Raw genomic sequence first — 144,179 nt, forward strand, 5'->3', positions numbered from 1 at the left:
ATTTTGATATTTCTAAGTTTTTCGACCACTGTGATAACAGATGTGTATTTTTTGAAATTCCTTTATTTTTAATGGGGCGTTAAAATTTTACCTTTTATACACGGTATATTTTTTTCTCATATTTTTAAAAACATTTTTTACCCTTTATCCTGTATTTCTTAGTCCCCATAGGGAACTTGAAGCTGCGATTGTGTGATCGCTTGTTCTATACACAGCAGGGAATCAGCACTGTAATGTATAGAGAAAATCACCATCTCATATGAACCCCAGACACAGGCTGGCTTTTCGTAATAACACGGACAGGGGTCTTTAGCAGACCCCCAGCTATAGTGGCAAACCATTGGCACCCCGTGATCAAGTCACAGCCATGCCAGTGAGCGCATAGAATGATTTGCCCCCTTGCCAGCGCGAATTAAATGCCACCATCAGAGGTCAACAGCGGCAGTTACAAGGATCACAGCTGCAGGCTGAGCTCCGCTCCATCCATGAATGAATGAAAAACAGGGACCCGACATATAACGTAATTGTACATCATATGTCAGGAAGAGTCTAAAGGGTTCCTCCCATCTTCATGGATGGATATTGTCGGATAGTGTATGTAATAACGAGCACTTTTGTAATTTACTGCTTATTAAAATTTGCAGCTGTTCTTGAGATATTAACACTTTTCTATTGTTTACTAATCGTTGCCTAGGAGACCGACCACCGCTGCTGTCTAGCTTGTAAATGCTGTGCTGAAGTTGGCGGAGACTGGGAGGTAACAGCGCTCTCCTGCAATCCTGGCCAGCTTCAGCACAGTGCTTACAAGATCAATAGAAAGTAGCTTGTAAGCACAGAGCATGTTCTGCTGTCTGGCAATGGTGGTCGGTCTCCTAGGCAATGCACTGTAAACAAAGCATAAGTAATAGTATCCCAAGAACGGCTGAAAATTTTAATAAGTAGTAAATTACAAAATTGCTCGTATTTACAAGCTCTATCTGATAATACACATTGATGAAGATAACGGAATAACCCTTTAAGTCATAAATGGTACTGGTATTGTGTTCCTGCTCACCTCCAGGAACCCCACATCCCAAGATCTGACGATGGCCATGTTTATATGTCTCAACCGCCCATGTAACCAGGTCATAGTGACCCCGGGGTCTTATCTGTCTTCTGATGAATCTGGAGCCATCGCTGGGAAGAGTGGGAATGTGCAAAACCAGAAAAAAATGTGTCTGTAAAGCGCTGTACACACCACTGGGGTATGCAGAGGGCCGAGGTGAGATGTGAGGGCCCTGTCCGTACCCCGTATACGCCTGTGCATGTACTCCTAGATCTGGGTGCAGCCAGACCTCTATCTGCATGTTAATACTTTGCAGCTCCCCTCCCAAAGGCTGGAAACCTCCTTTTTTTCTCTGCAGAAAAACACTGCGCTTTTCACTAGTTTGCCAGACGTGAGCAGAATTGTACAGAATTGGAGTGATTCAGGTTCTCAGACACAGGCGGGATAGAGTGAGGGAATACTGCCCCCTGCTGGAGATCAGCATTGGTTACTCATGACTCAATCTGGACTGAGGCCTTATGGACTGATTTCTATCCCACATCTATAAGGCTCTAGTTTCGCCAAATTAGCAAAAATGTAGTCCTTTTCACATTGATAATCAAGATCTCCAGGGTTTAATATGCTTTTTATGCCCTCACACACACTATGATATCCTCACAATGCCCCAGCACACCTTATGATGACCTCATATACAGTTTGATATCCCACAGTACCTCCACTATGTTGCCCCCACAGTGCTCACCTCACATATTGTAAAGCTCCACAGTCTATCCTGCACATGATGCCCCCTGTTTGATGTCTATAGTGTGTCTCCATGACTTATCATATACGGTACATATCATGGTGCCCCCATACATATTTAACTGCCCCTCACTGCCTCCTACACAGTCTGATGCCCCACATCCCTCTGCACACTGTAAGATGCCCCCCCACAGTCCTTCATAATAATAATAATCTTTATTTTTATATAGCGCTAACATATTCCACAGCGCTTTACACACATTATCATTGCTGTCCCCATTGGGGCTCACAATCTAAATTCCCTGTCAGTATGTCTTTGGAATGTGGGAGGAAACCCACGCAAACACGGAGAGAACATACAAACTCTTTGCAAATGTTGTCCTTAGTGGGGGCTTGAACCCAGGACTCCAGCGCTGCAAGGCTGCTGTGCTAACCACTGCGCCACCGTGATGCTCCACAACCCCCCACCCAGTATAATCCTCCACAGTTCGCCACACAAAGTATAATGCAGCCCAATCCCCTCAGACAGTATAATGCCACCACGGTCCTCATTCACAGTATAATGCCACCACAGTCCCCACACGCAGTATAATGCCACTACAGTCCCCGTACACAGTATAATGTCCCTACAGTGCCATCACACTGTATAATGCCACCACAGTCCCCATCCAGTATAATGCCCCCACACACACACACACAGTATAATGCCACCACAGTCCCCATCCACTATAATGCCCCCAGTCTCCACACACACATACACATGGTATAATGCCACCACAGTCCCCACATGCAGTATAATGTCCCTACAGTCCCCACACGCAGTATAATGTCCCTACAGTGCCCTCACACAGTATAATGTGTAAGGCACTGACTTGTGTCAAAGGTAGAGGTCGCTGTGTGTTCTCCCCAGGTTGTGCATGGAGACGGATGAAGTCCATAGGTGTGCATGGCAGTCACAGATATCTGGTCCAGGTTTTCCATGTGGCTGAAAGCCACAGGTTTGTTTTTTAAAAACCCTGCAGTAAGGGGTATGGGTGTGTCAGGTGCAACGTCAGTGTCAGTCTGGTGTGTGCTGATGTGCAGAGCAGAGGCCTGCAGAGTGCTGGCTGTGCGAGTGAAGCATCACAGGCCAGCGGAGCCAGCAGCAATGGCAGCCGAATAGCCTGGCACCCGCAGCGTATACAGCGATGCAAGTCGTCCATGGTAACTGGTCTCGGATGTGGACAGTCCTGTGCCCGGAAGTGAACCGGAGGTGGATGCCCTGTGCCTGAAAGAGTCGGATGTGGACAGTCCTGTGCCCAGAGGTGTACTGGAGGTGAATGTCCTGTGCCTGAAAGAGGATTGGCATGTGTAACGATTGAAAACAGGTGGATATGGTGCCCGACTGCTATCCGGAGGATATCCTGGGCTGTGTACGGCTGTGTGAGTAAGGAGTCTGTTATACAGCGATGCAGGACACCCACGGGAACTAGTCAGAGGAGGACTGGCGTGTGTAGTGTCTGCAACATGTGAAGCTGTGTTTGGAGACTGTAATATGGCGGGCGGTCGCCCCACGGATACTGGACAAGGAGAGGTCCGATGTGTTTAGGGATTGAAATCTAAAAGCCATATGATGTGTAGTGCTATGAATTGGGCACTGAGACGAGATGCAACTATGTGTATTGAACTTTGATGACGTGTACTATAAAATGCTATGCACCTGAGTGTGAAGTAACACATTAAAGAGACTTCTGTGTTTGAACTTTGTGGGTCACTGCCTCTTCACTGCGTATGGGTGCTACCGCAGCATTACATATGCTAACACAGTTCCCACACAGTATAATGACCCCACAGTTCCCACATATAGTATGATGCTACCACTATCCTCATACACAGTATAATGTCCTTACAGTGCCCTCACACAATATAATGCCACCACAGTGCTATCACGCAGTATAATGCCACCACAGTCCCCATCCAGTATAATGCCCCCACAGTCTCCACACACAATATAATGCCACCACAGTCCCCATACACAGTATAATGTCCTTACAGTGCCCTCACACAATATAATGCCACCACAGTGCTATCACACAGTATAATGCCACCACAGTTCCCATCCAGTATAATGCCCTCACAGTCTCCACACACAATATAACGCCACCACAGTCCCCACACGCAGTATAATGCCACTACAGTCCCCATACACAATATGATGCCCCCACAAACAGTATAATCGCCCCACAGTGCCCATAACCCAGTACGATGCCCTCACAGGGCCACCCTCACTGTACTATACCTCCAAAGTGCCCTCACACAGTATAATGCCCCCACAATGCCCTCACACAATATAATGCCTACAGAGTGCCCCATACACAGTATGATAAAAATACACACAGTATAATCCCCCCACAGTGCTGCGAAACCAAGTATGATGCCCTCACAGTGCCACCTACACAGTATAATGCCCCTACAGTACCCTCACACAGTATAATGCCTCCAGAATGCACCACAAACAATATGACACTCCCACAGCCCCCCTACAAAGTATAATCCCCACAGTGCCCCAACCAAGTATGATACCCTCACAGTGCCACCCACACTGTATGATGTCTCCATAGTTCCCTCACACACTATAATGCCCTCACACAGTATAATGCCTCCAGAGTGCCCCACACACAGCATGATGCCCCCACACACAGTATAATCCCCCAACAGTGCCCCCACCCATTATGATGCCCTCACAGTGCCACCCACACTGTATGATGCCTCCACAGTGCCCTCCCACACAATTATGTACAACACAGTATGATGCCCACACATGATTTCCCACAGTGCCCCTTTTGCCCCTAGTATAGATGTATGGTTCTTATCCATTCCACCTCATGTCTTAAAGACACTACAAGAAAAATGTAGTTTTACATCTCCCCATCAAAAAGAATGACTGACCATGTATATCCTCCAGAGCCACTATTAGTGGCCCCCATCTCTGCCTCATGGAGGGAGTCCTAAGTGGGGTATTTAACCTATTTATATAATGCCTGGAAAAAGGCTCTTGAAAAAAGGGGACACCTGCCTGATTACCCGAAGTGTTAACATATTATATGGGTGCTGCAAAAGGCTCTTAAAACCACCCAGACTGTAGTGCATATCAGACATGTAGGCCTTAGATGAAATGTCTCTGTTGTTATATATATACTGTATATATAGCATCAATAGCACTGGCCTCCACATACTGGTGCTGTCAGGTCACCCACATCTCCCTCCGCCTGCTTTATGCTTTCAGAAGCCAGGCAGTGACGTCAAGGCAGCTCCTGACCTGTTTTCCAGTGCCAGCCGCTCACTGCAACCTGCCAGCTTCATTCATCTTTCAGGGATCCAATTCATGTTTAATGTGCTCCATAGAAGAGATATTCGGATGGTGGGAGCAAAGCCCAGCTCTGGGGTATAATAGCAGAACATGGCATTCCTTAGATGTGTCGGCTTTGGGCCTGACGAGGGCTCACTAATGACAGGTGTCATTCAAGGCCAGACACGGAGTCCTCATCTAGTACAATACATGCAATATACATTGTAGTCAGTCCCTATAGGCTTAAGTCAATACAGTAAAGCAAACTGACTCCAATTTTTAATCTACATGTTTTCATTAGGATTTTCAAGTGTCTCTAAAGAAGATCTGTACTTTCCATAAATATATAATTATGTTCCCTGGTGTAAATGCCGCTGTTCTCCTGAATCCGGCATGGTTTTTCTTTTGTTCCTGTCCCTCTACGTTCCTGAGATATGGCCTACTCTTCCCTGTAAGTGCAGCGCCGCAGGGTCCTGGTCGTTGCAGTAATGTCATTTTCCTCTAGGGGGAGTGATGTTAGGTTTGGAGGCAATAAAGGAGATCTCTTTACCAGGTATCACAAACACACAACAATTTCATACTCCAGTCCACCAGGGGGAGCTATGCTCCTATTTATTAGGGCACTCTTCACACTTAGGCAGTTGCTGGCTGAGCTTTGCTCAGGTAGTTGGTCCCTGACAGGGGTGGGAACCTGTCAGAGGCCCAGACAGAAGGTCACGGAGCTGCGCCTGCCCCACGTGTGGCAGTTCCTAAGAAAGGACAGAAAGAGAACTGTATTGTAGAGAGTGAGAAGAAGTCATCGCAAAGGAGTGGATACCAGGAGGAGTTCTGCCCTGCACAGGCTGCCTCCTTCTGAGGCGCAGGATCCTGGTAGCCGGAACACCGAGGGAGCAACAGTCCTTTATGCCTTGCTCCAGAGACCGGCAGGATAGCTAATTGCAAGTTACTGATCCGCCCCATTCCCAGGAGGAAAGGTGGCACCCACGAGAGGCCGGGGCATGATATAGTCCCTGTAAAAAGCCTCACGCCACCGGTCCTACGGGTTGTGCTATCCATCTGGGGGACAGAGAGAGAGACATAACATCAATAACATCTACGACACCTGTGAGGACCTTATGAGAGGCTTAGCAGTAAGGTACTACAGCACCAAGGCACTGGAGGAAGGCTACTGATTTCCTCCTGGATAAGGGGACTCTGGATTTGCCTCCAAACCGGCCGGACTCTGCCTACCCTGTGATCTGGTGCCCTGGACTGTGGATGCTGAAGTCTTCAGTAAAGGTAAAGTGACTGCAACCTTGTGTCCTCGTTCTTCACTGTGCCTCACACCATCCACCATCTACCCACTGGGAAGCCCTGGGGACATACTTCACCTGTGGGAAGGTATATCAACCAGCTGCCATAACATCACCCCAGCGGACCCCTTAAAGCAGCGTCGGTCACCCTGACCAAATACCACAGGTGGCCTCAAGAACATTCCCTTTAAAGACCTTTCCCCTTATAGATGGACGTCCCAAGGGCCACGGACTGGGTCTGCCACCGTGACATCCCCCTGAGAACCGAAGGACCCAGTACCGAGTACCCCACTGCCCTTGGGGGCGCTCCATATATATATATATATATATATATATACAGTTAGGGCCAGAAATATTTGGACAGTGACACAAGTTTTGTTATTTTAGTTGTTTACAAAAACATGTTCAGAAATACAATTATATATGTAATATGGGCTGAAAGTGCACACTCCCAGCTGCAATATGATAGTTTCCACATCCAAATCGGAGAAAGGGTTTAGGAATCATAGCTCTGTAATGCATAGCGTCCTCTTTTTCAAGGGACCAAAAGTAATTGGACAATGGACTCTAAGTGCTGCAATTAACTCTGAAGGCGTCTCCCTCGTTAACCTGTAATCAATGAAGTAGTTAAAAGGTCAGGGGTGGATTCCAGGTGTGTGGTTTTGTATTTGGAAGCTGTTGCTGTGAGCAGACAACATGCGGTCAAAGGAACTCTCAATTGAGGTGAAGCAGAACATCCTGAGGCTGAAAAAAAAGAAAAAATCCATCAGAGAGATAGCAGACATGCTTGGAGTAGCAAAATCAACAGTTGGGTACATTCTGAGAAAAAAGGAATTGACTGGTGAGCTTGGGAACTCAAAAAGGCCTGGGCGTCCACGGATGACAACAGTGGTGGATGATCGCCGCATACTTAATTTGGTGAAGAAGAACCCGTTCACAACATCAACTGAAGTCCAGAACACTCTCAGTGAAGTAGGTGTATCTGTCTCTAAGTCAACAGTAAAGAGAAGACTCCATGACAGTAAATACAAAGGGTTCACATCTAGATGCAAACCATTCATCAATACCAAAAATAGACAGGCCAGAGTTAAATTTGCAGAAAAACACCTCAAGAAGCCAGCTCAGTTCTGGAAAAGTATTCTATGGACAGATGAGACAAAGATCAACCTGTACCAGAATGATGGGAAGAAAAAAGTTTGGAGAAGAAAGGGAACGGCACATGATCCAAGGCACACCACATCCTCTGTAAAACATGGTGGAGGCAACGTGATGGCATGGGCATGCATGGCTTTCAATGGCACTGGGTCACTTGTGTTTATTGATGACATAAGAGCAGACAAGAGTAGCCGGATGAATTCTGAAGTGTACCGGGATATACTTTCAGCCCAGATTCAGCCAAATGCTGCAAAGTTGATTGGACGGCGCTTCATAGTACAGATGGACAATGACCCCAAGCATACAGCCAAAGCTACCCAGGAGTTCATGAGTGCCAAAAAGTGGAACATTCTGCAATGGCCAAGTCAATCTCCAGATCTAAACCCAATTGAGCATGCATTTCACTTGCTCAAATCCAGACTTAAGACGGAAAGACCCACAAACAAGCAAGACCTGAAGGCTGCGGCTCTAAAGGCCTGGCAAAGCATTAAGAAGGAGGAAACCCAGCGTTTGGTGATGTCCATGGGTTCCAGACTTAAGGCAGTGATTGCCTCCAAAGGATTTGCAACAAAATATTTAAAATAAAAATATTTTGTTTGGGTTATGTTTATTTGTCCAATTACTTTTGACCTCCTAAAATGTGGAGTGTTTGTAAAGAAATGTGTACAATTCCTACATTTTCTATCAGATATTTTTGTTCAACCCTTCAAATTAAACGTTACAATCTGCACTTGAATTCTGTTGTAGAGGTTTCATTTCAAATCCAATGTGGTGGCATGCAGAGCCCAACTCGCGAAAATTGTGTCACTGTCCAAATATTTCTGGCCCTAACTGTATATATAGTCTTGTTAGACAAATGAGTGCGTTCCTTGAATCTTTTGTGTCCATCTACTTAAGGCCACACCTACTTAGCGGAAAGGCTAGATTTGCATACAGGAAAGAATGGTGTGTATCTCAGGGACGGAGAGGCGCAGGAAGAAAAGAAAAACATTGCCGGATCCAGGAGAACAGCGGCATTTACATCAGAAAAGAAAATCACATATTTATGACAAGTGACAGATCCCCTTTAATGTAAAAATCCACCATGTTCTTCTTAGTTTCACGTCCAGATAGAGCTTAGGTGCTTACTGACTAGAGGCCAGGGGTGCGACCATGGGTAAGAAGAGCCTTATGGAGGATGGAGCTTAATTTATGGAATTGATGTATTGTTTCCATGTATGAATAAGGACATCAATTCATGGAGAATGACGAAAATAACATAACCTAAAATATTAGATGTATTTCTTACCCTAATCTTTAAGGGGTTTTCCAAGACTTTAATATTAATAATTTATCCTTACCCTTCGAATAGGACAACAATGTCAGATCAACCCCAGTAAACAGCTGATTAAATGGGCTTTGGCACAGTGCCTAGCATTGTGTTGTAGCTATGAATGGTATTGCAAGATTGCTTCCTTTAGTATTGATGATCTAGGACAGAGGTGGGGAATATTTTTTCTGCCAATGGCCATTTGGATATTTATACCATCCTTCGGGGGTTGTACAAACTCCGCCCACAAAGTACATCCTGGCACTGGTGTCAGGATGTAATCTTTCATTGCATGCCCTTCAGTGTTCAGTAGTGAGCACTGCACATGTGTGCTAACAGAGCAAGAAGAAATTAATGAGCTGGTTGTAATCAAAATACACCTCCCTGCCCAAGAATGCGGTCCCTGAGAATCTGCTCGGGGGCCTGATAAAAGGTTATCGAGGGCCGTAAATGGCCCTGGGGCCTGAGGTTCCCCACCCCTGATCTAGGATATCCTAGAGTTTGGACTGCCAGTGATCCTGAGAACACTGCTCTAAAACTTCAGGAACCAGACGTCCATATTCAGGCAGCTGTTTCAATGTACTTACCCCTCATCAGTGCAATACTAGCCAATGCTAGACACCCATATAAAGACATCTGTTTCAGTGCACTTACCCCTCATCAGTGCATTACTAGCCAATGCCAGACGCCCATATAAAGACATCTGTTTCAGTGCACTTACCCCTCATCAGTGCATTACTAGCCAATGCCAGACGCCCATATAAAGACATCTGTTTCAGTGCACTTACCCCTCATCAGTGCATTACTAGCCAATGTCAGATGCCCATATAAAGACATCTGTTTCAGTGCACTTACCCCTCATCAGTGCATTACTAGCCAATGCCAGATGCCCATATAAAGACATCTGTTTCAGGGTACCTGCCCCTCATCAGTGCAAAACAAAGTTTTGGCTGTCTGAAACAGACCCTCTTTTTAAGGCTTGAGAAGGGGGACTAGTGACCTTATAATCCAGACACTAATGTCTGGGCAGCTGTTTCTGTGTACGTAACCCACGTTAATGCAGAAGAGGGTTTGTTTGGCTGAATGAGAAGCCCTTAACACAACTTGGGAGCAGGGATTAAAAAAAAAATCTAATGTGGAATCTACTGAGAGATTCTATGACCCTATAAGTTATGGTCTAACTCTTTAACAAGCCTTGAATTGTGACTAAGGATATTAGCCAAGCCAGGCACACCTCTACAGGCAGCCATTTTGGGGCAATTACTCCTCATCAGTGCATAACAGGGTTTAACTGACTGAAAGAAAACATCTTAATGCAGCTTGGCAGGGGTCTAAATATCCTGACCTGTAAGCCAGACAGCCATCCAAAGGCAGCTTTTTCAGGGGAGTACTTACCCCTCATTAGTGCAGAAAAGGGTTTGGCTGGCTGATCGAAAACTCTTTAATACAACTTATGAGGGAGACTAAAAAAAAGATCTAAGATGAAATCTGTTGACCCTATAACGAGCCTTGAAATGTGACTAGGGTTTTTAGCCAAGCCAGGCAGCCATCTATAAGCAGTTGTTTCGGTGTTCTTACCCCTCATCAGTGCACAAGAAAAAGATGGTTGAAAAAGATACCCATAATACAATCTGGGATAGGGACTAAAAAAAAAAATCTCGTTTGAAATGTACTGAGAAGGCTGTGCTATATCTCTTATAATAATAATAATAATTTTTATTTATATAGCGCCAACATATTCCGCAGCACTTTACAATTAAGCAGGGACATGTACAGACAATAAATTCAGTATAAGTTAAGACAATTTAAACAGTGACATTAGGGGTGAGGTCCATGCTCGCAAGCTTACAATCTACAAGGAAATGGGGGGACACAATAGGTGAAAAGTGCTTGTTATTTCAGGTCTCGCAATTATAATAAATAGGGATTTTCATATAAAGCTGCATGATCCGGTCATCAGCCCGTGTGTTTAAGTGCAATAGTCAAGTATCAAGTGCAGTTATCATGTGCATGGAGGGTGTGGAGACAGATGAATAGTAGGGTGCAGATTCACATGCAGATAATATTTGAAAGGAGGGAACAGGACAAAGTTAGTTTACTGAGTAGTTGATGTGGTAAGCTTGTTTAAAGAGATGGGTTTTTAAAGCGCGCTTGAATAGGTCGGGGTTAGGTATCAGTCTGATCGTCTGGGGAAGTGCATTCTAGAGAGCTGGCGCAGCACGAGAGAAGTCTTGGAGACGGAGGTGCGAGGTTCGGATTACGGGGGATGTTAGTCTTAGGTCATTTGTAGAACGGAGGGCACGAGTAGGGCGATAGACAGAGATGAGAGAGGAGATATAAGGCGGTGCAGAACTGTGGAGAGCTTTGTGGGTGAGAGAGATGAGTTTATACTAGACCCTGTAGCGAATGGGTAGCCAGTGTAATGACTGGCACAAGATGGAGGCATCGGTGAAGCGGCTGGACAGAAATATGACCCTGGCTGCCGCATTCAAGATGGATTGGAGAGGAGAAAGTTTGGAAAGAGGGAGACCAATCAGAAGAGAGTTGCAGTAGTCCAGACGGGAATGAAAGAGAGCGACAGTAAGAGTCTTAGCAGTTTCAAAGGTGAGAAAAGGTCGGATTCTGGAGATGTTTTTAAGATGTAGGTGACAGGAGCGAGTGAATGATCGGATATAGGGAGTAAAGGAAAGTTCGGTGTCGAATATGACACTAAGATAGCGGGCATGCTGCTGGGGAGTTATGGTTGAACCCTCCAGGGTAATTTCGATGTTGGGTAGAGTGAGGTTAGTAGAAGGGAGAAACACAAGAAGTTCAGTTTTGGAGAGATTTAGTTTCAGATAGAGGGAGGACATGATGTTAGAGACAGCAGACAGACAATCCTTGGTATTTTGAATTAGGGTAGGGGTGATATCAGGGGAAGAAGTGTATAATTGGGTGTCGTCAGCATAGAGATGGTACTGGAACCCAAATCTGCTGATTGTCCAATAGGGGCAGTGTATAGAGAGAAGAGGAGGGGGCCCAGGACTGAGCCTTGCAGAACCCCGATAGTAAGGGGTCGAGGAGAGGAAGAGGAGCCGGCAAAAGATACAGTGAAGGAGCGGTCAGAGAGGTAGGAGGAGAACCAGGAGAGGGCTGTGTCCTTGAGGCCTATGGAGCGGAGCATGGTGAGAAGGAGCTGGTGATCCACAGTGTCAAATGCGGCAGAGAGATCCAGGAGAATCAGCAGAGAGCAATGACCTATTTAGCTGTTATTAGGTCATTAGAGACTTTAGTGAGGGCAGTTTCAGTGGAGTGTAAAGAGCGGAAACCAGATTGTAAGGGGTCGAGAAGAGAGTTGTCCGAGAGATAGCGGATTAGACGGGAGTGGACCAAGCGTTCCAGGAGTTTAGAGATGAAGGAAAGGTTAGAGACAGGTCTGTAGTTAGCAGTGCGGTTCTGCTCCAGGGATGGATTTTTAAGTAAAGGGGTAATGATGGCATGTTTAGATGAGAAGGGAAAGATACCTGAAGAAAGAGAGAGGTTAAATATTTTAGTCAGGTGAGTGGTGACCACTGGTGAGAGAGACTGCAGGAGAGGTGAAGGAATGGGGTCACTATTGCAGGCTGTAGGCCGAGCAGAAGCGAGGAGCTTGGAAACTTCTTCTGAAACCGGCTCAAAGATGTCTAATGAGCTTGAGGTGCGGCAGGGAAGGGGATCCAGGCACTGAGGAGATTGCGCTGTGATATCCTGATGGATGTGGTTGATTTTTTCTAGGAAATAAGTGGCCAGATCCTCACCACTGAGATTGGAAATGGGGGCCTGTACTTTAGGTTTCAGGAGGGAGTTTGGAGAGTGAGGTGATGAGGGTGGTGAAGTAGGATTGTTCGATCCTTTGAGCTACTGGTGGACACAGCAAGAAGAGGGCCCCGCTGCAAGAACAATATATGGGCACTTTGCAGTCCAATAGCTCATCATAATGCACAATTCCACCTGCTATGGCGGTGGAAGTGGACCCCCCTACCTTTCAGGCCCCTGTGTGGCTGCACAGATTGCACCAATGATATATTTACCCTTACTTTACACCCATCTACAGGCAGCTGTTTTGAGATGCTTACCCCTCATCAGTGCAAAACAGAGTTTGATTGGCTAAAAGAGACCCTTTGGATATAGCTTGAGAGAAGAATTAATGACCCTGATTATATAAGCCAGATACTCATGTACAGGCAGCTCTTTTTGGTCACTAACCTCTTATTAGTGCAGAACAAGGTTTGGCTCGCTGAGTGACATTTCCTTAACACAATTTGGAAGGGGGACTAAAAAAACCCTAATAAGAATCTTTCACCCTTTTACCCTTTAACAAGCTTTGAAACGTAACCAAGAATATTAGCCTAACCAGACACCCATCTACATGTAATGACTAGAGGTCCGAATAAGATCCAGTGAGTCACAAACCAAGACCAAGGCAGAAATCTCCAACGGTATTTACTCAAAGGCAAATTAATCAAGGTAATATGGAGAATATTAAGGCAGATGCACCCCAAAGATACACTAATTCAGCAGCAGCTGAAATCACTGTGCCACTCAAAGGTCTCCTGAGAACTGTGTACTACAACAGACTAGTAAGAAATTTACCTAACAGGCAACTAAAAACAGGAACAAGTGTAAATTGAATGTAGTGTTATTAAGGGAGCCCCTGGAATGGCACATTGAGTATAACTTACACAACTCTAATATAAGATACACCTCTAAAGTAACAATTTAACACTCTGAGCAGAGATACCCGGGTATCTATAACTATGGTACTGTATCCTGAGATGGATTTCCTCTCAGGCAGGAATCCGCAGAGGCTGTAGCCAGTTCATATCTTCAGCGCCAATAAGTTACAGCAAGCTCCTCTTGTCTTGTCGGCCGATGCCGAGCCCAAACGCCGGGGACTTAGTTAGTGGTCTCACGATGTAGTCTCTGCTTCTGTAGCTCCTAGGAATGGTTCCACGACAATCCGTCCGTCTCTGTATCAGCAGTCTGTCCAGACTTGTTCCTCCACTCAATGCACAGGGAATCCACAGACTTCCAAATTCGTACTGGGTTCTTAGCAAAGTCTCCGTCTTTTCTTTGATAAAGGGTTAGCTCCTCTCCAGGAAACGTTAGCAACACAAGTCTCTCACAGAGTTAAACAAAAGGTTAGCTCTTCTCCAGGGGAACGTTAGCAACAAAAAGTCTCTCAAAAGCTTCTTTTCCTCCAAAAACACTTGCAGTAAATCCACACAGTCTCTTTTTAAGATCTCACAGCAGCTTCTCCTTTTCTTCCCGCCTTTTCTCTCTCAGCTCTCACTTCCTACTTTCACTTTACACTCGAGACACTAGACCCCACCCCGCAGCACACATTGTCTCTGGGAGGTCTGTCCTCTGCTGCAACAGGCAAAAACCACAGGGTCCTAGTGCCCTCTCAGTGGGACTACAGTTCACCCTCTTACATGCCACCCCACTAGAGGTTGGCGTCCTCGACATACCTTCCCACTCAAATTCATCTTGAGCATATCGCTGAGGCGGTATTCCTGCCGTAGATCGTGTAGTTCTCCTGAGTCCTACATCAACAGGTGCGACCTTAGAGGGAGCTAGAGTCTCTTCCGTGGTCGTGTTAGTGGGCGTAAGTGGAGTTGTCTCCTCCTGCGGCTCGATGTCCTGTGATACAGCGTCAGGACCAAGCAGTTGACCTGATGCACTCTCCTCAACAACATCCTCCATATCCCCAACATTCTCATCACCCGAGGCCAGATCGGTCACAGGGGGCAAATAAGCAGGCGCAGGAGTAAGCACACCATCAAACTCAAGATCATTCAGAGCTTCCGCCCCTTGGAACATGGCCTCTGGCTCTAGGGGGGTAGGCGCCGAATCTTCAAACCAGCACCGTTGTAACATGTTACGATGCAAATTACGGGTTGGCCCCCCTGTCCCCACCGGTTCGACCTCGTACACTGGAATCTCAGGGTTCACCTGTTTTTTTATCAGATACGGTATCGCCTCCCATCGGTCACTCAGCTTTCCTGACCGTCGTTTTGTCCTCACCAACACTCTGTCCCCCGGAGAGAACAGCTCTGTTTGTACAGGTCGCGTGTCCTTATGGACCACCTGTCGAAGGCGGTCGCCCACCACCTGATGCACCACCCTCAACCGCCGCCGATGCTCTCGTACCCACTCGGATGCAGTCCGAAGGGGGGCGGAGGAGGGATCTGGCATGTTCAAATCCTCAATGTCTCGGCCAGGTCTACCAAACATCAACATGTGTGGTGAGTAACCAGTAGTACTGTGCACCCTGTTATTGTAAGCCCACATCAACTCGGGGAGATACTCAGGCCAGCATGTCTGTTGCTGACTCTCTAAGGACCTCAACATTTGCAACAGGGTCCGATTAAAATGCTCACACGCCCCGTTACCCTGAGGGTGGTAAGGCGTTGTTCTCGACTGCTCAATACCATAGAGCTGGTGCAACTCTTTCATCAGCGTCCCCTGCAAACAGGCCCCTTGATCTGAATGTATTCTCTGCGGACACCCGAACACTTGGAAGAAATGTCGGCACACTGCCTCAGCCGCCGACTTGGCCGTCTGATCTCAGCATACTTGGTAAAGTGATCTGTCATCACCAGGCAATAGGAGTACCCTGACGTAGAGTACCCTATCAACACGTAGTCAATCATGAGTAGCTCCAGTGGAGCTGAAGTCTTAATAGACTGTGTGGGAGCCCGCTGCTCAGGGCTTTTGTTGAGCCCACAAATTCGGCACTGCCGACACGCGTCGGCCACCATCCCTCCCAACTCAGGGCAGTAGAGGACTCGCTGCAACCACTGAAGTGTCTTTTCACTTCCAAAATGGGCCCCCTTCTCATGCGCCTCACGAGCGACCACTGGCCCCATCCCCACAGGAATTATCAGTTGGTACCGATGCTGCAGCTCTGATGGCAGGTACACCTTACGATACAAAAGACCTTGCTCCACACACAATTTATCCCATTGTCGAAGGAGTTTCATTCCTTCCATGGACAACTGAGCCTTGTCCTCTGCAGTGGGCCAGGCCTTGTTTTGTACCCAACGGCGCACAAGTGCAATGTCCGGACACTCATCCTAGACTCTTGTCCAATCTGAGGGTGTTTTACCCAGGACACAGGGCATCCCGGTGGCCACCCCACTTGAATGTACCACACTTTGGAAGATAGGTATCTGCCCCAAAGCTGGAGTTTCAGTATCCTCAAGATGTTCGTCAACATCTTCCCCGGATGACCCAAGGGGCACCCTTGACAATGCATCTGCATTGCCGTTCTCTCGACCAGAGCGAAATTTAACGCGGTAATTGAACTTGGCCAGTCTGGCGACCCACCGCTGCTCCAACGCCCCCAGTTTTGCATTCTCTAAGTGAGCTAGCGGGTTGTTATCTGTCATGACTAGCACCTCAGCCCCTGTTAGATACTCGGCGAAGCGTTCTGTCATTGCCCACACCAGGGCCAGCAATTCCAGCCGGAATGAGCTGTAGTTAGCCGGATTTCGCTCGGAGTCTCTTAAAGATCTGCTGCCATAAGAAATCACTCGTTCTCGGCCGTTCTGCACCTGTGCTAGTACTGCCCCCAACCCATGAAGACTACCATCGGTATACAACAAAAAAGGGGTGTCAAACCGGGCGTAGGCCAGCAATGGGGCACTCGTTAGGGCGGTTTTCACTCCATCAAATGCCTTTTTCTGTAGGGGCCCCCATGGAATGGGGCGATTTCGAGGACCCAGCGCTGTCCCTCTCAAAAGTTCATTCAAGGGACTCACCACTTGTGAGAATTTAGGCACAAACCGCCGATAGTATCCTGCTAGGCCCAGGAAGGCCCGCACTTCTCGCAGGTCACAAGGAGGTGGCCACTCTTGTACCGCCTTAATCTTACTGGCTAAAGGTAGTACCCCATCCGGGGTCACCAGATGCCCCAAATATTCAATCTGGTTTCGTAACAGTTGACATTTTTTTGGCTTTATTTTCAGGCCGTAGCTCTTGAGCCGCCGGAGAACTTGACGCAGCTTCTCCAGATGATCTTCAAATGAGGTTACGAACACCACAATGTCGTCTAGATATATCAGGACTGATTCAAAATTTAGATCGCCCAAGCAATGTTCCATCAGGCGTTGGAAGGTTCCTGGGGCGGTAGCGAGGCCAAAGGGCATCCGGTTGAACTCAAAGAGCCCCATTGGCAAGACAAACGCCGTCTTGGCCCGATCTTTTTCAGCCATTGGGACCTGCCAGTACCCGCTTGCCAAATCCAACGTTGAGAAATACTTGGCCCGACCCAGGGCCGACAGGGATTCTTCAATACAGGGTAAAGGATATGCGTCCCGTACGGTGTGGGCATTCAATTTCCGATAGTCCACACAAAATCAGAGTGTCCCATCCTTCTTGCGGACCAAGACTACAGGGGCCGCCCAGGGACTCCGGCTCTCTCGGATCACTTGGTTGTCCAGCATACTGGCCACCATGCTCTTCACCTCTTGATAGAGCGCCGGAGGAATTTGACGATATCTTTCTCTAATGGGTGGAGTATCCCCCGTTGGAATCTCATGCTCAATCGTCTGGGTACACCCGAAGTCCTCTCCATGTCGGGAAAATGTCTCTTGATGTTCCCACAAAACTCTCTCCAACTGCTCCAACTGCACGGGGGTCAGCTTCTCCCGATCCACTCCCATCTGCTCCATGATCACATGAACATTCCATTCCTCCGTAGGAGGTTCAGTCCGGCCTACCTCGACCGCGAATGTCCAGGATGACTGTTGATCTGGTCGCAATTCGAACCCTGCATTTTCCGGCACCTTCTCTGCCGGCACGAACAGTTCAGCCAGTATGGTCCCAGCGGGAATTGCAACAGCTTCATCTAAAACATTGATGCATCGGACCGGCACTCGTCCATTCTTCACAATCGCCAAAGACCGGGCCACATGTACCTTGGCAAATGAGGAACCCTCTCGGGCGGGCTCAAGTAGCACTTCAAGCCCATTCAATCTCTGTGCAGCTCCCACAGGCAGCATTAAGAGTTCCTCTTGTCTGGGTCCCAGCAGGATCGGGGCCCTCGAAGTCACTCGGACCCGGCCCACCCGGCCACCTGGGACCGCACTTTTCAGCAAGTCGCAACTCAGCACTAGACGGTGTAGAATTCTCTGTGTGGGTCGGTGTCTTGTCGCACGGGCCCAGTATCGGGGTCCTTCACTGGCATACATCTGGTGATTCAAATCTCGCAGCACGTTCATTCCGAGCGTCACTTCCATCCCTCTTCTAGGGGGGTGATCCACCAGTACTACCCCTTTCTGCCCCAGCTCTTGACCAAACATTTTTAGTTGCATCCAAACGATCCCTTTGACTGACAATTGACCATTATTTGCGGCGGTCAGTCGTATCACTCGGCCATCCTCTGGAATCACTAGTCGACTGAAGTATCTCTCATATACTTCTAGAGGCATTATAGTACATTCGGATCCCGTGTCAACCAAGCACCTCATCTTCCGCCCTTCAAACTCTGCTTCTATCACTGGACTACATGCAAACAAATCTTGTTCATTCCGTCGAGGGCTTTGTGTGGGTGGGGCCGCTGCTGCTTGCCCTCTCATGGCAGCGGCCGGAAGTTTAAAGCCGGCGACGGGGTTTCTGGGGCTGTAAGCGCCCGGCAGTAACGCGAGATGTGTCCCTGGCGGCCACACTTCCAGCAGGTGATTGTTCCTCGTGGGCGAGGGCTTGACTCATTCTGATAGGACGACCTGGCCATTTGCGGGGTCACCGTTCCAGGGGGTGGGGCAGGAGGTTCCCGTGAGGTGGTAGAGGCGGGATCAACTGTCAGTTGAGACAATTTCAGCTTCAACTCCTTCACCTCAGCACGCAAAGCTTGTACCACGCTTACAAGCCCCTCTCCCCCCGACCCTGATGACACACCTTCCTCCAGCTGGGCACTGTTCACTGACCCCTCGGGAACATAGGCTGATTTCTCTTCCCTTTCCACTGCAGCTCGGTAAATCTGCCAGAAAGATAACTCTGGTGCAACCCGGGCCATTTCCAACAGCTTGTCCCGGAGAAGTCTATGGGCTAAACCGGTGATGAATTGGTCCCGGAGCAAGCGGTCTACCTCCCGGAACGCCCCCATGGCCCCCGGGTCTAGTCGCTACATCTCATTCAACATCTCTTGTAAAATATTAGAGTACTGCATCAGGGACTCACACTCTCTCTGGGGACGATTAAAGAATAGGGACCGAAGCTGGGCCACACGCGCTCGGCCCCCCAAACTCCCCTCTAACAGTTCCAAAATCTTTTCTAATGTATCCCTCTCTGATTCTGGGCTCACCATCACCATACGCCTAATATCACCCTCCAGTGCATTTAATGCCAGCTCAGCGCGTAACGCGGGGGTCAAATTACACATGCGCAGAATACTCCGGATTCTCTCAGCCCAATCTTGCAACGCCATATTGCGCCCATCGTATTTCAGCATGTGCTGAAGTAAAGCTCCTACAGGCACATACCCTCCCGGAGTCGCAGCGGCTGCCAGGGGAACCCCAACCCCCGAGGAGGATGCGGATACAGCGGGGTCATTTCCACCCTCGCCCTCGTCCATGACAAACACTGGATCCTGCCGACTACGCCAAAAATGTAATGACCAGAGGTCCGAATAAGATCCAGTGAGTCACAAACCAAGACCAAGGCAGAAATCTCCAACGGTATTTACTCAAAGGCAAATTAATCAAGGTAATATGGAGAATATTAAGGCAGATGCACCCCAAAGATACACTAATTCAGCAGCAGCTGAAATCACTGTGCCACTCAAAGGTCTCCTGAGAACTGTGTACTACAACAGACTAGTAAGAAATTTACCTAACAGGCAACTAAAAACAGGAACAAGTGTAAATTGAATGTAGTGTTATTAAGGGAGCCCCTGGAATGGCACATTGAGTATAACTTACACAACTCTAATATAAGATACACCTCTAAAGTAACAATTTAACACTCTGAGCAGAGATACCCGGGTATCTATAACTATGGTACCGTATCCTGAGATGGATTTCCTCTCAGGCAGGAATCCGCATAGGCTGTAGCCAGTTCATATCTTCAGCGCCAATAAGTTACAGCAAGCTCCTCTTGTCTTGTCGGCCGATGCCGAGCCCAAACGCCGGGGACTTAGTTAGTGGTCTCACGATGTAGTCTCTGCTTCTGTAGCTCCTAGGAATGGTTCCACGACAATCCGTCCGTCTCTGTATCAGCAGTCTGTCCAGACTTGTTCCTCCACTCAATGCACAGGGAATCCACAGACTTCCAAATTCGTACTGGGTTCTTAGCAAAGTCTCCGTCTTTTCTTAGATAAAGGGTTAGCTCCTCTCCAGGAAACGTTAGCAACACAAGTCTCTCACAGAGTTAAACAAAAGGTTAGCTCTTCTCCAGGGGAACGTTAGCAACAAAAAGTCTCTCAAAAGCTTCTTTTCCTCCAAAAACACTTGCAGTAAATCCACACAGTCTCTTTTTAAGATCTCACAGCAGCTTCTCCTTTTCTTCCCGCCTTTTCTCTCTCAGCTCTCACTTCCTACTTTCACTTTACACTCGAGACACTAGACCCCACCCCGCAGCACACATTGTCTCTGGGAGGTCTGTCCTCTGCTGCAACAGGCAAAAACCACAGGGTCCTAGTGCCCTCTCAGTGGGACTACAGTTCACCCTCTTACATACAGGCAACTGTTTCTGGTCACTTACCCCTCATCAGTACAGAACAAGGCTTGGCTCGCTGAGTGACATTTCCTTAACATGATTTGGAAGGGGGCTTAAAGAAAAGCTAATATGAATCTTTCACCCTTTTACCCTTTAATAAGCCTTGAAACGTAACCAGGAATATTAGCCAAGCCAGACACCCATCTACAGGCAGCTGTTTCTGGTCACTTACTGCTCATCAGTGCAGAGCCGAGGTTTGACTGGCTTAAAGAGACCTTTCTAATACAGTTTGGAGGGGGAGAATAGTGACCCTGATCCTGTGACACTGAACTAAAGCCCTTATTGACCCTTGGGGCCTATATAATTGGCAGATGGATTAAAGTGACTCGATTCCGCACAGTCACCAGCAGCCTTTCCCACTGGCGGAGACGTATGTCCCCCCTTTTGATCATGCAGACGTAGCAGAGCTTAGTTTGTCACTGCAGCTGAGCAGAGCATAGCAGAATTGGTTATTTTGTTCTCCGCCAGCTCGGAATATCACTTTTTTTTCTGCAATCCAGGTATTCTTGCTTACAGATACAAGCGCGGGAATGGTTTCTGTATCCGACATAACATTCCAGTACGCTGCAGAGATATTTTTTTTTTTCTGCAATGTCCTTATAAGGATGGACCCCTTTAAGGGAGATGGTTGATAAAGGGGTGGAGAGAATGGATGATAGGGAGGGAGAGAGGGAGACGAGCTCTACAGTTTGCTGGCCTGGACTGTAGGGGATGAGAATGTTTTAAATAGCATGGAATATGTTCACACAGTCACACAGCTCTGCATCACCAGAGACGCAGCGTACCTCCTGGCAGGCAAGGTTAATGCACTATTGATCACAGCCAGGTAAGTTACGCTTCCTAATGCACTATTTAAAGGGCAACACCCAATCCAAGATCCTATTTTACAGATTAAATCAGAGATGAATCTTAGTGGATTTTTGCACATTTTTTTGTTGACACTGCGTCTCCAGGATGATCAGTGACAGCGGTAATACTTCTGACTTGTTGCAGTTTGCTTCCTGACATTGTTTCGGTGATGTTGTATATATTACATCTCTCCTGCACCAGGCGGGGGGGTCTCTGGTGTGGATTCTGCCTCTGCTGGCAGAAAACGCACCTGCGGATTTGTCACGTTTTTTGTGCGGTTCCGCAGCGTTTTTTGTGCGTTTCTCTTGCGGATTTGCTGCGTTTTTACCCCTGCGGTTTTCTATAATGGAATGCGTACAAAAACGCTGCAGATTCACAAAAAAAGAAGTGACATGCTACTTCTTTAAACTGCAGCGTTTCCGCAGCGGATTTTCCGCAAAGTGTGCACAGCATTTTTTTTCTCACTGATTTACATGATGGCTGGTTTATATTGGACGCCCAATTTTTAGGCGGACACAGAACTCCAGCAGATGGAAATATCGGACATCAGTGGCTTCACGCGTTTCGGGAATGGGGGGCACTCTGAAACGCGTTGTCCCCCTGCAATAAAAATAATGATTGGGCATTGAGGTCCCTTCCGGGCTAATAATGATTGGGCATTGAGGTCCCTCCCGGGTTATATCCACCTGCCGTTCCCCTGACATATATATGTAAGAGGATTTCCAGTGACTGCGGCACCCCGGGCATTGCCAGGCTACATGAGTCAATGTGTCTTTACACAATGACAGAATTTTATGGTGGTGGTGATGGGTGCTGCCCTCCTCTAGAAGTAGCACCCAACGGAGCGATTAGTTTCATGGAAAGTACGGCTGATTAGACGTGTCCACAACCCTCAACATCAATCAACCATGATGTCAGGGGTTGTAATCCATCATAAAATCATATAAAACCTTAAGTATCTCTGTACGTCCTACAAAGCTTCCTTCTCCATGAGTCTGACTTTACAGGGGTCCAGGGAGCTGAGATATGGGGGGGCTTAGATAGCAGGGTCCCCACCCAAGGTCACCTGGAATATCCTTTCCCTATAGGTAGAAGATAGTGGCTCTGACAGGATCTGCCAGGATAGTAACACTTTCACCATTTCTTACTTCTTAATGAGCGACCTGGCAAACAGAGCGCGATATCTCAGCGCCCAGGATCCCAATCACAGACAGGAATATTGGGGAGAACAGCGGACACTGCTGGGAAAAGCTGCAGAGATCCCCGGGAATAAAGGGAGGAGGTATATAGCACGGGAAATGGTATATACTACAGTGCAGATACAGGTATATGGTATATATACTAATATATGCTATATACTACAGTGCAGATACAGATATATATATATATATACATACTAATCTATGCTATATACTACAGAGCAGATACAGATATATATATATACTAATATATGCTATATACTACAGAGCAGATATAGATATATATATATACTAATATATGCTATATACTACAGAGCAGATACAGATATATATATATATATATATATACTAATATATGCTATATACTACAGAGCAGATACAGATATATATATATATATACTAATATATGCTATATACTACAGAGCAGATACAGATATATATATACTAATATATGCTATATACTACAGAGCAGATACAGATATATATTTATATATACTAATATATGCTATATACTACAGAGCAGATATATATATACTAATATATGCTATATACTACAGAGCAGATACAGATATATATATATACTAATATATGCTATATACTACAGAGCAGATACAGATATATATATACTAATATATGCTATATACTACAGAGCAGATACAGATAGGTATATTCTAATATATGCTATATACTACAGAGCAGATATAGATATATATATATACTAATATATGCTATATACTACAGAGCAGATACAGATATATATATATATATATATACTAATATATGCTATATACTACAGAGCAGATATAGATATATATATATATACTAATATATGCTATATACTACAGAGCAGATATATATATATATATATACTAATATATGCTATATACTACAGAGCAGATACAGATATATATATATACTAATATATGCTATATACTACAGAGCAGATACAGATAGGTATATTCTAATATATGCTATATACTACAGTGCAGATACAGATAGGTATATACTAATCTATGCTATATACTACAGTGGAGATACAGATATATATATACTAATATATGCTATATACTACAGAGCAGATACAGATAGGTATATTCTAATATATGCTATATACTACAGAGCAGATACAGATATATATATACTAATATATCCTATATACTACAGAGCAGATACAGATAGGTATATTCTAATATATGCTATATACTACAGAGCAGATACAGATAGGTATATTCTAATATATGCTATATACTACAGAGCAAATACAGATAGGTATATTCTAATATATGCTATATACTACAGTGCAGATACAGATAGGTATATACTAATCTATGCTATATACTACAGTGGAGATACAGATATATATATATATACTAATATATGCTATATACTACAGAGCAGATACAGATAGGTATATTCTAATATATGCTATATACTACAGAGCAGATACAGATATATATACTAATATATGCTATATACTACAGAGCAGATACAGATAGGTATATTCTAATATATGCTATATACTACAGAGCAGATACAGATAGGTATATTCTAATATATGCTATATACTACAGAGCAGATACAGATAGGTATATTCTAATATATGCTGTATACTACAGTGCAGATACAGATACCGTATATATACTAATCTATGCTATATACTACACTGCAGATACAGATATATATATATATACTAATATATGCTATATACTACAGTGCAGATACAGATATATATATACTAATCTATGCTATATACTACACTGCAGATACAGATATATATATATATATATACTAATATATGCTATATATTACAGTGCAGATACAGATATATACTGTATACTAATATATGCTATATACTACAGAGCAGATACAGATATATATATATATATATACTAACATATGCTATATACTACAGTGCACATTCAGATATATATATATATACTTATATATGCTATATACTACAGTGCCGATACAGATAGGTATATACTAATATATGCTATATACTACAGTGGAGATACAGATAGGTATATACTAATATATGCTATATACTACAGTGGAGATACAGATAGGTATATACTAATATATGCTATATACTACAGAGCAGATACAGATAGGTATATACTAATATATGCTATATACTACAGAGCAGATACAGATAGGTATATTCTAATATATGCTATATACTACAGAGCAGATACAGATAGGTATATTCTAATATATGCTATATACTACAGTGCAGATACAGATACCGTATATATACTAATCTATGCTATATACTACACTGCAGATGTAGATGTAGATATATGCTATATACTACAGAGCAGATACAGATAGGTATATACTAATATATGCTATATACTACAGAGCAGATACAGATATATATATATATATATATATATATATATATATACTAATATATGCTATATACTACAGAGCAGATACAGATATATATATACTAATATATGCTATATACTACAGAGCAGATACAGATATATATATATATACTAATATATGCTATATACTACAGAGCAGATATAGATATATATACTAATATATGCTATATACTACAGAGCAGATACAGATATATATATATATATATACTAATATATGCTATATACTACAGAGCAGATACAGATATATATATACTAATATATGCTATATACTACAGAGCAGATACAGATAGGTATATTCTAATATATGCTATATACTACAGTGCAGATACAGATAGGTATATACTAATCTATGCTATATACTACAGTGGAGATACAGATATATATATACTAATATATGCTATATACTACAGAGCAGATACAGATAGGTATATTCTAATATATGCTATATACTACAGAGCAGATACAGATAGGTATATACTAATCTATGCTATATACTACAGTGGAGATACAGATATATATATACTAATATATGCTATATACTACAGAGCAGATACAGATAGGTATATTCTAATATATGCTATATACTACAGAGCAGATACAGATAGGTATATTCTAATATATGCTATATACTACAGAGCAGATACAGATAGGTATATTCTAATATATGCTATATACTACAGAGCAGATACAGATATATATATATATATATACTAATATATGCTGTATACTACAGTGCAGATACAGATACTGTATATATACTAATCTATGCTATATACTACACTGCAGATACAGATATATATATATATACTAATATATGCTATATACTACAGTGCAGATACAGATATATATATATATATATACTAATCTATGCTATATACTACACTGCAGATACAGATATATATATATATATATACTAATATATGCTATATATTACAGTGCAGATACAGATATATACTGTATACTAATATATGCTATATACTACAGAGCAGATACAGATATATATATATACTAACATATGCTATATACTACAGTGCACATTCAGATATATATATATATACTTATATATGCTATATACTACAGTGCCGATACAGATAGGTATATACTAATGTATGCTATATACTACAGTGGAGATACAGATAGGTTTATACTAATATATGCTATATACTACAGAGCAGATACAGATAGGTATATACTAATATATGCTATATACTACAGAGCAGATACAGATAGGTACATACTAATATATGCTATATACTACAGAGCAGATACAGATAGGTATATTCTAATATATGCTATATACTACAGAGCAGATACAGATAGGTATATTCTAATATATGCTATATACTACAGAGCAGATACAGATATATATATACTAATATATGCTGTATACTACAGAGCAGATACAGATATATATACTAATATATGCTATATACTACAGTGCAGATACAGATACCGTATATATACTAATCTATGCTATATACTACACTGCAGATGCTGATATATATATATATATATACTAATATATGCTATATACTACAGTGCAGATACAGATATATATATATATATATATACTAATCTATGCTATATACTACACTGCAGATACAGATATATATATATATATATATACTAATATATGCTATATATTACAGTGCAGATACAGATATATACTGTATACTAATATATGCTATATACTACAGAGCAGATACAGATATATATATATATATATATATATATATATATACTAACATATGCTATATACTACAGTGCACATTCAGATATATATATATACTTATATATGCTATATACTACAGTGCCGATACAGATAGGTATATACTAATATATGCTATATACTACAGTGGAGATACAGATAGGTATATACTAATATATGCTATATACTACAGAGCAGATACAGATAGGTATATACTAATATATGCTATATACTACAGAGCAGATACAGATAGGTATATACTAATATATGCTATATACTACAGAGCAGATACAGATAGGTACATACTAATATATGCTATATACTACAGAGCAGATACAGATAGGTATATGCTAATATATGCTATATACTACAGAGCAGATACAGATAGGTGCATACTAATATATGCTATATACTACAGAGCAGATACAGATAGGTATATACTAATATATGCTATATACTACAGAGCAGATTCAGATATATATATATATACTAATATATGCTATATACTACAGAGCAGATACAGATAGGTATATACTAATATATGCTATATACTACAGTGCAGATACAGATATATATACTAATATATGCTATATACTACAGAGCAGATACAGATATATATACTAATCTATGCTATATACTACAGAGCAGATACAGACCAATCTAATTAGTTTTTATGAAGAGGTAAGCTATAGGCTGGACCACGGTGAGTCATTGGACGTGGTATATCTCGATTTTTCCAAAGCGTTTGATACCGTGCCGCACAAGAGGTTGGTACACAAAATAAGAATGCTTGGTCTGGGGGAAAATGTGTGTAAATGGGTTAGTAACTGGCTTAGTGATAGAAAGCAGAGGGTGGTTATAAATGGTATAGTCTCAAACTGGGTCGCTGTGACCAGTGGGGTACCGCAGGGGTCGGTATTGGGACCTGTTCTCTTCAACATATTCATTAATGATCTGGTAGAAGGTTTACACAGTAAAATATCGATATTTGCAGATGATACAAAACTATGTAAAGCAGTTAATACAAGAGAAGATAGTATTCTGCTACAGATGGATCTGGATAAGTTGGAAACTTGGGCTGAAAGGTGGCAGATGAGGTTTAACAATGATAAATGTAAGGTTATACACATGGGAAGAAGGAATCAATATCACCATTACACACTGAACGGGAAACCACTGGGTAAATCGGACAGGGAGAAGGACTTGGGGATCCTAGTTAATGATAAACTTACCTGGAGCAGCCAGTGCCAGGCAGCAGCAGCCAAGGCAAACAGGATCATGGGGTGCATTAAAAGAGGTCTGGATACACATGATGAGAGCATCATACTGCCTCTGTACAAATCCCTAGTTAGACCGAACATGGAGTACTGTGTCCAGTTTTGGGCACCGGTGCTCAGGAAGGATATAATGGAACTAGAGAGAGTACAAAGGAGGGCAACAAAATTAATAAAGGGGATGGGAGAACTACAATACCCAGATAGATTAGCGAAATTAGGATTATTTAGTCTAGAAAAAAGACGACTGAGGGGCGATCTAATAACCATGTATAAGTATATAAGGGGACAATACAAATATCTCGCTGAGGATCTGTTTATACCAAGGAAGGTGACGGGCACAAGGGGGCATTCTTTGCGTCTGGAGGAGAGAAGGTTTTTCCACCAACATAGAAGAGGATTCTTTACTGTTAGGGCAGTGAGAATCTGGAATTGCTTGCCTGAGGAGGTGGTGATGGCGAACTCAGTCGAGGGGTTCAAGAGAGGCCTGGATGTCTTCCTGGAGCAGAACAATATTGTATCATACAATTATTAGGTTCTGTAGAAGGACATAGATCTGGGGATTTATTATGATGGAATATAGGCTGAACTGGATGGACAAATGTCTTTTTTCGGCCTTACTAACTATGTTACTATGTATGTTACTATGTTACTATATATACTAATCTATGCTATATACTACAGTGCAGATACAGATATATATATATATACTAATATATGCTATATACTACAGGGCAGATACAGATAGGTATATTTTAATATATGCTATATAATACAGGGCAGATACAGATAGGTATATACTAATATATGCTATATACTACAGTGCAGATACAGATAGGTATATTCTAATATATGCTATATACTACAGAGCAGATACAGATATATATATACTAATATATGCTGTATACTACAGTGCAGATACAGATAGGTATATTCTAATATATGCTATATACTACAGTGCAGATACAGATAGGTATATACTAATATATGCTATATACTACAGAGCAGATACATAGTATATACTAATATATGATATACTAGATAGTGGCCCGATTCTAACGCATCGGGTATTCTAGAATATGTATGTATGTATATAGCAGCCACATAGTATATAGCACAGGCCACGTAGTATATAGGAGTACTACGTGGCCTGTGCTATATACTATGTGGCTGCTATATACATACATACATACATATTCTAGAATACCCGATGCGCTAATAGAGGCCACGCAGTAAATAACACAGCCCACGTAGTATATAACACAGCCCATGCAGTATATAGTAGCCACGCAGTATATAACACAGCCCACGCAGTATATAGTAGCCACGCAGTATATAACACAGGCCACGTAGTATATAACACTGGCCACGTAATATATAACACAGCACACGTGATAAATAGTACAGCACACATAGTATCTAACACTGGCTACGTAGTATATACCACGCAGTATATAACACAGCCCACTTAGTATATAGCAGTGTGGGCACATATCCCTGTTAAAAAAATAATAAAAATAAAAAATAGTTATACAGTGGGGCAAAAAAGTATTTAGTCAGTCAGCAATAGTGCAAGTTCCACCACTTAAAAAGATGAGAGGCGTCTGTAATTTACATCATAGGTAGAACTCAACTATGGGAGACAAACTGAGAAAAAAAAATCCAGAAAATCACATTGTCTGTTTTTTTATCATTTTTTTTGCATATTATGGTGGAAAATAAGTATTTGGTCAGAAACAAACAATCAAGATCTCTGGCTCTCACAGACCTGTAACTTCTTCTTTAAGAGTCTCCTCTTTCCTCCACTCATTACTTGTAGTAATGGCACCTGTTTAAACTTGTTATCAGTATAAAAAGACACCTGTGCACACCCTCAAACAGTCTGACTCCAAACTCCACTATGGTGAAGACCAAAGAGCTGTCAAAGGACACCAGAAACAAAATTGTAGCCCTGCACCAGGCTGGGAAGACTGAATCTGCAATAGCCAACCAGCTTGGAGTGAAGAAATCAACAGTGGGAGCAATAATTAGAAAATGGAAGACATACAAGACCACTGATAATCTCCCTCGATCTGGGGCTCCACGCAAAATCCCACCCCGTGGGGTCAGAATGATCACAAGAACGGTGAGCAAAAATCCCAGAACCACGCGGGGGGACCTAGTGAATGAACTGCAGAGAGCTGGGACCAATGTAACAAGGCCTACCATAAGTAACACACTATGCCACCATGGACTCAGATCCTGCAGTGCCAGACGTGTCCCACTGCTTAAGCCAGTACATGACCGGGCCCGTCTGAAGTTTGCTAGAGAGCATTTGGATGATCCAGAGGAGTTTGGGGAGAATGTCCTATGGTCTGATGAAACCAAACTGGAACTGTTTGGTAGAAACACAACTTGTCGTGTTTGGAGGAAAAAGAATACTGAGTTGCATCCATCAAACACCATACCTACTGTAAAGCATGGTGATGGAAACATCATGCTTTGGGGCTGTTTCTCTGCAAAGGGGCCAGGACGACTGATCCGGGTACATGAAAGAATGAATGGGGCCATGTATCGTGAGATTTTGAGTGCAAAGCTCCTTCCATCAGCAAGGGCATTGAAGATGAAACGTGGTTGGGTCTTTCAACATGACAATGATCCAAATCACACCACCAGGGCAACGAAGGAGTGGCTTCGTAAGAAGCATTTCAAGGTCCTGAAGTGGCCTAGCCAGTCTCCAGATCTTAACCCTATAGAAAACCTTTGGAGGGAGTTGAAAGTCCGTGTTGCCAAGCGAAAAGCCAAAAACATCACTGCTCTAGAGGAGATCTGCATGGAGGAATGGGCCAACATACCAACAACAGTGTGTGGCAACCTTGTGAAGACTTACAGAAAACGTTTGACCTCTGTCATTGCCAACAAAGGATATATTACAAAGTATTGAGATGAAATTTTGTTTCTGACCAAATACTTATTTTCCACCATAATATGCAAATAAAATGTTAAAAAAACAGACAATGTGATTTTCTGGATTTTTTTTCTCAGTTTGTCTCCCATAGTTGAGGTCTACCTATGATGTAAATTACAGACGCCTCTCATCTTTTTAAGTGGTGGAACTTGCACTATTGCTGACTGACTAAATACTTTTTTGCCCCACTGTATACTCACCTGCCGGGGTCCAGCGAAGCTGTGCCGATGCGCGCGCGGCTGCCGCCATCTTTCGTTCCCAGGATGCATTGCAAAATTACCCAGATGACTTAGCGGTCTCGCGAGACCGCTAAGTCTTCTGGGTAATTTCGCAATGCATCTCTGGGAACGGAAGCTAGTATATGCTGTATACTACAGAGCAGATACAGATAGGTATATAATACTGTATATGCTATATACTACAGAGCAGATACAGATAGGTATATACTAATATATGCTATATACTACAGAGCAGATACAGATATATATATATACAAATATATGCTATATACTACAGAGCAGATACAGATATATATATATATATATATACTAATATATGCTATACAGTGCAGATACAGATAGGTATATACTAATATATGCTATATACTACAGTGCAGATACAGATAGGTATATACTAGTATATGCTATATACTACAGTGTAGATACAGATAGGTATATACTAATATATGCTATATACTACATATGCTATATACTACAGAGCAGATATAGATATAGATATAGATAGGTATATACTAATATATGTTATATACTACAATGCAGATACAGATAGGTATATACTAATATATGCTATATACTATACTACAGTGCAGATACAGATAGGTATATACTAATATATAGTCCTTTAAGCATATACACAATAAAGACACAGATATATATATATAATATATGCTATATACTACAGAGCAGATACAGATATATATATATATATATATATATACTAATATATGCTATATACTACAGTGCAGATACAGATAGGTATATACTAATATATGCTATATACTACAGAGCAGATACAGATATATATACTAATATATGCTATATACTACAGTGCAGATACAGATAGGTATATACTAATATATGCTATATACTACAGAGCAGATACAGATAGGTATATACTAATATATGCTATATACTACAGAGCAGATACAGATAGGTATATGCTAATATATGCTATATACTACAGAGCGGATACAGATAGGTATATACTAATATATGCTGCAAACTACAGTGCAGATACAGATAGCTATATACTAATATATGCTATATACTACAGAGTAGATACAGATATTGATATACTAATATATGCTATATACTACAGAGTAGATACAGATATTGATATACTAATATATGCTATATACTACAGATAGATATATGCTAATACAGTAAAGGAAATAAGTATTTGATCCCTTGCTGATTTTCTGATTTTGCAAGTTTGCCTACTAACAAAGACATGAACAGTCTATAATTTTAAGGTTAATTTTAACATTGAGAGATAGAATATCAAAAATATAATCCAGAAAATCACATTGTATACATTATATAAAATTATTTGTATTTTGTAGTGAGAAATAAGTATTTGATCCCTCTGGCAAACAAGACTTAATACCCGGTGGTAAAACCCTTGTTGGCAAGCACAGCAGTCAGATGCTTTTTGTAGTTGATGATGTAGTTTGCGCACATCAGGAGGAATTTTGGTCCACTCCTCTTTGCAGATCATCTGTAAACCACTTAGATTTGGAGGCTGTTTGGAAACTTGAGGCTTCAACTCCTTCCATAAGTTTTCTATGGGATTAAGGTCTGGAGACTGGCTAGACCACTCCATGACCTTAATGTGCTTATTTTTGAGCCACTCCTGTTGTGGATTCTGTTTTTGGGCTCCCTCTGGTGGTTACAGATGGTACTGGGTGACTTGTGTTCTCTGTAGTTTCTGGTGTCCACCTGTTCTATCAGGATATGGGAGTTTCCTATTTAACCTGGCTTTCTTGTCATTTCCTCGCCGGCGATCAATGTAATCAGTGTGTCTTGTTACCTCTGCTTTCCGCTTCAGTAATCTTCAGGACAAGCTAAGTTTTTGATTTTCCTGTTCCACGTTTTGCTTTATTTTTGTTTTAGTCCAGCTTGCAGTTATGTGATTCCTTGTTGCTGGTTGCTCTAGTGGGCTGATATTACTCCTCATGTTCCATGAGTTGGCACATGAGTTCAGGTAATTTCAGGATGGTTTTTTTGTAGGGTTTTTCGCTGACCGCGCAGTTCACTTTTGTATCCTCTGCTATCTAGTTTTAGCGGGCCTCATTTTGCTGAATCTGTTTTCATTACTACGTATGTGCTTTCCTCTCATTTCACCGTCATTACATGTGGGGGGCTGCTATTTCTGTGGGGTGTTTCTCTGGAGGCAAGAGAGGTCTTTGTTTCTTCTAATAGGGGAAGCTAGTCCTTCGGCTGGCGCGAGACGTCTAGAATCATCGTAGGCACGTTCCCCGGCTACTGCTAGTGTTGTGAATTAGGTTCAGGATCGCGGTCAGCTCAGTTTCCATCACCCTAGAGCTTGTTCTGTTTTTTGTGTGCTTGTCTTTTTGTGATCCCCTGCCATTGGGATCATGACGGTATCGCCGGCCCGAAAAGTAGTAATCATATTGGCTGAAGTAGGAGGAAAAGTAGTCTGAGGAAGTTTTTTTTTTTTTTTTCCTTCGCCTCAGAGTTTGCTGCGTCTTACCTCCTCTTAATCCTTGAATGGCTCTGACCTCAGCTGTTTATCATGGACTTCCAGAGTTTGGCTTCCAGCCTGAATAATCTTGCTGCTAAGGTTCAAAATATACAAGATTTTGTTGTACATGCTCCTATGTCTGAACCTAGAATTCCTATCCCAGAGTTTTTTTCTGGAGATAGATCTAGTTTTCTGAATTTTAGGAACAATTGCAAGTTGTTTTTTTCTTTGAAATCTCGCTCCTCTGGAGACCCTGCTCAGCAAGTCAAGACTGTAATATCTTTCCTGCGGGGTGACCCTCAGAATTGGGCATTTGCATTGGCACCAGGGGATCCTGCGTTGCTCAATGTGGATGCGTTTTTTCTGGCATTGGGTTTGCTCTATGAGGAACCTAACCTAGAGATTCAGGCTGAAAAAGCTTTATTGGCTCTCTCTCAGGGGCAAGATGAAGCAGAATTATATTGTCAGAAATTTCGGAAATGGTCGGTGCTTACTCAGTGGAATGAGTGCGCCCTGGCTGCAAGATTCAGAGATGGCCTTTCTGAGGCCATTAAAGATGTTATGGTGGGGTTCCCTGCGCCTACAGGTCTGAATGAGTCTATGACTATGGCTATTCAGATTGATCGGCGTTTAAGGGAGCGCAAACCTGTGCACCATTTGGCGGTGTCTTCTGAACAGGCACCTGAGACAATGCAATGTGATAGAATTCAGTCCAGAAGTGAACGGCAAAACTATAGGCGGAAAAATGGGTTGTGTTTTTATTGTGGTGATTCAGCTCATGTTATATCAGCATGCTCTAAACGCACAAAAAAGGTTGATAAGTCTGTTGCCATTAGTACTTTACAGTCTAAGTTCATTCTGTCTGTGACTCTGATTTGTTCATTATCTGCCATTTCCGTCGATGCCTATGTGGATTCAGGCGCTGCCCTGAGTCTTATGGATTGGTCATTTGCCAACCGCTGTGGGTTTAGTCTGGAGCCTCTGGAAGTCCCTATTTCTTTGAAAGGAATTGACTCTACACCTTTGGCTATGAATAAACCTCAGTACTGGACACACGTGACCATGCGTATGACTCCCGTTCATCAGGAGGTGATTCGCTTCCTGGTACTGTATAATTTACATGATGTCTTAGTGCTTGGTCTGCCATGGTTACAAACTCATAACCCAGTCTTGGACTGGAAAACGATGTCTGTGTTAAGCTGGGGATGTCAGGGGGTTCATGATGATGCACCTCTGATTTCTATCGCTTCATCTACTCCTTCTGAGGTTCCTGTATTTTTGTCTGATTATCGGGATGTTTTTGAGGAGCCTAAGCTCAATTCTCTTCCTCCTCACAGGGATTGCGATTGTGCTATAGATTTGATTCCTGGCAGTAAATTTCCTAAAGGTCGTTTGTTCAATTTGTCAGTGCCAGAGCATACTGCTATGCGGGATTATGTTAAGGAGTCCTTGGAAAAGGGACATATCCGTCCATCTTCGTCTCCTTTGGGAGCAGGTTTTTTTTTCGTGGCCAAAAAAGATGGTTCCTTGAGGCCTTGTATAGATTACCGTCTTTTGAATAAGATTACGGTCAAATATCAGTATCCTTTGCCATTGTTGACTGATTTGTTCGCTCGCATTAAGGGGGCTAAATGGTTCACTAAGATTGATCTTCGGGGTGCGTATAATCTTGTGCGGATTAAGCAGGGTGATGAGTGGAAAACCGCATTTAATACGCCTGAGGGCCATTTTGAGTATTTGGTGATGCCTTTTGGACTTTCTAATGCTCCTTCTGTTTTCCAGTCCTTTATGCACGATATTTTCCGTGAATATCTGGATAAATTTATGATTGTGTATTTGGATGATGTTTTGGTTTTTTCTGATGACTGGGAGTCCCATGTTCAGCAGGTCAGGAAGGTGTTTCAGGTCCTGCGGGCCAATTCTTTGTTTGTAAAAGGTTCAAAGTGTCTCTTTGGAGTCCAGAAGATTTCTTTTTTGGGGTATATTTTTTCCCCTTCTACTATTGAGATGGATCCCGTCAAGGTTCAAGCTATTTGTGACTGGACGCAGCCTACATCTCTTAAGAGTCTACAGAAGTTCTTGGGCTTTGCTAATTTTTATCGTCGTTTCATAACTAATTTTTCTAGTGTTGTTAAGCCTTTGACGGATCTGACTAAGAAGGGTGCTGATGTTGCTGATTGGTCTCCTGCGGCTGTGGAGGCCTTTCAGGAACTTAAGCGCCGGTTTTCTTCTGCTCCTGTGTTGCGTCAGCCAGATGTTTCGCTTCCTTTTCAGGTTGAGGTTGATGCTTCTGAGATTGGAGCGGGGGCGGTTTTGTCACAGAGAAGCTCCGATTGCTCGGTGATGAAGCCATGTGCGTTCTTTTCTAGAAAGTTTTCGCCCACTGAGCGGAATTATGATGTTGGTAATCGGGAGCTTTTGGCCATGAAGTGGGCATTTGAGGAGTGGCGTCATTGGCTTGAGGGTGCTAGACATCGTGTGGTGGTCTTGACTGATCACAAAAATCTGATTTACCTTGAGTCTGCCAAGCGTCTGAATCCTAGACAGGCTCGTTGGTCACTGTTTTTCTCCCGTTTCGATTTTGTGGTTTCATACCTGCCAGGTTCAAAGAATGTGAAGGCGGATGCTCTTTCTAGGAGTTTTGTGCCTGATTCCCCTGGAAATTCTGAGCCCACTGGTATCCTTAGGGATGGGGTGATTTTGTCGGCTGTCTTCCCAGACTTGCGACGTGCTTTGCAGGAGTTTCAGGCGGATAAACCTGATCGTTGTCCGCCTGAAAGACTGTTTGTTCCGGATAATTGGACCAGTAGAGTCATCTCCGAGGTCCATTCTTCTGCGTTGGCAGGTCATCCTGGAATATTTGGTACTAGAGACTTGGTGGCCAGGTCTTTTTGGTGGCCTTCCTTGTCGAGGGATGTGCGTTCTTTTGTGCAGTCTTGTGAAGTTTGCGCTCGGGCTAAGCCTTGCTGTTCTCGGGCCAGTGGATTGTTGTCACCTTTGCCTATCCCGAAGAGGCCTTGGACGCACATTTCCATGGACTTTATTTCGGATCTCCCTGTCTCTCAAAAAATGTCCGTCATCTGGGTTGTGTGTGACCGCTTTTCTAAGATGGTTCATCTGGTACCCTTGCCTAAGTTACCTTCCTCCTCTGAGTTGGTCCCTCTGTTTTTTCAGAACGTGGTTCGTTTGCATGGGATTCCGGAGAACATTGTTTCTGACAGGGGATCTCAGTTTGTGTCTAGATTTTGGCGGACGTTCTGTGCTAAGATGGGCATTGATTTGTCCTTTTCGTCTGCATTCCATCCTCAGACGAATGGCCAGACGGAACGAACTAATCAGACCTTGGAAACTTATTTAAGGTGTTTTGTTTCTGCTGATCAAGATGACTGGGTTACCTTTTTGCCGCTTGCCGAATTTGCCCTTAATAATCGGGCTAGTTCTGCTACCTTGGTTTCTCCTTTCTTTTGTAATTCGGGGTTTCATCCTCGTTTTTCCTCTGGTCAGGTGGAGCCTTCTGATTGTCCTGGAGTGGACATAGTGGTGGATAGGTTGCATCAGATTTGGAGTCATGTGGTGGACAATTTGAAGTTGTCCCAGGAGAGGGCTCAGCAGTTTGCTAATCGCCGTCGCCGCGTGGGTCCTCGACTTCGTGTTGGGGACTTGGTGTGGTTGTCTTCTCGTTTTGTTCCTATGAAGGTCTCTTCTCCTAAGTTCAAGCCTCGGTTCATCGGTTCCTATAGGATCTTGGAAATTCTTAACCCTGTGTCGTTTCGTTTGGATCTCCCGGCATCGTTTGCTATTCATAATGTGTTCCATCGGTCGTTGTTGCGGAAGTATGAGGTACCTGTTGTTCCTTCGCTTGAGCCTCCTGCTCCGGTGCTGGTGGAGGGAGAATTGGAGTATGTTGTGGAGAAGATCTTGGATTCTCGTGTTTCCAGACGGAAACTTCAGTATTTGGTCAAGTGGAAGGGTTATGGTCAGGAGGATAATTCTTGGGTGGTTGCCTCTGATGTTCATGCTGCTGATTTGGTCCGTGCATTTCATAGTGCTCATCCTGGTCGCCCTGGTGGTTCTCGTGAGGGTTCGGTGACCCCTCCTCAAGGGGGGGGGTACTGTTGTGGATTCTGTTTTTGGGCTCCCTTTGGTGGTTACAGATGGTACTGGGTGACTTGTGTTCTCTGTGGTTTCTGGTGTCCACCTGTTCTATCAGGATATGGGAGTTTCCTATTTAACCTGGCTTTCTTGTCATTTCCTCGCCGGCGATCAATGTAATCAGTGTGTCTTGTTACCTCTGCTTTCCGCTTCAGTAATCTTCAGGACAAGCTAAGTTTTTGATTTTCCTGTTCCACGTTTTGCTTTATTTTTGTTTTAGTCCAGCTTGCAGTTATGTGATTCCTTGTTGCTGGTTGCTCTAGTGGGCTGATATTACTCCTCATGTTCCATGAGTTGGCACATGAGTTCAGGTAATTTCAGGATGGTTTTTTTGTAGGGTTTTTCGCTGACCGCGCAGTTCACTTTTGTATCCTCTGCTATCTAGTTTTAGCGGGCCTCATTTTGCTGAATCTGTTTTCATTACTACGTATGTGCTTTCCTCTCATTTCACCGTCATTACATGTGGGGGGCTGCTATTTCTGTGGGGCGTTTCTCTGGAGGCAAGAGATGTCTTTGTTTCTTCTAATAGGGGAAGCTAGTCCTTCGGCTGGCGCAAGACGTCTAGAATCATCGTAGGCACGTTCCCCGGCTACTGCTAGTGTTGTGAATTAGGTTCAGGATCGCGGTCAGCTCAGTTTCCATCACCCTAGAGCTTGTTCTGTTTTTTGTGTGCTTGTCCTTTTGTGATCCCCTGCCATTGGGATCATGACACACTCCTTTGTTGCCTTGGCTGTATGCTGTGGGTCATTGTCCTGCTGGAAGACCCAGCCACGACCCATTTTTAATGTCCTGGCTGAGGGAAGGAGGTTGTCTCTGGATTTTACGTTACATGGTTCCATCCATTCGCCCATTGATGCGGCAAAGTAGTCTTGTGCATTAAGCAGAGAAACACCCCCAAAAACATAATGCTTCCACCTCCATGCTTGACAATGGGGATGGTGTTCTTTGTGTCATAGGGAGCATTACTCTTCCTCCAAACACGGCGAGTTGAGTTAATGCCAAAGACCTCAATTTTTGTCTCATTTGACCACAGCACCTTCTCCCAATCACTCACAGAATCATCCAGGTGTTCATTGGCAAACATGAGACGGGCCTGCACATGTGCCTACTTGAACAGGGGCACTGCAGGATTTTAAACCTTTATGGTGTAATGTGTTACCAATGGTTTTATTGGCAAATGTGGTCCCAGCCGCCTTGAGATCATTAACAAGTTCTCCCCGTGTAGTCTCCTCACCCAGCGTCTTACTTATGGTTTTGTAGTCCATTCCAGCTTTGTGCAGGTCTATGATCTTGTCCCTGATATCCTTATAAAGCTCTTTGGTTTTGCCCATGTTGTAGAGGTTAGAATTTGACTGACTAATTAAGTCTGTGGACAGGATTCTTTTATAAAGGTCCTTCAGTGTTCTCTGGCTCCACTTCATCTCCTCTTCCTCTCACTGTCGGGGTACCTCAGGGCTCAGTCCTTGGCCCCCTTCTCTTCTCCCTCTGCACGGCCCCAATTGGACAGACCATCAGCAGATTTGGCTTTCAGTATCATCTTTATGCTGATGACACACAACTATATACGTCATCCCCTGACCTTACCCCCGCTGTACTACAGAACGCCACTGGCTGTCTGCAGTCTCCGACATCATGTCCGCTCTCTATCTGAAACTCAACCTCTCCAAAACTGAACTTCTTCTGCTCCCGCCATCTACGAACCTCCCTAAATCTGACATTTCCCTCTCAGTGGGTGACACCATAATAACACCCCGGCAGCAGGCGCGCTGTCTGGGTGTTATGTTTGACTCCGATCTCTTATTCACCTCCCATATACAATCTCTTGCCCGCTCTTGCCGCTTACACCTAAAGAACATCTCTAGAATCCGCCCTTTTCTCACCATGGAGACAACAAAACCCCTCACTGTCGCCCTGATCCACTCCTGCCCGGACTACTGTAACGCTCTATTAATTGGCCTCCCGCTCACTCGACTTTCCCCTCTCCAGTCTATCCTTAATGCGGCAGCCAGGGTCGTCCATCTGGCTAATCGTTACTTGGACGCGTCCGCTCTTCGCCAGTCGTTACACTGGCTGCCCATTCATTACAGGATACAATTCAAAGTACTTGTTCTCACCCACAAAGCTCTCCACAGTGCGGCACACCCCTTACATCTCCTCCCTCATTTCGGTCTATCGGCCTAGCCGACCGCTGCGCTCTGCAAATGACTTTCGACTAACCTCTGCACTAATCCGTACCTCCCACTCCCGACTACAAGACTTCTCCCGTGCTGCGCCAATCCTCTGGAATGCTCTACCCCAAGAAATTAGGACCATCCACAATTTGCATAGTTTTAGGCGCTCGCTCAAAACACATTTGTTCAGAGCGGCCTATCACGTTCCCTAGCCAAACTCATTTTATGTTTGTGTGTGTGTAGCCCATTCACTATTTCCATCTATCCCCCACCCCCTCAAGATGGCTGGACCATCATTGTAAATACACACCTGTACTTTGTATCTCCCCACCTCATTATAGATTGTAAGCTCTCACGAGCAGGGTCGTCGTATTGTGCTTTAATTATTGTATTGTTAACGTTGTTACTTATGACTGTTTGAAACTGTTAAAGGGAACCTGTCACCTGAATTTGGCGGGACTGGTTTTGGGTCATATGGGCGGAGTTTTGGGGTGTTTGATTCACCCTTTCCTTTCCTGCTGGCTGCATGCTGGCCGCAATATTGGATTGAAGTTCATGCTGTGTCCTCCGTAGTACACGCCTGCGCAAGGCAAGATTGTCTTGCGCAGGCGTGTACTACGGAAAGACACAGCATGAACTTCAACCCAATATTGTGGCCAGCATGCAGCCAGCGGGTAAGGAAAGGGTGAATCAAACACCCAAAAACCCCGCCCATATGACCACAAACCTGTCCCGCCAAATTCAGGTGACAGGTTCCCTTTAAGAGCTGCGGAATATGTTGGCGCTATATAAATAAAGATTATTATTATTTGTTAGGTGTCGAGTTCCCGCCTCTGCACAGGGGGAATCTCGAACCATCTCTGCTGCGGTCTCCCATTCTTCTCCAGCCACAGTGGAGCCTGCTCAGCGCAGACGTCGGTCCCAGCGTCTTGCTCAGTCTCACTCTGTGCATAGGGTTACTGCTGCTTTTCCAGCTTCTGCCATTGAAGCCAGTGCTGGGCAGCGGCGTGCAGACGCTTCTGGGGCTAAGTCCTACTTTGCACACACTGAGCATGCCCAGGGCAAGATCTCTCAGTGGAGATCTAGGGTCACATGCTCAGTTACTGCAGCAATTCCATTGGTCCTTCTTTGAAAGGTCCTATACGTGCTGCAGCTATTTAAGGCTCGCATGGCCGCACGGCCATGCGCTAGTGTACATTTGTAAACGTGTGTGTGTTGTGAGTGAAAGTCGCTCTTTAAATAACCCTCCCTATTGGATGACTGTTCGCGTTAGGTGTATGATTGCTATCTAGCGCCCGACTTACCCAACAGCACGTTAAACACTAATACAACGTCTAGTTGCTGTGTCCGCCAGTGCGGCGCCGTGCGCTTTCACAGCGCTTTCCTGACCCAAGCCTGGGTGGTTAGTGGCGTCCGCCAGTGCGGCACCGCACGCACTCTCGTGCATTCCTTTGTTATTATTTTGGTTACGCTGACACCCCAGTTGCGGTGTCGACCGCAAGTAGTCTACACAGACTCAGATCCCAAGTCTTAGGACTGAGCTCGGAGACTCCTTGCTTATGCTCTTGTGTGCGGTACCGCGGCCCTGTGACTTAACAGGGTTCGCTTCCTTCACACAGGGTGAAGTTAACCCGCGTGTGTACTCACATTGTACCGCCATATAGTCCGTCATTACTTGGCAGCAGGTTCCATCTCTGCACGGTGGACCCCGGGCTGCGAACGCACCTTATTCTACCTATCTTATTATTTGGTGCGTGCCGCTAGCCCTAACAATTATTATTATAAAGGTGACTATGTATGACAGCTGTCTTTAATGCAGGTAACAAGTTGATTTGGAGCATCTAACTGGTCTGTAGGAGCCTGAACTCTTGATGGTTGGTAGGGGATCAAATACTTATTTCTTAATGGAAAATGCAAATAAATTTATATAATTTATACAATGTGATTTTCTGGCTTTTATTTTTGATATTCTATCTCTGAGTGTAAAAATTAACCTACCCTTAAAATTATAGACTGTTCATGTCTTTGTCAGTGGGCAAACTTACAAAATCAGCAAGGGATCAAATACTTATTTCTCCCACTGTATATACTACAGTGCAGATATAGATAGGTATATACTAATACAAAGTGCTTCTCACAAAATTAGAAGATCATCAAAAAGTCTTCAATACAAAAAGTGAAACTCATATATTATATAGAGTCATTATACACAGAGTGATCTATTTCAAGTGTTTATTTCTGTTAATATTGATGATTATGGCTTACAGCCAATGAAAACCCAAAAGCCATTATCTCAGTAAATTAGAATACTTTATAACACCATCTTGGAAAATGATTTTAAAATCGGAAATGTTGGCTTGCTGACATGTATGTTAAGTAAATGAACTCAATACGTGGTCGGGGCTCCTTTTGTATCAATTACTACATCAATGCGGCGTGCCATGGAGGTGATCAGCCTGTGGCACTGCTGAGGTGTTATGGAAGCCCAGGTTGCTTTGATAGCAGCCTTCAGCTTGTCTGCATTGTTGGGTCTGGTGTCTCTCATCTTCCTCTTGAAAAGTATATTCTCTATGGGGTTATGGTCAGGGGAGTTTGCTGGCCAATCAAGCACAGTGATACTGTTGTTTGTAAACCAGGTATTGGTACTTTTGGCAGTGTGGACAGGTGGCAAGTACTGCTGAAGAATGACATTTCCATCTCCAAAAAGTTTGTCGGCAGAGGAAAGCATATAGTGCTCTGAAATTTCCTGGTAGACGGCTGAGCTGACTTGTCTTGTTAAACACAGTGGACGTACACCAGCAGATGACATGGCTCCCCAAACCATCACTGATTGTGGAGACTTCACACTAGACCTTAAGCAGCTTGGATTGTGGCCTCTCCACTCTTCCTCCAGACTCTGGGACCTTGATTCCAAATGAAATGCAAAATTTACTTTCATCTGAAAAAAAACCCACCTTGGACCACTGACAACAGTCCAGTTCTTTTTCTCCTTGGCCCAGGTAAGATGCTTCTGGCCTTGTCTATTGGTCATGAGTGGCTTGACACAAGGAATGCGACACTTGTAGCCAATGTCCTGGATACGTCTGTGTGTGGTGTCTCTTGAAGCAATGACTCCAGCAGCAGTCCATTCTTTGTGAATCTCCCCAAAATTTTTGAATGGCCTTTTCTTAACAATCATTTCAAGGCTGCGGTTATCCCAGTTGCTTGTGCACCTTTTTCTACCAAACTTTTTCCTTCCACGCAACTTTCCATTAATTTGCTTGGATACAGCACCCTCGGAACAGCCAGCTTCTTTAGCAATGACCTTTGTGGCTTACCCTCCTTGTAAAGTGTGTCAATGACTCCATTGTGGGCATCTGTCAAGTCAGCAGTCTTCCCCATGATTGTGGAGCCTACTGAAACAGACCATAGGGACCTTTTTAAATGCTTAGGAAGCCTTTGCAGGTGTTTTCTGTTAATTATTCTAATGTTCTGATCACTCTGTTTGTAATGACTCTGTACAATATAAGAGTTTCACTTTTTGTACTGAAGAACTGAAATTAACTTTTTGATGATATTCTAAGTTTGTGAGCCTTCTCCATTTGCCAAATCTCTTATGATGCCCACAAAAGGCTGCACCCTCCTTCATTTTGGCGCCACTGACCTCCGTTTCCCGGTCATTGTTCTGTGCCATCTTTAAGTCTCTGTCAGCTGCCATCTTTAATTCCTTCACGGCAGTCAACAATTCACAATCACTGTTAGCCTCCATCTTCAATTCTTTCACGGCGGTCAAGAATTCACAATCACTGTCAGCCTCATATCCGGTTCTAATGGGGAAAGGTGCCGGGAACACCATCTCAGTTGCTCCTGCCCCTGTCATAGACCATGGATCCTCTGAGAGTCTTAGGGTTTCAGGGCTGCTGGGTTTGATCCTGCCGACTATGCCAAATGTAACAAGGTAGCAAGGGGTGGTAGTCATGGGTGAGTTCACTAGGTCACAGTGAGTGAGCACCCCGGCCCCTTGCACATATAAAGACAGTTTTAATCCCAGTCCCAGGTCACAATTGGTTACCTCTGTCACGCTGCGCCTCTTCATGCTGGAACTGCATCCTCTGGATGCACCACATGTCACACTCTTTAGGGCCCAACAGTGGCAACTTGTCTAATAAGGTTAAGGTAGAGAAGAAAGTACAAATCTTGAACAGTCCCTATTCACAGCAATGGCTGCAGCAGCAAAGCATTCACAGAAGCAGCAGCTCCCACTCGGCTATCCGGAGTCAAAAGTCTCTCTGGCAGCTTTATCCCCTCCAGGGGTATGGCACGTTCCCAACAGTGGAGCACATCCTGCCATGGCCAAGCCTGGCCGGGCTCTGAACTACAAGCAGGGACTTCCTGTCCCTTTGGAGGCTGCTGACCCAGCCCCTTATTATACTAATATATGCTATATAATACAGTGCAGATACACATAGATATATACTAATATATGCTATATACTACAGTGTAGCTATAGATCGGTATATACTAATATATGCTATATACTACAGTGCATATGTACCGTAGATAGGTATATACGAATATATGCTACACTCCTCAAAAAAATAAAGGAAACACTAAAATCCCACATCCTAGATATCACTGAATGAAATATTCCAGTTGTAAATCTTTATTCATTACATAGTGGAATGTGTTGAGAACAATAAAACCTAAAAATTATCAACGTAAATCACAACTAATATCCCATGGAGGTCTGGAGTTGGAATGATGCTCAAAATCAAAGTGGAAAATTAAGTTACAGGCTGATCCAACTTCAGTGGAAATGCCTCAGGACAAGGAAATGATGCTTAGTAGTGTGTGTTGCCTCCACGTGCCTGTATGACCTTCCTACAATGCCTGGGCATGCTCCTGATGAGGCCACGAATGGTCTCTGGAGGGATCTTCTCCCAGACCTGGACTAAAGCATCCGCCAACTCCTGGACAGTCTGTGGTGCAACGTGATGTTGGTGGATGGTGCGAGACATGATGTCCCAGATGTGTTTGATCGGATTCAGGTCTGGGGACGGTCGGGCCAGTCCATAGCTTCAATGACTTCATCTTGCAAGAACTGCTCACACACTCCAGGCACATGATGTCTGGCATTGTCCTGCATTAGGAGGAACCCAGGGCCAACCGCACCAGCATATGGTCTCACAAGGGGTCTGAGGATCTTATCTCGGTACCTAATGGCAGTCAGGCTACCTCTGGCTAGCACATGGAGGGCTGTGCGGCCCTCCAAAGAAATGCCACCCCACACCATTACTGACCCACTGCCAAACCGGTCTTGCTGAAGGATGATGTGCAGGCATCAGATCACTCTCCACGGCATCTCTAGACTGTCACATCTGTCACATGTGCTCAGTGTGAACCTGCATTCATCTGTGAAGAGCACAGTGCGTGGTGAATTTGCCAATCCTGGTGTTCTGTGGCAAATGTCAAGCGGCCTGCACGGTGTTGGGCTGTGAGCACAACCCCCATCTGTGGACGTCGGGCATTCAGACCATCCTCATGCAAACAGTTTCTAACCATTTGTGCAGACATATGCACATTTGTGGCCTGCTGGAGGTCATTTTGTAGGGCTCTGGCAGTGCTCCTCCTCTTCCTCATTGCAGAAAGGTAGAGGTAGTGGTCCTGCTGCTGGGTTGTTGCCCTCCTACGGCCCCCTCCACATCTCTTGGTGTACTGGCCTTTCTCCTGATAGTGCCTCCAGCCTCTGGACACTACGCTGACAGACACAGCAAACCTTCTTGCCTCAGCTCCCATTGATGTGCCATCCTGGATGAGCTGCACTACCTGAGCCACTTGTGTAGGTTGTAGAGTGTGTCTCATGCTACCACGAATGTGAAAGCACAAACAACATTCAAAAGAGACCAAAATATCAGCCAGAAAGAATTGGTACTGAGATGTGGTCTGTGGTCCCCATCTGCAGAACCACTGCTTAATTGAGGGTGTCTTGATAATTGCCAATAATTTCCATCTGTTGTCTATTCCATTTGCACAACAGCATGTGAAATTGATTGTCAAACAGTTTTGCTTCCCAAGTGGACAGTTTTATTTCACAGACGTTTGATTTACTTGGAGTTATATTCTGTTGTTTAAGTGTTCCCTTTATTTTTTTGAGCAGTGTATATACAGGGTGGGCCATGTATATGGATAAACCTAAATAAAATGGGAATGGTTGGAGATATCAACTTCCTGTTTGTGGCACATTAGTATATGGGAGGGGGAAAACTTTTCAAGATCGGTGATGACAGGATCATGGGGTGCATTAAAAGAGGTCTGGATACACATGATGAGAGCATTATACTGCCTCTGTACAAATCCCTAGTTAGACCGCACATGGAGTACTGTGTCCAGTTTTGGGCACCGGTGCTCAGGAAGGATATAATGGAACTAGAGAGAGTACAAAGGAGGGCAACAAAATTAATAAAGGGGATGGGAGAACTACAATACCCAGATAGATTAGCGAAATTAGGATTATTTAGTCTAGAAAAAAGACGACTGAGGGGCGATCTAATAACCATGTATAAGTATATAAGGGGACAATACAAATATCTCGCTGAGGATCTGTTTATACCAAGGAAGGTGACGGGCACAAGGGGGCATTCTTTGCGTCTGGAGGAGAGAAGGTTTTTCCACCAACATAGAAGAGGATTCTTTACTGTTAGGGCAGTGAGAATCTGGAATTGCTTGCCTGAGGAGGTGGTGATGGCGAACTCAGTCGAGGGGTTCAAGAGAGGCCTGGATGTCTTCCTGGAGCAGAACAATATTGTATCATACAATTAGGTTCTGTAGAAGGACGTAGATCTGGGGATTTATTATGATGGAATATAGGCTGAACTGGATGGACAAATGTCTTTTTTCGGCCTTACTAACTATGTTACTATGTTACTATGTTACTATGGTGGCTATTTTGAAGTCGGCCATTTTGGATCCAACTTTATTTTTTACAATGGGAAGAGGGTCATGTGACACATCAAACTTATTGAGAATTTTGCAAATTCAGCGCGCTGATCTGGCATCAGTCGAACATCCCTTCAGCGGATATTAGCTACTCACAAATGGCACCCTTACAAAATCCAGCGGCTTCAGCATCTCAACGATAATGACCCAGATCGACACTCTGAATTTGCAGAATGGGCAAAACAAAAATTGGAACAGAACCCTCAGTTTACACAGAACATTATGTTCAGTGATGAGGCAAACCTTTTTGGGTGGGCCATTTATATGGATACACCTAAATAACATGGGAATGGTGACGGTTTTCTTGCGTCGGGTGTCTTGCATTGAAATCTGCTGCAATGATCCGGGTACTGCCTTCACCAGACATCAACACAATTTCTATCAGCTCCTCACCTGTTAACCTCTGCGACATGTCAATGGCTGTAAACGAAGAGAAACTTGTAAATAACTCATGAAAGAATAAAGTTACATTAAAACCAAGCACACCATTGTTTTTCTTGTTAAATTTTCAATAAGTTTGATGTCACATGACCATCTTCCCATTGGAAAAAATAACGTTGGATCCAATATGGCCAATTTCAAAATGGCCGCCATGGTTACCACCCATCTTGAAAAGTTTTCCCTTTCCCATATACTAATGTGCCACAAACAGGAAGTTGATCTCACCAATCAATCCCATTTTATTTAGGTGTATCCATATACATGGCCCACCCTGTACGTACAGTGTAAATACAGATAGGTATATACTAATACTAGCTATTGAACCCGTTCTACGCCCGGGTGGCGAGCATTTATATTGGTATATGGTCTCCATCCTGGTATGTGCTGCTCCATCCTGCGTCCCCATCCTGTCATGTGCTGCTCCATCCTGCGCGCCCATTCTGTCATGTGCTGCTCCATCCTGCGTCCCCATCCTGTCATGTGCTGCTCCCATCCTGCGTCCCCATCCTGTCATGTGCCGCACCATCCTGCGTCCCCATCCTGTCATGTGCTGCACCCATCCTGCGCCCCCATCCTGCCATGTGTTGCACCCATCTTGCGCCCCCATTCTGTCATGTGTTGCACCCAACCTGCGCCCCCATTCTGTCATGTGCTGCTCCCATCCTGCGCCCCCATTCTGACATGTGCTGCACCCATCCTGCACCTCCATTATGACATGTTCTGCACCCATCCTGCGCCCCCATCCTGTCATGTGCTGCTCCCATCCTGTTCCGTTCTGTCATGTTCTGCTCCCATCCTGCGCCCCTGTTCTGTCATGTGCTGCTCCCATCCTGCGCCTGTTCTGTCATGTGCTGCTTCCATCCTGCACCCCCGTTCTGTCATGTGCTGCCCCCATCCTGCGCCCATTCTGACATGTGCTGCTTCCATCCTGCACCCCCGTTCTGTCATGTGCTGCCCTATTCTGTCATGTGCTGCTCCCATCCTGCGCCCCCATTCTGACATGTGCTGCACCCATCCTGCGCCTCCATTCTGACATGTTCTGCACCCATCCTGCGCCCCCATCCTGTCATGTGCTGTTCCCATCCTGTGCCCCCGTTCTGTCATGTGCTGCTCCCATCCTGTGCCCCTGTTCTGTCATGTGCTGCTCCCATCCTGCGCCCGTTCTGTTATGTGCTGCTTCCATCCTGCACCCCCCTTCTGTCATGTGCTGCCCCCATCCTGCGCCCGTTCTGTCATGTGCTGCTTCCATCCTGCACCCCCGTTCTGTCATGTGCTGCCCTATTCCGTCATGTGCTGCTCCCATCCTGCTCCCCCGTTCTGTCATGTGCTGCTTCCATCCTGCACCACCATTCTTTAATTTGCTTCTCCCATCCAGATGCCCCATACGCTGCTCCATTATGGTTGATGGCCCCCATAAGATGCTCCATAGTATATGCCCCCGTACACTGCTCCATTATGGTTGATGGCCCCCATAAGATGCTCCATAGTATATGCCCCCGTACACTGCTCCATTATGGTTTATGGCCCCCATAAGATGCTCCATAGTATATGCCCCCGTACACTGCTCCATTATGGTTGATGGCCCCCATAAGATGCTCCATAGTATATGCCCCGTACACTGCTCCATTATGGTTTATGGCCCCCATAAGATGCTCCATAGTGTATGCCCCCTGTACACTGCTCCATAAAGGTTTATGGCCCCCATAAGATGCTCCATAGTGTATGCCCCCGTACACTGCTCCATAAAGGTTTATGGCCCCCATAAGACGCTCCAGTGTGTATGCCCCGTACACTGCTCCATAAAGGTTTATGGCCCCCATAAGACGCTCCAGTGTGTATGCCCCCGTACAGTGCTCCATAAAGGTTTATGGCCCCCATAAGACGCTCCAGTGTGTATGCCCCCGTACACTGCTCCATTATGGTTTATGGCCCCCATAAGATGCTCCATAATATATGCCCCCGTACACTGCTCCATTATGGTTTATGGCCCCCATAAGACGCTCCAGTGTGTATGCCCCCGTACACTGCTCCATTATGGTTTATGGCCCCCATAAGATGCTCCATAATATATGCCCCCGTACACTGCTCCATTATGGTTTATGGCCCCCATAAGATGCTCCATAATATATGCCCCCGTACACTGCTCCATTATGGTTTATGGTCCCCATAAGACGCTCCAGTGTGTATGCCCCCGTACACTGCTCCATTATGGTTTATGGCCCCCATAAGATGCTCCATAATATATGCCCCCGTACACTGCTCCATTATGGTTTATGGCCCCCATAAGATGCTCCATAATATATGCCCCCGTACACTGCTCCATTATTGTTGATGGCCCCCATAAGATGCTCCATTGTATATGGCCCGTATGCTGCTGCGAAATATAAAAAAAAAAAAACATACTCACCTATCGTCACTGGGCGCTGAGTGCTGGGGGGCCTGAGCAGGCGGGGACACCGGCGCGCTGTGGGGGTCAGGTGCCGGTATCGCCGCTAGCTCAGGCCCCCCAGCACTTGCTATATTCACCTGTCCCCCGTTCCAGCGCTGCGCGCCGCCATCTTCCAGCTCCTCTGGCTGTGACTGTTCAGTCAGAGGGCGGCGCCGGCGCGCATTAAGCGCATCATCGCGCCCTCTGAACTGTGAACGTCACAGCAGAGGATCGGGACACGGAGCCGCACGCAGCGCTGGAACGGGGGACAGGTGAATATACTTACCCTCTTGGCGCGTCCTCGGTCCCTGCCTCTCCGGTGGAGATCGCGGTGTGCGTTCAGTGTTTACGCACACCGCGATCTCCTGGGAGCGTCACTGTGGGGGCCAGACTGCGCCGGCGCTTGCGCTTGCGCAGTCTATAAAGGCTTCGGACAGAGTGACGCTCCCAGCGTTATATTATAGATATGTTATATACTACAGTGCAGACACAGATAGGTATATACTAATATATGCTCTATACTACAGTGCAGATACAGATAGGTATATACTACAGTACAGATAGACATATAATAATACATGATATATAATATTTTAGAAATATTGCTCTAGATTGGGAATATTGTATTCGGTAGGGTCCAATTTGAGACCTTCATGAATTAGCTAAAAAGGAGGGTGGCTACAAGAAGGCCCTCATTTTACTTGCTATTAGCAGAAATATACTTGGCACTTAGAGAGGATCTGACCAGTCCTTCGCCTCCGCCTGGCCGACCAGTCACTACTTATTACCGTGCAATGTAATAGTGAGCAGTGTGACAATTAATTACTCACTATTTCTCACTAATTAGAGACAAGCTCATTGAGTGACCGAAGCTGTGTATCTACATCTTTCCTTTCTACAATATAGCCAGAATGACCTACATGCATAGAGATCAGTGCCAGATCTGCTACATCTCTACTTATGGTTCCAGGCGGAGTGTCGGTTCAATAGTGCATTGTATTTAGAACTACTGTACTCACTTGGTTGATGACTATCGATTTGAGATTATTAAAGGGGGTGTCCAGGTTTAGGAAAATGACTTCTTTGTCCCCAAAACAGCACCACTCCTGTCTGTAGGTTGTGTGTAGTATTGCAGCTTAGTCCTATTTATGTTTAAGAAAGCTGAGTTTCAGTTATAGCCCCCATGGGCAGTTAAGGACAAATAGCAGCCATGTTTTTCTAATTATGTACAACCCAATTAAATCAAAAGTTAGTTATTGATTAAATGCTCAGTGGTTTATGACAGAGAAAAGAAAGAATATTTTTTTTTGTCCTGTGAAATATTAACTCTTTTCAGAATAATGATCTGCCGATCGACCTATGTCCCTTTTCTAACTGTGGCCAGCCGGGTATTTTCCCTTAGAAAACCCATGAAAACACAAAATAAGCATATATTCTATAGTAAGTAAATAAGTACATAGTAATGTTACATGTAAATAACACAGGGTACTTAGTTAACATTACTTTGATCAAAAAAGCATCATACCCATCCACTGCAACAAGGTGTACCCCAATTGGGATAGTCGTATTCTGTCTCTAGTACTAAAACCTTACCTTGTGACCTCAATGTAGATAAAGAAAGTGCAGGACCCAGGCCTGACAGGGGAGTGGCTCACAGGATCCTCTGGGGCGTGTCTTTAGGCTGCTCTGCATTATTACCCTGTGAGCCACGCCCAATTGTAAAGACTATAAAATTTAGTACTAAATAAAAAAGTCTCTGGGACCATATGACGGATTTACAAAGAACAAAAAATGCAATACTCAGGGGAGCAGCGTGAATAAAAATAAGAGCAAAAACTGGCTATTTTTGACCTGATGACAGCTCCTCTTTAAATGGTGGTTGGAATACATTTGGAAGGGATTCTTCTGCTCAATGCCAATTGAGAGGTCTTCAACCAGTGCCTCTCCAGATGTTGCAAGAATAGACTTTCAAGCCTGTGGTTGTCATGATATGCTGGGAGTTGTAGTGTAGAAACGGATGGAGATCTACACAATGGAAACCACGACCTATAATAACCTGATGGCAGTGGAGTTAAGATTGACTTGTATCATCCTCCAGAAACTGAACAAAATGACAAAAAAAACAAAAATATACTGATTTTTTTCTTTCTTTTTTTTTGAGAGCTAAATTGGTAGTTAGTCCTTGCTATGAATCATCCAGACCAGGGCGCTGAAGGCCCCTCTTGATGGTGCAGGACATCAGGTATTCGCCCCCTTTCCCACCTGTTTTCCAGGTGCCCTTCTATAGCGGCTGGTACATCTACCATGAGATAATTGCATCCACTTTGCAGTAGGAGATTTCATTTTTCCATATGCTCTTGTTCCTGTCAAAATTGTGTTTTAATACCTTGAAATATTAATGACCATTCAGCAAAACGCGAGATGTCCTGCTCGTTACATAACCAGACTAAGTGTGTCCCAATTAATGGTTCTTCATTCTGGGCCCAGGAACGGTTTCCGGTATGATTCCTCTTTGGTTAGCCATGCATGTATGAGGTTAGCCCCAGTCCCCAGGAGCCTATAAAATGTCCTGTACTTTTATTTTATGTATTTATGCTGCATTGTGTGAATGATGCCTTACTTCTGCAGTCTTATGTTATGATTAACTGGGTGGCATATGTCCTAAGCTTGTGTGTGAGGCTGGGCCACATTATGGCCACTTTATCACATTAAGAAGCTGCTCCAAAATCCTTTTCAAAAACACTTGGAAGACTCTTTGATTTTGAAATGAGGAGTCTTTTTAGAATTTTTTTTTTACCCGAAAAGGTGAATGGCAATTCTTTTGAAGTGTATCCTTATGGTATCTGCTCAAAATTAAGCACTGGACAATCAAAAGGCTGCAAAAGCTCTTCCAAAGCTCCTGAAATTCCCTTCCGGAAAATAGAAGATCCTCCTAGAACGTCCCCAAAAAGTTGGATTTGGGATTTTGTGTAATCATAACCTAAGACGTACCTTGGTGAAGACTGCAGTGGGCACAGTGTTATCTGTGCGCCTCCCTTGAGGAAGTTGGGTTCTCTGATGTGGATATGTTGGGACCATACGGAGGAGCCTAAGATGGAGAAATACGGCTGAGGCAGGAGAGCAGGGTCTGAGGCTGAGACTGACACAACGGCTTGGTCTGAGTGGACAGGATGTCTAGTATAGAGCTGCGAGTAGTAGACATGAAGAGATGGCAAACACAAAATCTCAAATACAGATACCATATTATATTAGAAGAGACAGTCACGAGGTCATCAACCAGGACTAAAATAGATAGTATCCGATGGAGCTCCCAAGCAACATGTATCTACCAAAAATTGGAGCATATAACCACCAAAGAAAAAGGTATCATAAAAAATACACTTTTACTTCAAAATCAGTTATGATACATAATAGATATAAATCACAGAGTAATCATTTAGAAGCAGAGCAATTGACTACAGCGAGACCGCGACGTCATCGGGTCATTTTGTAATGTATTACTGGGAACGCCAGCTGCCGGGAGCATCGGTATCGCTGCGCAGGACACCGAAAGGTGAGAATATTGTGATTTTTTAAATATTTTTTTTTATTTTTAACATTGTAGCTTGTTACTATTGATGCTGCATGGGCAGCATCAATAGTAAAAAAGAGAGAGAGAGCGAGCGAGCGAGCGAGAATTTCCCTGACTGGAAATTCTTCCTCGCATGCTCAATTTCAAAAGACGAAACCCGTCGATGGATTCCTGCTTTTGACAGTCAGTGACGGATCCTGCGCCCATAGGCTTCCATTATAGCCAACGTCAGGCAGCGCAGGATCTGTCGCTGAGCGATTTTCCGACGTACAGAAAAAACGTTTCTCTGTGCGTTGTCCTCACCCGATGGCCAGCAATTTTCCGACGGATCCAGTGCACGACGGATGAAACGAATGGCCATCCGTCACAATCCATCGCTAATGCAAGTCTATGAGAAAAAAACAGGATGCAGCAGAAAAATTTGCTGGATCCTGTTCTTTCAAAAATCGACAGATTTCAACGGGAGCTCAAAGACGTAGGTGTGAGAGAGGCCTAAGCTGCCCTTCTGTGCTGCGCTATGTGTAGGTACCAAGTTCCTTCTGTCTATACTCACTGTTTCTGTGGGGTCCTCCGACCGTTTCACCCCGGTCCTTAGAGTGTCCGCCAACGCAAAGAGCTGCCACACACTGACGCTGCTTATCGTCCTTTGCTGTACGGACCTGCTGTTGAGGATGGCCAGGCTTGACTCTTCCTTTTACTGAACTGCTGATATGTCCTGGGCCTATAGCCCATGTGGACCCTTTGGGTGCTCCCGCCCTACTGACCTGTTCCAACAACTATTCCCTGTCTTACCAAGCAGCAGCCCCTCCTATGTAATTAACCCTATGCTAACTCTATCCACTAACTGTAAATTGTGTATACTAGGATGCCCCCATCTAGTGGTAAATCCTACCCACTATACTTACCCTATGCAATGTAAACAATATACATTTAACACTGATGATAATACACCAAACGATGTAGCAGTACCAATTGAATAGACAATGGTATATATATATATATATATATATACACACACATTAAAGAAAAAAGTAGCATCATCCTTCACTTTCTTACATGTCCACCCTTGCAGACCGTTAACAAGAAGTCGTTTATTATAAGGCCTTTCAAGATCTCTGGCGTACGGGCAATTCCATCTTTCCTAAAGTCATCGGCTCTCTATATAACCCAAGTAAATATTTATATATAGAGATGGACAGAGAGACAGAGAGGATATGGAAGTTATCAGTTTATTAACAGCATATGGTCGGGTCATGTGTTTCCCTATTATCTGCCATTTGTTTCCCAGGGTTCAGAAGGAAACGTTTCCTGTTTGCTCCGTGATGTCGCTGGTGTATTGTGGGGCTCCATACGGATGGTATCGTTTACGTTTAGGAATGGGGACAGGGATTTTATTTCTTGATTTGTAGCCAGTAACTTGTAAAATTGCTGATAACAGAGAACAATAGGATGATTTAGCTGTATAGTTTATGAAAATTAGATGGACCTTAAACGTTATCTCTTTTGGAGTGGACCTGTCACTTGTCGTACCATTGTAATTTTTGTTTTATACCCTATGTAAATGCCGCTGTTCTCCTGAATCCGATGCTGTTTTTCTTTTGTTCCTGCGCCTCTCCATTCCTGAGATATGGCCACTTCTTCCTTGTATAGAAATCTAGACTTTTAAGCCAACTGGGTGTGATATTCAAGATGACAGCCATGGAGAAAAGTCAAGAACCACTCCCACTTGGCTAACAAGACTATACTTATATAAAGAGTGGAGGAGGCCGCATCGCAGGAAAGGAGAGGGGCAGGAACAAAAGAAAAACAACGCCAGATTCAGGAGAACAGCGGAATTTACACCAGGTAAAAAATACATATTTATGGCAAATGACAGGTCCCAATTAAGGTTTAATTGATACTGTCCAAGTCATATATCTATGTTTATAGATATATGTGTATTTATTGGTGTGTGTATACAGTTGTGCTCAAAAGTTTACATACCCCAAAAGAATTTCTGCTTTCGTGGCCTTTTTTCATATAATATGAATGATAACACCAAAACTTTTTCTCCACTCATAGTTATTGGTTGGGTGAAGCCAAATATTGTCAAACTACTGTATTTTCTTTTTTAAAATCATAATGACATCCCGTAATATCCAAATGACCGTGATCAAAAGTTCACATACCCCGGTGATTTTGGCCAGATAACATGCATAGAAGTTGACACAAATGGGTTTGAATGGCTACTAAAGGTAACATCCTCACCTGTGACCCGTTTGCTTGTAATCACTGTGTGTGCATAAAAGCTGAGGGAGTTTCTGGGATCCAGACAGACTCTTGCATCTTTCATCCAGCCACTGATGTTTCTGGATTGTGAGTCAAGGGGAAAGCAAAAGAATTGTCAATGGATTTACGGGAAAAAGTAGTTGAACTGTATAAAACAGGAAAGGGATACAAAAAGATATCCAAGGAATTGATAATGCCAGTCAGCAGAGTACAAACTGTGATTAACAAATGGAAAGTCAGGGGCTCTGTAAAAACAAAACCACGGTCAGGTAGACCAACAAAAATGTCATCCACAACTGCAAGGAAAATTGTTCGGGATGCAAAGAAGAACCCACAAATAACATCAGCTGAAATACTGGATGCTCTGAAAACTAGCGATGTGGCTGGTTCAAGATGCACAATAAGGAGGCACTTGAAGAAAAAAGGGCTGCATGGTCAAGTTGCCAGAAGAAAGCCATTACTGCCCAAATGCCACAAAGTATCTCTCCTACAATACGCAAAACAGCACAGAGACAAGCCTCAAAACTTCTGGAACAAGGTAATTTGGAGTGATGAGACCAGATTTGAACTTTTTGGTCACAACCATAAACGTTATATTTGAAGAGAGGTCAACAAGGCCTATGATGAAATCAACACCATTCCTACTGCAAGGAATGCAGGTAGATTGCTGATGTTTTGGGGATGTATGGATGTATGAGCTACAAAGGCATAGGAAACTTGGTCATAATTGAAAGAAGGATGAATGCAGCACATTATCAGTAAATACTGGAGGCAAATTTGCACTCATCAGCCCAAAAGCTGCGCATGGGACGTACTTGGACGTTTCAACACAATAACGATCCAAAACATCCAAAACACAAGGCCAAGTCAACCTGTCATTGGCTACAGCAGAACAAAGTGAAGGTTCTTTAGTGGCCATCTCAGTCTCCTGACCTCAATATCATTGAGCCACTCTGGGGAGATCTAAAGCACGCAGTTTATGCTAGACAGCCCAGGAACTTACAGGAACTGGAGGCTTTAATCCAAGAAGAGTGGGCAGCTTTACCATCTGAGAAAATAAAGAACTTCATCCACAACTGCCACAAAAGACTTCAAGCTTTCATTGACGTTAGAGAGGGCAATACATGGTATTAAGAAATGGGGCATGTGAAATTTTGATCAGGGTCATTTGGATGTTTTGGGTTGTCATTATGATTTAAAAAGAGAAAACACAGTAGTTTGATAATAAATGACTTCACCCAACCACTGACCGTAGAGAAAACGTTTTGGTGTTATCATTCATATTATCTTAAAAAATGCCAAGAAAGCAGAAATTCTACTGGGGTATGTAAACTTTTGAGCACAACTGTATACATATAGCAATTTATGTAATTAATTGGCTGTGGCTTCTAAGTTCTACTTAGAAAGTCACTGTCGTCTTAATTTTTATTTCATAAATCACATGAAAATACACATGAAAATAAGTACACATGAAAGTACACATGAAAATAAGAAACACTGTAATAAATCTAATCAGGGAAATCTGCTTCGTTCGCCTCCTGGACTGATTTTTCACTCTCAATTCTTAGGTAAAATTTGTGTTCAGTGAATACAGACGTTCACATAACTGAGATAGGAGATAACAGTTGGTGCTTTTAAACTTCTATGGAAGGGGAGAAGCTACAGGCCGACACAGACATTCTACTGGAAGTTTTTCATAGAACTTTATGAGCACCAACTGCAATATCATTTCCCAGTAATAGTAACATAGTAACATAGTAACATAGTTAGTAAGGCCGAAAAAAGACATTTGTCCATCCAGTTCAGCCTATATTCCATCATAATAAATCCCCAGATCTACGTCCTTCTACAGAACCTAATTGTATGATACAATATTGTTCTGCTCCAGGAAGACATCCAGGCCTCTCTTGAACCCCTCGACTGAGTTCGCCATCACCACCTCCTCAGGCAAGCAATTCCAGATTCTCACTGCCCTAACAGTAAAGAATCCTCTTCTATGTTGGTGGAAAAACCTTCTCTCCTCCAGACGCAAAGAATGCCCCCTTGTGCCCGTCACCTTCCTTGGTATAAACAGATCCTCAGCGAGATATTTGTATTGTCCCCTTATATACTTATACATGGTTATTAGATCGCCCCTCAGTCGTCTTTTTTCTAGACTAAATAATCCTAATTTCGCTAATCTATCTGGGTATTGTAGTTCTCCCATCCCCTTTATTAATTTTGTTGCCCTCCTTTGTACTCTCTCTAGTTCCATTATATCCTTCCTGAGCACCGGTGCCCAAAACTGGACACAGTACTCCATGTGCGGTCTAACTAGGGATTTGTACAGAGGCATTATAATGCTCTCATCATGTGTATCCAGACCTCTTTTAATGCACCCCATGATCCTGTTTGCCTTGGCAGCTGCTGCCTGGCACTGGCTGCTCCAGGTAAGTTTATCATTAACTAGGATCCCCAAGTCCTTCTCCCTGTCAGATTTACCCAGTGGTTTCCCGTTCAGTGTGTAATGGTGACATTGATTCCTTCTTCCCATGTGTATAACCTTACATTTATCATTGTTAAACCTCATCTGCCACCTTTCAGCCCAAGATTCCAACTTATCCAGATCCATCTGTAGCAGAATACTATCTTCTCTTGTATTAACTGCTTTACATAGTTTTGTATCATCTGCAAATATCGATATTTTACTGTGTAAACCTTCTACCAGATCATTAATGAATATGTTGAAGAGAACAGGTCCCAATACTGACCCCTGCGGTACCCCACTGGTCACAGGGACCCAGTTAGAGACTATACCATTTATAACCACCCTCTGCTTTCTATCACTAAGCCAGTTACTAACCCATTTACACACATTTTCCCCCAGACCAAGCATTCTCATTTTGTGTACCAACCTCTTGTGCGGCACGGTATCAAACGCTTTGGAAAAATCGAGGAAAGTATGTACTCACTGAATGCAGATTTTACCATGAATTGAAAATGTTGAGAATGAAGGATCAGTCCAGGAGGAGAAAGAAGCAGATTTTTCTGATAAGGTGTGTTACAAAGTGTCTTATTGACTCATGGAAAATAAATAAGTAAATACAAGGACGGTTGCTCCTTAATCTCCATATTACCCTTAGGGACAACTCCTTTTCAGGCAGGTTTATTGCTCCTACAAGACGCAGGCAATAAAGGGTTGCCTTCTGATGATAGGTTTCTTTGTCATTTCCTTTACGCAGGTTTCCAGTCACACTGAGTTACGGCCATGCCTCTCGGGAAAAATGGAAAAAAGAAAATTGAAGACATCAATATGGTGTACAACATCAAGGAGAAGCTGGGAGCGTGAGTATCATTTAGTTCTACAAGACTGGGCTTCCTCCTTATTGCATCTTTGTGGCAAGGTGTCTTCTTTGTCCTTAGACATATGAGAAGACGCCAAACAATGGTCTTAAAAAATGGCACAAATACTTGTAATAACAGTAGAAAACATGAAGATTTTTTTTTTCATTTTTTTGACAGTAATTGTCCACTGTGTGAGATAAGTACATATTTTATTTTTATTTTTTAAAAACATTTTCAAGGTTTGGCAATATCCTGATATTCTGATTTGTTTTGTGGCTGAGACTTCTTCTCAGATTATGATATTTGATGACCCACTGTCACTTTTGCAAGTAGAGATGAGCCAATTGATTTGTAGGACCATGGCCATTATTCTGTGATCGCTGGACCGGAGCCTTGCGCATCGCCTTCTTCCTGATGACATCCCTTTCAACTCTTTTGGTTAGCCAGTCTGGTGCTACACCATGCATGTATCATGCTGCAACAATGACGTTGAACCAGGCCGGCTAACTAAAAGAAGAGCCGCAGATGCCGTCAGAATGGAGGTGGTATCGCAGGGCTAGGCCAAGGAATACCGTCATAAGGGACGTCGCATACATGGGAGGATGGACGCACCCTAGAAGAAGCTTGGTTCCTTGGTGCTTGCACTTTGAAAGTGACTTTGCAGGTCCTAAAGTTCAGACTATGTGACCACATGGATGGATGGTTGACTGGATGGCATGAGGAGATGGACTGGTTGGCAGGTGCGTGCAGCCTATAAACGTAGGGGTGCTGGGTGTTGGAATCGGATTCTTTGTAGGCAAAATGCATGGTGGAACACAATGTAATAAATAAAAGAATGCTAAGTGCCAGCAAGTCTCTTCCTAAAGTTCAATGGTATTGACTATGTGGATGGTGGAAAGGTATCAATGGAGGTCCTAGGACTGTGGTCCCCAACCTGTGGCTGTTGGAAAACCACAACTCACAGTTGACTCTTGGTATAGAGAAACTCATCAGCTTGTATTGTGGCCAAAAGCCGGACCAGAGTTCTAAGTTCTCACCGTCCTCCTCAATTATTTTTCTTCCTCTAGACTTATGAAATATTCATTTTTATAATTGGGTTTCATTATGATACAGTATATATGAAGACTGGCAGCACTTTCCATAATCAATGTCCTCTGAATCTGAAGATGCCTATAAATACTGACTGTTCCTCGTGTGATTGGTGACATCAAAGGCGTATTGATCAAAATGCTGCCCGAAAACAAAACCGTTGACATATCTGGTTTCTCCTCCAATAATTACATCTATTTATCATTGTCACAATGGCCACTACATTGAGAAATAGATATGAAAATAACCTAGAAGCTTATAAATATGCTGGAAGCATGTGACCCCTCAAGGCTGCCCAATGTCTATTTACCCTCTTCAGAGCATGCGAGGAAACAGGATTGTATGAAGGGCTATTTTTTTTTTCTTTTGGTTATCGATCAAAGGTGTCTAGATGCAACTCGCGCCTTCCCAAAATGAATCGTCTGCAATGAGGTCCAAGCAATCTAAGAGATAGATAAAGGGAGTCTGTCTCCCCCAAAATGTATTTTAAAAAGCTATAGAGTGATAAAGGGACTTAGCACCTATAAAAATCATACTGAAACTGTACCGCTTCATAATACAATGCCTGCAAAAATAAATTTCAAATCAAATGCAAATGAGGGGCTTCGGTGAACCTTGGCGTAGCCTTGAGCCTGGTGCACCATTTACGCCCCCTCATTATGCATGTTTGGGACATACCCAGTTTATGATTGACTGCACTTGCTTCCCAGAGCAAGCCTTTCCTGTACTCAGCCCTTATACAAGTAAGCACTAGTGTATATGGCGGGTAACAGTGACAATATTATGACACAGCAATGCAAGTGATACAATATCTAAGCAACATTCTATCACACACCGTTATTCTTATCTAGCGGTTAAACGACTGTTAATGCCTTTATGTCTCAATTTCACGATCGTCACTCACAGCACTAGACCGTCCCCATCGTACTCTCTATACAGCTGTACTCTCCAGCGTTACTCTAGGAGTGCTGAACGCTTATGGAGGAAAACTCACACACCAGAAGACTTCATGCACTTCAAATTTATGTTAAGGACCTATAACTCTGCCCTTCACCTCGCCAAACAGACCTACTTCACCAACCTGATCTCCTCACTATCCAACATCCCCAAGAAACTTTTTGACACCTTTCACTCCCTCCTCAGGCCAAAAGCACAAGACCCTATCACAGACATTTGTGCTGATGACCTGGCCTCCCACTTTATAGAAAAAATAGACAATATCCGTCAGGAAATCCGCTCCCAGACATCAAGTGCAATGACTGCCATCCCTCCCTGCATCTCCCCTGGCTCACTCTCCATATTCAATCCCATCACAGAATAAGTAGTCTCCAAGCTGCTCTCCTCTTCTCGTCCGACTACATGCACCACCGACCCCATTCCCTCACACCTCCTCCAGTCTCTCTCTCCAGTCGTCACTACTCACCTAACTACAATTTTTAATCTCTCCCTCTCCTCTGGCATTTTCCCCTCCTCCTTCAAACACTCTATCATTACTCCATTACTAAAAAAAATCTACCCTCGATCCACCCTGCACAAATAACTACAGACCGGTCTCCAATCTCCCCTTCATCTAAAAACTCTTGGAGCGCCTGATCTACTCCCGCCTTACCCGTTACCTCTCCACTCATTCCCTCCTAGATACTTCACAGTTTCCGCCCCCTACATTCGATAGAAACTGCACTCATCAAAGTGACCAATGACCTTCTGACAGCAAAATGTAACGGTGACCACTCTCTGCTCATTCTCCTCGACCTTTCTGCAGCTTTTGACACTGTTGACCACCCTCTCCTACTCTCTAGGCTCCAGTCACTAGGCATTTTGGCGGTGCATTGAACAGCAAGGCGGATTGCTGCAGAGGGGAAAAAATTTTTTTTTAAATCTCCAGCTTAGCGAATGTGAGCGAGCTGAGTGTGACCTGAGCGTAAGTGTGAACGGCGATAAAGGTACCTTCACACATAACGATATCGTTAACGATATCGTTGCTTTTTGTGATGTAGCAACGATATCGTTAAAGGGAACCTGTCACCTGAATTTGGCGGGACTGGTTTTGGGTCATATGGGCGGAGTTTTCGGGTGTTTGATTCACTCTTTCCTTACCCGCTGGCTGCATGCTGGCTGCAATATTGGATTGAAGTTCATTCTCTGTCCTCCATAGTACACGCCTGCACAAGGCAAGATTGATTTGCACAGGCATGTACTATGGAGGACAGAGAATGAACTTCAATCCAATATTGCAGCCAGCATGCAGCCAGCGGGTAAGGAAAGGGTGAATCAAACACCCGAAAACTCCGCCCATATGACCCAAAACCAGTCCCGCCAAATTCAGGTGACAGAGTCCCTTTAAGGAAATCGTTATGTGTGACAGCGACCAACGATCAGGCCCCTGCTGGGAGATCGTTGGTCGCTGAGGAAAGTCCAGAACTTTATTTCATCGCTGGAACTGGACTCCCTGCAGACATCGCTGGATCGGCGTGTGTGACACCGATCCAGCGATGTCTTCACTGGTAACCAGGGTAAACATCGGGTTACTAAGCGCAGGGCCGATGTTTACCCTGGTTACCAGCGTAAAAGTAAAAAAACAAACACTACATACTTACCTACCGCTGTCTGTCCCTGGTGCTGTGCTTCTCTGCACTCCTCCTGCACTGGCTGTGAGCGTCGGTCAGCCGGAAAGCAGAGCGGTGACGTCACCGCTCTGCTTTCCGGCCGTTGTGCTCACAGTCAGTGCAGGAGGAGTGCAGAGAAGCACAGCGCCGGGGACAGACAGCGGTAGGTAAGTATGTAGTGTTTGTTTTTTTTACTTTTACGCTGGTAACCAGGGTAAACATCGGGTTACTAAGCGTGGCCCTGCGCTTAGTAACCCGATGTTTACCCTGGTTACCCGGGGACTTCGGGATCGTTGGTCGCTGGAGAGCTGTCTGTGTCTGTGACATCGTTGTCGGTATCGCTGCAGCGTCGCTGAGTGTGAAGGTACCTTTAGTGTGACTTGTGATTCAGTGAAGAGGTATTTGGAAAGCCTTTAACAAATACCTGTGTGAATTGGTGTGAGTTGCTGAATTGGGAGTAGCTATATTCACAAGGGGTTAACTTAGGGTGGGGGCTCATAATTAAGGGTTTATAAGGGGCAGCTGGTTGGGACTCAAGTCCTTTTTGGAGGTGCATTGAACAGCAAGGTGGATTGCTGCAGAGGGGAAAAAGAAAAAAAATCTTTAAATCTCCAGCTTAGCGAGTGTGAACGAGCTGAGTGTGACCTGAGTGTAAGTGTGAACGGCGGTAAGTGTGACTTGTGATTCAGTGACTTTGGATTCAGGGAGTTTCCAAGGGAGGAATTACTGAATTGCTGTCTGTATTTTATTAATACTTTGTATTTATTTTTATGTAATGTTTCTGTCTGGCGCAATCCCCATTAGGAAATGTGCTCCACTCTTGTTAATGCCATCCAGTGCACATCTTGCCACATGTATGCAGTCCTTGAGCAGCCGGTCGAGGGTGCATACTGCTGTGCAAAATGTGAACACATTGTGCATTTGGAAGCCCAGATTCTGAATGTAAATGTGCAGCTGGCAACACTGAGATCCATAGACAATATGGAGAGGAGTCTTCTGCTCACTGAGCAGACGCTCAATGGGATAGATGAGGGGGGATGGTAGGATGGAGCTGCAGAACGATGAAGTAGCAAGCTGGGTGACAGTTAGGAAGCGGGGTAGAGGGAAGAGTGCCAGGGAGGCTAGTCCTGATCTGGCAAACCTCAATAAGTTTGCTAAGTTGGCAGATGAGGGGGGTGCCAGTACAGGGGTAGCACTGCTGCAGCCAGGCATGTCCTCTGAAAGCCGGAGGAGTGACTGCTCCAGTAAGGAGGGAAATAGGAGAGCAGGGCAGGCCAGACAGGTGCTGGTAGTGGGGGACTCAATTATTAGGAGAACAGAAAGGGCAATTTCTCACAAAGACAGGGATCGTCGGACGGTATGCTGCCTACCTGGAGCTCGAGTCCGACACATCGCTGATGGGGTGGACAGATTTCTGGGAGGGGCTGGTGAGGACCCAGTGGTCATGGTGCACATTGGCACAAATGACAAAGTTAGAGGTAGCTGGAAAGTCCTTAAAGACGATTTCAGGGAATTAGGCTGCAAGCTGAAAGTAAGGACCTCCAACGTGGTATTTTCCGAAATACTGCCTATACCACGTGCCACACCAGAGAGGCAACGGGAGATTAGGGAGGTTAATAAGTGGCTCAAGAATTGGTGTAGGAAGGAGGGGTTTGGGTTCCTGCAGAACTGGGCCGACTTCATGGCTAAATAGGGCTGTAAGGGGCGCAATAAGTGACAAAAATAAAGCATTTAGAGAATTAAAGGAAATAGGTAGTGAGGAGGCATTAAATAAATACAGAAAATTAAATAAAGTATGTAAAAAGCAAATCAAGGCAGCAAAGATTGAGACAGAGAGACTCATTGCCAGAGAGAGTAAAAATAATCCCAAAACATTCTTTAACTACGTAAATAGTAAGAAACTAAAAAATGATAGTGTTGGCCCCCTTAAAAATAGTCTGGGTGAAATGGTGAATGAGGATGAGGAAAAAGGCAATATGCTAAATGACTTTTTTTCATCAGTATTTACAAAAGAAAATCCCATGACAGACAATATGATCAGTGATAAAAATTCCCCATTAAGTGTCACCTGCTTAACCCAGCAAGAAGTACGGCGGCGTCTAAAAATCACTAAAATTGACAAATCTCCAGGCCCGGATGGGATACACCCTCGAGTACTGCAGGAATTAAGCACAGTCATTGATGGACCATTATTTTTAATCTTTAAAGACTCCATAATAACAGGGTCTGTACCACAGGACTGGCGTATAGCAAATGTGGTGCCAATATTCAAAAAGGGGACAAAAACTGAACTCGGTAATTATAGGCTAGTAAGCTTAACCTCTACTGTGGGTAAAATCCTGGAGGGCATTCTAAGGGATGCTATTCTGGAGTATCTGAGGAGGAATAACCTCATGACCCAGTATCAGCAAGGGTTTAATAGGGTACGTTCATGTCAGACTAATTTGATCAGCTTCTATGAAGAGGTAAGTTCCGGATTGGACCAAGGGAACCCAGTGGATGTAGTGTATATGGACTTTTCAAAAGCTTTTGATACGGTGCCACACAAAAGGTTGATACATAAAATGAGAATATTGGGGATAGGGGAAAATGTGTAAGTTGGTTGAGAGCTGGCTCAGGGATAGGAAACAAAGGGTGTTTATTAATGGAGCACACTCGGACTGGGTAGCGGTTAGCAGTGGGGTACCACAGGGGTCACTATTGGGCCCTCTTCTTTTTAACATATTTATTAATTACCTTGTAGAAGGCATTCAGAGTAGAATTTCAATATTTGCAGATGACACTAAACTCTGCAGGGTAATCAATACAGAGGAGGACAATTTTATATTACAGGATGATTTATATAAACTAGAAGCTTGGGCTGATAAATGGCAAATGAGCTTTAATAGGGATAAATGTAAGGTCATGCACTTGGGTAGAAGTAATAAGATGTATAACTATGTGCTTAATTCTAAAACTCTGGGCAAAACCGTCAATGAAAAAGACCTGGGAGTATGGGTGGATGACAAACTCATATTCAGTGGCCAGTGTCAGGCAGCTGCTACAAAGGCAAATTAAATAATGGGATGCATTAAAAGAGGCATAGATGCTCATGAGGAGAACATAATTTTACCTCTATACAAGTCACTAGTTCGACCACACTTAGAATACTGTGCACAGTTCTGGTCTCCGGTGTATAAGAAAGACATAGCTGAACTGGAGCGGGTGCAGAGAAGAGCGACCAAGGTTATTAGAGGACTGGGGGGTTTGCAATACCAAGATAGGTTATTACACTTGGGGCTATTTAGTTTGGAGAAACGAAGACTAAGGGGTGATCTTATTTTAATGTATAAATATATGAGGGGACAGTACAAAGACCTTTCTGATGATCTTTTTAATCATAGACCTGAGACAGGGACAAGGGGGTATCCTCTACATCTGGAGGAAAGAAGGTTTAAGCATAATAACAGATGCGGGTTCTTTACTGTAAGAGCAGTGAGACTATGGAACTCTCTGCCGTATGATGTTGTAATGAGTGATTCATTACTTAAATTTAAGAGGGGACTGGATGCCTTTCTGAAAAAGTATAATGTTACAGGGTATATATACTAGATTCCTTGATAGGGCGTTGATCCAGAGAACTAGTCTGATTGCCGTATGTGGAGTCGGGAAGGAATTTTTTTCCCCAATGTGGAGCTTAGTCTTTGCCACATGGTTTTTTTTGCCTTCCTCTGGATCAACATTTTAGGGCATGGTAGGTTAGGCTATGGGTTGAACTAGATGGACTTAAAGTCTTCCTTCAACCTTAATTACTATGTAACTATTAAGGACACTGCTCTCTCCTGCTTCTCCTCCTACCTTTCTGACTGCTCCTTCGGTGTTCTGTTCTCTGGCTCCACTTCATCTCCTCTTCCTCTCACTGTCGGGGTACCTCAGGGCTCAGTCCTTGGCCCCCTTCTCTTCTCCCTCTACACAGCCCCAATTGGACAGACCATCAGCAGATTTGGCTTTCAGTACCATCTTTATGCTGATGACACACAACTATGCACGTCAGCCCCTGACCTTACCCCCGCTGTACTACAGAACACCACTGACTGTCTGTCTGCAGTCTCCAACATGTTCGCTCTCTATCTGAAACTCAACCTCTCCAAAACTGAACTTCTTCTGCTCCCGCCTTCTACTATCCTCCCTAAATCTGACATTTCCCTCTCCGTGGGTGGCACCATAATAACACTCCGGCAGCAGGCGAGCTGTCTGGGTGTAATGTTTGACTCCGATCTCTTCTTTACCTCCCACATACAATCTCTTGCCTGCTCGTGCCGCTTACACCTAAAGAACATCTCTAGAATCCGCCCTTTTCTCACCATGGAGACAACAAAAACCCTCACTGTCGCCCTGATCCACTCCCGCCTGGACTACTGCAACGCTCTACTAATTGGCCTCCCCCTCACTCGACTTTCCCCTCTCCAGTCTATCCTTAATGCAGCAGCCAGGGTCGTCCATCTGGCTAATCGTTACTCGGATGCGTCCTCTCTTCGCCAGTCGTTACACTGGCTGCCCATTCATTACAGGATACAATTCAAAGTACTTGTTCTCGCCCACAAAGCTCTCCACAGTGCGGCACCCCCTTACATCTCCTCGCTCATTCCTGTTTATCGGCCTAACAGACCACTGCGCTCTGCAAATGACTTTCGACTAACCTCTGCACTAATCCGTACCTCCCACTCCCGACTACAAGACTTCTCCCGTGCTGCGCCAATCCTCTGGAATGCTCTACCCCAAGATATTAGGACCATCCACAACTTGCATAGTTTTAGGTGCTCGCTCAAAACACATTTGCTCAGAGCGGCCTATCACGTTCACTAATCAAAGTCATTTTATGTTTGTGTGCGTGTAGCCCATTCACTATCTCCATCTACCCCCCACTCCCTGAAGATGTCTGGACCTTCGCTGTAAATACATCATTGTAAATACACACCTGTGCTTTGTATCTCCCCCACCTCATTGTAGATTGTAAGCTCTCACGAGCAGGGTTGGCTTATTTTGCTTTATTGTATTGTTAACGTTGTTACTTATGACTGTTGTGTTTGAAACTGCTAAACTGTAAAGCGCTGCGGAATATGTTGGCGCTATATAAATAAAGATTATTATTATTATTATTATTATTAAACACCTCTGATCGTTACACTGGCCCTAGCCAGGGTCACCGGCATTTCCCGGCAGGCGGCAAGTCCTAGATATGCGAGTCACTGGGTATACTGTTGTGAATTCTGTGGCAGAGCTCCCTCCTGTGGTCACAAGTGGTACTTCGGCTGATTCTCTCTGTGAGCTTCTGTTGGTGGAGGGAAGTGGTATTGCGGCTTCTGAGTTTCCTCCCTCAGGTGATCTGGTGAGGTCGTTAGGTGCTTCTCTACTTAACTCCACCTAATGCTTTGATCCTGGCTTCCTGTCAATGTTCCAGTGTTGGACTTGCTTTTCCCTGGATCATTCCTGTGGCCTGCTGCTCTGCATAGCTAAGTTCTTCTTTGCTATTTGTTTGCTATTTTTTCTGTCCAGCTTGTCTAATTTGTTGCTGGAAGCTCTGGGACGCAAAGGGTTTACCTCCGTGCCGTTAGTTCGGTACGGAGGGTCTTTTTGCCCCCTTTGCGTGGTGTTCTTTAGGGTTTTGTGTAGACCGCAAAGTTACCTTTTCTATCCTCGATCTGTTAAGAAAGTCGGGCCTCACTTTGCTGAATCTATTTCATCTCTACGTTTGTCTTTTCATCTTAACTCACAGTCATTATATGTGGGGGGCTGCCTTTTCCTTTGGGGTATTTCTCTGAGGCAAGGTAGGCTTATTTTCTATCTTCAGGCTAGTTAGTTTCTCAGGCTGTGCCGAGTTGCATAGGCAGAGTTAGGCGCAATCCATGGCTGCCTCTAGTGTTGTTTGGAGAGGATTAGGGATTGCAGTCTGCAGAGTTCCCACGTCTCAGAGCTCGTTCTATGATTTTGGGTTATTGTCAGATCACTGTATGTGCTCTGACCGCTATGTCCATTGTAGTACTGAATTGCCTTTCATAACAGTATACAGTGTGCTTGTTGCACTGGCCATCTCAGTTCCCTGAAGCACGACCCCAGCCCACACTGTACATCTACACTGGAAGGAACGGTCCTCTGCGACAGCCGTATAGTCGCCCAAGCCTGTTTTGAATCTGGTCACGGGCTTTTGGTGCTGCTTGCAGATCTTCTACTTGTGCTGCTTACGGACTTCTACTGGTGCTGCTTTCATATTTCTACTGGTGTTACTTACGGACTTCTACTGGTGCTGATTACGGACTGCTACTGGCGTTGATTACAGACTTCTACCAGTGCTACTTACAGACTTCTACTGGTGCTGCTTACGGACTTCTACTGGTGCTGATTACAGACTTCTGCTGGTGCTGATCACGGACTGCTACTGGCGTTGATTACGGACTTCTACTAGTGCTACTTACGGACTCCTAAAGGTGCTGCTTATGGACTTCTACTTGTGCTGATTACAGACTTCTGCTGGTGCTGATTACGGACTGCTACTGGCGTTGATTACGGACTTCTACTAGTGCTACTTACGGACTTCTATTGGTGCTGCTTATGGACTTCTACTGGTGCTGATTAGACTTCTGCTGGTGCTGATTACGGACTGCTACTGGCATTGATTACGGACTACTACTAGTGTTGCTTACGGACTTCTATTAGCACTACTTATGGACTTCTACTGGTGCTGCTTATGGACTTCTACTGGCTAATGGACCATTACTGGCGCTGGTCTCAGGCTTTTACTGGTGCGGTGCACAGATATTCCTTACAGCTCAGGCCTTCTCCGACATCTGACCGCTCTCAGACCATTCTGTGGCGATGGTGGCTATAAGCCCACCTAACAGCCACATGACCTGTCCATGTACAGGTTCTGGCGCCGACTGCCTCTTTTCGGCCCAGCCTTTTATAATTCGTATCTGTCACTTGACCTGGTGTCGTCTTTAAGCTCCTCCTGTGGGAACATGGCTTCCCACAAATAGGTTCCTACTACTGTAATTCATTCTTTCTTTACTTTTTACTTTTGCCTTTGACCAACAGATGGCAGTGTTCATTAGCAATTACTCAGCTAGGCGTCAACTTCAACTGTATTCTTCACTCTTGTCCACTACCTTACACACATGCGCACTGACACTGCCTAAGCTCAGCCTCACGCGTATACAGGGTCATTTTGGGTGACCACACAATGGGCAGGCATGTTCTTCTCCCTGGCTCTTCTCTGTGAATTCTGCTCACCAAGAAGCATATTGAGTAGTGTCAGGAGAGAAGAGCCATAAAGAAGAACATGCCTGCCCGCTGTGGGTGCGCCAGCAGTGATACTGTGTATGTATGTGACCAGGCTTATGCAGTGTCAGTGTGCATCCCACACATGAAGGCCGAGTTGAGGAAGCGCTTGATATAGTAAGAGAGCTTTGTCAGTTAGAAGCAGGAAAATTGTCACTCATCAAAGCCCCCTCATTTGCATTCAAAATAAATGTTATTTTCTCAGATACAGTCCTAGTGAGATTTTTATAGGGAGGGCATGTCCCATACATCACTGAGCAACTTGGTTAAAATGCATTTCTGGGGATGATAGACTCCCTTTAAATTAAGCTTGCATGCCAAGGCCGGTTTCACGCGTCCTGAGATATCTTTGTGACACATCCGTGTGGCAAACGTGTGCCACATCAGTACCACAAGGACGGCCGCGGGGAAGCAGTGCTACAGTGAGCGCTGTTCCCCTGCGTGTGGTGCTGAAGCCAGTTGGCATTATTCTCCCCTGCTCGGCCGGAGAGCAGGGGAGAATGAATGAAAGAAAAAAACGACGTGGGGTCCCCCCTAGTTTATTAACCAACCAGAGAAAACTCACAGGTGCGGCCTGCTGTTCTCACGCTGGTAAGGGGCCATGGATTTGGGCCCTCCAGCCTAAAAATAGCAGCCCGCAGCTGCCCAGAAAGGGCGCATCTATTAGATGCACCAATTCTGGAGCTTTGCCCGATTCTTCCCACTTGCCCTGTAGAGGTGGCAAGTGGGGTAATGAGGGGTTAATGTCACCTTCCTATTGTAAGGTGACATTAAGCCGGCTTAGTAATGGAGAGGTGTCAATAAGACACCTCTCCATTACTAATCCTATAGTTGTTAAAGGGTTAATTAAACAGCACACAGGAAGAAAAAAGTCTTTTAATGAAATCAAACAATAAACACAGTTTTGCCATCTTTATTAGTCTGCCATTCCAAGCGAATCTCCTGTAAAAAAGTCAAAATAAAAAAACAACAATATACCCATACCTGTCCAGCGTACAGTCAGTCCCGTACCATAATCCATGTCTGGGGAATGTACAGTTTACAACCGGGAGCAGTGCTAATGCGACCGCTCCTGGGTGTAAACTACTGGGGAATGAATGAGAAGCTGCGGGCGCAGGCTCAGTAACTAGCGGTGACGTCATCGGTCAAAGCTCCAGAATTGGCGCATCTAATAGATGCGCCTTTTCTGGGCAGCTGCGGGCTGCTGTTTTTATGCTGGGGGGCCTATATCCATGGCCCCTTACCAGCCTGAGAATAGCAGCCCACACCTGTGAGGTTTGTGTGGTTGGTTAATAAACTAGGGGGGACCCCAAGTCATTTTTTTCTTTCATTCATTCTCCCCTGATCGTTGGCAGAGCAGGGAGAATAATGACAGCCGGCTTCAACACAACACGCTGGGGAACAGCAGATTTCAGTAGCGCTGCTTCCCCCACTGCTGTCCATGCACACGGTGGACAGTGTACACTGTTCTCCGTGTGCACCTGTGTGGCACTTTTTGCGGCCCGTGTGTCCGGGTAAAAACGGACATGTCTGTGTGTTTTGCACACGGACATACGGTCCGTCAAAACATGCTGACATGCGCATAGACCCATTCATTTGAATGGGTCTACGTGTGTCAGTGTCTCCGGTACATGAGAAAACTGTCACTACACGTACCGGAGGCACTGACGTGTGAAAGAGACCTAAGATGGAGGGGATCAGGAGAGTCTGGATGGAGCCCTGTGTTCAATGCCCGAGGTTTAATGGCCTAAGTAAGGGTATCACAGTCAACAGCAGTTATCAATGTTTCTAAGAACTGTAAAGGGGGATATACTGAACTGAAAATTAAGTAGAAGCTTTAACGAAGACCTGATCTTTGGATTTGCGATTTGCATCTAAGTGCAGAAAGTTTATGCACTAGGTAAAATGCCAGCTAGTCCTCTGGTCATCAGGCTACATATTAAAATTCCAGAACGAGTCGTTTCCAGACCTGTGTATGCCACGGCCAAGTGTGTAATAATAGGGGATGCTGGAGTAGCGGCAGCATCCAGGCCCTGCTGCCGTAGGATGCCCGATCGCCCTCCGGCCACATAAGACACCTGAATTATAAATGGCTAATGGTACACAAGTTTGGTGGATGGGGGCTGTTGCAGATTTCATATTGGAGCGTCTGGTTACTCTTCTGCCAAGGCTATCTAGCAGCCATGTAACTGCAAACATCAGAATATTTGTAGGTTTCCAGGTACTCTCCAATTTACTCATGATTCATATCCGTCTACAGTATCTAGATAAAAAATGTGCAGCTCAACGGAAAGGTTTAGTGCAGAGGGAACGTCTCTTGTCCTGGGCAAGGGATACACGAGAGATTAGAGGGTGTTTGAGCCCTGAAGACTGAATGACAATGGTTGGAACATGCTGCGAGGGACAGGAGCAGGGAGAGGTCCACTCGCTCATTTCACACAGCGCTGTCACACACGCTCTCATGTTGTCCGTCACTTTGTGTCTGCAGAGCCTTTATCGTGTATCTTGTTATTTCCATTGTTTCTCTTTATATCTCCGACTGCATTTACCAGTCGCGGGGTAGACAGGCCGCAGCTGAAGGCAAACTATTCTGAATCTTTATGTAGAATTATTAGAAGAGACAACCAGCAGCCCTCAGGAAGTTATAAAGTATGGCTATAAATCCCAGTTCATTAGACCAGAAGAGACAGTCAACACTTATCTAGTAACTGCGGGTAGTTACACTCATGTTATGCGGCAAGCAGACATCCAACGAAAAGATAGCTACTAAGGAATGGAGAAGTTCTTAACAGACCCCTACAGGAAGCCCACTCTACTCACACATCCATACAGGAAGGCCACTCTTCTCACAGTCTCATAAGGTAAGCCCACTCTGCTCACAGACCAATACAGGAAGTCCACTCTGCTCACAGACCAATACAGGAAGCCCACTCTGCTCACAGACCAATGCAGGAAGCCCACTCTGCTCACACATCCATACAGGAAGGCCAGTCTTCTCACAGACCCGTACAGGATGCCCATTATGCTCACAAACCCATACAGGATGCCCACTCTGCTCACACATCCATACAGGAAGCTCACTCTTTTCATAGACCAATATAGGAAGCCCACTTTGCTCACACATCCATACAGGAAGCCCACTCTTCTTACAGATCCATACAGGAAGCCCTCTCTGCTCAGACACCTATACAGGAAGCCCGCTCTTCTCACAGATCCATACAGGAAGCCCACTCTGCTCACAGACGCATACAGGAAGCCCACTCTTCTCACAGACCCATACAGACACACTCTACGCTCACAGACCCAAACAGGAAGCCCACTTTGCTCACACATCCATACAGGAAGCCCTCTCTTCTCACTGACCCATATAGGAAGCCCACTCTGCGTCACAGACTCATACCGGAAGCCCACTCTGCTCACACATCCATACAGGAAACCTGCTCTTCTCACAGACCCAAACAGGAAGCCCACTCTGCATCACAGACCCATACAGGAAGTCCACTCTGCATCACAGACCCATACAGGAAGCTCACTCTGCTCACAGACGCATACAGGAAGCCCACTCTGCTCACAGACCCATACAGACACACTATACGCTCACAGACCCAAACAGGAAGCCCACTTTGCTCACACATCCATACAGGAAGCCCTATCTTCTCACTGACCCATATAGGAAGCCCACTCTGCGTCACAGACTCATACCGGAAGCCCACTCTGCTCACACATCCATACAGGAAACCTGCTCTTCTCACAGACCCAAACAGGAAGCCCTCTCTGCATCACAGACCCATACAGGAAGTCCACTCTGCATCACAGACCCATACAGGAAGCTCACTCTGCTCACAGATCCATACAGGAAGCCCACTCTGCTTACAGACCCCTATAGAAAGCCTACTCTTCTCATAGACCCAAACAAAAAGCCCACTCTTCTTACACATCCATACAGGAAGCCTACTCTTCTCACAGACCCAAACAGGAAGCCCACTCTGCTCACACATCCATATAGGAAGCCTACTCTTCTCCCAGACCCATGCAAGAAGCTCACTCTGCATCACAGACCTATACAGGAAGCCTACTCTGCTTACAGACCCCTACAGAAAGCCTGCTCTTCTCATAGACCCAAACAAAAAGCCCACTCTTCTTACACATCCATACAGGAAGCCTACTCTTCTCACAGACCCAAACAGGAAGCCCACTCTGCTCACACATCCATATAGGAAGCCTACTCTTCTCCCAGACCCATGCAAGAAGCTCACTCTGCATCACAGACCTATACAGGAAGCTCACTCTGCTCACAGACCCATACAGAAAGCCCACACTGTTCAGATACCCACACAGGAAGCCCACTCTTCTCACAGACCCATACAGAAAGCACACTGTGCTCACAGACCCAAACAGGAAGCACAATTTGCACACACATCCATAATGGAAGCCCACTCTGCTTACAGGCCCATACAGGAAGCCCACTCCTCTCACAGACCCATACAAGAAGCCCACTCTGCATCACAGACCCAAACAGGAAGCCCACTGTGCTCTCGGGTCCATACCGGAAGCACAGTCAGCTTTACAGACCCGTACAGGAAGCCAGATCTATTTCACAGTCCCAAACAGGAAGCCCACTGTGCCTGAGGGTCCTGTGACAATCTGGATAAATATTTTCTACACTTACCCAGTCAAGAGTAGGGTAGACTTAGGTAGAATTGGTCCTGGGTTGAAGTGTAACCTGGGCATTACCTTATATTGAGGCTCCTTCCTAATGCTTCTTGATAATAATTACAGCCATACAGTGCACAAGTAGCTAGACTATGCAGTGCCCTAATAACAAGGCTAGGCAATTGCCTCAATGGCGCTTCATGAGCTTTGCCTACACATAGGTTTGGGTGCCATGGGTGGTATTGGGGATTTCAACTCTGGCTGTCCAAGCTATCAGTGCCAGTGTCACTCCCTGTGACTCTTGTCCAAGGATCTACATACACCTAGAGCTGTCCCCTGCGCCATACTTCCTTGGGTGTTGATACCTTCCAGTCAAGCTCCTGAGCTACGAAGGCAGCTATAATCATTGAATGGCCTGAGTCACACTGCCCTTCTCTCCTTGGAGGAGGATAAAATACAGCATAAAAAGTACAAAAAAGTCAGCTCACCCATTTAGATGTCCAGGAATCAGAGCAAGGAAAACTGCAGTGCAGCTGGAAAAGAAATCTATCCAGAAAGTATAATCCAGCTCCACTAGTCCCATAAAAATTTTTTTTATATTATTGAAAAATGCTTTAAAATTATTCCATTCAGCATAGAATTTTCCAAAATGGAGAGAATTATATGGGCATATAATTCTCCCAATTTTGGAGGTTGTGACTTCTATGCTGAATGGAATAATTTTAAAGCATTTTTTCAATAAAATAAAAACTTTTTTATTTGACTAGTTGAGCTGGATTATACCTTACTGATCGAGGATAAAATACAAACCATATTTTTTTCTTTTATGATGGCTACACACTCATTATACAATGTCAGAACCCCCTCACCCACACTAGAGGGTCAACGGCCATGTTGCTTGGTTCCTGTTCATAATGTTTTTGTAGGGCTTACTGTGTGTGAAATGAGAATGTGTATATAGCAAGCAAGGTTTCTCCTCCAGTGAAAGAGATATTATCACAAAGGATTTCCCCATCCAGAAGGAGGCTAGAGAATACAAATAAGATCAGTGTTGTTGGTTGTAAGAGTTAATACAATGGTTTATAGGAGAAAAATATTTGAAAGAGAACTCCATCAAAATCTATAGATGCCATTATGGAAGGAAGAGAAAAAAATGATTAACATACATACACAAGGTAGGTCCTGACAAGTCTTTATTTCCACTTCTGCAAGAGTCAAAGATTTGAGTATCGTAAGGCCGGTTTCACATGTCAATTTATTTCCAGTACCGGAAAAAACGATACCGGAGATATTCGTGTCCATGTATGCACTAGTTGCGGCACAGATGTGGCAACCATGTGCCACCCGTGTGCCGCATCAGTACCACACGGACGGCCGCCGGGGAAGATGCACTACAGTAAGCGCTGTTCCCCGGCGGCTGGTGCTGAAGCCGGCTCTCATCATTCTCCCCTGCTCTGCTGGCGATCAGCGCGAGCAGAAGAGAATGATGAGAGATATCTTAAAGTCTGAATGATGACAGCAGGTGGGGGCTTTTGGGACTCTTACCACCATTATCCGACACCTGCTGCCGCTAATAATATTGACAGCAGGAGCAGATGATCGGGGTATTCCACAGCCGCCGCCTGCGATCTAATTAAATAAATGAATGAAAAACCCGATGTGGGTTCCCCCCTATTTTGTTGAACCAACCAGGCAAAACTCCCAGCTGGGGGCTGCAACCCTCAGTTGTCAGCTTCTGCAAGGTTGGTTATCAAGAATAGAGGGGTCCCCATGCTGGTTTTTTAATTATTTAAGTAAATAATTAAAACTGTGTGGGGGACCCCCAATTTTTGACAACCAGCCTTGCTAAAGCTCACAGCTGGGGGCTGGTATTCCCAGGCTGGTAAGGGGCCATGGATATTCCCCCTGCTCTGCCAACGATCAGGGGAGAATGAATGAAAGAAAAAAATGACTTGGGGTCCCCCCTAGTTTATTAACCAACCTGACAAACCTCACAGGTGTGGGCTGCTATTCTCAGGCTGGTAAGGGGCCATGGATATCTATTAGATGTGCCTTTTCTGGCGCTTTGCCCATCTCTTCCCACTTGCCCTGTAGCAGTGGCAAGAAGGGTTCATATTTGTGGGGTTAATGTCACCTCTGTAATTTCAGGTGACATCAAGCCCATGGCTCAGTAATGGAGAGGCGTCTATAAGACACCTATCCATTACTAATCCTATAGTTATATGGTAAATAAAGACACAGCCAGAATAAAATCCTTTAATTAAAAAAAATTACACAGACTAATTTAATATTTTAAATTAAACCATACTTACTGCAACTCCTAATTCCCCAACGCCCTCAATCTCCTGTAATAAAAATAAAATAAAAAAGCAGCAATATACCATACCTGTCCATTATTGTGTCCAACGCTGTAATCCATGTCTGGGGGCTAAATAGTTTTCAACCTGGACGGTGCCAAGATGCGACCGTCCCTGCTGAAAACCACAGGTGAATGAGCTGCTGAGAGCCCAGCATGATTCACTAGCGGTGACATCATCACTGGCATTTTCCCCTGGTCCTGAGGTCACCGCAGTTCAGCCCAGCCTCGATGATGTCACTGCTGGTGAATAATGCTGGGCTCTCAGCAGCTCATTCACCAATGGTTTTTCAGCCTGGATGGTCACATCTTGGCACCGTCCAGGTTGAAAACTATTTAGCCGCAGACATGGATTACAGCGTGTGACACAATGATGGACAGGTATGGTATATTGTTGATTTTTAATATTAATTTTATTACAGGAAATCGAGAGCTTCGGGGAATTAGGCAAGGTCGTAAGTATGGTTTAATTTAGAATATTAAAGGAGTCTGTGTAATTTTTTTAAATAAAGGATTTTATTCTGGCTGTGTCTTTGTTTAACATATAAAGCCTTTGGCTTGATGTCACCTGACATTACAGAGGTGACATCAACCCCACAAATATGAACCCCACTTGCCACCGCTACAGTGCAAGTGGGAAGAGCTGGGCAAAGCGCCAGAAAAGGCGCATTTAATAGATGCGCCTTTTCTGGGCAGCTGCAGGCTGCTGTTTTTAGGCTGGGGGGCCTATTTCAATGGCCCCTTACCAGCCTGAGAAAACCAGCCCCCAGCTGTGAGCTTTAGCAAGGCTGGTTCTCAAAAATGGGAGGACCCCATGTCATTTTTTAAATAATTTATTTAAATAATTAAAAAACAGTGTTGGGACCCCTCTATTTTTGATAACAAACCTTGCAGAAGCTGACAGCTGGGGTTGCCCCCAGCTGTGAGTTTTGCATGGTTGGTAAAAAAAAAAAATAGGGGGAATCCACGTCGGGTTTTTCATTCATTTATTTAGTTAGATCGCAGGCGGCGACTGTGGAATACACCCATCATCCGCACCTACTGTCACTGTTATTAGCAGCAGATGTCAGATGATGGGGTAAGAGTCCCAAAAGCTCCCACCTGCTGTCACTGTTCGGACATAATTCTCCTCTGCTTGCGCCGATCGCCGGCAGAGCAGGGGAGAATGATGAGAGCTGGCGTCAGCACCTGCCGCCGAGGAATAGCACTTACTGTAGTACTTCTTCCCTGGCGGCTGTCTGTGTGATACTGATGCATCACACGGATGGCATCTGTGTGTGGTACATATTTACACGGACCCATTGACTTGAATGGGTCCGTGTGATCCATGCAGCTGCATAAAAACAGACGTGTCTACGTGTGGGTCAGTTGGACACACGGTCTGTGAAAAAACACAGATATGTGCACAGACCCATTCATTTGAATAGGTCTACATGTGTCAGTGTCTCCAGTATGTGTAAAAACTGTCACCACATGTACTGGAAACACTGAAGTGTGAAAGAGGCCAAAAACAGACTTATTGCTGATGAGAATGAAAAATATCTGCATGTCAAAATCCATCAGGCATAATAACTTCTATGAGTTTCAGCTGTTACCCATCACTAGGGTAAAAGTACCCTCAGTAGTAAAGGGTAATTAGTGGTCACTGTGTGTTAAGGGCTCATTCCAGGACTTGCAATAGCCAAGTAGTTAAATCCAGAGTGGTAGGCAACTATCAGACAAATGGTTAATGGCAGAGACGCAAGCAGTCAGCAGACAAGTCTTTAACCACCACTCAGTAATTATAAAAAGGCAAACTGGATACTTTCTTACAGAGAAGATTACACACAGCTACAGTAGAGCAATAGTATGAACAGCACCAGTATAACGGAGAAGAGTTTGTAATGCTTACAGCAGACAAATGGTTAACTGCAGATCTGAGCCAGGAAGTAAATGCAGATAGTTGATAATCAAGCAGGAATTTGCAGAAGAGATGAATGAAGTGCATGGTGAGGTGGTAGTGGTAACTGGATGTTGGCTGTCTGATTCAACCCTAAAAGGGTGGTAATGATGTCAAAGGTGGTTGCCAGGTCACTCCAGATCCCAGCATGGACTTACACAAAGGGAACTGGCCTTAGCGGAAGAAACCAAGAGCCGGCTCCTGAGTCAGGCAGGTTGGTAATACTATGGATATTGCAGAAGGGCAGATAAGTTCAGAGTAGAGAGTTCAGCGAGAAAGGAACTCGCTCAACAGAGTTGGTCATGGGTCAATAATAATTAACTTAATTTGTTTGCTATGAGGCGCCATAATTACTAGTTTATACTTTGAGCACTTCACAAGAAGTAAGAAAATAATTAATCCATCCTTGTATTTATTATAAAGGAGCAATGGCAGGACAGGTCACGCAAAGCTCTCTTTGGACCCCCAAAAACATGTCTCAAAATGCACCCGCACAATCATCTCCGTGTGTAATGGTCATATATAATATAAGTCCCCACTGCATATATACAGTATACTGTATATATGCTATATCTACCTTTTATATGTAGGTAGAGCCTATCTCTTTTTTAATCAATTGCGTCCCCAATCCGAATAGAGCCCTAGAAAACCACCTACTCTGCCTACCCCGTCCTGGCTGCCACTGTGTCCTAAAACAGTAAGGATGCAAAATAATAGAACTCTTTTTAAGGATTTTTACATTGGTTATTTTACCAATGTTTTTGATAGCAAAACTTAAAAAAAAAAAAAAAATCAAATAAAAATGTAATAAAAAAATTAAAGGGTAAAGAAAAAATATTGTCTTTTTTTTATTGCACTTATTTTCCATCTTGTGATAAAAAGATAATATATCTGATATTCCTGGCTGACACGCACATGTGTTTTTTGATGTTTCGCCCGCTGTCTTAATTATCTGTTCAGCCCACGATGTGTCACAGGAGGGGAGGCAGGGCAGTCATCCATGCTTAGCTACTGTATGAGACATTTACTGTATCGTGAGGCTGCTGCAATCGCGGAAATCAGCATGATCCTGGCTGTAGAGCGCCGCAGCTTTGCTTCCTCCGGCTGATTAATCCAATATCTTCTCTTCCTCCGCTTTATTTGCCTGCCATCGCATCTGCCTGGCTGGGTGCCGTTGTCACTGCCCTCGTCCTCCCACACAGTGCCATCGTCCGTGGGAGTTGATGCCAGCCTTCCTCTGCTAACGAGAAGGACTGCTAGTTAGTGAGCTAGGGATATGTTGTGCGTGGGCGTGGGAGCATAGTACAGTGCGTGGGTGGATGTCCCTTCAGAAGAGCGTAAAGTCACAGGCGAAAAAGCAAGGAAGCCGCGTGAAACAATTACCGTGTATTGGCGGGGATAGGGGCGCTAATATTCAGCAGCTGAATTTGGTTTCTTGGATTACGTAATTAGGGCATACGAGTCCAATATTCCCGAAGACGTGATGTAGACCCTTGAAGAATGTTTAGAATAGTTTTCATAGGTGGTAGAAGATTCTTTGATAATTCTAGATATTTTGTGACTTATTTTATGCAAAGTTTCAGTTTTTCCTATGACTTGAAAAATTGTGAACTGGCATAAATGATTGCTCTTCATCGATGTCACATTGATCCCAGGGCTGGGAAAGGGAGATGGCAGGGTAGGATATAGCCTAGGTGGCCATTGAGAGTGCGGGCAATGATTTTGATGGATTTTTCAGCATCTGGTTATTTTGTGAATGCCGGAATCCAATGGGTACCAACGACCAATACATAGAAGAATTGGAGAATTAAGGTGGGGGTGCATTCCCGAAACTACTACTAGGGGCACCAAGGAAACATGTCCGTCCCTTGTTTTATACTTTAATAATTATTGGTAAGGAAGCATACAAAATTGGCTAGAGTAAAAATGTCTAAAGTAGAAGGTAAGTTGTGATGTTTGGTCACCAATGTGTGACGTTTGTTATTGCGTTTTTAATAGCAGCAATGGATATTCTGTGGATATTCAATATATGACTACTGATGGTAAATGGTTCATCTGGTTCATTGTACCACTGATCCGGTGCAGACAGAATAGGGATCCTGTGCAAGAGCAGAATAGGAGCCCTTTCCTGTCCATTAGCTCCTCATAATGCACCCTTGTATGTGTCTTTAACTGAAGCTGTTTGCTGTTTTGGAGTTGGATGTGGCCCCCTTTACCTTTTGGGCTCCTGTGCAGTTGTACAGATTCTACCAATGATATATCCATCCCTATTATGGGGGTTAGGTTAAAAACAAATTGTTCATTGAATAGTATTGTTAACTGTGTAGTTTGTGTTAACACCATGGTGGCCAGTGGTACAAGCTAAAATTCAAGAACATCGGGGGAAGAAGAACATTCTGTTCATCTAATACCTGGTGGTCTGCCATATTGTCACTGTATCACGTCTCTGGTGGTTACATATACTGTATGTAGTCATGTTATGCTGCTATCTCTGAGGATATTCAGCCTATGGTTCCTGCTGGTAAGTGGTAAATCTGGTTCACTGTTCCACTGATTAGGTTAAATCTTTGTCTGGTCTTTGATGATTTTTGGAATAATAATCCCTTGAAAATCTACAGTCAGTTTTAATTCCCTGATGGTTAGTGGTTCAGTCAGAATTCACAGGAGGAGGAAGAAGGATGTTCAGTGCGGCCAATGCCCATGAGCCAAAACCAGTTTCTGGTCTCTTGTACCAATACAGTTGTGCTCAAAAGTTTACATACCCCTGCAGAATTTTTGCTTACTTTGCATTTTTTCAGAGAATATGAATGATAACACCAAAACTTTTTCTCCAATCATGCTTAGTGGTTGGGTGAAGCCATTTATTATCAAACTACTGTGTTTTCTCTTTTTAAATCATAATGACAACCTAAAACATCCAAATGACCCTGATCAAAAGTTCACATGCCCCATTTCTTAATACCGTGTATTGCCCCCTCTAACATCAATGACAGCTTGAAGTCTTTTGTGGTAGTTGTAGATGAGGGTCTTTATTTTCTCAGCTGGTAAAGCTGCCTACTCTTCTTGGCAAAAAGCCTCCAGTTCCTGTAAATTCCTGGGCTGTCTAGCAGGAACTATGGGCTTGATGTCTCCCAAGAGTGGCTCAATGATGTTGAGGTCAGGAGACTGAGATGGCCTCTCCAGAACCTTCACTTTGTTCTGCTGTAACCAATGGCAGGTTGACTTGGTCTTGTGTTTTAGATTATTGTCATGTTGGAATGTTCAAGTACGTCCCAACTGGCTGATGATTGCAAATTTGCCTCCAGTATTAGCTGATAACGTGCTGCATTCATCTTTCTATCAACTTTGACCAAGTTTCCTGTGCCTGTGTGTTATGACCTGGTGGTCAGGACAATAATGGACCTGGTGGTAAGAGCACACGGAATGACCTGATAGTTACTGATAATAAAGGACGAGCTCTGGGATGTGGGAACTCTGCTGACCGCAATCCCTAATCCTATCAAACACACTAGAAATAGCCGTGGATTGCTCCTAACGCTCCCTATGCAACTCGGCACAGCCTAAGGAACTAGCTAGCCCTGAAGATAGAAAAATAAAGCCTACCTTGCCTCAGAGAAATTCCCCAAAGGAAAAGGCAGCCCCCCACATATAATGACTGTGAGTAAAGATGAAAATACAAACACAGAGATGAAATAGATTTAGCAAAGTGAGGCCCGACTTACTGAACAGACCGAGGATAGGAAAGGTTACTTTGCGGTCAGCACAAAAACCTGCAAAATGACCACGCAGAGGGCGCAAAAAGACCCTCCGCACCGACTCACGGTGCGGAGGCGCTCCCTCTGCGTCCCAGAGCTTCCAGCAAGCAAGACAACAATAAAAATAGCAAGCTGGACAGAAAAATAGCAAACCAAAGAAATACAAGCTGGAACTTAGCTTCTGCTGGGAAGACAGGTCACAAGAACGATCCAGGAGTGAACAGACCAATACTGGAACATTGACAGGTGGCATGGAGCAAAGATCTAAGTGGAGTTAAATAGAGCAGCCAGCCAACGAATCAACCTCGTCACCTGTGGAAGGAAACTCAGAAACACCCACCAGAGGAAGTCCATGGACAGAACCAGCCGAAGTACCATTCATGACCACAGGAGGGAGCCCGACAACAGAATTCACAACACCTGTGTAGCTCACACATCCCCAAAACATCAGCGATCCACCTCCATGCTTTTTAGTAGGAATGGTGTTCCTTTCATCATAGGCCTTGTTGACCTCTATCCAAATGTAACGTTTATGGTTGTGGCCATGAAGTTCAATTTTGGTCTCATGACTCCAAATTACCTTGTTCCAGAAGTTTTGAGGCTTGTCTCTGTTCTTTTTTGCGTATTGTAGGTGAGATACTTTGTGGCATTTGCACACTAATGGCTTTCTTCGAGTGACTCGACCATGCAGCCCATTTATCTTCAAGTGCCTCCTTATTGTGCATCTTGAAACTGCCACACCGCTAGTTTTCAGAGAGTCCTGTATTTCAGCTGATGTTATTTGTGGGTTTTTCTTTGCATCCCGAACAGTTTTACTGGCAGTTGTGGATGACATTTTTATTGGTCTACCTGACCGTGGTTTTGGTTTTACAGAGCCCCTGATTTTCCATTTGTTAATCACAGTGTGAACGCTGCTGACTGACATTATCAATTCCTTGGATATCTTTTTGGATCCCTTTCCTGTTTTATACAGTTCAACTACCTTTTCCCGTAGATCCATTGACAGTTCTTTTGCTTTCCCCATGACTCACAATCCATTAACGTCTGTTGCTGGATGAAAGATGCAAGAGTCTGTCTGGATCTCAGTAACTCACTCAGCTTTTATGCACACACAATGGTTACAAGCAAACAGGTCACAGATGAGGATGTTACCTTTAGTAGCTATTCAAACCCATTTGTGTTAACTTCTTTGCATGTTATCAGGCCAAAATCACCAGGGTATTTAAACTTTTGATCAGGGTCATTTGGATATTATGGGATGTCATTATGATTTAAAAAGAGAAAACACAGTAGTTTGACAATAAATGGCTTCACCCACTAACCATAAGTGGAGAAAAAGTTTTGGTATTTTCATTCATATTCTCTGAAAAAAGGCGAAAAAAGGCGAAGAAAGCAAAAATTCTTCCGTGTAAACTTTTGAGCACAAGTGTATATGTACCTTTATAAGGTATATTAAAGGCTTATTTCAAACAACTTGCTTATCACTGGAGGTCTGAACATTAGACCCCCAAAATGGGGGGCTGTAAACCCCCAAAACATCCTGAATGGAGCAGCAGTGCACATGCGCAGCCTCCACTTTATTCATTAACTGTGTGACTGATGGATGAGATGAATGGAGTGGAGGTCTCACACATCTGCTCCATTCAGTCCATTGTCAAGGTTCTAGAGCTCTACCAGAAGCCACGGGTAGGAAACACTTGATTTTTTAGATTATTATTATTTATTTATAAAGCACCATTAATTCCATGGTGCTGTACATGAGAAAGGGGTTACATATAGAGTTATAGATATCGTTTACAGTAGACAAATTTACAATGACAGACTGGTACAGAGGGGAGAGGACCCTGTCCTTGTGGACTTACATTCTATGGGATAATGGGGAGGAGACAGAAGGTCGGGGGAGCGGCAGCTCTGGTGGTGGTGAGGCGGCAGCTCTGGCGGTGGTGAGGCGGCAGCTCTGGTGGTGGTGAGGCAGCAGCTCTGGCGATGGTGGATTATCCATTTAAGCAGGGCACACAGAAATAAAACGCGGTCCCTCAGTGGTATAATCTGTAACTGGTATCAAATATTGGGGAATAAAAGAATTGGTTTGATCATTAGTGGTCTGGAGAACAGTCTACTGTGTCTAGTGTACTAAGGTCAAGAGTGTTGGCAGATATGCAACAGATAGGCTACGTTCACATTAGCGTTGCGCCGCCGTGCGTCGGCGATGCAACGCGCGACGCACGCTAAAACGCGCGCAAACGCGCGCAAAAACGCGCGCGTTTTGCGACGCGTGCGTCGTTTTCCGACGAAAATCGGACGCACAGAAAATGCTACATGTAGCGTTTTCTTGCGTCCGACGCTAGCGTCGGAAACGACGCACGTGGCGAAAAACGCCACCAAAACGACGCACGCGTCCCCTATGTTAAACATAGGGGCACGTCGCCGCTGCGTCGCCGCTGCGTCGCCGGCGCAACAGCGACGCACATTGGCGGAACGCCAATGTGAACGTAGCCATACAGACTTATTTGTGTGCAGGAGGGGTTTACACTTTTCTGACAGTAGATGGCAATGATGTTACTGTTATATGCTTAGTTGAATGTAATGCATATACAGTACTTGTTGTACTTTGGTTTTACTTTCTCTCTGAAAGGTCCTTCAGACTTCCTGTTATGCTGTATTAAGAAGCTGATGCATGTACCTCATGTTCTGTGTAGATAAAAGTTGAATTACCCCATATGATCTACTCTCACAAGTTTCTTCTGCCACCAAGCTATGCAACAAAGAGAACATGGCTCAGTGGAGATAGGTCCTGTTATCACTGGTGGTTCAGTGGAAAACTAGAATTCTTAGTGCTTGTACTCTGGTTGCTTGGGGAAAGGCACTTAAAAATATCAGTGGTCCATACCATGGAATGAATGTCTTCTGAATAGTTTTAGGAGCTTGTGGGTGTTCCTTGTGGTACCAGATACTTTTCAGCAGTAGGTTACCCTACTCCTCTGTATTTCAGTGTGTTAAATACATAAGTGCCGTGTAGACTCATGTGCACGTTGTCTGCTTCCTGTGACTTTTCATCATACAGTTGATGAAATGAGTGTTACGGCTGGGAAGGCATAGTGTGATTATCTGTCTACCGCTCCGGTGCTGATGGATAGAAGTGGGGGCAGAAGACCCTCTTCCTGTCACACAGGAGGCATTATGCTCTTATAGCAGCACGTATGGATGGCAATCACAACACATGACTTTTAGTCTGTGGTAATTACCACTAGAGATGGATAAAATGCTTTACAATCGCATCCGTTCATCCTTCAGCTCTCTCGGAGGAAATGAGGAGAGGCCCTGACATCCACTGCTGAGTAGATGGAGATAATAAAATCATTTATTCAACATTATTTATTACATAAAACATTCGAATGAAGCATCGACCTTGGGATTTCACCTCCACAATTCCTTGAATACGGATTAAAAGATGTTAAATAAATCTTCTAACTATTAGAAAACGTTCTCCCCATGATACACCTTCTTTGAAGGAGAAACACAATCTGGCCATTTTGAAGAATTTGTAGACCCAGCGTACTTTCGGAGTGACCACAGATGCCTTCAACTTATTTAAGGTGGAGCCACCTTGAGCCATGTCATGGTCTTATGTCAAATGATATAAGGGTAAATGGATAAAGCAGCCCGAGCACCCCTTATAAAGCCTTACAACTTTTTCATAATGGTATAGGCATCGACTACCATGGAACATACTGTTGTGTGGCCCTCCAACAGGGCCACCATTAAAATAATCAGGGTCCACTGGGCAATTTACAAGATTTCCTAAGATGGTTCCTCCAGAAGGTGGACAGAAGACCCTTTAGGGTCTGTGAACTATAAACCCAATATTTTCATGTTATTGCAAATTATATTGGGTTGGTTACACTCACAGGACTGATGCCCTTGTTCAGTGCCACCTGTACTGCCCCATGGCAGACTTCTTCTCCAGGTGTCTGTCTGTCCACTTTGTCCAACTGTGACCATGTGGTCTACATTGGTGGCCAACTCAATGACAGTGGTCAGGAGTAGGCTTGAGCGAAACGGATCGAACAAATTCAAAAGTCGCCGACTTTTGGCAAAGTCGGGTTTCATGAAACCCGACCCGATCCTAGTGTGGGATCGGCCATGCGGTCGGCGATCTTCGCGCCAAAGTGCGTTTCGTATGACGCATTTGGCGCCATTTTTTCAGCCAATGAAGGAGCGTGGGCAGAGTGATGACATAGGTATTAGGGGCGTGCACGCCCATCGCCATCTTCTCGCTTGTGCGCTGTAGCGATTTGCAATGTGTAACACCAGCTTTTCTGTTCAGGGACAGAGGGGAGAGAGAGAGAGATTTCCCATTGATTTTTGCATTGGGTTTCGTGTTTCGGTCGATCCCCGACTTTTCGCGATAATCGGCCGATTTCACTCGACTCGACTTTTGAGATAGTCAGGTTTCGCAAAACCCGACTCGATCCTAAAAAAGTTAAAGTCGCTCAACCCTAGTCAGGAGTAGTTGTCGTGTGCAGCACAGTGGATGCCAAAAATATCTTGTTTTACTGTCCGACCTGCAAAATATCCAACATACCAGATTATGAGATACTAGAAGACTCATCACAAGACGGAGTATGGAAAAAAGCAGGTAGGGAAGGGCAACCCGAGAAATAGGGTAAAAGGTTTATAAGAAAGGCATAGGGCAATGATTTGTGTAGGTCCGAACAGTAGTATAACCACAATAAACAGACACTAATCTATTGTCTATTCTCTATAGGGGAGCGTTCTCCGAAGTCGTCCTGGCTCAGGAAAAGGATACCGAGCATTTGGTAGCCCTAAAATGTATCCCAAAGAAGGCTCTACGCGGGAAAGAAGCTGTGGTGGAAAATGAGATCGCTGTTCTCAAAAAGTAAGGATATTACTAGATATATTAAATTAGAGATGATAAAACAAGTGTCACTCTTATTCATAGGATGTGTCTGGTGCTGCACCATTTATTTATTGCTCCACTTAAGAAATGTCCATAAAATACATTGCTTGCCATTTCTACTTTTCACTTGTTAAAGAGTCTTTACAGTATTTGAGAAAGGGTCTGCTTCCATATTTATAGGATATATTTCCATTAGACAAAAAATGGCGTTCAGTATGAGCATATTTATCAAGGTTTGCAACTTTCTTCATAGATGATGTAGGTAAGATTGAGGTCTGGCTTTGAATATACTCTTAGTGCAACTGAGTTGCAAAAATATTTACTGCTGAAGTATGCCAAGCAAAGCTTATACATCCTGTTTTGCCAAATGAAGGATCCGCAGGGGCGGGGCATGATAGTTTTATCTTTGGTATTCTTTTCTTCACTGTGGTATGCCCCATCCCAGAGCTTTTGCACTGAGCATAAAATAGTGCATTTTACCAGGACTGAGTGTAATAAAGGAGTGGTATAATATATATTTTTAGTCTACACAACATCTAGAATTTTTTGGCAAAGTATGAAATAAGATTTTCGAAAAAAAATACATCATGGACTCCCAGAATGAATGGCAAGTCTCCTGGGCACCACACAAAGCATCCCACAAGGCAGCATTAACCAATCACGTTGATTTGCCATGATATTGGGACACTTCATAACTAGACTTAGCTCCTCAGGGGTGGGAACAATGTGTGGAAGAGCCATGGCCTGCAAAAGAGGTGTGGTTATGCAAATAAATCCCTTCACCCCATAATGGAGATAATATAAGTTGACAAGAATGGCAAATGTATATTACAGATTAATTGATTTTACACATGGCGTTTACACTTTACACTGAAGTTTGATAATTTGTCTTTAATTTATTAGGTAATGTATAAACAGTAACTTATTTTATTTTTTTAAATACCTTTCGCCTGGAGTATTTCTAGTGGATTACTACATGTAATGTATATTAGGGCTGAGATATTTATCTAAGTAATCTGTTCCAAAATGGACTTGATGTTTGCATATGGCTGCCTTTTATATTGATGAGCTGTATACGCAGCTCTTTGTCTTTTTATAACATAAAACCCACTAACTTAGCAGTGCCGATGCGATGGGGAAGATCGTATAAAGCCGTATTATGGCTCAGAGGGAGTTTTCCTGTATAACGAGTGCTGAGATTACCGTCTGGGTTCCCTGGGCTTGTCTTTTACATGCAGGTAGATGTACCAGAGGAGAGCGGTAATGCAGGTTGTGTTATACAGACGGTATAAAATGATTGTAAATCTCCTCACGTTTTCCTGCATGCGTAATTGTCTGAGCTGAGGGATGCGGCGTCACCAGCTGCCTCAGTATGTATGGTACGTACTACAACCATCCCACGCTTCGGTGATACTGCGCTTTAGGCTGCTTTTATGTCCCGCTGATTTTTTTTCTTCTCTTTTACGTCTTTTAGGATTCTTTCTTATTTTCTCAGTATAGGGTCTGTCGATAGTTTATCATCGTGCCATCCTTGTCATAGAAAGTTATCTCTTCCTGGTGACCTTGTGGCCATACCAAGTCAGACTTTACCTATAGATGCAGCATTACTGTTCCTTATCTGTCTTGGCTCCAGGGCCGGGCTCTGCTCCCTTCCCCTATGGCTGTTGCCCTTTGCTGTGCTCCAGGTTTTTCTTTGTCTCCCTGACATCATGACCTAAAGCCTTTTCAGGTGTGTCTGAGTAGTCAGTCCGTGTTGTGCTCAGTTGCTGTCGGAGTTTGATACCATCCAGTTCCTTCATTAGCGGGGGGCAGACATATCATTGGTGCAACCTGTTCTGCTGCCCTGGTGCCCGAGAGGTAAAGAGGCCCATTTCTATCTCCAAAGCAGGTGGAATTGTGCATCATGATGAGTTATTGGACTGCAAAAGGTCCCTATACCGTTCTCGAACAGGGGCCATCTTCTGTCTGGGTTTGCCAGTATTCAGCTGCAATCCCTGCAAACTCCTGTGGTTTTTACAGCCTGCATCTGCTTTTCACTGTGACTCCACATAATAAATACAATAGTCTGCCGTATAAAGAAAACGTGTCACCATTTTTCCTATGATATAAACATATAGAGAGGTTACAGATCATTTATGCATACTTGCCACTAGTCCTATTTTCCGGGGCAATGCACAAAAAAGGGATGGAATTTAGCAAAAAGGACGCCTTGAAGTCGCCATCTTGGGGGCCTTTTTTGAAGAAAGGCTGAAATATCCAAAATTTGCCATTCATAATGTTGGTAATTTTGTTTATGCAATGCTAGGTCTCACCCTATTTTATAAATGATTTTACAAGGGAGGTCTCTGCATTGCAAACTCAGCTTGCATGAGTCCCAGATAGTGGAGTCCAGGATGCCTTACTCCAAGATTGGTCTATAAGACTGCACATGACAAGCAGAGTAGTGGACAACCTAAAAGCATATTAATGGGAATATCTACCTCTCTGTGAACATTTTTGCCCATACATGCATTTATTTGGGGTTAAAAATAATTTTTGACATTTGGTTTCATTAAATGTTTTGCACATTTTGCTTTTACAGGATCTTTGTTTCTTTGCGCCTTCAACTTTGATGCGGTCTGTGGTCATTAATCAAATGAGAGAAGTTGTTAAAAGGTAGAATTTTTCTATCAGACCTTTAAAAGGAGTTCACTGACTGAATCTCAGTTAACTCATTCTGCAGTTAGCAATGGACAGTTCAACACAGAGGCTGTAAAAGGCAAACAGTTCAAAGTCCTTAATGAAATCCAATTGAAAAAGTTATTTGTAGCCCCAAATTCATGCATTTAAGTAAGAAAAAATAGTTTCCAAATTTGACAACCCCTTTGAAGATTTTGGGGCTCTAATAGTTAACCTTGTTACTTTGTATTTTCCTTTCTGTTTAAAAACTGCTGACGGTTGGTTTCCCTTTAAGTGACTGAAAACGCAACCCAAGGATGCCAAACATTTGTCAAGATGAAGTAGGATTTAGTGTTTCTGCAGAAGGGTTCAGCGTTCCCGTCACGCTATATAATAAATGGCACCCTGTGCTAGTATTAACAATAGCGCGTCGAGGCAGGGGCATACATATTTCACTCTCAGCAATAATCCTGAGCTTACAGTAACATTCTCGGGATGCAGAATGTGAGCTGGATATGAAGTAACTTCTTCTATCATTCTATTGGTTCCTGAATAGTTATGGACAATTGTTTGGTGGTATTTTCCGTGATCCTGCGTATGCGTATAGGTCGCTATAAAATATCGAGGTCATTTTATAAGTGTTATGTCTCATTGCCAAAAGGGGTCCAGATCTACGGCCCACATGACCAAACTTTCGACAATGTCCTTACTCAGCAGCTGCAACACGACCGCCCATGTCGGCGATAAAGCCATGAAAGTCTCTTGAGGCCAACCTTTAGATTCCAGCCTATTATTGTTGAGCGCCGCTGTTAATGGAAAATCAAAATCGGCATGGCGCAGACTTTGCTTTTTAATTATTGTCCTGTTTGGGGGTTGAGTTTGATCAAGGGTGGACATATGATTGGTGCATCCTGTGGGGTTACACAGGGCCCAAGAGGTAAGGGGGCCATTACTACCTCCAAAACAGGTGCAATTTTTCATATTTATGAGCTCTTGGGCTGCAAAGGGCCCATATATTGTTTTCGACAAAGGTCCCCTTTCTGTCTTTGTCCACCATTAGGTTTGATCAAATTTTTTGGACACTCCTGCTCCTTTCAGCTTGGGGATGTATGGATGAGTTGACTTGGGGCTGTATGGGTTGAGTATGGGCAAAGTATGAAGAAAAGGAGGAGAAAACATAATAATTGGTTAAAGACAATGACGTGCAGATGGCCTCTGGTTGGCACCTTCTGTTGGAACTCCCTATTTTGTACTAAATCGGGAGTGTCAACTGCGTATTTAATACTAACATAGTGTAGAAATAACCAAACCCTAAATTACTCAAAGTAATCAATTCAGTTAACTCTACATAGGTCTCCCAGGTATGAGCAATGTGACCCCTCTCTCAGCGGTGGAGCTCACGCGACCAGGTCCAACTCTTGTGCCATGGAGGTTAAATGATTGTCCAAATATGACCTTTCCATATTGAAGATGATTCAGATCTCCTCCATTCTGGTGAAATATTTTTGTTACTGGAGCAGTCCATTATTGGCTGTTCATGTATTACACGGAAGGATCTGGTACAGTGCACCATAGAGGGATCCTAAGAGGGAGACCCTGCGAGCCGTCACATATCATAATCACGCATCTTGCAAAGAAATTGCCTTGATACAATCATTCAACATGAACTAGAAGCAAATAGACGCCAGGCTCAGCTTCCCGACAAAAGAGAAGAGTGGGCATTATTTTTACAGACACTTTCCAATTTCCTTTCCGCCAGGGCGGATTGAATAATTCTGTCCTGGGCATTGGCGTTTAGTATTCAGGCGGGTTCAGATTATCCCGACAAGTCTGAAATAAGACGTTGATCCCAATCAGTATTCCTTCCAACATATAGTAATAACATGGTGTATGACTACATCACAGCGGGAGGGGTTATCTCGCTGCTCGGAGAGCACTGCGGATAGATAAGTGGCGGCTTTATCCACCTCATTATATTCTTTATGGATATGAAGCTTAATACACCTGGTATGGCGACATTATACCTTCTGCCGGATATTCAGCCCAGTTTATCGGACTGGTTAATTGGAGTACATAGCGAAAGGTGACATCTTATTAAATCCTTGCACTGGTAGAGGTTCAAGTTTTAGAAGACCATCTGAAGGTTTGTTAAGTACAAGCCTCAGCAGCACAATATATAGCATTGCCTTTTCTTTTTAATGGTTATAGTCATTTGAGCTCAGTATGATTTTCTGTACATCTGGTCAAAAATGTGAGCCGTAATGACCTGCCATAAATAGCCCCCTTGTGTGCCTTGTATTTCAGATGGACCTGACAACTCGACACAAATTGACATTGAGATTTGGTCTCTTCACGGAGTTGACAATTCACGTGTATATAACATATACCGTATATAACATATTGGCATAGAGGGAGCACTATAGTAATGATCAAATCGAGCCCCTCATTACGGCGTCAGGTTTCACCCCTGAGGGCAGAAGAGCCTGGTGTTTGACATCTTCTTGTTGTGACTCTTTGGCCGAATTCAAACCTCTTTCTCATCTAAAAATGCAGTTCCTCTGAAGAGAGATGTCCTGTGAATTGTAAAATGTTGTATGTGGAATGTCCTGAAGAAGGGGTCGCACTGACCTTGAAACACGTTGAATAAACCAAGGTTTAAATTTATTATCCTTGGAACTTCATCATTAAGGCAGCGCAGATTTAACCCACACCTCCTGCACAGTTTATATTGTGAATTGTAAAAGAGATAGGACCATACAAACATATTACCATATAGACAGGTTGACAGCAGCATAGTAACTTATACGATAAATGGAGGCAGTCATTCGTCCAAAAATCCCACTTTGGACATGTAACGAGATAAATCTAGAGGGATACAGCGTTCCGGCATGTGCAAAGTTATTGTGGCCTTTTTCACGCCTTCCAACAACCCAATTGCAACATCTTGATCCATGAAGGGGTCTCTGTCAAGCAGACATTCACCTAATCAATGGAAAACCATCAATCACGTTGGGTCCTTTCTATTTTGAGACTTTCCTGAAAAAAATCTGTTAATGGAAGTCCCCAGCAAAACAACCTCCCCATGATGTATGGGCAAGGGAAGCTCCTAAAGTGGCATTTGGAATATTTAGGAAAACTGTCATGATCCAGGCCGGGGTTTGTTTCTTGCTATTCTCTCCCCGGTCTGGTCATGCGGGGGTTAACCTTCACTGCCTCGTTCTGGGTTCGGTGTGGCTATTTCAGTCTGCTGTCGCCTGTAAACCAATGTCAGTGATAGTTCATGCTCAAAGGCTAGCGCAGCTGACCCCTTGATGCCATGTTTTCTCCTCTGCCCATTTGCTCTGTTCCCGTGACTTCCCTTTCCTGCCATCCCGCTTGTCTTAGTGTTGGCTCTCTGTGCTTGAACCTCTTGGTATGTGATCCAGCTTGTCTTCTGACCTGTTTTATTGTCTCATGTCTCGGTTATCTCTGCTCCCGTCTGGCTTGTATTTGACCACGTATATTGCTGTGTCCTCTGGTACTTCTGTTCCCGACTGTTGCTTACTCGGCACGTCTGATTACTCTTTTGCCACCTGGTGGCGCCCTGTGCTGCTGCCCAGTAGTGCTACGCTGTGTGTGCAACCTCTCTTCCCTCCCCAGCATCCCCTAGTGGAGATTGCGCTATATTGCACTGCAGCAGCATTACAGCAACAAGGAACTGTGTGCAGCAAAGAAAGAAGCTTTACGTTTTAGAGGATTTGGTTTGAAGAGGACATGTCACCAAGTGAATAGAGGCCAGTTTTTGTATTTATTTTTTTCCTGCCGCTCCCCCGAATATTTAGCTGTTTTCTTTAAAAAAAAAAACTCCATACAGTTCTAGAGAGATGGGTCTTTTAATCAGGGCAAATTTTTATGGACTTGTCCAAGAGGGCGGTGCTCACAGTGTAATACTGCAGAGCAGCCTAGAGACACGCCCCAGAGGATCCTGTGAACCACACCTCTTTGGTAAAAATGCTAAAAATTAGCAGTAAATAAAATGGCCGTATCTCTGGGATCGTATGGCGGATTTTAAAAAGGAAAAAAAGCACTTCATCATCATCATCGTTAAAGATTTGCTGAAGGGTGTACCTCCACAAGCCTTTAAATCAGTCTTGTGCTTACTCGCCGTTCTGAAAGTCTTGCGAGCTGTTATCTGATCAAAAATTAATCTTTTTTTTCGGCATTTCTATAGCTCTTTCTTATTTGTGCCCAAAACCTGAACTTCTATGGTTGTCATGGCAACCTCGGAACTCTGAGCCGTTTCTCAGGTCTCCCAGGAAAGCTGAAATTACTCAAACCAACGTCCAACCTTTTTTTTCTTTTCTTAACCAGCTACCTTATAATTATGTGCGTGTGATCACAGAGACTGGGAAAATATAGATATCACAAAAATGGCATTAATTATGTGTTATTAAACAGTACTATGGAGAAGAAACTTTGTGTCTCAGCATACAGCACCGCTGCAAAGATTTAAGGACTAATAGCTGAAAATACACAAGTCTTGGAACCTATGAGCACCCACGTATTATGGCATCAGTTTTCATTATGTTACAAATGTACATAGTTGGAGGCCTTGTTGCAGATTTTTTATTGGGACCAAAGAAAGGCTACGGACAACTATAGAAATTAAAAAATAAAGAAAAGGCTATTGACAACTTTGAGATGGGATTTTATTTTTCACATGCAGTATGTTAGCATTATCTTTAGTTAATAAAATTGCACTAAATTTCAGGCTGTAATCTTCCATCTTTCATTTGTTATCAGACATCTTGATATGCACTTTGTAGCAGGTTTTTCTCAAGAGGGAGTTTCTTTCTCTGTAATATAGGCTGTATGTGAGATAGTTGTGTCTCTTCCAGTAATATAGGCTGTATGTGAGGTCTCTGTCTGTCTCAGTGATATAGGCTGGTCTCAGTAATGAAGGCTGGATGTGTCTTTACTTCTAATATAAACTGGATGGGGGGTATGTGTCTCACCCAGTAATATAGGCTGGATGTGAAGTTTCCAGGTAATATAGGCTGGATGTGACCTATGTGTGTCTTTCCCAGCAGTATAGGCTGTATGTGAGGTCTGTACATCTCTTCCAGCCCCCGATGTATCCTAAAAGATGATAAAAACCAGTTAGCTTATACTCACCCAGGGGCGGTCCTGGTGCGGTCCGGTCCGATGGGCGTCGCAGGCCCGAGTCCGGCGCCTCCTATCTTCATACTATGTTGTCCTCTTCTTTTGCTTCCTGTCGCGGCTCCTGCGCAGGCGTACTTTATCTGGCCTGTTGAGGGCAGAGCAAAGTACTGCAGTGCGCAGGTGCTGGGCCTCTCTGACCTTTCCCGGCGCCTGCGCACTGCAGTATTTTGCTCTTCCCTCAACAGGGCAGATAAAGTACGCCTGCGCCGGAGCCGCGACAGGAAGCAAAGAAGAGGACGTCACCGTATGAAGATAGGAGGTGCCGGACCCGGACCTTCGACGTCCATCGGACCAGACCGCAGCGGGACCGCTCCTGGGTGAGTATAATCTAACTTGTTTTTCTTATCTTTCAGGCTACATCTGGGGCTTATCTACAGCATTCCATAACAAGCCCCTGATGGCGGTGTCCTTAGCTTATAGGCCTAAAATAGGGTGACAGATTCCCTTTAACTTATGCCACTGTAAGGGATGTGCCGGGATCGTGCAAACATCCCTTATTCTCATGATGTTGTTTATATGTGCATTACTGCTGTGTATTTACATTCACTGGTTAGTAGGGAAAGTGAGTTACTCTGGGTTGGCCACTAGATAGGGCTATAATGCTAAAAGGGATTATTACCTCAGATTGGCCATTAGATGGGGCATAGTAATTGGTTACTGTTCACATAGGAGGGACACGGTGGGATAAGACAGGAGGGACTTCTTGAAAGCTCTCAGTTGGGGCCTGGGCTCCCGTGCAGCTCACTTGGGGCTAGCAAGCCCCGGGCTACATTGTGCCACGCAATGTTAGAAGAAGTGTAAGGCCCAGCCATATAGCATCTCTGGCCAGAACCTCATCGGAAGAAGCAACAGCAACAGTGCTAGCGATGCAGTATTAGTGGGACTGCAGTTGCTAGAAAAGGCTAGCAGAATATGTTGGCGTTATATAAATAAAGATTATTATTATTGAGCTTGCTCCATTGCATTATAAGAGCGCTACTAGACTGTACCACCATTGCTCTTGGGAACTCTTAGAGAAGACACATATACCACCACCTCTGATCTGAAAATGGGGATGTGACCCCTATTATATATATATATTATGACATGTCAGACTATGGGAAAATTCCTCAAATACTTGTTTTGTATTCTGTAAATTACTCATTTGAGGAACTCCAGTAAAGCGACACTCGACCTCTTACTGGTCCTATGCCCATTATTCTGCGCTAAACCCTTTCTTTGAAAAAGAAAAAAAAATGTTGCTGTGATCGCCAAAAGCTGACCCCCGTGGGCAAAATTGACCAGACAGTTTAATAAGAAATTACCTTGGATTAGTTGGTGGAATACATTTTATAAAGGAAGAGAAAGGAGGGAAACCAATTTCTTCACACCTTCTCCTTTATAATGCTGCATATATTGTATTTTTGTATCTTTGTAGGATTAACCATAAAAATATTGTGGCCCTGCAGGATATCCACGAGAGCCCAAGTCATCTGTACCTGGCCATGGAGCTGTAAGTAACTGCCCCGTCCTATGTAATACGTGTGAATATTACAGAAACATCATAGAACGTGATATTCCCACTTGTGATGAACCTATAGAGGATGCTGTGCATGCAGTCCCACCCAGACCCCGGTGCCAGATGGGACTCAGTTGTCCCAATTCAACATTGGTACTAGAACTGCACATCGAAAGTGGATGGTCTTGGTTCACCAAATGCATCTGAGTGCAAGGGCTTGAAGTTACGTCTTTGGTTGATTTTATACTGTTCTTAAAGGGACAGTAATAGATACAGGATAATTATTCCAATCCCACACAACCCATTTTGGCATCTTTTTACCCCTATCTCCTATCGGAGGAGAAAAGGACCAGAACATCTAGTATGTGCCAGCAGAGACACCTAGGTAAGAGAGGAGACTTAATTTTACTGTTGGACTCCCTACCCAAGGGGTGTGCAACCAGCAAGAACCGACCCTTCTGGTCAGAAGCACAAGCGGTTGCCTGGTCTCCGATGCTTGCCTTTGCAGGACTGTAATAAGCACGTGCCTCTGTAGTAAATGAAACGTAAAGGTGGAGTGCCCACTATCATGCCAGCAGCATGCCCCCATTATTAATTCCTATAGAATACACCTTATTAATTCTTTGCCACCACACCGCAGCTTTACAGCACTGGAAGCCTGCTGTTAAGGGTCAGCCCCGTAACTGTATGGCATGCTAATAAAGAGTATGATTGACAGCAAGCGCCCACTGGCAGATGATGCAGATTTTGGCTGTTTAACCCCCTTAGTTACCACTCTCAACAGTGAGTCAGGAATTCAAATAATCAAAACAAAGGATCCATTATTGACCTCAGCTAGTAGCTTAACCCCCCTTCCCCACAAATAATGACACAGAGCCCCTAGGTTGAGTCCACGGAGTGGCTGCTGACCGGTGAAGTGGGCTGGCAGAGGACGGTCAGAAAGCTGGGTAAGTACAAGAGGTCAAGATAGGAACAAAGTCATCAGGCAGTAGAATGGTTAGAACACAAGCCAAAGGTCAGTAACAGGATATTACACAAAGGATCAAGGACGCAGAATGGTGACAGCACGGGCCAAGGTCACTAATGGAATATCAATGAAAAAGAGGTACTAGGACTTAACCAGGGTCAGGTTAAACCTATAACTGGCAATGGAAGCTGGGAGCTAGAGGTTTAAATAGTGCAAAGCCCAGCCTAAGGCTCAAAGTGGGGAGTAAACAAGACTTAATATGAGGATTTAACCCACAAGCTTATTGCCTGGACGACATTATAAGTCCTAGAATGCCAAAGAAAAGCAGGAGGGAGTACAGGCCTATGCCTGTATTAGATATTATAGCCTGACAGCTGGACCAAGGTCCTCCAGAATGCCTCCTACCTGCCAGCATCTCTTCTGATTTATAGGTCCTGTACGGCAACATTGTTAGGTCCTGACACATACATGATGTCAGTCTGAGAATACAAATCGGACGAGGCGCTGGAGATGCCAGCAGGTATGGATCAGTCTGCAAGGCTTTGTTCTGGCAGCCACTAACTTACGACCGCTGGACCAGGGTCCTGCAAAACCTTTTGCTCATGTCTAGTAATATTAAATTTGATAATAATATGGGGTGTCCTATAAAGTGTATAAATATTCAATAAAGGGGATAAACAATAAATGTATTGGTGTCCAACCGCTGAGACCACCAAGTGTGAATGAATCCTTAGTGAGCATGTGCGACCATTGCTCCATTCACTGTCTGTTGCACATGCTCACTAACAAATTCGTCACACAGGGAACTTTAGGAGCCATATTCTCATGATCAGCCAGTTACCCAATGATCATATATTTGTCACCTATCATGGTGATGTTTAATGGACACTCCCGTTAAGTTTTATTGAAGAACAATATGACAATGCGGCTCTTAGTCCATAATAGTGTAGACTCGAATTGTGTCACCGACCCTTTCCTATATGGACCCCGCTGGTGGACAGATCTATTTCTTTACTCTTCGATGTGCCAAGGGAAAAGACTTCCTAGAAGAAGATGACATCAGTTCTACAGCCTCTATGGAAAAGGTTAATGGCGAAATGCAGCTTGTGGCTTCAAATTAGGTAGGAAGAGAGTGGATTAAGTGAGCCGGGCAGGTCTCATTATCTGCTGCCTACGGGTCCTTGGCAGAAGCACATTTAATCCACATGCACATAGCGGTTCCTCCGAGTGACTCACATGCCCGGAAATCCCTGTATTGTTATCCCAGCGGCTTTTAGTGGCAGATAATTCACCGCCGTGACACCAGTGTGAATCATGACATCTCTGTATCTCACAGTGTCACAGGCGGCGAGCTCTTCGATCGTATCATTGAGCGGGGATATTACACGGAGAAGGACGCCAGTCAGAGTATCCGACAAGTCCTGGATGCTGTCCAATACTTGCACAACATGGGAATTGTGCACCGTGACTTAAAGGTAATGAACTGTAGATATGGATCTAATACGAGGTTTATAATTTTACTATATACATAAAAGGCCACTTTATAAATATATGGCATTACTTATGGCCTGGTTTATACTCCAGAGCTGTATTCCTAATTCTTCTGGCTTTCAATAAAAAAGTGAACAGATGTTGATTAACACCCCTTAAGAGCTAAGCTTTTAGAATTCACTCTACTTTTAGTTATTTATTTTTCACCATTTGATATTACCGTATATTCTTGGTGCGGACAGCCAAAAAACGATCCTAAGGGATTTCAGCTCGGAAGCTAGCAGGCTTGTGAATGAAGCTCTGGAGTATCTGGTCACACAGAGGTCTCCTGAATTTTTATGTATTGATAAACTGTACATAGAGTATACAAGAGATGCCGGAAGTCTGCATACATGTAGAGGCTTCCATAAACCATAGATGTTTCTACCATGAGTAGGGTCAGCATTGGGACTATCATGCTTACTTGGCTTCCATAAAAAGTATGGAGGTAACCAGTGAAGGTGGATTAATGCGAGTCCCTATAATGTTGGGAACGGGCACTGGGAAGTAGGATGCAGAACCTGTAGGGTCAATGGGTCCAATATCTGATGGATCCTTATATCAGCCATGTTCTTCATGGATTAGATCTATGGGAGGTGGGAACCTGTGCATGGTTTCCCCTATCTACTGGAACCATTGAATTGCAAATATGGCAAAAGAACCTGCTCAAGGAATAAGTAGGACGAGGCGAGGACCTCCATGAATTTAGGCCAGGAATCTGCTTTCATATATTATAATTTTAACGAACAGGCTCCTCGTACATTCTGAATGACTCCCCCATTAATTTGCAATTATCGTGATGCCTTTAGCCAGAAAACCTGCTCTATGCAACTCCTTTTGAGGACTCAAAGATCATGATCAGTGACTTCGGCCTGTCTAAGATTGAAGATGGTGGAATGATGGCCACAGCTTGTGGGACACCGGGCTATGTGGGTAAGGACTGTTCAAGGGGTTTTTATGGCATATTAAGTGATATCGCATGTCTTATACTATGAAGACTGTAAAATAGTGTTCAGAGAGGAACATAGCCTTTAATACGGCACATGCATAGTCTTTGGTATAGGTGTATGTATTTATCACTGACATTATAGGTGTATGTATTTATCACTGACATTATAGGTGTATGTATTTATCGCTGACACTATAGGTGTATGTATTTATCACTGACACTATAAGAGTATGTATTTATCACTGACACTATAGGTGTATGTATTTATCGCTGACACTATAGGTGTATGTATTTATCACTGACACTATAGGTGTATGTATTTATCGCTGACTCTATAGGTGTATGTATTTATCACTGACACTATAGGTGTATGTATTTATCACTGACACTATAGGTGTATGTATTTATCACTGACACTATAAGAGTATGTATTTATCACTGACACTATAGGTGTATGTATTTATCACTGACACTATAAGAGTATGTATTTATCACTGACACTATAGGTGTATGTATTTATCGCTGACTCTATAGGTGTATGTATTTATCACTGACACTATAGGTGTATGTATTTATCACTGACGCTATAGGTGTATGTATTTATCGCTGAGACTATAGGTGTATGGATTTATTACTGACACTAGAGGTGTATGGATTTATTACTGACACTAGAGGTGTATGGATTTATATCGGACACTATAGGTAGGTTTATGTATTTATCGCTGACACTAGATATGTATGGATTTATTACTGACACTAGAGGTGTATGGATTTATTACTGACACTAGAGGTGTATGGATTTATCACTGACACTATAGGTGTATGGATTTATCACTGACACTATAGGTACAGCTCTGGCAAAAATTAAGTTTGTCTGATTTTTCTCTTTATAGGTATATTTTTAAGTAAATTGTAAATTGTTTTTTTTAGTCTATAGACTTCTGACAACATGTCTCTGAATTTCCAAGCAATACATTTTGCTTTTTTTTTTTTCTGAAAAGGAGAAATGGTCAAAATTACAACAACAACAGTGCTTTCAGACCTCAAATAATGCAAAGAAAACAAGTTCATAATCATTCAGAAACAATAATACTAATGTTTTTACTCAGGAAGAGTTCAGAAATCAATATTTTGTGGAATAACCATGATTTTTAATCACCGCTTTCATGCGTCTTGGCATGCTTTTGGATCGCCCCGTCAGGGCAGCAGGGTACTCGGTACCGGGTCCTTTGGTTCACAAGGGGATGTCACGGTGGCTGACCCGGTCCGTGGCCCTGGGACGTCGGTGTAAAAGGGGAAGGTCTTTAAGGGGAATGTTCGTGACGCCACCTGTGGTATTCCGTCAGGGTGACCGACGCTGCTTTAAGGGGTCCGCTGGGGTGATTTTATGGCAGCTAGTTGGTATACCTTCCCACAGATGAAGTATATCCCCAGGGCTTCCCAGTGTGTAGATGGTGGATGGTGAGAGGCGCAGTGAAGAACGAGGACACAAGGTTGCAGTCTCTTTACCTTTACTGAAGACTTCAGCATCCACAGTGCAGAGTACCAGATCACAGGGTAGGCAGAGTCCGGCCGGTTTGGAGGCAAATCCAGAGTCCCCTTATCCAGGTGGAAATCAGTAGCGTTCCCTTGCGCTGCAGTGTTGTAGTCCCTTACTGCCTAAGGCTTCACATAAGGTTCTCACAGATGTAATGTCTCTCTCTCTGTCCCCCATATAGGATAGGACAAACCCATATGACGGGTGGCTAGAGGCTGTTTATAGGGACTCTAGCATGCCCCGGCCTCCACAGTTTGCCACCGTGCCTCCTGGGTGTAGGGCGGACAGGTAAGTTGAAATTAGCTGTCCTGCCGGTCTCTGGAGCAAGGCATAAAGGTTGTTGCTCCCTCGATGTATCATCTACCGGGATTCTGCACCTCAGAAGGAGGCAGCCTGTGCAGGGCTGGTCCCCTTCTGGTATCCACTCCTTTGCTACAACTTACTTCACCCTCTCTCTCTTAGGGCATGCACAGCTCCGTGTACTTTCTCCTTCGTTCTCTGACAGGATCCCACCCCTGTCAGAGACCAACTCACTGAGCTGAGCTGAGCTCCGCCAGCGACTGACTAACTTTCCCTACAGGCGACCAGTTTTATCTATGTGGGGAGTGACCTAATAAATAGGAGCAGAGCTCCCCCTGGTGGCCTGGAGTGTGAAATGTGTTGCATGTTTGTGATACCTGGATGCAGTTGTCCTTCTTTGCCTCCAAACGTAATATCACTCTCGCCTAGAGGAAAATGACATTACTGCAATGACCAGGACCCTGGGGCGCTGCACTTTACACCAGTCTTTCACACTGCTTCTGGCGCAAAAATGTAAGCAGTTCTTCTTTGTTTGATGGCTTGTGACTATCCATCATCCTCTTGATTACATTCCAGAGGTTTACAATGTGGTTCAGGTGTGGAGATTGGGCTGCCCATGACAGGGTTTTGATGTGGTGGTCTCGTAATATTTGCCAGAGCTGTATATGTATTTATCACAGACACTACAGGTGTATGTATTTATCGCTAACATTATAGGTGTATGTATTTATCGCTGACATTATAGGTGTATGTAATTATCACAAACACAATAAGTGTATGTACAGTATTTACCGCAGACACTATAGTTGTAGGTACTTCTCACTGACACAATAGGTGTATGTATTTATCACTGACACTATAGGTGTATGTATTTATCACTGACACAATAGGTGTATGCATTTATCACTCACACTATAGGTACCGTATATACTCGAGTATAAGCCGAGATTTTCAGCCCAAATTTTTGGGCTGAAAGTGCCCCTCTCGGCTTATACTCTAGTCAAGGTGGGTGGCAGGGTCGGCGGGTGAGGGGGTGAGGGTGCTGAGGCATACTTACCTGCTTCCAGCGATCCTGGCGCTCCCCCTGCCGTCCCACGGTCTTAGGTGCTGCAGTTCTTCCTCTATCAGCGGTCACGTGGGACCGCTCATTAGAGAAATGAATAGGCGGCTCCACCTCCCATAGGGGTGGAGCCGCCTATTCATTTCTCTAATCAGCGGTAACGGTGACCGCTGATAGAGGAAGAAGCTGCGGCACCGAAGACAGCTGTCCGGGAAAAGGAGCCGGACGCCAGGACCAGGTAAGTATGTAATATTCACCTGTCCGCGTTCCAGCCGCCGGGCGCCGCTCCATCTTCCCGGCGTCTCTGCGCTCTGACTGTTCAGGTCAGAGGGCGCGATGACGCATATCGTGTGCGCGGCGCCCTCTGCCTGATCAGTCAGAGCAGAGAGACGCCGGGACGAGACGCCGAGAGCTGCAAGCAAGAGAGGTGAGTATGTTTTTTTTTTTTGTTTTTTTACTGCAGCAGCAGCAGCAGCGACAATGGCAGAGTTTTCTATGGGGCAATATGAACGGTGCAAGAGCACTATATGGGGCACAGCTATAGGGCAATAATGAACGGTGCAGAGCACTATATGGGGCAGAGCTATAGGGCAATAATGAACGGTGCAGAGCACTATATGGGGCACAGCTATAGGGCAATAATGAACGGCGCAGAGCACTATATGGGGCAGAGCTATAGGGCAATAATGAACGGCGCAGAGCACTATATGGGGCAGAGCTATAGGGCAATAATGAACGGTGCAAGAGCACTATATGGGGCACAGCTATAGGGCAATAATGAACGGTGCAGAGCACTATATGGGGCAGAGTTATAGGGCAATAATGAACGGCGCAGAGCACTATATGGGGCAGAGCTATAGGGCAATAATGAACGGTGCAGAGCACTATATGGGGCAGAGCTATAGGGCAATAATGAACGGTGCAGAGCACTATATGGGGCACAGCTATAGGGCAATAATGAACGGTGCAGAGCACTATATGGGGCACAGCTATAGGGCAATAATGAACGGCGCAGAGCACTATATGGGGCAGAGCTATAGGACAATAATGAACGGCGCAGAGCACTATATGGCACAGCTATGGGGAAATAATGATCTATTTTTATTATTGAAATTCACCAGTAGCTGCTGCATTTCCACCCTAGGCTTATACTCGAGTCAATAAGTTTTCCCAGTTTTTTGTGGCAAAATTAGGGGGGTCGGCTTATACTCGGGTCGGCTTATACTCGAGTATATACGGTATATGTATTTATCACTGACACAATAGGTGTATGTATTTATCACTGACACTAGAGGTGTATGTATTTATCACTGACACTATAGGTGTATGCATTTATCACTCACACTATAGGTGTATGTATTTATCGCTGACACAATAGGTGTATGTATTTATCACTCACAATATAGGTGTATGCATTTATCACTGACAAAATAGGTGTATGTATTTATCGCTGACACTAGAAGAGTTTGTATTAATCGTTGGTACTATAGGTGTATGTATTTATCTCTGACACAAAGTGTATGCACAGTATTTACCGCAGACACTATTGGGGTATGTCTTTATTGCTGACACTATAGGTGTATGGATTTATCGCTGACAATATAGGTGTATGTACGTTATTTATTGCTGACTTGTGTAGCTCTTAAAGTGGTTAGTGTCAACCATTAGTAACATGTTGAAAACCAGTTGTGGGACATGAGATTATTTTGGAGCTAAAAAGTGTAGAGGGACCTCATTTACTCGTCTTCTCTAATCTCTTCTTTGATATATGTAGCCCCTGAACTGCTTGAGCAGAAGCCATATGGAAAAGCTGTGGACGTTTGGGCCATCGGGGTCATCTCATACATTCTGTGAGTATCTCACATGAATCTTTCTATGTCACATGTAAGCAAAGTCATCAGAAAGATTTGTGGTGTCCTTGGCAAATAAAGGTCCATCTTTGGCCTATTGACCAAACGCTCTCAGTGGTTGTGGTCACTGCTCCTTAGTCGAGGTGCCAACAGTCAAGAATATCCTTAATTTCCATATAGGACAAAAAAGAAAGGGTGAAATGCACAAAGATATAATTAATATTCTTCTTTAAAGAAAAAGTATGCTTGGCACGTCTTGTGTTAATATCCTACAAATGTTCATGTCTTTGTTTTAGTCTTACGAGTTGATCTCGCCATATGCAGAGAAGTTCATACCAGCCAAACCCGGGACTGTTGACAGTATTGTTTCAAAGTTTTCGCCCCTCATCAGTACAGACCTCAGGGGGGATATTTTCTCTAGTTGATTAAATTCAACTCAGAGACTTATTCTCAAGCTAATGATCCATGGGAAAAAAAATATGCGAAGTAGTCCACACCAGCCTTTGATAATAGGTGTCTATACGAGCTGCGTCTCCTCTGTGAGCTGCTTCTAAAGCATCTCATTCAGTGAACCAGGACCTTGTGTTGCACTGATGAGGAGCAAGAAACCCGAAACAGTGCTGTATACAGATGGGTTTCTGGTGTGGCTGGTTTGCTCTACTTTATGAGTTTTTTTTCATCTCCATACTAAATTGACTACCTTCAATGACAGCCATGATTGATGTAGCCATCCAATAATTTTTCACGCTCCCCGTCTGAGATATTTGGAGGACCCCGGGTTAGTTAGGTGTGGTAGCCTCCCCTTAGGTTTTATGATAAAGGAAGGAAATGGAAAGTAAAATTGCCAAAATACCAGCAAAATAATTGTACTATAGTGTGAATAAATAATACCACTCTCCATTCCAAGTTACAAATAGATGAAATACTGTCTTGTCCCAATATATTTAGTGGTACACATACCAGTGTTACAAAGTGATCAAGGAACAGGCTCTAGGGTGCACACATTAAACTGCTGTATACATAATACCTTACAACCAGAAACTCGGACATAGATGAATACAGCCGATGAAGAGAACCAGAAAATGGAATATAAAATCAATTTTTATTTAACACATTTTAAATGATACATAGAAGATCTATAAAAGAGCAGAGTGCCCAGAAGGGGGAAGCACCCATCATCTCTGGTATACACAGGTGAAAGGTTTGCCTATGCTAATGTTACAAATACCCAACATAAAATTGTATCAGACTGCCTGCCCTTGTATAGGTCTAGATAAAAGTAAGTTGAACTAATCCTTCATACAGAGTCTATGGTGAAAAAGTTAAGTCCTAAGTAGTTTTCTTAGTACAATACATTGAAACAAAAAGAAGGATATAAATCCCAGATGGCTCAATAGGATAGACAACAAAGAAGGTCAGGAAAAGTATAGAGAACATGTGGGTAGTAAACATATAAATATATATAAGAATAATATATAAAGCTTGGTCACCCCAGCGCACGTTTCGCCGTCGCTTCTTCAGGGGTCCCATAGACAATGAATGGAATACAGGCCAGTTCTCGGGGTTCTAGAGCACCAATATCAGGATCAATGGGTGTCCCAGTAGTCGGATGCCCAGCGATCAGCGAGTTACCCCCTACCCATAATTTAATTTTTTGGCAATAACCCTTTAATCCTTTTTTCCATTGAGGCAGGATGATCCTGTAAGCTAAGATACTGTTGATGACGCATGTGTCTCTTCTCGTTGTACCATTCTCCAGGCTTTGTGGATACCCACCATTCTATGACGAAAATGACTCTGAGCTGTTTAATCAGATCCTAAAGGCAGAGTATGAATTTGATTCCCCATACTGGGATGACATTTCGGAATCAGGTACGGTACCCTTGTGTCTAGTCATCGAACCATTTTACCATTTTCTGGAAAAAAAATTCATGAAAATATTCTATTCTGAAAAACCTTTCATCTCATGTTTCTGCCACTTTCCAAGCCAAATGTTTTAAACTCCCTCAAAGTAAAAGGATAACCTTTATATATCTAGCAAAAAGAAAAACAGAAAATCTCAAGAAATTAAGGTTTAAGCTACAAAAAAAAAAGTTCTCGTCTGAACTAGATGAAATAATGAGATCTCCTGGGCATTGAGATGCCAGTGCGCCTAGAGGTTCCTTCACAGGAGTCATGTTGACTCGAGGACTAATTCCTTGATAGTCATCCTGGCAGGAGAACAGGTGTTATCTACAGGAATTTTAGTGTTTGATGTAATAGGAATATTTCTTGATGAATTAGTCATTTCTTTTGATTTTGGATTTTTTTTAATAAAACCATAGCTTTTTTGCTCCAAAAATAAAGCTCAACTCATTGACTACAAGGTGTTGAGGACCTGGGTCTGTAAAATCAAGACCAAATCATCACCTATCTACCACCGTTAGACAGCTTATATTACGTGTTTCTGCTGATATGCTATGTTTGCTGATTGGTGGAGTAAACGATTATGGCCAAATATCTTCACTTTGGTCTCATCTTTCCAAAGGAAATTGTTCTAGAAGTGTTGGGGTAACTTCAGATGCTACCTCTTTTTATAAAGACGAGGCTTTTTTTTGGCACTCCTTCCAAAGAAGCCATACTTGTTCAGTCATTTTCTAATTATAATATCATAAACTTGAAGATTTAAACATGTTGAGCCTTTAGAGTCTGAGCTGCAACTCTTGGATTCCTGAAATTTCTCTGAGTGACTTTAGGGTGAATTTGCTGCGATATCCACTCCTGGAAAGATTGTCAGCTGTCTTGAATGCTTTCCACTTTTGAATAATCATTCTCACAGAAGGATGATGGATTCCAAATTTCTTGGAAATCACCAAATTACCTTAAAACCCTTTACAAATTGGAGGGCAGTAACAACTGCTTCTCTAAGATCGTTGCTGATTTCTTTCCTCCTTGGCATTGTGCTAACACACATCTAAATGCTCCAGACCAGCAAACTGCCAAAGCTTCTGCTTTTATACTGGTGGTTACATTTTCTGATCAACAATTAATCAATGGTATTTGACTCCTATTTCCTATGGAAGCAGTAAGGGTGTACTTTATTTTTCACACATTTTTTTCCACATTTTGGCCTAGATTTTGTTAAGTAAATGGTACCATGGTGTAATTTGTTGTTGTTCATCTGAGGATGTACTCGCCAAATTTTTAGAACTTCTAAGGACCAGATTTTTCTTATTATATCCTGATACAGAAAACCATAGAATTCAAAGAGGGTGTACTTAGTTATTCTCATGACTGTATACACATATGAAAGTCTGCGGATCCCTACGAAATCAGTTGGGTTTCCCAAACTTTGCTCTTATGTGCATGGCCAGCTTAAGAAGGGCCAAAGCAAGGAACCTTATTTATGGCCTAAAAGGGGCGCGGACAGAGGCTCAACAGTTGGGACCACCCATTTATGAGGATGTAAACTTAGGCTCCAATTCATTATTTGCAGGGTTTTCATTTATTGTCTTGTATTTGTTGACATTTATGTCAAAATAGTGGGCATGGTTCATGACTTTTGCAAAATATCTGAAATGTTCATTAATAGTTTCTTTAACCATTTTTAATCACTTGGGCAGGGGGGAGATGGAGAACATATGCGCAAAAAATTTCCAATTTAATGTTGTAAATAATGAAATGACTGAAAACACCCGAAACTCATAATGATAAACATATAAAAACATTGATGAGCACATATAAAATGGACTATAAAAAAGGTGTAAACTAAAAAAAAAAAATAAGGTGCAAATGAAAAACAGGCAAAAAAAACACCAAAAACTCACAAATAAAAACAAAAAAGTGCAAGATGCACTTATACGATATATCCTTCCCTTACTATGCATTTTGTTGAATTAATGGAAAATATACTTTTTGAAGACTGGAGCATCTCCAGTAGACACTGAGTGCCGTGATATTCTTATTATTAATTATTTAAATAAAACAGCAATTGAAAAGATTGTCTCTTGCTCTGGAGGACCAAACAGCATGATTTTAATGGACTCCCATGTAATGCTTCATTCCACCTGCGGAGGTGCTGCAGAGAGGTTGCACACTTGTTGCCAGGTTCTCAGACTCATCTAACCAAAAGAGGAATTTCCCAAAATGGACCACTTCTTTAACACAGGGCGTCACTTCTGTCTTCCAGCCAAAGATTTCATCCGGCACCTCCTGGAGAGGGAACCAGAGAAGCGGTTTACCTGTGAGCAGGCGCTGCAGCATCCATGGTAAGACGGCCTTCATCTGCTCATCTGTCTATGGATTTATCACATCGTCCTAGTTCCAGGCACTCGGCCAACACTTTATATGAGAAGCTTCAACGATGAGAACGAACCTCTTATTTCCTTCCTCTATTCTCAAGCACGTACTATAGTCCCGTGCCAAAAGGCAGTCGGCTGGAGTGCGGGCAGAGCGCAGTTATGTTTTATCACCGCCGTGAATGCTTTCCCAGCTCCTCAATATCTCATATTCTGTAACACGGCACCTTATTGACGTCGTATCAGATTATAAACAAGGTTTGTCTTTTTTTTATATAGAAACAGCGCCACTTTTATCTACTGGCCATGATGGGTACTGCAGCTTAAGTGACTATGGATAAGCTTCAACATCAAATACAACAACAATGACAAGAGTGGCGCTGTTTCTAGGAAAAAAAACAGACCCGTTCTTGGTCCTTTAATAACCACAACTTTTAGCCTGCAGTTCTCCAGCTTTCGTTGAACCATAGCTCCCATCATGTGCTATCAAAATGTGGCTAACAGCTATGTTATTTTGTTGGTTATTTTTAGTCTTGGTATGTTAAGTTCATTGGGATAACCCCATTTATAAGTCCTTAAAGGGAATGTGTCATCAGAAAATGACCTACTTTTAAATCAGGATTTATGTTAAATGCATATTTTCTGTTTTTGGACAATTTTTTTTTCATAACATACCGTCATCTGTATTAACAGTTGTATTTTACATACTGACTACTAAGGCTAATCTAGACTCCAAGTCATTGTGCAGAAAGAGCGAGGAGGCGAGCTGTGATATCACCTATTGTGGATGGTGCATCTTGTATTATCTACTGTACATAGAGGTGTTATCAGTCATTATACAGGAGGGAGAGGAGGTGAGCTGTGACATCACCTATTGTGAATGGTGGATCCTGTGTTCTCTACTGTATATAGAGGTGTTATCAGTCATTGTACAGGAGGAGGAGGTGAGCTGTGATATCACCTATTGTGAATGGTGGATCCTGTGTTATCTACTGTATATAGAGGTGTTATCAGTCATTGTACAGGAGGGAGAGGAGGTGATCTGTGACATCACCTATTGTGAATGGTGGATCCTGTGTTATCTACTGTATATAGAGGTGTTATCAGTCATTGTACAGGAGGAGGAGGTGAGCTGTGATATCACCTATTGTGAATGGTGGATCCTGTGGTATCTACTGTATATAGAGGTGTTATCAGTCATTGTACAGGAGGAGGAGGAGGTGAGCTGTGATATCACCTATTGTGAATGGTGGATCCTGTGGTATCTACTGTATATAGAGGTGTCATCAGTCATTGTACAGGAGGGAGAGGAGGTGAGCTGTGACATCACCTATTGTGAATGGTGGATCCTGTGTTATCTACTGTTTATAGAGGTGTTATCAGTCATTGTACAGGAGGGGGAGGTGAGCTGTGATATCACCTATTGTGATTGATGGATCCTGTGTTATCTACTGTATATAGAGTTATTAGTCATTGTACAGGAGGAGGAGGTGAGCTGTGATATCACCTATTGTGATTGATGGATCCTGTGTTATCTACTGTATATAGAGTTATTAGTCATTGTACAGGAGGAGGAGGTGAGCTGTGATATCACCTATTGTGAATGGTGTATCCTGTGTTATCTACTGTATATAGATGTTATCAGTCATTGTACAGGAGGAGGAGGTGAGCTGTGATATCACCTATTGTGAATGGTGGATCCTGTGTTATCTACTGTATATAGAGGTGTTATCAGTCATTCTACTCCTGCCAGTGATGATAGGAAGTGTCTGAAATAGTCCTTAGTGTCCAAAGTGAAAATTTCACCATTTCAATAGAGATCGAGATATGAAAAAGAAAAATGGAAAAAAATAATAATACTTTAACAGAAAAAACTGATTTAAACCATATGTTGTTTTCTGATTACATATTCAAGTGGCCATTCCTATAAATGTTGGCAATTACAGAGCTATGGTAACACATTTACTTTTGCATGAGACTATTACAGCTCTTTGGGTTTTTTTTTTATGGGGCAGGTGTTATGAGGTCCCATAATTTGGGGATGAACTGTTGGGGTTCTGTGTCCATGGTTATTGTTCCGCTCAACCTTCAGAGTTCAGCATGTTTTTAGCGCTCATTCTAGGTCGGGGCATTTGCCCAGGTTTGGTAGGAGGCTGGCCCCGTTTACCCCACGTCTCTTTTTATGATAACTGCGCTCCCTTACCAGAACACACAATTATTTTTTTACTTTCCCGCTAATTATCTTCTGCATTCCCCGATGTTTTGCTTCTGCATTTCTTCTGTTTGTATTGAAACAGAAAAATACATCTTCATCCGTCACAACAAGCCAGCGTCCTGCGGCCCCATGGTGCTTGGCACGACTCCCGGCATTGCTCCCACTGCATTCTGGGAGAGCGGGCAGTGCGACTGTAATGAAATGAGTTTTTATGTTTTATGTGATGAGTAAATAGAAGACATTTAGAGCAAATTCTATTTTTATATTTATTAGATCCATAAAGTCGTTCCACTTGATACATGTTTCTTTGTATATATCCTCTAGTAAAAAAAAAAATCATTAAAAAGAAATATGATGTAATACAGACAACCAGGTCCCAGAGCTGGAGACACGAGTCATCGATATTCCGTAATGAGAATTCTATTTCCAGCGCAATTTGGTTTCTCGGTGGTATTATACATCCTGCTGCCAAATTATGGACCCATAAACCTAACATACAAGTTGCCTGGGTAGTCTGATCCTGTAGTTGACTCCCTAAACTCCCTTTTCTTAATAATTTACAGTCAGATGGAGGAGACAAAAACAGGCCATACACTTAAATGGGTTTTCCCATTAACTACATGTATCACATAATTCATCAATATATGATCACTTGGGGTTAGTTTGCTAGGACCTGCCACACTCCAAAAATGGCAATCCCAGGGTCCCTGTTTGAATCCATTGATGGTGTGCATGCGTGAACACTGCTCCATTCACTGCTCCCATAGGCTTTAGGACACCTATTTTCTCAGGGATTGGACCCCAAGAGATCATACACTTAGCACCCATACACTAGCTCAGCTCAGCTGAGAATACAGTCATGGCCAAAAGTGTTGACACCCTTGAAATTACTCTAGAAAAATAAGTATTATTTCTGAAAATTATTGCAATTACACATGTTTTGTTATACACATGTTTATATAATTTGTGTGTACTGGAACAACACACAAAAAAACAGATGAAAAGGGCAAATTGTACATAATTTCATACAGAACCCCCAAAATTGGCTTGACCGAATTGTCAACATTCTGGGTAAACTTTGCTTCAAGCATGTAACAGGTGTGGGCAATAGGAAAATCGCACCTGAAGCCAGATTAAAAGGGGAGAAGTTGATTCAATATTTTCATTGTGTGTCTGTGTCTGCCACACTAGGCGTGGAGAACAGAAAGAGGAAAAGAAAACTGTCTGAGGACTTGAAAAACAAAATTGTTGAACAATATCAACAATCTCAAAGTTAGAAGTCCATGCCCAGAGATCTTGATGTTCCTTTGTCCACGGTGCTCAACATAATCAAGATGTTTACAACCCATGTCACTGGACTTGGGCAGCAGAAACATTGATACAAGATTCAACACAGGATAGTCCAGATGGTGGATAAGCAGCCCCAGTCAAGGTCCCCAAAAATTGAAGCTGCCCTGCAGGCTCAGAGTGCATCAGTATCAGTGTGAACTATCCATCGACATTTGACTGAATGAAACACTATGGCAGGAGACACAAGAAGACCCTACTGCTCACACAGAGACATAAAAAAGCTAGACTGCAGTTTGCCAAAATGTATGCAAGTAAGCCAAAATCCTTCTGGGAAAGCGTCTTATGGACAGATAAGACCAAGATAGAGCCTTTTGGTAAAGCACATCATTCTACTGTTTCCTGAAAAGGGAATGAGGCCTACAAAGAAAGGAACACAGTACCTACAGTCAAATATGGTGGAGGTTCAAAGATGTTTTGTGGTTGTTTTGCTGCCTCTGGCACTGATTGACTTGTCTGTGTGCAAAGAATCATGAAATCTGAAAATACCAAAGAATTTTAGGTCGCAATGTAGTGCCCAGTGTCAGAAAGTTGGGTTTATGTCCTAGGTCATTGGTCTTTCAGCACGACAATGATCGCAAACATACTTCAAGAAGAACCGAGACATGGATGAAAACAAAGCACTGGAGAGTTCTGAAGTGGCAGCAATGAGACCTGATCTGAATCCCATTAAACACCTGTGGGGAGATCTTAAATTGGTGTTGGGCGAAGGCGCCTTCACATATGAGAGACCTGGAACAGTTGACATAAGAATAATTATCCAAAATTCCAGTGTAGCTGTGTAAAAAGATGGTTGATGGTTATAGGAAGCGATTGATTGTAGTTATTTATTCCAAAGGGCGCACAACCAAATATTACAATGTGTCCAGCCTATTTATGGGGTTTTGTGTGAAATTATGTCCAATTTGCCTTTTTTCTCTGTTTATTTTTGTATTGTTCCAATACACACAATGGAAATAAACATGTATATAACAAAACATGTGTAATTGCAATCATTTTTTGGGAGAAAAACTTCATTTTCTGGAACAATTTCAAGGGTGTCAACACTTTCGGCCATGACTATATATCGTTTTTTTTAAGGGTCAGAGGTGAATAAGCCACTCTCAGACACTATGATGCTGGATCGAAGGATCAGACATGTTGAAATCCAACATGCCTGATCTTTCTTTTTCCTGAAAACTAACATTAGGGGGGTTCAAAAATTGATCACAGCAATATTGGCTGGTTTGAATGGCACAAGTTTTTCTAATGTGTATCGTCACAGTAAACATGTGAATATGCTGGATCAGACTGCAAACAGGGTTTGTTTGTAGTTTGTTGGCACAGAAAAACATAAATCTGCATCAGAGCTGAACACACAAAACAGAAATAGGAGATTATAATTCTAAACATCAAGCAACAATAGTGCCTAACCCACCTTGTATCGGGGGCCCAGATTCCCAAGTTTTTTTTTTTTCCTGGGACTGGATCAGCACCAGGCAGTTGGCTAGGATGATGTCTGCCAAAAATTTAGTCTGCATGGTGCTCACTGTGACTATAGTCAGGAGGAGTACATACACCTATCTTCTCTGGTGATCTGACAAATGATGCCATGTTACATTCCGCAGGATTTCTGGAGACACCGCTCTAGATAGAGACATCCATGGGTCAGTAAGTGAACAAATCCAGAAAAATTTTGCCAGAAGTCAATGGAAGGTGAGTTGAGCTAAGTTGGTGGTAGAGGGATGTATCTTGGGTATGAATATATGGAAGATACATGTGTAAACTACCTTGTAGGCCCCATTATGGGACCAACATTGCACAGATGGGTCTACATTATTGGTGACCAGGTAGGGAAGACCACTCCATGTTGGTTTATACTGAAATTTGCTGAATCTATAGTATTTAATTAAATGTAACCAACAGTTCCAACGTGGATTCTATAATCCGATCTTTAGTTTTGGGTGCATCTTATCAGATGAATGTTGAATACTGGGCTGATGCTTTAATGGTCAGGACATCTTTGAAAGGGTATTCCGATCAGATGAAGGGATGACCCATTCAGAGGATGGGTGAAAAGTACTAGATCTGTGTAAGGCCCCTATACATGTTGGACTAATTTCGGCCAAACCCGCCGCTGTTGATCGGTCTAAAGTGTATGAGGGACCTCAACAGATGATGTCAGGAGAGATAAGGAGCCAGCATGCCCGATTTTGGACTGACAATCGTTTTGTTTTCTAGAGGCAAGCTTTTTTAGAGGCAAGCTGCTATCCTAGCTGTCTGAAACAAGCACTTTTGTGTATGGAGGAGTCGGCAAGATAGCTGCCTGCCAAATGATCAGCTGACAGTTATCTAAAGTGTGTTGGGGGCTTTAGACCAGCAGACTGGTAGACTTAAGCCCCCCCAGTTAAGTGCAGTGGCGGTGGAGCATGATCTATGTTCCTGCGATAGTGCCTTGCTAGTCTCAAAAAGAATGAATGACGTGGCAGTCCACATGCCCGAACCCTGCTATATTCAAACATGGAACAAGAGTACCACATCGTGCTGATAGATGGGAGTCCAAGGTCCACATCTAGTGGTTAAAAGGAGTCTGTCACTCACAAAGTAAACATTAAACCAGCTATATAGTGATATATGGGAATTAGCCCTTATAATTTGCAAATGGGGGGGCTTCAGTGCACCCAAGACCTCATTGAACCCTGACCTCATTTTGCATTTTGAGGGCTTTCTGCTACTTCTGATTCCCAGTGCGAGCACTGTCTGAACTGGGCTTGCCCTGAAGATAGGGCTGTAATCTGGCTGTAATATGGCCCTAGTCATGGCCATAGTGATGTATAACTAATGTTTGTCTTTATATATCAATTTAGAGGGCCTTCAACGCAACGTCATTTTTGCGCCACATCACTAAGATGGGTCAAAGTGCCGAGACCGAAACGGAAGAAACACAAGGACAAGCCGTCCCGCATCAAAAGGATAAATGGTGATTAAAGGTGAGATGGTGACAATAGAGAAGAATGGGAACCAGATGTTGGGTGGATAGAGGGAACCTTAGATGTGTCCCTCAAAAATAAATTCTAACTGCTATCAAGAAGTTAGAAAGTTTCCATCATAAAGATCAACCATAGACATGTCCTAATTTAGAAAATGCAACTTTTCTGAGATTACGAAAGTCATAGACATATTTTTGCGTATGTGAACGTCATGACATGTAGATGATATGAAAGAAATATTGGAATGCTAAAGGAGGTCTCCAATTTAGACAATCCTTACTTGTTAGAAGGGTTCCTTGATATTAAACTGATAATGGTATCCCCCCTACTGTAGGGAAACAAGGTAGTGTATAATTTCCATTTAGCACCACCACAGGAAAAATTTTGCATCACATAGTGCCCATTCAAATAAAAGGGTGGTCTGTATAATGCAGGACAGAACATGTCCTCCGGAGCGAGAGATGTAGCTGCCCTTCATTCTGGGGTATAGAAGAGAATCCCGGACCTCCCTTTATTAAATGGGTATTCTCAGATTCGGAAGTTATCACTTATCAACTGATAGGGGACAACATCCCAATCACTTCGAGTCCAACCACTGGAACCCCTGCTGATCCCAAGAATCTGGGCTCTGAAGAGTTATATGTGAATGGGGCAGTGGTTGACCAGGAGCACTGCCGCTTCATTCACTGTTAATGGAACGGCCTTTGAAAGCTGGGCACCGTGCTCTGCAGGTGTTCAGCACTCCTATAAGAATAGACGTGAGGCACGTTTCATGATTGAGCACCACTCCATTCACACAGGGCTCTTCAGAGTCCTGATTCTAGTTTGAGATCGATGGTGGCCCCAGGGGTCAGACCCCAGTGATAGGTGAAAACTTCCAAACTTAAGAGTACCCCTAACTCAGGATTCCCAGATAAGGTGTATGAAAGTGGATTTTCTAAACAGGACAACACATTTAAAGGGTTTTGGTCTCTTTCTGGCTAAATTTCTAAATAGCATTGCTGCATCCATACCAATCAAGATGCAGGTGGTCATCTAGTGTGACCGCCACTCTGACTCTCCTCTACCGGTAATTGTACTTAATGTTTTAAGTGAGTCCACAGAAGAAGACAGACCTGGGGAAGCGGTCACTTGGTTACCCACTGGACCCTGGACCGATGCCATCTTGCTTGCTATGGATGCCTTCAACCAGTGTTTACATCAATGACCCATAGGCAGCTAAGGGTCTTGAAACGCTTCTCAGGGTCAAGCAATGGGGATATTTATGATTGTTCATGTCAGTACAGAACACTTTAGGGCGCTAACCAGAAAGTGGACAACTCCTTTAAGGAACTACATACTGAACTTGTTACTGCTGTCTCCTTACAGCTGGAATGTGAAGACTTGACGTCTGGAGTACCCTCGTCCTAGGGATCTCCATGTCAGGCACTACACCCTTGCATGAGCTTGTGGTGACACCTGTCTGCATGATGCCTTCAGCGGCCAATGGCTGTTCTTCCCTTAGCCCACCACGGCCCCCTTTAACTTCCTTCCCCTCCAGCCGGCCCCAGTTTTGAGATGGAGCACAAACATCACTTCAGTATTATTGATTCCCATTGTGTCCTCATACAACGGACCAGAAAGAGGCCAAGAGGATTCACTTGCTGGGTGTCCAATACTCTATTGCAACGTTGAAGATGACGATGAAAACAGGAACACTGCACTGTGATATTCTTCATATATCTCCATCTAAAGCCCCTTTACTACACTGCTAATATAAGAACTTTCCATGACCTAATGGTCTTTGTGTCAAAGTCCTGAGATCACAAGAAGCATATTGTTAAAGCCATATCTGGTGCCCAACGACCTGACTTGTCTAAGGTCACCAATTAGCCATTGCCATTCTTGTCATCGGACATACTCATGAGTTACATTACTCAAAAAATACGATTTCCCCGTGAAAAGTAAAACTGAGGTACAATAATGTTTATGGAATCACTAGTGTCTCAATGGAGAGGACACCAAAAAAGACAAAGATGGTAATAAAAGATTACCCTTAAGAAGAAATGTCCGGGACCTGCGAGGCTGGGAAGATCATGAGCTGAATTTTCTTTGGGTTATGGACATCTTGGCTGTGTAACTTCTAGTGGCGTTGCCGTGATTGTAAACCCTGGGGTCTATGTACCAAACCACAGACCTAGAGACTACCGTGCATCCTTGTCAAGATGTGACATCTATGTCAAGGAGAGTCTTTCGTGAAACACTTTGTGGTCTCACCATCATTCATTCAGAAAAAAAAAAACCTTTCCCCAGTGAAGATGTGCCAAAAATGTTGAAAGTGTGCTTAGGCTTCTGGTGTCATTATGAAACACATAGTTATTGGTGTATTAGGACTGTGGTTTAGTTTCTGGAAGAGTGTACTCTTGTGATCTTACTGTAATAAACTAAATACAAGTGCTAACCCCCAAAATACTATTGTGTCGAGTTTTTTAATACTTTTTTTCCCCAAGGCACCAAGGAGCATAGCGTTTGTGTTTGCCGGGGATTAGACTGGTGGTTGCCCCAGGTGCCAAACGTTTGTACCCACAATGACCAGGAAGATCAATGTTGAATGAGTAAAGCAGCCAGCAGTGATTATGTCATCTTGGACAGAGCCTCAAATTCCTCTGCAGAGTGCAGCAGTCAAGAAGAGTTTGTCATCAGCTGCTGAGCTCTGCATAATGTCGACAGCGACTGAGATGACAATGTAATGAACCAAGCATCTTGGTCTCTGCCTCTTCCGGGGCGCAACAGTCAATGAAAAAATTATTTTAATTGCTGTGCTCTGCATAGGCAGCAACAGAGATGACAAAGGCTCTGCAGCTAATGAATGAAGAAGGCATGGAATCATATACATTGTGTTCTCCACCAGCTCTCTCTCTGCCTCTTCCCTCATTGGTAATTTGGTGATAGCAGAGGCAGAGACCTGCCCCAGTGCTAAAAAAAGTGTCACATGTAAACAACAAATAAAGCAATTAACTCGAAAAATAATAATAATTCTTTACATTTTACACACTTTTTCTAAACCTACCTAGGTTTAGGGCTAGGGATAGGATAATACAATTGTTACCATAAAAAAAAAACACAGAAAATGTAATAAAAAAATAAACAGCAAAAAAAAATATATGTGTGTGTATATATATATATATATATATATATATATATATATACTAGCTATTGAACCCGTTCTACGCCCGGGTGGCGAGCATTTATATTGGTATATGGTCTCCATCCTGGTATGTGCTGCTCCATCCTGCGTCCCCATCCTGTCATGTGCTGCTCCATCCTGCGTCCCCATCCTGTCATGCGCTGCTCCATCCTGCGTCCCCATCCTGTCATGTGCTGCTCCATCCTGCGTCCCCATCCTGTCATGCGCTGCTCCCATCCTGCGTCCCCATCCTGTCATGCGCTGCTCCCATCCTGCGTCCCCATCCTGTGATGCGCTGCTCCCATCCTGTGATGCGCTGCTCCCATCCTGCGTCCCCATCCTGTCATGTGCTGCTCCATCCTGCGTCCCCATCCTGTCATGTGCTGCTCCATCCTGCGTCCCCATCCTGTCATGCGCTGCTCCATCCTGCGTCCCCATCCTGTCATGTGCTACTCCATCCTGCGCCTCCATTCTGTCATGTGCTGCTCCCATCCTGCGTCCCCATCCTGTCATGCGCTGCTCCATCCTGCGTCCCCATCCTGTCATGCGCTGCTCCCATCCTGCGTCCCCATCCTGTCATGTGCTGCTCCATCCTGCGCCTCCATTCTGTCATGTGCTGCTCCCATCCTGCGTCCCCATCCTGTCATGCGCTGCTCCATCCTGCGTCCCCATCCTGTCATGCGCTGCTCCCATCCTGCGATGCGCTGCTCCCATCCTGCGTCCCCATCCTGTCATGTGCTGCTCCATGCTGCGTCCCCATCCTGTCATGTGCTGCTCCATCCTGCGTCCCCATCCTTATGTGCTGCTCCATCCTGCGTCCCCATCCTGTCATGTGCTGCTCCCATCCTGCGTCCCCATCCTGTCATGTGCTGCTCCATCCTGCGTCCCCATCCTGTTATGTGCTGCTCCCATCCTGCGTCCCCATCCTTATGTGCTGCTCCATCCTGCGTCCCCATCCTTATGTGCTGCTCCATCCTGCGTCCCCATCCTTTCATGTGCTGCTCCATCCTGCGTCCCCATCCTGTTATGTGCTGCTCCCATCCTGCGTCCCCATCCTTATGTGCTGCTCCATCCTGCGTCCCCATCCTTATGTGCTGCTCCATCCTGCGTCCCCAGTCTTATGTGCTGCTCCATCCTGCGTCCCCATCCTTATGTGCTGCTCCATCCTGCATCCCCATCCTTATGTGCTGCTGCATCCTGCGTCCCCATCCTTATGTGCTGCTCCATCCTGCGTCCCCATCCTTATGTGCTGCTCCATCCTGTGTCCCCATCCTTTCATGTGCTGCTCCATCCTGCGTCCCCATCCTGTTATGTGCTGCTCCCATCCTGCGTCCCCATCCTTATGTGCTGCTCCATCCTGCGTCCCCATCCTTATGTGCTGCTCCATCCTGCGTCCCCATCCTTATGTGCTGCTCCATCCTGCGTCCCCATCCTTATGTGCTGCTGCATCCTGCGTCCCCATCCTTATGTGCTGCTCCATCCTGCGTCCCCATACTGCCTCTGACCCGCTCGGCGCCGAGTGCTGGGGGGCCTGAGCAGGCGGGGACACCGGCACGCTGTGGGGGTCAGGTGCCGGTATCGCCGTCAGCTCAGGCCCCCCAGCACTTACTATATTCACCTGTCCTGCGTTCCAGCGCTGGGTGCCGCCATCTTCCCGGTCTCCTGGCCGTGACTGTTCAGTCAGAGGGCGGCGCCTGCGCGCATTAAGCGCGTCATCGTGCCCTCTGAACTGAAGGTCACAGGCCGAAGACCGGGAAGATGGCGGCGCTCAGCGGTGGAACGCAGGACAGGTGAATATGGCCGATACTCACCCTCCTGGCGGTCCCTGCTTCTCTGTTGGAGATCGCGGTGTGCGTTCAGTGTGAACGCACACCGCGATCTCCCGGGAGCGTCACTCTGTGAGGCCCAGACTGCGCCGGCGCTTGCGCCTGCGCAGTCTATAAAGGCTTCGGACAGAGTGACGCTCCCAGCGTTATATTATAGATATATAATTTTTTTTTATTATTTTGTTTTATTTTATGTTGAATTTCAGAAAAAAATAGAGGGCCAAAGGGCAAACTATAATTACATCAGTATTTTCTTAAAATATAATATATGTGCTTGGAAGAGAAGGGGTTCAAAACTGGGCGCACGCAAAGTATACGCCGTTTGGCTTGTCCCGAACTCTGGAAGTCCACGGTATAGCCTAACCCTATATCATCCTACATAGACCAAGCCATACATTATGGAGCTCCGAGCATCCAGTTATCTCCATATAAGGATTCACTTTCCCTCGGGAACCTTATGGGATCTGTTATTTCTTAGACATAACCATAGATAAGAACGCTTCTCTTATTGTATAGGTATGACGCTGACCAGACATGAAGAAGTAGCTAGGAAGGGCCTACAGCTAAAAGTATCCCAACTTTACAACTACAGATATCTAAAAGAAGAATTACAATTAGAATTCTGGGGTCTTTTATTAGTATTTTTTTATTTTGCTTTTCTCAAGTGTTTTATTTGTTGTACAGATCTCCAAATCCCCTGCAGAAATCTTGCTAAGTGAATGGAACGGTAGTGACCATTGCGCCTTTCCAACTGGGATGTGACCCCCTTGTTCTAGTGATCAGAGAGGGTCTCACCGCAATCACACATTTTGTAGGCCAACCCATTAAAGGGAATATGTCATCAGTAAATGATCTAAGGATTTTTAATGTTAAATATATTTTTTAAGATGTTTGATTTTTTTTTTTAATTTTTCATACAATTTGTATTTTTTTTTTATAAAAGAGAAGTTCTGAAATTTTCACACTGGCCAATTGGGCTATTCTAGACTCCACCTCCTGTTCTTCCAGTAAATTCATATGCACACTAGCAGCAATAGACTTACTTTTTTCGTACCAAAGCATCTTATGAGCATGTGCATAGGTCATGTGAAGAGAGGGGGAGGAGGTGAGCTATGTCATCTCCTGGTGTGATTGGTGAATTCTGTGTTATAAGCTGTAACCTGTCATTGAAATGCTGCCTCTGCTGATAAAGAGACTTCGGAAAAGTATTATTTAAAGAACAGGAAGTATGAGTCTAAAATATTCCTGGTGGTCAGTGTGAAAATTGTGAATGCAGAGAGGCGTGGAGAGGATGGGAACAGGTATGACTTAGGAAATAAGTGTAGTTACTGCTAAAAAAGAGCTTGGTTGGGTACGAAAACTCCTCCTGGCAGAAATATGTGTATAAGATCCCGAGCACACATAGAGGAGTAAAAGTACCGGTAGTAATCCAATGATAGCACTGACTAAATAATAGTCATATTGTACCAAAATAATACCTCCATACAGCTTTGTTCAAATAATACTGCTGTTATTCCCCTGTCTTGGCTCCAGGGTCAGGCCTTGCTCCCTTTCCCTGTGGTCATCTCGGTCTGCGGTGGTCCAAGCCAGGGAATCCAAACTCCAGTGACATCATCACCCAAGGCTTTTTAAGGCCGACACTCACACCCATATGTGGTTGAAGAGTCAGTAACTTTTCTGATCAGTCACCTTGTGCCTTGGCGTTTGTCCCGCAAGTTCTCTTTGCCAGGTATCATCTCAGCAAACTCCTGTCTGTTTTTCAGTCTGCATTTACTTTCTGAGTCAGACCTGCAACAAGGATCTGCTTTAAGCAAAACAAACTCTTCTCTGGACTTGTTCACACTACAAACGTTGCTGCAATTTCTAAACTGACTACATCCTCAGTTCCTGAGTGTCACTCCTGGCTGTGTTTTCTGGTGTTCCCTGCTCCTCTTCTCTGCCTGCTGCCCTGTTCATCACTGTTCCACATGCCATATGGCAACTCCTGCCCACTGAGCCATCACCTTCAGTCCGCGCTGTTCCCCCTGAACTGCTGCTTAGAAAATGCATCTCTACAGGTGAACCCATAACTGCCATAACCCGATGCCATGTAAAATCTGATAGTTTCTGGGAGATGTGGTGCCTTTACTAACAGAGAGCCACAAGGTTGAGGCCACAGGCTTACATAACAGTGCCATATAGTGAATGGGCAATACAGCCATACAGTGTCAGGATAGTAATACAGCAAGCATCAAGATGCACAAGAACCTGCAAAACCAGGTTACAAAAGAAGAAAAAACCCTTCTTAGATGCCTGAACGTGGACTGGTTAAAAAATTAAAACCACCAAATACCGTGTGCGCATCTGATTTATCGGTCAGTGCTAAGTATGGCATCGCATAGCGGGGGGTTGGAGTCAGGAGAATCCCACAGCTACTTTAGTACTTGAATTGCCGCCAAGTCGCATGACTAACGCTATCTCATCTCTGAGTTCAGCTATCTGTACAAGGAGAAGCTTTCCAGACGCCGAGAGGTCGAGACGTACTTGTTCCTTTGCACGTGGCTCTTAGTGGATGTTTCTATTGTCCAGTATCCATAAAAACACAAACGTGAGTGGCAAACCTTGCTGCCCAATTTATATATTAAATATTCACCCTTAGGTCATCATTTTGGGGTGTAGGGAAAAGGTTTGAGAGGAGCCAGTTGCGTCCAAAACTTGTCACCTCTCTGCCACTAGTAGTGCCCATACACATTAGGCCAAAGTGTAAACTCTCATTACCGGGAGTGTCTTGGTTTGGTCTCCTGGCTGCAGTCTGGGTGCTTCACTTACCCTCCCTGGGAGGAGCACTGAGTCTCCGCCGCTGCCTCTGGCGCCCACCGCAGGAAGAAAATAAAATATACCAACAAGAACAGTCATACATTTTTCCCAAAACGTGCGGCATTCTCAGACTTTCTTCCTAAAAGGGGTTGCCTATTAGTGGTAAACACCTTATTAAAATTTTATTTTAATTTTTTTTTCCCCCTCCATGGCCCAATTAATAAGGAATTGTCTAGGAGTGTGCAACCCCTTTAATAAATCTCCTTGGAGACTATACAATTTTTTCATGACACTTCAAATTTGGCACTAATTTTGGCACAAACTTTTCTGCAAGCCATAATTTGGGCCTTTTTTAATAGCTTATACAAGAAATTGGTATAAACTGGGTTGTATTTTTTTTTAAACAATATACTAAGCTGCAAAAGCAGGTGACGCTACGACCTTATATACGGTGCTGCGCCTGGGTAAGCAATAAACGTGGGCACAGTGCCTGTTGGAGTCACACATTTAGGGCTCATACCAATATGAGTGCAAAACAAAAATGTTCTGAGTTCGGTCCAGAAACGTAGGACTAGTCCCGTGCAAGTTTCATGCGAGTACAATCTGATTTTTTATTTCTAACATTCCGAATACACTGCAATTGCTATCCGATTGCAATGCGATTTGGATAGGACCTGTGCACAGTATATACCGTATGGGAATAAACATACTAGAAATAGGAGGAAACCAATATGGCTAAATAGAGCTGTAAGGGGCGCAATAAGTGACAAAAAGAAAGCATTTAGAGAATTAAAGGAAGTAGGTAGTGTGGAGGCATTAAATAAATACAGAAAATTAAATAAATTCTGTAAAAAGCAAATCAAGGCAGCAAAGATTGAGACAGAGAGACTCATTGCCAGAGAGAGTAAAAATAATCCTAAAATATTCTTTAACTACATAAATAGTAAGAAACTAAAAAATGATAGTGTTGGCCCCCTTAAAATAGTCTGGGTGAGATGGTGGATGAGGATGAGGAAAAAGCCAATATGCTAAATAACTTTTTTTCATCAGTATTTACACAAGAAAATCCCATGGCAGACAAAATGACTAGTGATAAAAATTCCCAATTAAATGTCACCTGCTTAACCCAGCAGGAAGTGCGGCGGCGTCTAAAAATCACTAAAATTGACAAATCTCCGGGCCCGGATGGGATACACCCTCGAGTACTGCAGGAATTAAGTACAGTCATTGATAGACCATTATTTTTAATCTTTAAAGACTCCATAATAACAGGGTCTGTACCACAGGACTGGCGTATAGCAAATGTGGTGCCAATATTCAAAAAGGGGACAAAAACTGAACTCGGAAATTATAGGCCAGTAAGCTTAACCTCTACTGTGGGTAAAATCCTGGAGGGCATTCTAAGGGATGCTATACTGGAGTATCTGAAGAGGAATAACCTCATGACCCAGTATCAGCACGGGTTTACTAGGGACCGTTCATGTCAGACTAATTTGATCAGTTTCTATGAAGAGGTAAGTTCCGGATTGGACCAAGGGAACCCAGTGGATGTAGTGTATATGGACTTTTCAAAAGCTTTTGATACGGTGCCACACAAAAGGTTGATACATAAAATGAGAATAATGGGGATAGGGGAAAATATGTGCAAGCGGGTTGAGAGCTGGCTCAGGGATAGGAAACAAAGGGTGGTTATTAATGGAGCATACTCAGACTGGGTAGCGGTTAGCAGTGGGGTACCACAGGGGTCAGTATTGGGCCCTCTTCTTTTTAACATATTAATGACCTTGTAGGGGGCATTCAGAGTAGAATTTCAATATTTGCAGATGACACTAAACTCTGCAGGGTAATCAATACAGAGGAGGACAATTTTATATTACAGGATGATTTATGTAAACTAGAAGCTTGGGCTGATAAATGGCAAATGAGCTTTAATGGGGATAAATGTAAGGTCATGCACTTGGGTAGAAGTAATAAGATGTATAATTATGTGCTTAATTCTAAAACTCTGGGCAAAACCGTCAATGAAAAAGACCTGGGAGTATGGGTGGATGACAAACTCATATTCAGGGGCCAGTGTCAGGCAGCTGCTACAAAGGCAAATAAAATAATGGGATGCATTAAAAGAGGCATAGATGCTCATGAGGAGAATATAATTTTACCTCTATACAAGTCACTAGTTCGACCACACTTAGAATACTGTGTACAGTTCTGGTCTCCGGTGTATAAGAAAGACATAGCTGAACTAGAGCGGGTGCAGAGAAGAGCGACCAAGGTTATTAGAGGACTGGGGGGTCTGCAATACCAAGATAGGTTATTACACTTGGGGCTATTTAGTTTGGAAAAACGAAGACTAAGGGGTGATCTTATTTTAATGTATAAATATATGAGGGGACAGTACAAAGACCTTTCTGATGATCTTTTTAATCATAGACCTGAAACAGGTACAAGGGGGCATCCTCTGCGTTTGGAGGAAAAAAGGTTTAAGCATAATAACAGACGCGGATTCTTTACTGTAAGAGCAGTGAGACTATGGAACTCTCTGCCATATGATGTTGTAATGAGTGATTCATTACTTAAATTTAAGAGGGGACTGGATACCTTCTGGAAAAGTATAATGTTACAGGGTATATACACTAGATTCCTTGATAGGGCGTTGATCCAGGGAACTAGTCTGATTGCCGTATGTGGAGTCGGGAAGGAATTTTTTTCCCCAATGTGGAGCTCACTCTTTGCCACATGGGTTTTTTTTGCCTTCCTCTGGATCAACATGTTAGGGCATGTTAGGTTAGGCTATGGGTTGAACTAGATGGACATATAGTCTTCCTTCAACCTTAATAACTATGTAACTATGATTTTAACATGAGCTTTTACATAGCGCAATTCTCTGTAATTTACACATCGTTTTCAAAGGAAATATTCTTCAAAACACACAGTATATATATATATATATACATATATATATATATATATATATATATATATATATATATATATATATATATATATATACACATAGGATAGATGGATGAAAAGCCGGCAATTCAGCAGCCGTGTACAGTAAAATCACAGCAGGAGCAGACAGGATAGAATAGGTGGATTACATACAGTATATACACATGGAATAGACAGTTATACAGATGTCAGTGGCATATACAATTAGTACAGTGTGTGTGCAGCTTGCTGTATGTGTATTTAATTATTAAAAGATTATTTTTCTGAAAAAAAATGGCGTGGGCTCTCGTGTAATTTTCTTAACCAGCAGAGGGAAAGCCGACGGCTGGGGGATGATGTTTATAGCCTGGAAAGGTTGTAATACCGATGGAGCTTCCCAGGCTATTATCAGCTCACAGCGATATACTTAGCCTTTACTGGTTATTGGAAATGGGGGACCCCCAAAAAATGATGTTGGGTCACCCTATAATTAATAAATAGCAAAGGCTAGGCAGACAGCTGTGGGCTGATATTAATAGCCTGGGAATGGGCCATGGATATTAGCCCCCGATGCTAAAAATATCAGCTCTCAGCCACCCCACAAATGGTGCATGTCACGGGGCTACCGCGACAGAGAGGTTCCAGAGAACCGCAGCGCTCTGGGTCTCGTTCACACACTGTGAACAGAAGCTCTTCACCTATATTCTGACCTGGCTGCTCTGTGCCAGCAGTGCAGGAGTTAACCTTATTGCTGAAAGCTGGGTCTCTCTCAGCTGAACTGGATTTTGTAATCTGATCCTCTATATAGACCCAGTCCTGACTTCAGCTATTGTCAGTGATCAGTTCTACTGCCTGGCTGGAGGTTGATGGAGAGAGGTGTTGGTGTTGGAGGTTTATTTACAGAGATTGGTGTCTGCAGTTTTGTTTGCATGTTAAACCTGTTTTCCTTCCTAAGTTTATTCCTTCTCTTCCCTTCTCTGTTTCCTCTGTGGTTGTGTGAGCATTTGGTGAGTTTGAATCTTTTAGTTACCTTGTCTGTGTACCCTGTTATTTGTTGTATTATTACACGGGTGCACTCTACCTCCTTTGGGGGGAGAGGGGGCCACTCATAGGGCCTGCACAGGAGACAGGGATACGCTGGCGGCTCGGGCCTCCTAACCTTCATAGGTACCCCTGAGATAAGGGAAAGCCAGGGCCCCATTAAAGTGGTAGGGTCAGGTGCGGGTCCCAGTACGCCGTCCTGCCCCTTTAACGCCGCTTATGGCGGGACAGTGCATCTATAAGATGTGGCAATTCTGGATCTTAGCTTCGATCTTCCCACTTGCCCTGATGCAGTGACAAGTGGGGTAATAGCTGGGGTGGTTGATGTCACCTTTGTATTGTCAGGTGACATCAAGCCCCGAAGTTAGAGGCCCCAAGGTTAATAGGGGAGAGACGTCAATAAGACGCATCCATTACTAACCCATAGTCATATTGTATAAAAATACATACACCCAGAATAAAGTTGTTTAATTTAAAGAATGACACAGACTCCTTTAATAAATCTTAGTTAAGCGCTGCGGAATATGTTGGCGCTACATAAATAAAGATTATTATTATTAGTTAAACCATGCTTACTTCATCGATCATTCCAGTGACGCCATTATCCCCTGCAAGAGAATTAAAATACACTGATGCAAACGGTAGCAGATGCTGTTCAGTGTATCTGCTGTATGGCAGGATGTATGGTTACATCAGGCAACCATGCAGCCTGCCATCTAGATGTAGCAGAGCTAGACCTGACATGGGACAAATGGATTATCTTCTCAGCAGAAAAGTGAGGAATATTGTTGTTTTTTATTTTAATTCTCTTGCAGGGGACAGTGGCTTCACTGGTATGGTCGATGATGTGAGTATGGTTTAATTAAAATGTATTAAAGGAGTCTGTGTCATTCTTTAAATTAAAGGACTTTATTCTGGGTGTGTGTTTTTATACAATATGACTATGGTGTTAGTAATGTGGGCGTCTTATTGACACCTCTCCATTACTAACCTCGGAGCTTGATGTCACCTGACAAAAAGGTGACATCAACTTCCCCCCCCCAACTATTACCCCACTTTCCACCGCAACAGGACAAGTGGGAAGAGCGAGGCTAAGTGCCAAAATTGGAACATCTTATAGATGCCCCTTTTCTGGAACGTCTGAGAGATGATGGTTTTATCCTGGGAGGGCCAATAGCCATGGCCCCTTCCTAGGCTAATATTATCAGCACAGAGCTGTCTGCCTAGCCTTTGATGGTTATAGGTGGACCCTACGTCATTTTTGGGGGGTTTCCCCATTTTAATAACCACTAAAGGCTAAGTATACAGCTGTGAGCAAATATTAATAGCTTGAGAAGCTCTATGGGTATTACCCCCTTCACAGGCTATAAACATCTGCCCCCAGCTGTCGGCTTTCCCTCTGCTGGTTAAGAAACTTATGTGAGAGTCCACAACATTTTTTTCAGAAAAATAATCTTTTAATAATTAAATACAAGTTCAGTAAGCTGCACACACTGTGCTAATTGTATATGTCACTGACATCTACAGTTGTGCTCAAAAGTTTACATACCCCAGTAGAATTTTTGCTTTCTTGGTATTTTTCAGAAAATATGAGTGATAACGCCAAAACTTTTTCTCCACTCATGGTTAGTGGTTGAGTGAATCAATTTATTGTTAAACTACTGTGTTTTCTTTTTTATAATCATAATGACATCCCATAATATCCAAATGACCGTGATCAAAAGTTCACATACCCTGGTGATTTTGGCCAGATAACATGCATAGAAGTTGACACAAATGGGTTTGAATGGCTACTAAAGGTAACATCCTCATCTGTGACCTATTTGCTTGTAATCAGTGTGTGTGCATAATAGCTGAGGGAGTTTCTGGGATCCAGACAGACCCTTGCATCTTTCATCCAGCCACTGACGTTTCTTTATTGTCTTGGGGAAAGCAAAAGAATTGTCAATGGAACTACGGGAAAAGGTAGTTGAACTGTATAAAACAGGAAAGGGATACAAAAAGATATCCAAGGAATTGATAATGCCAGTCAGCAGCTGTGATGCTGTAAGAATCTGGCTGCACTCGGATGTCACCCAAGTGCAGTCCTATTTGAGCGTGTAGATTCAAACAGGGAAAAACGGAGAGTGGACCCACTGGACCGTGACGACGAACCCCTCTCTGACGAGCTGACCAGGTGGACCGCCCCCTATACAGGGAGAGTTAGGGGCAGGCCCGTGAGGGACTATCGCCACAGAAGCTGGAGGGTCGACAGAGATCAGACGGGTACACAGCAGGCACAAAGGGAAAGAGGGAACAGAAAGGAACTACTGAGACGAGGGAGAAGATGGGAACGCTACGGAGGCACGGAGGCTGGCAGGACAATATTGAGACACTGAGGCTGACGGGAGCAAGAAAAGGATATAGGAGCCGGGCAGGTACCGCAGAGGAAAAGGAACTGAAGGAAAACGGCAGGAACACAGGAAACAGGCAGGCACTGCAGAGGGAGGAGGAGACCCAAGGTCAGAGAGCTAGGAACGCACAGAGACCACAGGTGACCAGAAGCACTTGTAAACACAAATGAACATCAGGCACAGAGGAGCAGCAGGAAGCAGTTTACATAGCAGCGTGGGAGTTACAGTCCTCCAGGATGACGGAGAGGACAGGAAAGAGTGCCAACAGAGGAATCAGATGTACGCACGTGCAGAGCTGAATGCTACGCGCACGCGCACCCGGCGAGCTGCAGTGGGGAGAGGCGGCGGCAGCAATGGCATGACAGTACCCCCGTCTTTACGCCCCTCCTTTTTAAGACTAGAAAGAAACCGGGACAAAATACAAGGAGCCCGAATGTTCTCTCGGGGCTCCCAGGACCTCTCCTCAGGACCAAAACCCTTCCAGTCAACCAAAAACAAAGTTCTCCCTCTAAGTTTTTTCATGGCTAGAATGTCCCTAACTTCAAAGACATCATCCTCGGAAACAGACGAAGGAGAACAAAGGTTAGAAGAATGAAACTGATTAAAAACTACAGGTTTAAGGAGAGACACATGAAAAGAATTAGAAATACGAAGAGAGGCAGGCAACTTAAGTTTGTAAGAAACGTCATTAATACAAGACAAAACTCCGAATGGACCAATATAGCGAGGACCCAGCTTATGTGAAGGGATTTTGAGACGGATAAATTTAGAAGAAACCCAAACCTTGTCCCCAGGATGAAATATAGGAGAATCAAGACATCTTGTGTCCGCATGTCTCTTCATCCTAACTTCAGCCAACTCAAGGGCGGATTTGGTCTCCTGCCAGACCCTGGAGAACTCTCTAGACAGAAGATCAGCCGCTGGTACAGTAGAGACAGGAGGAACCGGAAGAGGAAGACCAGGATGTTGACCGTAGACGATAAAAAAATGGAGATTTGTTAGTGGTTTCGCTGGGATGGTTATTGTAAGAAAACTCAGCCCATGGCAGTAAGTCAGACCAATCATTCTGATGAGAATTGGAAAAATGACGGAGATAAGTTACCAAGGTCTGATTAGTACGTTCCACCTGACCATTGGACTGTGGATGGTAGGCCGAAGAAAAGTCAAGCGAAATGTTCATAGATTTGCAGAGGGATCTCCAGAAGCGGGCGGTGAATTGAACACCTCGGTCAGAAACAATATGTAAAGGAAGACCATGAAGACGAAAAATATGGTGAACAAAAATCTTTGCCAATTCGGGAGCAGAAGGTAAACCTGGAAGAGCGATGAAATGAGCCATCTTGGAGAAACGGTCCATGACCGCGAAGATGACGGTGCAACCAGAAGAATGAGGCAGATCAGTGATGAAATCCATAGATAAATGTTGCCACGGAGTGGAAGGTACTGGCAAAGTATGTAAAAGCCCGGAAGTTAATTGCCTGGGAATCTTATTCTTGGCACAGGAAGGACAAGAGGCGACAAAACTTTGGACATCCTTAGACAACGTTGGCCACCAGTAAATACGAGAGATCAAACGAAAGTTTTTTTTTTAAACCAACATGTCCAGCCAGTTTGGAGGCATGACCCCAAAGTAAGACACGTCTCCTGTTCCCTTCAGCGACAAAGGTCTTACCCGGAGGCAACGAAGTGAGAGACTGGAGCAACTGTGATGACTCTGGCAGGATCGATGATGTGCGCAGGCTCCTCCTCCAAATCCACCACCTGGAATGACCTAGACAGAGCGTCGGCTTTGAAGTTTTTATTTCCTGGCAAGAAACGAAGTTCGAAGTCAAACCTGTTGAAAAACAAGGCCCACCTGGCCTGCCGAGGATTAAGTCTTTGCGCAGAACGAATATACGCCAGATTCTTGTGATCTGTGTAGATTATAAAACGATGTAAAGCCCCTTCTAAGAGGTACCGCCACTCCTCTAATGCCAACCTGATTGCCAAAAGTTCTTTATCACCGATGGAATAATTTTTTTCTGAGGAGGAGAAGATCTTTGAGAAAAAACCACAGGGCACAAGACGACCAGAAGAGGATTTTTGCGAGAGCACAGCTCCAGCTCCAATTGCAGAAGCATCTACTTCAAGGATTATTATTATTATTATTATTATTATACATTTTTATAGCGCCATTTATTCCATGGCGCTTTACATGTGAATACGGGGCAGATATAGACAAATACATTAAACATGAGCAGATAACAAGGCACACGAGTACATAAGGAGGGAGGACCCTGCCCGCGAGGGCTCACAGTCTGCAGGGGGTGGGTGAGGATACACTAGGAGAGGGAAGAGCTGGCTGTGCGGCTGTTCAGTAGGTTGAGGATCACTGCAGGCTGTAGGCTTGTCGATAGAGATGAGTCTTCAGGTTCTTTTTGAAGGTTTCTATAGTAGGCGCGAGTCTGATGTGTTGGGGTAGAGAGTTCCAGAGTATGGGGGAAGCACGGGAGAAGTCTTGGATGCGGTTATGGGAAGAAGAGATGAGAGGGGAGTAGAGAAGGAGGTCTTGGGAGGATCGGAGGTCGCGTGTAGGTAGGTACCGGGAGACCATGTCACAGATGTATGGAGGAGACAGGTTGTGGATGGCTTTGTATGTCAGTGTGAGGGTTTTGAACTGGAGTCTCTGGGCGATAGGAAGCCAGTGAAGGGCTTGACACAGGGGAGAGGCTGGGGAATAGCGGGGGGACAGGTGGATTAGTCAGGCAGCAGAGTGTAGGATGGATTGGAGTGGTGCCAGAGTGCTAGAGGGGAGTCCAGAGAGTAGGAGGTTGCAGTAGTCGAGGCGGGAGATGATAAGGGCATGCACTAGTGTTTTTGCAGTGTTGCGGTCAAGGAAAGCACGGATCCGGGAAATATTTTTGAGTTTGAGACGACAGGAGGAGGCAAGGGCTTGGATATGTGGCTTGAAAGAGAGGGCAGAGTCAAGGATCACCCCGAGGCACCGGGCGTGTGGGACTGGGGATAGTGAGCAGCCATTGACATTGATGGATAGGTCTGGTGGAGGGGTAGAGTGAGATGGGGGAAAGATGATGAATTCTGTTTTGTCCATGTTCAGTTGTAGAAAGCGAGCAGAAAAGAAGGCTGAAATGGCAGACAGACAGTGCGGGATTTTGGTAAGCAAGGAGGAGAGGTCAGGTCCGGAGAGGTAGATCTGCGTGTCGTCAGCGTAGAGATGGTACTGCATACCGTGGGATTCTATGAGCTGTCCCAGGCCAAAAGTGTAGATGGAGAAGAGTAGGGGTCCTAGAACAGAGCCTTGAGGAACACCGACTGACAAGGGGCGAAGTGAGGAGGTGGTGTGGGGGATGAAGGGTTTATTGGCCACTGGACGATGAAGAATAGGAGCGGAGGCAAAGGCTTGCTTGATGGACCAGAAAGCCTCTTCGGCCTCGGACGACCACAGATGAGGATTGGAACCCTTCCGAATCATGGTGAAGATTGGAGATGAAAGAGAGGAAAAGTGAGGTATAAACTGCCGATAGTAGTTAGCAAATCCAAGAAATCGCTGAATTGCTTTCACTCCAAGAGGACGTGGCCAGTTGAGCCTGGCAGAAACTTTTCCCGGATCCATACACAAACCAGCGTCGGAAATGAAACCCAAGAATGGTAGAGATGACTGTTCGAAGACACATTTTTCCAGTTTTGCGTGCAGCCGATTCTCTCTCAAACGCTGAAGTACTTGCCGTACATCTCTTCTGTGAGTAGACAGATCTGGAGAGAACACAAGGATATCGTCCAAGTACACTACAACACAGGTGTAAAGTAGATCCCGAAAAACATCATTTACGACCTCCTGGAAGACTGCGGGTGCATTGCATAAACCGAATGGCATAACCAAATATTCATAATGACCATCTCTGGTATTAAACGCAGTCTTCCACTCGTCACCGGAACGGATACGGATCAAATTATAAGCTCCTCTGAGATCCAATTTGGTAAAGATTCGTGCTCCACGTAGACGATCAAAGAGTTCTGGTATGAGAGGAAGTGGGTACTTGTTTTTGATCGTGATGGTTTTGAGACCCCGGTAGTCTATACATGGGCGAAGAGAACCGTCCTTTTTTTTAACGAAGAAGAACCCAGCTCCTTCAGGTGAGGAAGACTTTCGAATGAAGCCTCTGGCCAGATTCTCTTGGATATATTCGGACATGGCTTGAGTCTCGGTAGGAGACAATGGGTAAATATGACCTCTAGGTGGAGTAGAACCAGGAACAAGGTCTATCGGGCAGTCATAAGAGCGGTGCGGCGGCAAAATCTCCGCTTCCTTCTTGTTAAAGACGTCCGAGAAAGCGCAATAGGCTGGAGGAATTCCCACGGATTCCGAAGCAGACCGAGAGGAGGACGCAGGCTTGACAGGAAGCAGGCACCTGTTCAGACAAGACTGTCCCCACCGTAGAACATCTCCAGTATGCCAGTCCAGAGTGGGTTCGTGATTTCTCAACCAAGGAAGACCCAAAAGGAAAGAATGAGACAAAGAAGGTAAAACATAAAAGGCCAGTTTCTCTCGATGAAGAGCTCCAATCTGAAGTTCGACTTCCTCCGTAACCAAGTTGACGGTCTCCCGCAAAGGCTGACCATCGATGGAAGCTATTTGTCTAGGAGTCTCCAAGGGTCTAACAGGTATCCCAAGCCTGTTAACAACCTCGAGCTGAACAAAGTTTCCAGCCGCACCTGAATCAACATAAGCCTCCAGAGAAAAGTGACGGGAACCTAAATGTAGAATAACAGACAAAACCAGAGGCGGAGAGGAATCATAACCACCTAGGAAGGCCTCTCTTACCTGTCCTAGGCGGAGGCGTTTCCTGGCTTCTGAGGACAGGCGCATAAGAGATGAGAGGCACTGCCACAGTAAAAACAAAGACCTTGTGCGAGTCTCTCTTTGTGGCGTTGCTCAGAAAACTTAAGGCGATTGACCTGCATGGTTTCAGGAGAAGATGAAGAAGCCACCGGGGCTGCTTGAGAAAAAGAAGTCCCTCGAGCAACAGTGGTCTGGCGAAGAGGTCTTCTCTCTGGCAAGCTCGCGAGTGCGCTCCTGAAAGCGCAGATCAATGCGTATGGCCAAGGAGATAAGATCATCCAAAGAGGTGGGAGTGTCCCATCCCGCCAACTCATCCTTAATCCGTGAAGACAAACCACGCCAAAATGCTCCAACCAAAGCCTCATTATTTTCCACCCAAGGTCTGAGGACAGAGTCCGGAAGCGAATGGCGTACTGGGCTACTGAGAGATTACCCTGGTAAAGGTTAAAGAGGGACTGGTAGAGACCAGACGACCAGGTTCATCAAAAACCTTACGGAAGGTATCCAGGAACGGATTGAGTTGGGAGACCAAAGGATCATAACGCTCCCAGAGGGGATTAACCCACGCCAAAGCCTCACCCTCCAAATGGGATACTATAAAAGCAACCTTAGCTCGGTCGGTAGGATAAAGTAGCGGAGACAATTCAAAATGCAACTGGCATTGATTAAGAAAGCCGCGGCACGCTTTAGGATCCCCACCATACCGAGGAGGTCTAGCAAGTCGGGGCAAGGTTGTGGAGCAGAGACAGGAGTGGAAACAGAGGCCACATTCTGGAGGGAGAGAAGCCGATCATTAATGGAGGCCATAAAATTCAAAATATGGGACTGAGTGTCCCGTTGTTGACCTAGCTCCTGCTGAAGGGCAACCAACTGCGGAGCAATACCAGGATCAGAAGGCTGTAAAGCCGCTAGGCGAGACTCCATATTCTTTAAAAACGACATGATCCTAGTCTGGTTTTCACGCAAAAAGAGTAACTCTTTTTGAGTGGCGGAGACTCCAGCGGGGTCCATGGCCTGATGTTACTGTGATGCTGTAAGAATCTGGCTGCTCTCGGATGTCACCCGAGTGCAGTCCTATTTGAGCGTGTAGATTCAAACAGGGAAAAACGGAGAGTGGACCCACTGGACCGTGACGACGAACCCCTCTCGGACGAGCTGACCAGGTGGACCGCCCCCTATAGAGGGAGAGTTAGGGGCAGGCCCGTGAGGGACTATCGCCACGGAAGCTGGAGGGTCGACAGAGATCAGACGCGTACACAGCAGGCACAAAGGGAAAGAGGGAACAGAAAGGAACTACTGAGACGAGGGAGAAGATGGGAACGCTACGGAGGCATGGAGGCTGGCAGGACAATATTGAGACACTGAGGCTGACGGGAGCAAGAAAAGGATATAGGAGCCGGGCAGGTACCGCAGAGGAAAAGGAACTGAAGGAAAACGGCAGGAACACAGGAAACAGGCAGGCACTGCAGAGAGAGGAGGAGACCCAAGGTCAGAGAGCTAGGAACGCACAGAGACCACAGGTGACCAGAAGCACTTGTAAACACAAATGAACATCAGGCACAGAGGAGCAGCAGGAAGCAGTTTACATAGCAGCGTGGGAGCTACTTCCGGGTTACAGTCCTCCAGGATGACGGAGAGGACAGGAAAGAGTGCCAACAGAGGAATCAGATGTGCGCACGCGCAGAGCTGAATGCGACGCGCGCGCACCCGGCGAGCTGCAGTGGGGAGAGGCAGCGGCAGCAACGGCATGACAGCAGCGTTCAAACTGTGATTAACAAATTGAAAATCAGGGGCTCTGTAAAAACAAAACCACGGTCAGGTAGACCAACGAAAATGTAATCCAAAACTGCCAGGAAAATTGTTGCAAAGAAGAACCCACAAATAACATCAGCTGAAATACAGGACTCTCTGAAAACTAGCGGTGTGGCTGTTTCAAGATGCACTTTTAAAGCATGGAGGTGGATTGCTGATGTTTTGGGGGATGTGTGAGCTGCAAAAGCACAGGAAACTTGGTCAAAGTTGATGGAAAGATGAATGCAGCACATTATCAAAAATACTGGAGACAAATTTGCAATCATCAGCCCGGAAGCTGCACAAGGGACGTACTTGGACTTTCCAACATGACAATGATCCAAAACACAAGGTCAAGTCAACCTGTCGTTGGCTACAGCAGAACAAAGTGAAGGTTCTGGCGTGGCCATCTCAGTCTCCTGACCTCAATATCATTGAACCACTATGGGGAGATCTCAAGTGCACAGTTAATGCTAGACAGCCCAGGAATTTACAGGAACTGGAGGCTTTTTTGCCAAGATGAGTGGGCAGCTTTACCATCTGAGAAAATAAAAAACTTTATCCACAACTACCACAAAAGACTTCAAGCTGTCACTGATGTTAGAGGGGGCAATAGACGGTATTAAGAAATGGGGCATGTGAACTTTTGATCAGGGTCATTTGGATGTTTTGGGTTGTCATTATGATTTAAAAAGAGAAAACACAGTAGTTTGACAATAAATGGCTTCACCCAACCACTAACCATGAGTGGTGGAAAAGTTTTGGTTTTATCATTCATATTCTCTGAAAAAAGGCCAAGAAAGCAAAAATTCTGCCGGGGTATGTAAACTTTTGAACAAAACTGTATATATCTATTCAATGTGTATATACTGTATGTAATCCATCTATTCTATTTTGTCGGATCATGCTGAATGCGGCTGGCATTTTACTGAATGCGGCTGGCTTTTCAAATGACATTCATGTGTAAAAATCAGACGGCACTTGCATGGTCCGTATGTCGTGCGATTTTTTTGCTCACACCCATTGACTTTCATTGGCACGTCTTGTCCGAGATATGTATCAAATCGCAGCATGCTGCATTTTTTTTTTCTCAGTACCATTTAAGCTGAGAAAAAAATTGCAGAAGAGATGTATGTAACCCATTGAATACCATTGGTCAGAGTGCAATCCGATGAGTATGAGCCCTTCATATGAAATCCTGGAAAACTCTAAAGTGTACCTGTCATTTTAAGAGAGCGTGAAGTAAAATGTCTGCCTTCCTCCTCTTCGTGGAACTTTATAAGTTTAAGGTGCTGGGGAATATGTTGCTGCCATTAACCGTTTGCATGTCATTTGCAGCTGCTGTTCTATTTTGTTAGTAGTGTAGAATTGACAATATTATTGCCTGCAGTACTAACCCCCGGCCACTGGAGGCCACTGTTTCCCCTGCAACTGCTGGATGACTCTGGCTAAAACTGGTTTGTGCAGGATTGTGATTGTGAGGCGGTGACCCACATTTCTGTGAGGAGAAATAAGCGATTCTGTGGGCAGAGACGGGTGTTATGTAACATGGACTCTGTTCTGCTGGTGTTAACTGCAGTTTGAAAAGAACCAGACTGAGCACCAGGCTAGCGGGGCAGTACAAGCCATTGGTAAGAAGTGCCTGACAGGAAGGGGTTGGTTCGGTGGCCATCTTGAGAAAGCTTGGTGCGATCTGGAAGGAGGAGGACGTGTGACATCTCCATCGTGCGTCATCCGCTGATCCGACATCTGTGACACCCCCGGAGAGCCTTCCAGCATGTCCGCTGAGGTACCAAGCGCCGGTTAGAAACATGTCATTCCTTGGTCAAACAGCTGTCGTCCAGGCGGGCTCATCTCCGCAACGACACAGCGACCAGACACAGGTCGGGAAGTCCTGAGCTCAGGCCCACTGCAAGTATTATGGTGGGAGTGTGCACGCAGGCACTATGGCGCCCAACTCAGACAGGTAGATACAGGCACCTGAATGCATCAGTGCCCATCGGACTCAGCTTGCTGAACCCCTAGACACTACAGTACCATACCTCCCAACTTTTGAAGAAGGTAAAGAGGGACAAAGGTAGCAGCGCGTACAGCATGCTGTGGCAAATTTAGGCCATACCCTGGCCACAACCATTTCACAACTAGTCACACCCATATCCACGCCCCAACCACACCCATTTAACACTGCTGATCACACTGTTTCATAAACAATAATTATAAGCAGAAAAAAATATGGCCACACAGTGCTCCATGCTGTATAATGGCCACACATGATGCTCCATTATGTATAATGGTCACACATGATGCTCCATACTGTATAATGGCCACACATGATGCTCCATACTGTATAATGACCGCACATGATGCTCCATAGTGTATAATGGCCGCACATGATGCTCCATACTGTATAATATCCGCACATGATGCTCCATACTGTATAATGGCCACACATGATGCTCCATACTGTATATTTGCCACACATGATGTTCCATACTGTATAATGGCCACACATGATGCTAAATACTGTATAATGGCCACACATGATACTCCATACTGTATAATGGCCACACACTGCTCAATCCTGTATAATGGCCACACAGTGCTCAATACTGTATAATGGCCACACATGATGCTCCATACTGTATAATGGCCACACATGATGCTCCATACTGTATAATGGCCACACACTGCTCAATACTGTATAATGGCCACACATGATGCTCCATACTGTATAATAGCCACACACTGCTCAATACTGTATAATGGCCACACATGATGCATACTGTATAATGGCGACACAGTGCACAATACTGTATAATGGCCACACATTATGCTGCGTAAAGTATAATGGCTACACCAAATACTCCATACTGTATAATGGCCACACATGATGCTTCATACTATATTATGGCCACACAGTGCTCCATACTGTATAATGGCCCCACATAATGCTCAATACTGTATAATGGCCACACAGTGCTCCATACTGTATAATGGCCCCACATGATGCTCCATACTGTATAATGGCCACACAGTGCTCCATACTGTATAATGGCCCCACATATGCTGTGTACAGTATAATGGCCACACATGATGCTCCATACTGTATAATGGCCAGACAGTGCTCCATACTGTATAATGGCCCTACATGATGCTCAATACTGTATAATGATGACAGTGCTCCATACTGTATAATGGCCACACATGATGCTCCATACTGTATAATGGCCACACAGTGCAATGATGCTCCATACTGTATAATGGCCACACAGTGCACAATACTGTATAATGGCCCCACATGATGCTCCATACTGTATGATGGCCACACATGATGCTCCATACTGTATAATGGCCACACACTGCTCAATACTGTATAATGGCCACACATGATGCTCCATACTGTATAATGGCCACACATGATGCTCCATACTGTATAATGGCCACACATGATGCTCAATACTGTATAATGGCCACACATGATGCTCAATACTGTATAATGGCCACACATGATGCTCCATACTGTATAATGGCCACACAAGATGCTCCATACTGTATAATGGCCACACATGATGCTCAATACTGTATAATGGCCACACATGATGCTCAATACTGTATAATGGCCACACAGTGCTCAATACTGTATAATGGCCACACATGATGCTCCATACTGTATAATGGCCACACATGATGCTCAATACTGTATAATGGCTACACATGATGCTCCCTACTGTATTATGACCACACATGATGCTCAATACTGTATAATGGCCACACATGATGCTCCATACTGTATAATGTCCACACACTGCTCAATACTGTATAATGGCCACACATGAAGCTGCATACTGTATAATGGCCACACGCTGCTAAATACTGTATTATGGCCACACATGTTGCTCCATACTGTATAATGGCCACACATGATGCTCCATACTGTATAATGGCCACACAGTGCACAATACTGTATAATGGCCACACAGTGCACAATACTGTATAATGGCCCCACATGAAGGTCCATACTGTATAATGGCCACACATGATGCTCCATACTGTATAATGGCCACACACTGCTCAATACTGTACACTGGCCACACATGATGCTGCATACTGTATAATGGCCACACAGTGCACAATACTGTATAATGGCAACACAGTGCACAATACTGTATAATGGCCCCACATGATGCTGCGTGCAGTATAATGGCCACACATGATGCTCCATACTGTATAATGGCCCCACATGATGCTCCATACTGTATAATGGCCACACAGTGCTCTATACTGTATAATGGACCCACATATGCTGTGTACAGTATAATGGCCATACAGTGCTCCATACTGTATAATGGCCCCACATGATGCTGGGTACAGTATAATGGCCACACATGATGCTCCATACTGTATAATGGCCAAACAGTGCTCCATTCTGTATAATGGCCCCACATGATGCTCAATACTGTATAATGGCCACACAGTGCTCCATGCTGTATAATGGCTCCACATGATGTTCAATACTGTATAATGGCCACACAGTGCTCCATGCTGTATAATGGCCCCACATGATGTTCAATACTGTATAATGACCACACAGTGCTCTATGCTGTATAATGGCCCCACATGATGCCGTGTATGGTATAATGGCCATACAGTGCTCCATACTGTATAATGGCCCCACATGATGCTCAATACTGTATAATGGTCCCGCATGATTCTGCGTACAGTATAATGGCCACACATGATGCTCCATACTGTATAATGGCCACACAGTGCTCCATACTGTATAATGGCCCCACATGATGCTCAATACTGTATAATGGTCCCACATGATGCTGCGCACAGTATAATGGCCACACATTTTGCTCAATACTGTATAATGGCCACACAGTGCTCCATACTGTATGATGGCCTCACATGATGCTCAATACTGTATAATGGCCTCACACTGCTCCATGGTGTATAATGTCCCCACATGATGCTGCATACAGTATAATGGCGACACATTATGCTCCATACTGTACAATGGCCACACAGTGCTCCATACTGTATAATGGCCACACATGATGCTCAATACTGTATAATAGCCACACAATGCTCCATACTGTATAATTGTCCCACATGATATGATGCGTACAGTATAATGGCCACACATGATGCTCAATACTGTATAATGGCCCCACACGATGCTCAACACTATAATGGCCACACAGTGCTCCATACTGTATAATGGCCACACATGATGCTCCATACTGAATAATGGCCCCACATGATGCTCAATACTGTATAATGGCCCCATATGATGCAGTATACAGTATAATGGCCACACATTATGCTCCATACTGTATAATGGCCACACTGTGCTCCATACTGTATAATGGCCCCACATGATGCTGAATACTGCATAATGGCCACACAGTGCTTCATACTGTATAATGGCCCCACATGATGCTGCGTACAATATAATGGCCACACAGTGCTCCATACTGTATAATGGCCACACCTGATGTTCAATACTGTATAATGGCCACACAATGCTCCATACTGTATAATTGCCCCACATGATATGATGCGTACAGTATAATGGCCACACATGATGCTCAATACTGTATAATGGCCACACATGATGCTCCATACTGTATAATGCCCCAAAAATGATGCTCAATACTGTAGAATGGCCCCATATGGTGCAGCATACAGTTTAATGGCCACACATTATGCTCCATACTGTATAATGACAATATAGTGCTCCATACTGTATAATGGCCCCACATGATGCTCAATACTGCATAATGGCCACACAGTGCTCCATACTGTATAATGGCCACACATCATGCACCATACAGTATAATGGCCACACATGTTGCTCCATACTGTATAATGGCCACACATGATGCTCAATACTGCATAATGGCCACACAGTGCTCCATACTGTATAATGGCCACACGTGATGCTCAATACAGTATAATGGTCACACATGATGCTCCATACTGTATAATGGTCCCACATGGTGCTGCGTACAGTACAATGGCCACACATGATGCTGCGTACAGTATAATGGCCCCACATGATGGTCCATACTGTATAATGGCCACATATGACGATGCCAGTGTACAGTCGGGCTGTACAAGCAGCTCTGCTTACAATGCAGGCAAAGATTTCACCACCTGTCGCTGTCCACACTGCTGCCTCACAGATCCTGCACATTGCAATGTAGCCCAGCTCTACGAACTCTGCATGCACTCAGACAACACTACTATCTACTGGCTCCACTCCATAACTGCTGTAGTATATAAAGGATCCATATATATGTATATATATATACAGTATATATATATACTGTGCCTATGACTAACAGACTGCACTGGATTGCTCTAACTGCTGCCCCCGATGTATCCTGAAAGATGAGAAAAAGAGGTTAGATTATACGCACCCAGGGGCGGTCCTGGTCCGGTTCTGGTCCGATGAGCGTCGCGGTCCGGGGCCTCCTATCTTCTTACGATGACGTCCTCTTGTATTCATGCTGCGGCTCCGGCGCAGGTGCACCTTGTCTGCCCTGTTGAGGGCAGAGCAAAGTACTGCAGTGCGCACGCGCTGGGCCTCTCTGACCTTTCCCTGCGCACTGCAGTACTTTGCTCTGCCCACAACAGGGCAGGCAAAGTACGCCGGAGCCGCAGCATGAAGACAAGAAGAGTACGTCATCATAAGAAGATGGGAGGCCCCGGACCGCAACGCCCATCGGATCGGACCGCCCGCCCAGGTGAGTATAATCTAACCTCTTTTTCTCATCTTTCAGTATACATCTGGGGCTTATCTACAGCATTACAGAATGCTGTAGATAAGCCCCTGATGCTGGTGGGCTTAGCTCACCTTCGATTTTGGGGGTGACAGGTTCCCTTTAAAGGGGATCTACCGGAGTATACAGAGGTGATCCGAGGAGCGACCCATTGCACTCGCGTGATCCTTAAAGTGAACACAACGATGTATAATTCCATAACTGGGTTCTACCTCGGGGTTTTAGAGTCATCCTGTTAAGTTTGTAAGCTGCCATGCTGCATCAACAATAGGCCACCCCTGGTAGTCATCTGATGCTCGGTAGCCGCACGAGGCGGCTGCACAATTAGGTAAATTATAGTAACATAGCCAACCATTCCGTACCTACTGAGTGGTCCCGGTCACTTCTAACCAGGGGTGTGTGAATTAACCTGTCACCTCTTTTTGGTGGAAGCGTAACCAGTCTGAGTTTAGCAGTAAAAGTTCATTTGACAAATATAGTGTTTTCTGCTTTCCTTGTCCACGGCTTCGCTGTATCCTGTGGATCCCACCCAGGTCCATGGCTTATATAAGCACCAACTGTCACCTTCTATCTCAGTAATGA

The 144,179-nt window shown here is 44.1% G+C and overlaps 1 protein-coding gene across 1 annotated transcript; it reads left to right on the plus strand.

Annotated features, from left to right (window-relative positions):
• Positions 1-21,266: 21,266 nt before the first annotated feature.
• PNCK (pregnancy up-regulated nonubiquitous CaM kinase) lies at positions 21,267-118,471 on the plus strand. Its single transcript, XM_069748296.1, has 12 exons — positions 21,267-21,435; positions 58,928-59,030; positions 87,511-87,642; positions 96,941-97,015; positions 99,325-99,463; positions 100,328-100,451; positions 105,139-105,214; positions 106,974-107,086; positions 109,383-109,461; positions 114,661-114,748; positions 115,900-116,022; positions 117,391-118,471. The coding sequence occupies exons 2-11, from the start codon at positions 58,954-58,956 to the stop codon at positions 116,014-116,016; spliced, it is 1,020 nt and encodes a 339-aa protein (XP_069604397.1). The 5' UTR covers positions 21,267-21,435; positions 58,928-58,953; the 3' UTR covers positions 116,017-116,022; positions 117,391-118,471.
• Positions 118,472-144,179: the final 25,708 nt, after the last annotated feature.

The sequence above is a fragment of the Ranitomeya imitator genome, chromosome 2, assembly GCF_032444005.1.
Source record: "Ranitomeya imitator isolate aRanImi1 chromosome 2, aRanImi1.pri, whole genome shotgun sequence".
Lineage (NCBI taxonomy): Eukaryota > Metazoa > Chordata > Amphibia > Anura > Dendrobatidae > Ranitomeya > Ranitomeya imitator.

Excerpts from the sequence above, each read along its gene's own strand:
- PNCK (XM_069748296.1), top strand. The coding sequence starts at position 58,954 with ATGCCTCTCGGGAAAAATGGAAAAAAGAAAATTGAAGACATCAATATG. Across the intron at positions 99,464-100,327 it reads TTGTGCACCGTGACTTAAAG|CCAGAAAACCTGCTCTATGC; the intron begins GTAATGAACTGT and ends TGATGCCTTTAG. Across the intron at positions 100,452-105,138 it reads TGGGACACCGGGCTATGTGG|CCCCTGAACTGCTTGAGCAG; the intron begins GTAAGGACTGTT and ends TGATATATGTAG.